Raw genomic sequence first — 144,179 nt, 5'->3', positions numbered from 1 at the left:
TAGACTCCATTGGGGACTAGCTCTGATGATGAGCTGACTATAGAGTAAGCTTAGCTGGGGAATATGGAGGTTTGACTCGAGATGTGCTCGAGCTTCTCTCATCTCCACTTGCTGGAGACATTGGTTTATTCTGATTGTCCTTGTGGATTTGACAGCTTTTATGACTTGGCGTGATTTGCCAAGTCATAAAAGATGCACCTAGTTATTTCATACTTCCATGACTAGAGTCTTAATAAAGCAAATACAAATGCAGGGAAACAAATATTTCATTTCATGAATATTTGATTTACAAAGCTCTCTGTGTAGAGGAAACATGAGAACCATAAGATCAATTCTGCCTGAAAGGTCTCTTTCGAATCTGCCAGCTGACAAATTTTCAATAGGCCCGATAGCTTGCTATTCTTCTGAACCTTGCTCTGATTTAATCTGCCTTCCGGAGAAGGGACTTCTTGCTTTGGTGCCTGTCACCCACCTCTGGGAAAGGTACAGACCATACAAGACCTTGGAGATTTTGACTTGACACGCGACAGACTTAGACAAGTGACAAGTAAAAGACATTGACAAGCACAGGACTTGGATTTCAAGAAAGACTCAACTTGCTTCTTGACCTGACAAATATTTTAAATTGGTGAAGGTTAACCACTCTTAGAGTGACTCGAATACCATGCTTAAAAGTGATTCATTCCCTGTTCGGTATTACCGTCATGGTCATTAAACCCTTTTGATTGCTTAGTCTTAAATGACCCTAATTTAGAGGAATATCAAAGTAAGTCATGCTGGCACTATTCAGACTTTGATGATGCCATTATTGGGTTACAAGTCTTGTCTGCCTCCAGTTGTTCAGCTTCTTTAGAAGTCACTGCCACTGACCAGATTGCCATTTTCAAGTTTTCAATCTGGCGGATCGCTTGCCTAAATTGCTCTTGCGAGTTTTCAATCCAGCAGGCTCACACCTTGATTTTTGCCTAAGTCGCCCTTTCGGGTTTTCAACTTAGCAGGTGAATGACCCTAAATTTTGCTTAGATCGCCCTTGCGGGTTTTCAATCTAACGGGCCTTCAGACTCCATTTTTTTTTTTTTTACTTTTTTTTCTTAGCCACAGACCTTTGCTTATTGCACCAAAAGGACTTTTTAGGTAGGTTAGGGTTTGAAGGGACGAAATTTTGATAAGTTTTCCAAGGTTTCGACCGAATCCGGACTAGCCAGACTGCCTACGTACCCCCAAAGGATGAGGATCAGGTCGCGCGTAGTTCAAGGCATAAATGCCCCTAGTTTATAGGTTATGAAAATAGAATGGTTTTGACTTTGTGTAAGCTCAAAAGGGTTTTGCAAAGGATTCTTTTGATATGTTAAGTAAGGATTTTTAGTTTGAAGCTCTGATCGGCCAAGGAAGGCCTTCTGGTGCCTTAAGCATAGTATTTCTTGAGTTGGTCAAGGTTTATTGGCTCTGTTAGTTTTTCTCCATTTTCATCGAGGAGTCTGACGACTTTTCCAGGCAGGACTTCGTCAACAATGTATGGACCTGACCATTTCGGCTTGAATTTACCCTGGGATCATATACCGGTGCCCGGAAGGATTTCAGAACAAGATCTCCCTTCTTGAGGTCTCGAACACAAACTTTCTTGTTGAAGGCTCTCTCGACACGGCGTTGATACCCCTGAACATGGTACAATGCTTTCAGCCTCTTTTCGTCAATCATTTGTAACTCTTGATATCTGGCTTGAGCCCAAACAGATTCTGGCAACCCAGCTTCCATCATCACTCTCAGGGAGGGAATTCGCAGTTCAACAGGCAAGACAACTTCCATTCCGTACACCAGAGAATACGGAGTTGCGCCTGTAGAGGATCTGAACGACGTCCTATAGGCCCACAAAGCGTACAGGAGCTTGTTCGACCAATCTTTGTAAGTCTCAGTCATCTTGCTGATGATCACTTTGATGTTTTTATTAGCAGCTTCAACAGCCCTATTTGTTTGAGGTCTATAAGGCGACGACTTATGATGCTTGATCTTAAACTCCTCACACAGGCGCGCCACCTCCTTCTTGAAATGGGACCCATTGTCTGAAATTAGTTCATGTGGTACTCCATATCTGCAAATAATATTCGCTTTGATGAACCTTGCAACAGAAGCCGAGGTCAATGACGCATACGAAGCAGCTTCTATCCACTTTGTGAAGTAATCAATGGCGACCAAGATATACTCATGCCCACTAGAAGACTTCGGACTTATCTTCCCGATGATATCTATTCCCCATACTGAGAACGGCCACGGTGAAGTAAGAGAATGCAACTGAGAAGGCGGCACATGGATGAGATTGGCGTAGACCTGACATTTGTGACATTTCTTCACATAGGCGTAGCAATCTGCTTCCATTGTCGGCTAGTAATAACCAAGTCTGAGAATCTTCCTTGATAGCATCTTTCCGTTCATATGCGGTCCACATACTCCTTCATGTGTCTGCTCTATGAGTTCAGCTGCTTGATCCTCATCTATACACAAAAGTTGGATTCCATCGAACGACCTTCTGTACAACTCCTCACCACAGATGATAAAGTTAGAGGCCAATTTCTGAAGAGACCTTCGCTCTTTTCCTGAAGCTTCCGACGGATGCCCCTTGCCTAAGATGAGGTTTTTGATATCTGTGTACCAAGGCTTGCCATCTGAACATCTCGCTGCTATTTCAATAGCGTTAACATGTGACGGGGCCCATTGAAGCCGTACTTCTAATGGTTGAACCTCCATTGCCGCAGAAATATCGAGCATTGAAGCCAGAGTAGCTAATGCGTCCGCAAAATGATTCTTTGTTCGAGATAGGTGAGTGAATGTGATATTTCTGAATTTTCTGACCAGAGACTCTAGGTACGTATTATACGGGATCAACTTATCGTCTCTTGTTTTCCAGTTTCCGTTGGTTTGACAGATAATCAGAATTGAGTCCCCGAATACATCTAGGTCCTGAATGTGCAAGGCCATGGCTGCTTCCAAACCTGCAATACATGCCTCGTATTCTGCCATATTGTTTGTTCACTTGAACTGAAGCTTGATGGATATAGGGATATACTCCTTTATTGGTAACACCAACACCGCCCCTACACCTTGGCCTTGATTGTTGACTACTCCATCGAAGTACATCAACCACTTTGTGTCTGGAACTTCATCTTCCACAATCATTATCTCCTCATCTGGAAACTCTGCTTTCAAAAAATCATTATTTTCTGCTTGTGAATCGGCTAACTGTTCAGCTATCACGCGCCCCTTAATTGACTTCTGAGTGACATAAGTGATATCGAACTCAGACAATAACAACAACCACCTGGCGGTTCTTCCGGTGAGAGCTGGCTTCTCGAACAAATATTTCAATGGGTCCATCCATCAGAGTAGAAGAATCCTATTCGATAACAAATAATGCCTCAGCTTCTGAGTAGCCTAAACCAGTGCTAGACAAGTCTTCTCAAGAATGGTGTACTTCTGCTTGTACTCCAACATTTTCTTGCTGACATAGTAAATGGCTCTTTCTCGCTTTGACTCCGGGTCTTGCTGCGCTAACATACACCCCATCGCTGTGTCAGTAACAGACAAGTACAGCAACATCGGTTGTCCTGGTATGATTGGTGACAAAACTGGTGGTAAAACCAAACACTGCTTGATTTTCTCGAAAGCTTCTTGACACTCTTCGTTCCATTTCTTTGAAGCATTCTTCTTTAAGAGCTTGAAAATCGGTTCACAAGTCGTTGTCAACTGTGCAATGAACATTCTCAAGTACTGGACCTTGCCTAAGAACCCACGGATCTGTTTCTCGGTCTTTGGAGGCGCCATTTCTTGGATAGCTTTGATTTTCTGCGGATCTACTTCAATCCCTCTCTGGCTGACCAAGAATCCCAGTAGTTTTCCTGACGTAACCCCAAATACACACTTATTCGGGTTGAGACGGAGCTTGAACTTTTGGATTCGCTGGAAGAACTTTCTCAATGCCCCTGCATGCTCTTCCCTGGCCTTCGCTTTAACGATCATGTCATCAACATATACTTCGACCTCTTTGTGTATCATGTCATGCAGTAAAGTGGTAGCAGCTCTCTGATATGTTGCTCCAGCATTTTTGAGTCCAAATGGCATAACTCTGTAACAATATGTCCCCCATTGAGTGATGAAGGCCGTCTTGATCATGTCTTCAGGAGCCATCTTGATCTGGTTGTATCCTGAGAATCCATCCATAAATGAAAGGAGAGCATGGCCCGCTGTGTTGTCCACCAAGATGTCAATATGTGGCAAAGGAAAATCATCTTTCGGACTTGCTTTGTTCAGATCTCTGAAATCCACACACATTCTGACTTTTCCGTCCTTCTTGGGCACCGGTACTATGTTGGCTAGCCATTCAGGGTATTCAACAACTTGTATGAAGCCAACATCCAATTGTTTCTGAACTTCATCTCTGACTAGCAAGTCCCACTCTGGTTTCATTTTTCGGAGTTTCTGCTTTTTCGGCCTGGCACCCGGGATTAGGGGAAGTCTATGTTGAACAATGTCTTCACTTAATCCCGGCATGTCATCATAGGACCAAGCAAAAACTTCTTTGAATTCCTTTAACAGGGCAATTAATTCCGCACGCTCTTCGGGAGTTAATGTTTTGCCAATTCGAATTTTTCGAATTAGGGTTTCATCACCAATATTGATGGTCTCGATTTTCTCTTCGAATGGTTTTGCTCGACGCTGCTCCTCCTGCCTAATCATGTGTTTGATTTCAGGGGGAGTTTCGTCGGCATCCTCATTAGAGGGGGAGTCTTGATTATTATTATTATCAATTTGATCAGATAAAGAAGCAGAAATTGAAGTAGAGACAGGCAAATAAAAAGAAGAGTCTTTTATTTCATTCAAAGAAATTGAAGTTACATCTATTGACGCGCCTTCAATGGGCTCAGTATTGAAATCTTTAGAAATCTTTACAGACTCATCATCAGACTGGACTATCGTATGAACAGAATTGACAGACTCGATAGACTCAACGGAAGATGCAATGGACTCTGCATCAGACTGAACAACGGCATTAGAAGACTCCTCATCAATGGGCTCGATCACAACTGTATCTGCATCAAAAGAAACATCAGATATAGCAAACTCTATTTTTGACTCGGAAATGGACATATAGCTAGAGACAACAGACTCTTTGATAGAAACAGGACTGTACTGGATGACGACTTGGGGTATGACCTGGGAACTCCAGTTCGTGAGAGGTCCCTCGGCTGGGGTGATAAGGCTTTCAGGATCAAGGATCAACGCATCTCCTCCGATCATGGCTACAATCGGTAACTCAACCTGAAACAGGGAATTTAGAAGACACGGCTCAAGAATATCAGCCCAATCAACCTCTGGTTCGATCTCATGAATCTGCAAACTCGGGTACTCATCTGGCAGCTCCATATCGAAAAATATCTCAAACCCCGGCAGCTCTTGCCCTGTTAACTCATCAACCCACGGCTCTGCGAACCCACAGAATGCAAAGTCATCTCCCTCTCTGCGGTACTTACCATTTCTGATAAGACTAAACGGTTTCATCGGCAGCTCTAGACCTTGGCGACCGAGCTCGGACCATTTCCGCATGTAATTTCTCATTTCTCTAATCTCATCACGAGAAGGTTCATATCCGAGTCCGAACAACCCTTCATTCTTTCTCATTACAGGCCATTCGACTATCCCCTGATGATTGCGACCCAAACCTGCACCGGGAAGGTACCCCTGTTTACGCATCATCTTTACAACCTGGGGATTAGTGCTGGTGAGGAACAAAATCTCTTCATTCTTTACTTTCTCAAATGATATGGCTGTGACTTCTACAGAGAACCCGGTCAGACTAACATCACCCTTCTTTTCTGAGGTACCCTCTTGCGAAATTTGGCCTACCTCTAAATCAGGATCACCCTTGACTGTTATCACCCTGTTGTTTCTGATGAACTTCAGTTTCTGGTGCAGTGAAGAAGGGATAACTCCAACCTTATGGAGCCAAGGTCGGCCAAGCAAGAGAAGGAAAGACGCTTTGATATCGAGCACGTGGAACTCTACTTCAAAGATTTCTCCTCCTATTAGAATTTCGGTTGCTAGCGTTCCAATAACATCGCGTCTGGTACCGTCATAAGCCAAAATTCCTTGTTCAGAAGGGATGAAGTCATTCGGCCCAAATCCCAGGACAGTAGCGGTGGCTAACAGACATACGTTCAGTGCGGACCCGTTGTCAACTAATACATCTGGGACCTTCTTCCCGTTACAGATAACTGTGATCTTCAGTGGACGCGTATGATTGTGACCCTCAGATGTCAAATCTTCATCAGTGAAAGAAAGAGTCTTGGACACCCTAGCCATTGCTACCGAACCAACCAGCTCATCAGATGTAATATCTACAGATACCTGTGCAACATTCAACTCTCTTAGTACAACTTGACGGTGCTTTGAGGAAGCCATAAGCAAACCCCAAATTGAAATATTAGCCTGGGTCTTTTTAAGTTGGCGTAAGAGATTCTCATCCTCTTCTTCGCAACTAGGCTTGTTCTGCTTCTGTGCTTCTGCGGCCCTTACGACTTCAGCTGGGTTCTCAGCTCTTAACTCAGCGGGTTTGAAAATTCGCCCACCTCGAGTAACATGGCGAACTTCGTCACATTGATCGTTCAAAAAATTGAAGTCATCATCATCAAAGCTAAGAACATATGGAGCAACATCTTGGACTTCCTCTTCATCGCATTGAAGGATGTAGGGACCACCAGAAGACTCAGCATAATCATCTTCATCTCCTCCAAGCACATAAGGCTTCTCTTCCTCTACTTGTTCAATTTCCTCACCAAATGCCAAGACAGTCGGTGAATCGGAAGCGATGGCACAAATCAAGGAAGCAGGGTCAAGATTAGGCTCTTCAGTAAAAACCGCCCCAACTGTAGGTGGAGGCCGCGCAGCATGAGCTGGTAATGGATTCTGGGTAGTGTTTGGCATAAATACAGCAACTTTCTTCGCTTCTATCATATCCTGAATTTTATGCCTCAAGGCCATACAGTTATCTGTTAGGTACCCTGTTCCTTGATGATATGCACAATGCTGATCTTCACGCCAATATCTGGGGAGAATAGGTGGTGGAAGTCTCGGTTCTAAGAGAGTGATCTTTTTGTCTCTTAGTAACTTATTGAGAGCGACAGATAAAGGATAAGGTAGCGGATCAAAATGCCTTGGCGCTTTCCTCGCTTGCTGCTCTGTTTCTGCTACAACTCTTCTCATAGGGCGCGCAACAACCACATTGTTAACTTCAGGCTTTGAAACTACCATCGGTTTCTTTCCATTCCTCGGATCAAAAGATGACTTCGCCAGAGAACCCTTCAACAATGCATCTTCAGTTATGGTTCCTGTCTTGATCAAGTGATTGAAGTCAGAATAATACTGCGTCGCCATGAAGTGGTAATACTGCGGAGACAGGTTCTTGACCACAATTTTGATCTGATCTTCTTCAGAAGGGCGGTTAGTCATCTGGGTCGCTTTTCTCCTCCATCTTCTTACAAAAGACGTAAATGTTTCCTAGGGTCCTTGCTTGACCGCTTTCAGATCCCTCTTTGTAACCTCTATCCCTTCTTCCATCGAAAATTGCTCAACGAACTTGCTAGCAATTTCGTCTAAAGTTCCGAGTTCTTCGGGTTTCAGATGAAAGAACCACTTCTTAGCTACTCCTGTTAGAGACATCGGAAACACTTTAGCGATCTGCTCTGGAGACAGCCCATACCCTTCTAAATTTGAAATGAACGACCTCAGATGACTCCACGGGCACCCCGTCCCATCATATTTATCAAAGTCTGGCATTCTGAATTTTGGAGGAAGGGTGACACCAGGGAAGAGGGAAAAATCAGACATATTGACCTTCTTTGGGCCCTTAACTTGCATGCTTTTAACTTGTTGGGTCAACTTTTCAACTCTATCAACCAATTCCTTCTCTTTGCCTGGCTTAGCTGATTGCGGAAGACAATTCTCCTCTACATATTGCTCGTCATAGAAATCATCTTCAGGGGAAATGACATACCGATTAAAGCCTGGAATCATATTAGTAGGATTTTGGACGACAGGTGCTTTCGAGGTAGCGGCTTTCTCGTTCTTCAACTGAGTAACCTCTTCCTTTAGGGAAGATACCTCTCTTGTAAGGTTCCTCATCATGTCTCTCATTTCAGCCAGCATCTCATTTGACTCGGCCATTTGGTTAAGACTAGGGGAGATAAGTGGAAATAAAGCTGGTGGGAGAGGTGAAGAAGATCTACGACTTAGCCTCGACGTAGAAGATTGGCGGGACCAAGTAGGCTGTGAAATGGTAACTTTTTTCGAAGCAATGGCTATTGCTTAACTCAGACTCCTGAAATGGAAGTAAGAACACTAATTTAAATTAAGATAATAAAAAAGAATGTTATGCACAAATTGAAACAAGAGATAATACAAACACATCTCTCATCTGGGTAAGAATAGCAGTACAACAATTGTAAGAAGGTCATGACGGCCCATCAAACCTAAACGGATAACCATCACACTTAGAGTGTTTCAGATAAGAATCCGACAGCATAATGGCCTTACAAAAGGATCATGGCATGGTAAACTCATGGTTTATCACTAACCCTAAAGAATAGCGATCACACTCAATATATTCTGGGTAAAATCCGGCAGCATAACGACTGTACAAAGAGATGTGGTAGGGTAAGTACATGGTTTAGCAACAAGCCTAAAAAGATGATGACCACACTCAGGACATTTAAAGAAAATCCGGCAGCATGACAGCTGTACTAGGAGATATGGTACGGTAAGCACATGGTTTATCAATAACCCTAAAGGATAATAGTTACGCTTAAGGTTTTGGAGAAAATCCGGCAGCATAACGACAGTACAAGGAGGGTCTCGACAACCAAGCATAAAGAATATGCCGATAAGGTCAAGATGAAACAGGGCTCTCAGCAAAAACACACTCTGGTAGTGATAATGGCAAAGTAGACTCATAATTGGTATGCGGAGCGATCTGATCAAGATCGATCAAAGGATCAAGCTCAGGGAAGATAGATCATGGCTATAAAGATAATGATGTGAAACCAATGAACTGATCATAATCCAAAAGATGGATAGATAGGGAGAATGGATTAGATTATGAAAGAAAATCTAACTAAGCAGACCCTAATCTAGTAAATAAATATATATACATATATACACCCTAACCAGGGGCACCAATCCTAGTCTAATCTTGCGGAGTCAAGGAAGTCTCGACTCATGACAGACATGTGAGTGTACTAGGACCGCGTTGTAGCCACTTAAAGTGAACTACAATAATCTATAGACGGGACAAGGCTCCTAAATCGAGGCTCCACATGTGTAAGTAACACATGTTCGACCATAAATGCAAACAAAAGACCATGCAATATATAGAAAGGGTACTGTTGGGAGGTCCACCTGGCCGAGTGCATAGTTACTTGTACACTGTGACATAGAGTCCAGTGTACGAACTATGTCCGTTTTACACACGAAGTGTCCAGGTGCTGAGTATACTACTGGGGCGGTGGCACTAGAAGGCGGGTATAGCCCTCACGGCTCCTACTCATAGTATCTCTCCTAGGTAAGCAGTCTGATAGCACATCCATAGCAGAAAATAACCACAAAACAGATAATATATGCAAATGATGGAAGTGAGTGTGTGAGCCCTTGTTTTATTTACGCACCTATCTGGTGCCCCTGGCATTCTAACGGAAAAAGTTCCCATTTAAAATGATTTTAGTCCAAATTTCTTCCAAAATTAGTAAAAATTGCATTTTTACAGAGTTAGGCAATGTTCCAAGAAATCCCCAGCGGAGTCGCCAGCCTGTGGACCCCGATCCAAAGGACTGTTGGGCGAGGGACACGAGATCCCACACCAGTCCTCTAAGATCTCCACAATGTGAAGGAGAGCTCTACCAAGGAACTCTCGAAATGGTGCCACTCTCGAAATGGTGCCACTCAAAGCATTGGTGGCGATATAAATGAGATACCTCTCGATTCAAGGCCTAGCCCGGAACCAAGATGTACCTATAACAAAGAAGAGTCGTTATCCAAGGAAGCAGGTCCTGGATCCCATGAAATACTCTATTGCAATGGATAACCAGAGATACAAAAGTCCGTGCCTAATGACGAATGGGGAAGGTGTTAAGCGCCCCCAATTCGCCCAAGTGCAAGCACATGGTCTCTTATGCCATTTTTAATTAATTTTGAAGAGTTTTGGGCTAAAATCATGTGAAATGGGAACGAGTATCCCCGAGAAAATGTCTATCTAAGCATGCATGACCCGGGGATGGGCAAAAGAAATAAACATCCAAATCCTAACTCACCGCATCTAATCCTAACCCATCACATCTAGGAAAGCAGTAACATCCACACGCATAGCTACAGCTAAGCAGATAATCAAGATAAGATGAATAAATGTTACAACTAAGCAGGTGAGAGGACAGATAAGCACAGTAGTAAACTACCAAAGCAATAGAATAAACACACTAGCATGCGAGCCTATGTAAGAGATAATGCTAAGAAAATAATAATCAATCTCATGCTAAGAAAGTAAGCAAGCTAACAGTAGCAAGTAAGAAGTCAAAGATAAACACACAATGAGCTAAAAGATGCAGGGAAATAAATGAATCGGAAAAAAACAACGGTACATGAGGACCGAAAATGTCAGGGAAAAGAAAAGGGAGCGTACAATAGGCTCAGGGAGCGATTCCAATTAATCAAGCTCAGCGATCCTGATCCGCTAAAGATCAGATAAGTCTCACGATCGTCATAGACTATCGTTGGGCTCAGCGAGGACAATCCCTGTGAAGGGGCCACGCTACGTCGTCGCCCGTCCCGAAACCCGATAAAACGTCGGAAAACCGATAACACCGGCAAACCACGATCAAAATCGGAAATGAAATGAAAAGAAGGCTCCGAGTGACCTGGCAATCACCATCCTTGCCCATTTTGGTTTTTGTATTTTTGAGAAAAGCTTGAAAGATATTTTTGGATGCTGAAATGATTTTTTCTGAAGGGTTTGAATGATTTTATTGAAAAGTTTGACTGAACTTAGGATGACGGTCCCAAGCTGCCTACGTACCCTGTGGAAAGGGATCAAGCCAACGTAGTTCGAAACAGCATTTCGAAATACGTTTTGAGTGTTTTTTGATGTTTTTTGAATTTTTGTTATTTGATTTTTATGTATTTTTATCCCTTTTGATCGAAAGGGGGTTTTGGCTCAAGAGGTTGCTGTCCTTCATCGCCTAAACCCGAACAAGTGCTCCTAAAATCGATGGGATCCCGAAATGCAAAGAGTATCCCAAAGAATATGCAAAGGATGTACCCGAAGAGAGAAGAAATCCCGAATCCTGAATGATGTAATAAACCTAACGAGATGGAAACCCATAAGCTCCACAGGAAATAAAGAAATAGAAGGAAAAGAAAAACCCCTCAAGCCCCATAAGAAGTGCTAGTTTCGAAAGAGAAGGGACCCCTAAGTCTCGTAAGAGGTCCTAGATAAGGGGACGAGACATAAAGGGCAAGGCGTGGGTAAAGAAATATTCCGTCATCGCCTACCCATTCACACAACAATCACTCAAACAAATCAAGTTTTCCCGCTACCCAAAGAGTACTTATGGCAGTTTAACTCTACTTGAGATAATTCTCACAAAATGGACTAAGAATGAGAAACAAGAAAACATAGCTAGCTAAGCTTGCACAGGTAATAAAACATGGTGGACTAGATGTCTGACCTCCAAAGCAATTCATACCAAGAAAATATTGACATCCTTCTCCGTCTCCATATTTGCACAAACCCAATTTGTTTGTTCTTCCTTGATAGACTGAAGGATTGTGAGGGCTCACTTGGAATTGTGACAGTCATTGACATCTAATAAATCGAAGGGCACGAGTAGATTTATCCCATTACTAAACATGGTGGCAGAATATCACTACCCTAAGAAGGAGCTGTGTAAGTTTAAAATTGACAAAATGACCCATAGGAGACCCTAATTGGTATACGGATTTAATGGGTCACGAGACATGGAAATAATTCCTCTTTCAATGGGGTCTAGATTTACCAAGGTCCAAGCCAAGTCAAAACTCCATTATCCCTGTTCCCTTTGCCCTTGCTGCTACTGTTCTTAATTAGAGGAACAGATAACTCAAACGGACTACAGACACAACATAAACCAAAACTAAAAATGCAGAACTTAAATCGTGGAAATTAATATGCCAAGTACCAAACCCACATGCACTTGTATATCCTACAGATATGAAAATGAGCCAGCAGGGAATTAGAGAGGAAGAAAATGATCGGTTTACCTCTTTGCTAGAGCTCTAGTCTCCTCTAATCCTTGCTTTTCAATGGCCGTGAGAGCGATGATCGGCATGGATGATGGTGGCAAGGTTGGATCTGGCGAGAAAATGGTAGAATCCCCTTTCTCGATCTCTCTGTGTATTTTTCCCAAACAACAATGGAAAAGATGGTGATGGAGGGTTGCTGAAATGAAAAATGAAAAGAAATTTATGGTGTTGATGGTGTTCAGCTATGGTGGAAATGGGTTTGGGTAATCTCTGGTTAGGTAGAGAAGGGTTATTGCTACAGATTTGGGTTTGAAAACAAAGGAGCTGGTGGGGGAGGTTGCAAAAGGAGGTGGTGGTGTTCGAAGGTTGAAGATGGTGGTGGGGGGTCAGATTCCAGAGGGAACGGTCGGAGAAAACCAAGTGGCCGGACTTAATGGTGTCTTGACATGGGTTTTGATGAAACAGATGGGCTTTAGGTTGGGCAGAACTGGGGTTTAGATCTAGGTGAGTTTGAAGTGGGTTTTGAATTGGATTCATATGGCTGATATGGGGGGATGATAGAGATGGTGTTGACGAGCTCCCCTCCTCTCTTGCTTTTTTTTCTCGTTCTCTCTCTCTCTGTTTTTTTATTTTTTATTTTTAATGGTGGTGTCGGATTCCGGTGGCCGAAGTTGGAAGAGGGATTGGACGGAGATGGTTTCAAGGGAGGTGGCTGTGATGTAGATGGTGGCTGATAGGCTAGGGTAGAGCGGTAATGGAGGAGAGAAAGACGGTCGGAGGTAGCTTGGTGGCAGGTCACCGGATTCCGGTGAGATTGTCGGAATCCATGGAGGCTGAGGAAGGTGGTCGGATTGGAGATTAAAATAGGGTTTGAAGAGATAATTGATGGTGGCCGCGAGGGGAGGTAGGAGGTGATGGTGCCGGATTCCGGTAAGGCCACCGGTAAGGCCACCGGAATAAATGGGTTTAGATGTTGAAAATTGAGGAAGTAGGGGGTGGCTGTGGTAAGAGGGTTTGGTGGTGGAAAGGTTGGGTGGTGGTGGATGGTGGTGGCCGGTCTCCTCCTTTTCTGCTACTCTCTTTTTTTTTCCTCCCCTCCTCTGTGTATCCTCCTCTCTCTCTGCTATTCTCCGTTTTTCCTTTAGAAAAATCTCTGCCTCTCCTGGTTACCCACGACATTTTCTATTTTTATAGCTAGGGTTAAAACCCTCCTCCTAATCTCAGCCATCTATTTCATTCCCTTCTCATCTCAGTCATCCATCTCTCTCTTTTAGCCTTAATGCCCTCCTAGAAACCCTAAAACCTAGAACATTCTAGATGATCTGAGCCCTACACTTCACCTCTTTGATCTAATGGCCTATGCTTGTGGCTTGCAAAGAAAGCAATGGAAATTTCCAATAATGCCCTCTTGCAAATGGGAAATGATATATTATGCCCCCTTCTCTCTCATGGGCAGCCCCCCATCTAGTGTATTTTATTTCTTCCTTTTGCACTTGAGTGGGCTGCCCCAAGTAATAAAAAAAAACAAATATATCTTTCTCCTTTTAATACAAGGATTTGGTATTGTCACATCTTCCTTGTTTAAATCAACCCCCTTCCATTTGCAAATGAAACAACCTCACCCTCGCTTTGATAATCACACAAACTCAGCTTGTCCTTTGACAGATTTTAATTCCAAAATGTACCCATTTAATCACGGTCTAAACCCTAAGAGACAAGGTAAGCTAGTAAAATATCAAGGAGAGGTCGAGTTAGCATCATCCACACTTGAGAAATTTGTATAGAGAGGTGCCAATACCAAAACTCAGGGGTATTTTGTAACTCTTTCAAATTTTTGCGAAAATGAGATAGAGGATCAGGGCAATTGAACGAAGGATGCCAATGGGGTTCAGAGATCACCCAGGCTTTCAAACAATTTCCAAAATATATGGAAATGGGCATTTTTAGGGTTTTCGGGTTTGATTTTTTGAAAATTTTGAGATTCGGTTCCGGGATCTCGACTCAACTTCGGGATTAGGATTTTATTCGATTTCGAGAATTTATTCGATTTTGGGGAAAATGGTCCGGTCAAAATGGGGTGTCTACAAAGTCCAATAGAACCCAAGTATTGTTAGACAATATTGAGTCCATTTCATCATTTACAGCTTCTTTCCCAAAAGCTGCATCTCTAGATAACATTGCTTCTTCGAATGTTTTTGGATCATCCTCCACATTTAGTAAAATAAGTATTTTATGAAGTACATTATTTCTATCTCCATCAACTAGGAAATAAAATCAGTATCTAAGGATTTTTCTTTCCTTGCTCTTTGACTCCTTGGTTCAATGGAACCATCATTCTCTTTTATTTTCTCTCTTTTTGATATATTTGCATCATATTTTTCTTTATCAGATTCATACAAAATAGAATCAGCAATGAACTTATTTTCAATAAATTCAACATATATAGATTCAACTATTACATTTGATTCTAAATCCAAAAGCCTATATGCTTTAGAATTTTGTGCATAACCTACAAATACACTTTTTATTCCTCTTGTTCCCAATTTTATTTTGTGTGGATTAAGAACTTTATAAATGCAATACACCCCCACACTTTGAAATAGTTCAGATTAGGTTTCCTACCGTTCCATAGTTCATATGGAGCGATATGTGTTTTCTTAGGAGGAATTATGTTATGAATGTGACATGCTGTTAATAAAGCCTCACCCCAAAAGTTAAAAGGTAATTTAGCATTTAAAATCATAGCATTCACCATATCAACTAAAGTCCTATTTTTCCTTTCAGCTAAACCATTCTGTTGTGGAGTATATGGGGCAGATTTCTGATGTATTATTCCATGTTCTTCACAAAATTGTGAGAACTCATCTGGAAAGTACTCTCCTCCCCTATCACTTCGAAGTATTTTAACTTTTCTTTCCTTTTGATTTTCCACAACAGATTTGTATTCTTTAAATTTATCAAACACTTCATTTTTTGTTCTTATCAAGTATACATATGTATAACGTGAATAATCATCAATGAAGGTTATGAAATATCTTTTTCCTTCCCTGGTCAGAATACCATTTAATTCACATATATCAGAATGTACAAGTTCTAATAATAGTGAATTTTGTTCAGCTTTATGAAAAGGCTTTTTTGTCATTTTTGCTTGAATGCATATTTCACATTTATTATTGTTAACTTGCTGACATGAAATATAACCATGCTTTGACATATATTTTACTGACTTAAAATTTAAATGTCCTAATCTTGCATGCCATAAATTAGAAGAACACTCAGCAACATAAGTCAATAGATAATTTATTTCATTAATACTGAGTTTAAACATGCCATCACAAGAGTATCCCTTTCCCACAAATACCCCATTCTTAGAGACAATAATTTTATTTGCCTCTAACACAATCTTAAAGCCCTTCTTACATAACAAACCAGCAGATACAAGAATTTTTCTCATCTCTGGAACATGAAATACATTGATCAAAGTCAATTTATGCCCAGAAGTGAAATTGAGTTCAATTGAACCCTTTCCTAGAACCTTGGCAGAATTGTGGTTTCCAATAAGAACTTCTTCATTTTCTATCAATTCTTCATAGGTATTGAATTGTGCCTTATTGTTGCACACATGTATAGTTGCATCAGAGTCAATCCACCATTCTGTTGACTTTGTGACAGCAGCCATGTGCAATTCAATAACCATGCCAATGTGCATCTCTGATACCATGGCAATAAGTTCCTTAACTTCACTTTCAACCATGTTCGCTTCGTTTGCATTATCACCAGAAGCAAAACCTTCCTTCTTTGTAGCATTTCTGAATCTGCATTCTTTAATATAATGCCCTTTCTTTCCACAGTGAAAGCAAGGCCTATTATTTTTCATATTATTCTGAGACTTCTTAAAGATTTTCCTTTTTAGTTGACTTTCAGATTGCTATTATTCTTGCTAGAATTACTACCAGTACCATTCTCACTCACATAGTTCACATTCACTTTAGGATTCATTAACAATGCATCACGAGCATGAGAATCAGCCTCTATTTGCATATGCGTCAGAAACTGTTCTATTGTGAAACTATTAGGAGAATGTAAAATTTTCTTCCTATAATCACTATAAGATGAAGGAAGCTTTGACAGAATCGCTCCTATTTGAAGAGCATCAGGAATCTTAATTTCAAGTTCATTCAGTTTTGTAACTAGAATTTGCAACTCTTGAACTTGATCAAGTACTGGCAGATTATCGGACATTTTAAACTCAAAATATTTCAACGCAAAAATTTGTCCGTACCTTTTTTCCCATTTCTGTATTTTGTCTCCAAAGCAGTCTAGACTTCTCTTGGCGATTGCATAGGTGAGAGGAGATCATACAACCGATCAGTGACAGCATTTAGGATATGTCCTCGACATACTAGTTCGTCCTGAACACGTTTCTTCCTTTTTTCCTTAACTATTTCAGAGTCATCTGTATTTGGGGTTGGTATTGGTGGCAGATCAGGATCAAGTACATAGTATATGTTCAGCGCAGAAAGCAGGAAAACCATCTTGTCCTTCCATCTTGAATAATTGGTTCCATCAAAACGATCAAGTTTGATGAAGTCCTGGTTCATCACCTTCAAAGCCGAATTTGTTTATGTTTCCATGGCAATATCTTCTTTAAATTGTAGGAATAAAATTAAATAGAAACAAAATAAAGGCTTTGAGGCGTGATTGATCACTATCTTAAAGAAGATATTGCTTCGGCAATTCTCCTCCAGGATCCAACAAAGCACTCTCAACTCTCTGTATGAAACTACAAGAATAGGGAGAAGGAAGGAAAAGATATTTCTTACTCAACAATTTCCTTTTTATAATAAACCAATGGTCATAATCCAAGAGACATGACTCTTCTAACCGGTTTCTAATTTCAAGAGTCATGTCTCTAGAAGCAGATATGACTCTTCTAACAGGTTTATAATTTGAAGAGTCGTGTCTCTACGAGAAGATATGACTCTTCTCACTGGTTTCTAATTTGAAGAGTTATGTCTCTACAATAAGATATGACTCTTCTAACAAGTTCTAATTTGAAGAGTCATGTCTATACAATAAAAGAAATCGTAAATGCCTAAAATCTTTTCCTTTTCGATGTGAGATTAAATTCCCACATTATAGTTTACACTATGTTACAAACTACACCATGTTACAAACTACACCAACAATATGTATTAGCATTCATGGCCATATGCCAATGCTATGCATGAGTGTAAAATAATGGGACCTGTTAGGCCTAAAATTGGCAACAGATACGGCAGTGACGTGTGAGCTGAGCTGGAGGACCCGAGGAGCTGGAGAACCCGAGGAGCTGAAGTGAAGGACACGTGGCGCTATCTGATTCATGAATGCGAACCGCCTCAAGCCTAGAGGCTATAAGAAGAGGTTTTCACCCTTAATTTTTACTTTTTACTTTCGCCTCTTTGCTTTTTTTCTCTTTTTGCTCTGCCTGTTCAGCTCAGGTAGCTTGTGGTTGTGGTCGTCTGCGAATTAGGAGCATTTCTCTTCAGACCGGTAATCTTCTCTCAGCGCGTCTTTATTTGATTCTTTCCCTGTGTCCCTTATGTCTGGTAGTACCTCTAGCTCTGAGTCTGGTTCTGGGTCGTCTTCAGGGGAGTCCGCGTCCTCGGGCAGTTCGGGGTCTAGTTCGTCGGAGAGGACCTAAACGAATCCGCCCAGGGTTCCCGGCCCGTATATGGAGAGTCCTAGTGTTAGTGTAGAGGTCGTAGATAGTGGGAACGAGGTGATTTTGGATTTAAATACCACCCGCCCCCAACGGATAGCTACTTCTGAGCAGAGGCGAGTAAAGATAGTGATTCTGCCGAGGCGTCCACCACATTCCTTCCGGGCCGGGCAGTTGAGGTCACTGCTAGGGCTCGGATGGACGCCGATCCCAAATATAATATTCCGGCTCTTTACGAGGAGAATATCCTTGATGAGTCCAGACTAGGGGACATTAGAGATAGGTATTGTATTCCCCAAACATTCAGGCTGAGGGCTGCGATAGAGGGAGATAGGGCCTGCAATGACAGTACCAACGTCTGTATATATGATGAGTCGTTAAGAGCTGGGCTCAGGTTCCCTTTGCATCCATTCTTCATCACAGTCCTTCGATATTACGGCCTAGCTCCGGCTCAGGTCGTGCCGAACTCATGGAGGACGCTGGTCGGTTCATATACCTCGTCCAGGGCCGGCTGCAAAGGAGCTTGTCCATACCGCTGTTTCGGATGTGTGCGCACCTGAAGAGGCATAAGGATGGAGGTTGGATTTACATCAGCCAACGCCCTGAGGTGAAAATGATTACTGGCATTCCATCCTCCCTACACCTATGGAAGAACAAGTTCTTCTATGTCGAGGACGGCGATCCCACTGAGCCCTGACCGGTTCCATTGAAGTGGGACACCCCAAATACACTCGCACTGAGCCGCAAGCCGCTCTTGGAGGGTGAGGATATGAGAACATTTGCTCTAGTCTGTGAGGAGTTGCATCGAGAGGGCCTGATTCACTGTGCGGACTTTTCTAGGGAAGAGGGCCTGGTCGGGCTCGGCATTAGTACTGCGACCCCGGCACGTATGTTGCTACTCTTCATTTTGAGCTCCTCTTTTCTTTCTTTGTCTCTGACCGGTTTTTGTTTGTTCCTGTTGAGTTTAGAAATGCAGACGCAGTCCCAGCTGGAGAAGGTGAGGCAAGGAGCCTTCGGCAGGGGCCAGGGGTAGCAGGGCCAGAAGAGGAAAGCTCCCGAGACCTCAAGTCCTACCCCGACTCAGGACGCACCGCCCCCAAAGGGCAAGCCCATAGTGAAACTGGTCGACACATTCGGCGGGGAGCGGGATCCTCCAAGCCAGGGGAGCATCTACTGAAGTCCGCCCCACACAGGCGATGCCTAGGGACAATGTTTTCCGGCTCAACTGGGCTGTTCAGAAGAGCGACACCGGCTTGGGTGAGAGCCGGGTGGCCACAGAGATCATCACCAAAGGCCTACTGAACCGAGACAAGCTCCAGGTTCTAAATGAGCCTCCAGTCGCGGCCGACGAGGCCATCTTTTCTTCACTTTACCAGGTACCGTTTTTTTTTTACCCGTTGCTCATTCATTTTCGCTGACCCGCAGATTGGACTGTATTATCATGACTTCCGCGAGAAGAGCAGGAAGTTTTCTGAAGCAATCACCAAGTCTGAGGAGGAGAACGACAAGCTGATGCAGGAGGCTGTCGAGCTCCATAGGTCCATCAAGGAGAGGGACGAGGAGATAAAGAGGCTCAAGTCTGATAATGCCGCCCAGAAGCAGAAGGCCTCCGACGCCCTCAATGCGCAGAGGGAGAGAGCCCGGGAGAGGCAGATAGCGGCCGTCGAAGAGGCCGTGCAGAAGAAGGATGACGAACTCGTTAGTTTGTCCACTAAATCCTACAAGCTGGGATTCATGGATTGCCTTGAGCAGGTCAAGGATCCAACCCGAATGTCGTTCTGGCGGGCCTCGTCCTACCTGATCTGCCGGTGGCCGGGAACGACGACGAGCAGGACACCACCACGACAGCTGAGGCCTTGGTGGCGGATTCCCCGCGGAACTGTGGTCATGGGGTGTCTTGAGCCCCTTGTTTCGCCCTTTTTGGAACCGTTCCTTGATTCTCTTTGTAATGGCCCTTGGAGGCCCCACCTTTTGTAATGGCCCTTGGAGGCCCAACTTTCCATGAATAGAAATTACATTTTGTTATCTACTGTCTCCGCTTGTGTGCCTCTGACTAGTATTGATCAACTCAACACTGTGGGCCGGTAACACTTGTACAACAGTTTGTTTCTGAACGGAATGGCGCCCTTGGCAGGTATTCAAGTTTTTATTGACCCGGATCTCGCAAAGGTTTATTTTTCTGCCCGGGCCCGTTTCTGACCAGAAGTGTGCTTCCAGTCTTTGGGGAGACAAATCGGGGTGAACCAAGCAGTGAGTACCCGAGTTTTGGTGAATTGAGATTCTGAGCGGGTTTGGTTTTCTGCCCGAGCTCGTTCCAGATCAAAAGTGCGCTTCTGGTCTTTGTGGAGACAAGCCGGGGTGAACCAAGCAGCAAGTACCCGAGTTTTGGTGAACTGGGTTTCTAAGCGGGTTTGGTTTTTTGCCCGGGCCCGTTCCTGACCAGAAGTGCGCTTTTGGTCTTTGTGGAGACGAGCCGGGGTGAACCAAGCAGCAAGTACCCAAGTTTTGGTGAACTGGGTTTCTGAGCGGGTTTGGTTTTTTGCCCGGGCCCGTTCCTAACCAGAAGTGCGCTTCCGATCTTTGTGGAGAAGGGCCGGGGTGAACCAAGCAGCGAGTACCCAAGTTTTGGTGAACTGGGTTTCTGAGACGCCATGCTCGGAGATTTGCAAAGAAACGGTATCCTTTTTTTATCATTCACATTCAAGCGTGCTTACAACGGCATTCGCCTTTGCGCCAAGTGGCTAGCTATTGATAATATTTTCGGAGGCTCTTCGAATTCCAGGCGTGGGGTAGTAGGTGCTCCCCAAGTGTTTCCAGCTTGTAGCTCCCTGGGCGAATTACCTCTTTCACTCGGTACGGTTGTGGACCCTGATCCGAGAAAGACGTGGGGGACGAACCCCCAGCAGCCTCTGGATCACCCACGTGTGAAGGAGAGCTCTGCCAAGGAACTCTCGAAACGGTGCCACCCTCATAGCATAGTACGAGTGACGATACAAACTAGATACCTCTTGATCCAAGGATAAATCCCCAAACCATGACGTACCTAAAATAACTCAGAGTCGCCATCCATGGATAGGCCATGGAACCCCAAAATCAAATCCTCTGTGCAATGGATAACCAGAAATACATATGGGCTCTTGCCTGGTTACGAATGGAGAAGGTCCGAAGAGCACCCCCAATTCGTCCGAGTGCAAGCACTTGGTCTCTTATGCCATTTTCATTAACTCCAAAGAATTTTGAGCAAGATCATGTGAAATGGGAACAAGTATCCCCGAGTGAACGTCTACCTAATCATGCATGATTCGGGAATGAAATAATAAGCACATACAAAACAAGATAAAAGATGTGTCACCTAAGCACAACTAGATTATGAGTGACATGCCTAATGGGTGTCTAAGTTCTGATGTGCAAACACATCCATGCTACAGCTAAAGGTATAAGGTCTGCGCATGAAAGTAAGAGAAAACAACAAAATACACAACATAACAAATCCTAAGACTCTAATGATTGAGCCCGAGTCCTTGAATGGTCTGATGTTCATCCAAAGAAGCCTACATATCCCCGCCTCCGCAAGAATCAGAGCAACGTAGTTCTTCGCGCCTATTCTAAGCTATGATGCTTAAGACACCTAGACATCTATCCTATACTCGACCTAAAAGACCGGACTAGTTCTTAAAGCTTCTTGAGCGATCATTTAGATTCCAGTGAATTGTGGATTTTAGACACCCTATATGCCCTAACTAAATACAAGATAATCCTAAGCTAATGCAGGTGGTTCTTACAACCTATGTGTAACTAGGCTGTGTTTCCTAAGAAAAACAAAAGGGCGGACTAACGCATCCTATTCCTAGTCATCAGTCGGCGATGTGAATCGCCAACTGACCGAACGGAGGCGCTCCTATAACTCTAGGACAAACCCCTAACTCTAAAACAAACACACACAAGCACACAACAAATCAAAGACAAACCCCCTAACTCTAAAAGAAAGTCTCTATCTAAGAGAAACTCCTGACTCTAGAGGAAGAGCTTTTTGAAAATACGGTTTTAAAGAAAAAAGGGTTAAAGTATATATTTACAAAGTTTGGCTGGACTTGGGACATGGATCCCAAGCTGCGCTACGTACCTCGTGGAAGAGGATCAAGCCAACGTAGTTCGAAAATCGAACTCTCTTAACTAAAACCTAACACTCCAAATGATTTAAGAGTTTTAATGCTTTTTTTTCAAATGTTTTTGATATTTTTAAAGTTTTCAAATATTTTTGAATTTCAAATTTCTAATATTTTTGGATTTTAAAATATTTCAATGCTTTTGGATCTTTAGATGTTTTCACCTTTCAAGGGAACACGCAAGCATAACCACAAACTAGGACAAAGCCCTAAATCTAAAGGGGAAATCCCGAACAAACAACAAGTGTCTCAAAGAGACGAACCACAAACGAGCAAAGCTCTAATAAGACTGAGTTAGTCTCTAATCAAAGTGAAGTAACGACAACTCTAAAAGAGAAACTCCCGACTAAAAACACTAAAGAGGGGTACAAATGAGTCAATGACTCTCTAATAACGCTACCAAGAATGGGGTAAAAAAAATAGTCAAAAACTCACTAGAAGAAAGGGTTATTCTAACATGGGGCTGGGTAAGCCTCCTAAAAGGAAGACTCCCTATATGAGAAAAGGCCTGCCTCTAAATAGGGGCTCCATAAACGAGGCAATGCATGCCTCCTATGAATAAACTCCCTACCAAACTAAAGCAACTCCCTAAGGGATAGGCCATAAACGATAAGGCTTGTCTCTAAGGGAGGATCGCCTGGATGAGACAAAACATGTCTCCTAAAGTTGGGAACTACCACTATGAGAGCACGATGGTCTCCTAAAAATGAGGGCTCTAGATAACTAAAGCAAGGCATGCCTCCAATGGATATCTCTTTAATGCGGCTGAGGTAAACTCCCTAAGGGGTAGGCTGCAAATCCCTCAACCTACGAAAGCTCTAATACAGGGAGGGAAGGGGCTGGCTCAAGAAACATTCCGTCATAGCCTGAGCCCATCGAAACAATGCTGAAATCGATGGGATACTCAGAGTTGGAGGACCCCAAGACGTGCGAAGCGTGCAATCACGAACACCAAGATGGATCCCGACAGACAAAGATCTCGAAAATCCTAATGGGACCGCGAATGAAGATGAAGGTCGCATATACCCTACAAGGACCCTGGAGGGGACATTCCAGTATTGGAATTACGAGAGTTGGATTCCTACACCAGAGGCCATATACCAAAGGTAAAAAATGAAATATAAAAGGAAAAGGGATCAAATAAGAAAACCCCTAAGCCTCTAATCAAGAAACAATGGCGAATATGGAACGGAATTTGATGATCCAGACCTTTCTCTTTAGCCTCCTATGGTAAACACATTATTTACATTCACAACATTGAAGTCCAACATAAGAATAATTAGGACAAAGGTTAAGATCGGGATGAGACATTGTTCTCATCTTTCCAAAGTTGTAGGATATCTACGTCAAATGTTCCTCAAGTGTGGAGTGCTTTGGTTGACAATAAGTTGCCATCAATCTGGGCTTGGGTCGAGAGAATTCAAGCAACAATTGGGAGATTCACGAACCCGCTTAATTCACGAAGCAAATGCAAAGCTTGGGTAAATGGCAACTCAGACCAGCCACTTGTAATCTTAGGGGTACTCAAAAAATTAATCAGAAGTGGTCTGTTCAAAGAAAGAAAGAAAAAATTATGGACAATATACCATTCCTGAAAGGGTACATAGCAAGAGCGATTCTCCAACCTGTTATGGTTTATACAACCAAAATTATCTTGACTAAGAATTAACACAAACTGAGCATTCTACATGTCATAGCATTAGAAGGAAAAGCAAGGGAACCATACCCCAACGCAACACCACAAGGATTCCTATATTAAAAATATTGCCTGGACTTGCTCCTGGACAACCTGAGCTGAAATTTCGCCTTGGCCTAGGGTGATTTGGGATTAATTCTCATCCATTTTAATAAACCCAACATGGATTAATCCAAACAGCAACCCTTCCATAGAAATACATTTTTATTGATTGGTTTTAAAGCAAGCAAGAAAATCATGAAAATCACTGTTACCTAACCCCAATCAAAATCCAACTTCTTTGTTTATCAAAATCAATAGAAAATGCACAATCAATCACATAAGTCATTAAGAGCAAACCATTATACCAAATCACTCTTTAGAGATAAAATGAATCATGGATCGATAGATTAGCAAAGGAATTCACAAGTAAGCTCAATGTTACCTGCATCTGTCGACGAGGATGGATGGCTTTTGCAGTGGTGATTGGAAATGGTGGTCTGTGGAAAGGATGATGGACGGTGGGAAGATGGGGATTTTAAATAAAAAAATAGGGGAATAGGTCAGATGAGTAATGGTTAATGGTGATGAGGAATTGAGATGGTGGAGGTGAGAAATGAGAAGGGAAATGAGGTTGTTGATGGGTTTGAGATGGTTGAGAAGAGGATGGGTTTGGGCAAAGAAATGAAATGGGTTTAGGGTAGGAAATGGAGGAGGGTTTGGATAGGATTTGATGAAGACGATGGTTGTGGAGGTAAGGTGGTACTGGAGAAGGTGGTGGTGCTGGTGGAACTGGATCCTCCTTCTCTCTGCTTTCTTCGTTCGAAATGGAAAACCTCTCTGCTGCTATGCTTGCTTTTCTTTTCTTTTTTTTACAAAAATGGGGAAAATCCGAGTGGGTTTGATTGAAGTGGGTTAGGAATGAGGTGGCCGGATTTAATGGTGGTGGGTGGTGGTGGTTGTAGGGGAAACAAGGAGAAAATAATGGTGAAATGGGTTTGGGGTAATGGGGTTTTGCAGAGAAATGGGGATGGGGTGTTGGCCGGAGATGGTAGAGATGGGGGTAGGAATGAAATGGGTTTGAGTGTTAGAAATGAAGGTGGACGAAGGTAGTGGTGCTAAAGGAGGGGATAGAGATGGGGGTTTTTAATGGAGGTGAAAATGAGGATGATAGAGAATGAAGATGGTGGTTAGATTTAAAGAAAAGGGAGCAAATCTAGGGTTTGTATAAAAGGGGAATTTGATGGTAGAGGTAGTGGGTGGGAAAAAGATGAATATGATGAAGATGGGTTTATGGTAATGGTGGTGATCGGAAAAATGGTGGGAGAGATGGTGGGTTGGGGGTGGAAATTAGTAGAAATGGATGGAGATTGACGTGGCTGTGATGGTGGGTTGTCGGATTTGATGGAGATGATGGCCGGATTCCATGGAGGTTGTGGCTGGAATGGGGTGGAGATGGGTTTAAGAGATAGAAATGGGTTTTTATGGGGGTTTTAAAGTGGGTTTCAATGGAGGTGGAAGATGGTGGTGGTGATTGAGGTGGAGAAAGGAAGGGAAGAAGATGGTGATGGTGTAGACACCCCATTTTGACCGTGCCCTAAATCCCTCCATGATTGTTCAAAACCCTATCAAATCAGCGAGGTAGGACCCCAAACTTCACCCTGAGCTAGGTTAGGGTCCCATCTAGCTCCCCGTAAAATTGTGTTGAAATCCGAGTGCGTTTGCCTAGCAAATGAACCCACGCGAAGTCGTAGTGCAAGTTCAGAAAAGGAGGTTGAATTATCCTGGAGGAGGGCGACCAAGGTCCGAATAGGACGCACTGTTAAAAAAAAAAAAAACAGAGAAAAATTCGCAGAGAGAGAGAGAGGGAGAACATATCTCATTTTTATTTTTCCCCAAATTCCATTACTCTTCTCCTCCGATCGCCTCTTCGGCGGAATTTTCTGGAATCCGGTCTTCACTTCACCACCGGCCAGCCGCACAGGCTCTCTCTTCTCCCAGCATAATTTCTGATCAAACTCCCTCTTCTCCGGCAAGCTACGGTGAGCTCCGGCCAAATCTGCTTCTTCTGCTTCATTTTCTTCTTCTTCTTCTTTAGCTATATCTTTGGAAATCCTAAGAAATTCTTCTTAGGATGTTAAAACCCTAAGCTCATACCTTTAAACCCTCAGATCTACTCTCCTCCGTTGCTTGATCTCTCAGATCTGTTTTAGAAGTCCTAAATTTTTCGATTTTCTGGGCTTGAAATCCTAACCGTACCTTTTCTCCTCCGGCCGATCCCCTTTTCTAGATCCTAAAATCAAAACCGTAGATCTGCTTATCCAAAGTATCAGATCTGTAAAAAAAAGAAACGAAAATTAGAGCATCAAAGAGAGAGAGAGAGAGAGAGAGAATAGATCTGAGCATTAAAACCCCTAACCTTCGTGATTTTCTTTTCCCTATCCTCTTCTCCGGTGGATCCGGCAAGGTTCTGCCAAAAGTCTTCTTCTCCGGTGGATCCGGCAAGGCTTTGCCAAAAGTCTTCTTCTCCGAGCAGATCTACTAGCAGTGTGAGATTCCAAAGAGTTTTTAATCTTTGTTAACAGGTATTTTATGAATTTCCTTTTATTTTTTGTTTTATTTTTAATTTTATTTTATTTTTTGGTATGTATTTGTCTTTATGATTATTTGATGAGATCCGTATATAATTTCTGCTGAATTATTTCGATATTTTTTTTATTTTTTATAAGGAGATAATTTTTTTCAATTTCTTCTGATCAATTGAAGTTGGATGTTCTATGGAAAGTCTATTGATTTTGATAGAATAGTAATTGTTCGATTTTGTCCATTGAATTTCATAGTATCTATGTGAATATATATTATCTTTGATTTGTTTTGATAAAAGAAGAAGTGACTTTTTATTTTATCCTAAATTCCATATTTGGTGTTTAATTAATATTTTGTTAGTGTACATGTCCTCTAATTCATATTTTATTAGTGTGCGAATCGTGCTAAATAAGGTAATGTAAGGTCTGTGAATTATTTTTTTATTGTCGGTCATATTGTGATGATTTTCTATTGCTTATTGTTCTGTGATCATATTTTTTTTGTTTTCATTATTTTCTTTCCATTGCTAGTGTAGATTCTATGATCTTTGTCCGATAGAAAAGCTAAAACCTACTCTTGTTCACTGATGTAGGTGTTATCATGTTTTGCTAATTTCACTAGTTCAATCTGTTTTTACCTTTTAATTAATTTCCTTTAATTCTTGGGAATTCTAGCAATTCTTTGCTAAAGATAGATAATTATTAATTGCACAAGATACTATTTTTTTATATTTTTCTCTTTTGATTGAGTTTTTGTTTTGTTATCATGAATTCTTGGAAGTAATGATTTGAATAGTGTGTATATTTTTTTTGTCTTCTACAATTTGCACTGTTTGGGATCACCAAATAAGTTAGGTAAGCCATGTAATGATACTCAGGGTTATATATTTGCTTCATAATATGTTCAAGATTTTAAACGTAATGGAGAAAAGAGAGATTCAATTCAGTGGGTGTGATTTATTAAACTGATGTCCTGTTTTGTTTTTACTCAGTTATGGATCCAGCTATTTTGATTTTCATGTCAATCATTCAATTAAACTTAGGAATCAGAATTATGTATGAGCCTTTTTGTTCTTTTATAATTATATTAATCTCAAGGTAACATAAGAGACAGGCCAAGTTAAATGTAACTATAAAAGGCTTAAATCCCTATCTGGCTTTACACGTTCAGACTCCATTTTTTTTATATAGTTTAGTTCCCTGTGTGTTTGAACTATTATAAATCATATGCATTTTGACTCCTGAACATATGTACTGATTTGTTTTGAAGAAGTCTACTTCAAACATATGGTAGCAGAAGTCTAATCTTTGACATCAACAGAACTTTGAGTTAAAAGTACTTGTATGATTACTTGGTTGCTTTGTATACTATTACGAACATTATACTCATTTATGGTAAGGATAAGGAATGCTATTAGATAGATATTTCTACTGGTCATTTGACTAAGTTGCCTACTGACATTAATTTAGACAGTTTTCCTGAGTTTTGTCTTTTGGTTTGCTAGTATTAGTCATTTTAGTAGCATCATATGACTGTGAATATTTTAATTATTCTCTTGGTAAATGTATAAAATAAGTTAGTTGTTTTTAAATAATTGGTATATCTATGCCAAGATACTCCGTACGTTCATTTGTTTGGAAAATTGGTTGAGCTAAAATCATTTTATCAAATTTGACCTTTTATTAGGATGTCTTGCCTCATCATATAGCCAATGTAATAGAAGTATAAAGTCTAGAAAATCCCAGTTGTTTGAATTGTAGAATCGTGATTTATAAAAGGGTGATTTACATTAGTCGTTAAGTATTCAAGCATAAGAATGTCAAATGGAACAGTTGGCTTTCATTATAATCGAGGCAGAAATAATTTCTCTTGTTTAGCTTTGCATATGATGTGATAACAATTTTTTTGTTAAGCCTGTTAGGTCCTTAGAATTGGGTCATGATATCCCTTAAAGTTTTGTTGTAAAAATCCTTCCTACACCTTTCTTCCTTGGAAACTGGCTAAGTCTTTAGATTTTTCTCTCCATTATTGCACATAACTGCTGTCCATTATTGCACATAACTGATGTCCACTATTGCCCACTGTTTGCTGTCCACTGCTTGTTGTCCATTATTGCACATAACTGCTACCCGCTATTGTCTACTTCTTCCTGTCCATTATTTCATACAACTGCTGCCCATTGGTTTTGTTCGCAAACACATAACTGCTACCCGCTGTTGTTTACTTCTTGATGTCCATTATTTCATACAACTGCTGCCCATTGGTTTTGTTCGCAAACACATAACTGCTACCCGCTGTTGTCTACTTCTTGTTGTTCATTATTTCATATAATTGCTGCCCATGGGTACATTTCAAAAGCACATAACTGTTGTCTACAGTTACACATGATTGTTGTTCATTATCGCATATGCTTTCTCAGATTTTCTAAGTGCTTTGCCACATATGATAAGTCTTTGTTAGTTGCAAGTGTGATAATACAAGAATGAAATTCCACATTTGAGATGCCTTATCATTATCATATGTTTTGCTTGCCTTATCATAAGTTTTGAAGAGTCTGTACTTTAATCAAACTTGGGGAAACAAAGTGAACTTCAAATAATACTCTTTTGTATGGTTGCTACGATGATTTTGTAAATGCATAAATTTGTCTTGTTTGCTCAGTACCCCCTTCTTTCTTCTTCTTTCTCTATAGACTTGTCTAGTCTTTAGAAACCCTTAAAGCTTGCCCTTTCTCATTATGAAAGGGCGATGAAGGCGCTAGCCCAAGCCCATCCATAGGGGACTCGCTTAGTCCAAGTAGCACTCCCCTCATTTATTTTAAGACTTGCCCAGTCTTTTGTATCCCTTAAAACATAAGGTCCTTCTCATTGTCAGGGCGATGAAAGAGTCATCTAGAGCCCCTGTTTAGGGAGACAAGCTATGTCTCGTGCAGAGAAAATCATACCTTTTGAAGACAAGCTTTGTCTCATTAGCGAGTCATACATAGGAGACTACCCAAGTCTCAAATAGAACATCTCCTTTAGGTTAAAGACCGACTTGGTCTGTTAAAAACCGTACCCATCTTGTCTTTGCAAGGGCAATGGAGCCCATCTCTATGTTTAGGAGACTAGCCTAGTCTCATTGGCACTTCCTTCTTAGGGTTGTGCACTAGGAGTTAGTCCTTTCATATAGGAATCAGTACTTTAGCTAGAGAGTCTGTCTTTAGTTAGAGAGTCAATCTTTCAGGAGTCTATCCTATCATCATAGGGGTTAGGATTCTTTCTAACCTCTCATCAAATCATATGTTTTTTATCCACTCTCGCAAGGCATATGATGCTGTCCAACCCTTGCAGAGTCGTGTTTCTGTCCTTTTTCCCCCGCAAAGCATAGGATGTTGTCCAACCTTTGCGGGATATCAGGAGTCTGTCCTACCCTTATGATGATAGGATTCTGTCATCTTGTGTCAAAAATTCAAAAAACATCTAAAAACCAAAAATCTCAAAAATCTTGATTCACTAAGAGTAGTTAGGAAAATCATTTTCGAACTACGTTGGCTTGATCCCTTTCAACAGGGTACGTAGTGCAGCTTGGGATCCGCATCCCAAGTCCAGCCAAACCTTAAAAATAAAAATTTCAAATCTTTCAAAAATACAAAAATTCTTCAAAACCCTTTTAAAAAGATCTTCCCCTAGAGTTAGGAGTCTGTCCTAGATATTTGAGGTGTTTTATGAGTTAGGAGTCTGTCCTGATTTGTATTGATATGGTGTGTCCTGTCGTGTGAGTGTCCCTAGAATTAGGAGGCCTCGAGTCGATTGGTTAGACATTTAGTCGAACCGATGGCTAGACTAGGAAGCATATAGTCAGCCCATGGTTTTCCTTAGAATGCACAACCTAGTTACACATAGGATGTAGGGCCCACCTACATTAGCTTAAGGCTAATCAACTTGCATTAGTTAGGGCATATAGAGAGTCCTAAAAATTACAATTCACTTGAATTTAAGTAATCGTACAAAAAGCTTTAAAAATCAGTCGAGTCTAGTGGATCGAGTCTAGGATATCGGTTCTAGATGGTTAGGCATTGTAGTTTAGAATAGGTCATCGAACTACGTTGACTCCGATTCTTCCCGAGGCCGGGATACGTAGAGCAGCTGGGATTGACGACCATCTTGGTCCGAGTCAAGTCACATTAGAGTTTTAGGATTCATCTTGTCCAGTCATATATAGAGTCGATTTGTGTTGTATGTTTTGCTGTATTTTCTTACTTTCATGTACAGATCCTATACCTTTAGCTATAGCATGCATGTGTTTGCACACCAAAACTCAGACACCAATTAGGTATGACACTCATAACCTAGTTATTCTCAGGTGACACTTCTTTCATTTTCTTTTATGTGTGCTTATTATTAATCATCTCCGAGACATGCATGATTAGATAGACGTCTTCTCGGAGATATTCGTTCCCATTTCAGATGACTTTCGCCCAAAACTCTTCAAAATCAATAAGTAAATGGCATAAAAGACCAGGTGCTTGCAGGGCGGACGAGGTGCTCTTCGGACCTTCCAAATTCGTAACCAGGCACGAACCTTCTTTTATATCTCTGGTTATCCGTTGCAACAGAGCATAGTATGGGATCCTTGGCCCACTTCCTTGGATGGCGACTCTTCTTTGTTTAAGGTACGCCTCGAATCTGGGCTAGTCCCCGAATCGAGAGGTATCTCACCTTTGTATCGCCACTCATGCTGTGAGGGGCACTTCTTTCGAGAATTCCTTGGTAGAGCTCTCCATTCACGTGGATGATTCATAGAGACTAGCGTGTGGGGCTCGTCCCCCCCTCTCTCGGATCGGGGTCCACAGATGGTCAGGGTTGGTTGCAATGGAAGCAAGGGCGGAGGCGCGGCCGGATTCCGGTTGGAGGCATGGCAGGAGAAGATGCGAAGAAGAAAAATGGCCGGTGCCTCTTTCTCTTTCTCTCTGTGATTTTCCAGAAAATGGGTTTTTGCTAAAAAATGGTGGTGGAAGGAGAAGAAGAAGATTAAGAAGAAGAAGAAGGATGGTGGCGATGGCTCTTCCCCTCTCTGTTCGATTTCTCCCCTTTTTCTCTTTACTTCTCGCCCAAAATGAGGAGCCCCCCTTTCAACCCTAATTCGTTGGTCTTTTATAAGACTAAAAAATATATGCCCCCTCCCTCCTATGGACAGCCACCTATAGTATATGTTATGCATTTCCTAACCTACAGGGGGGGCCTCAGGTAAGACAAGCCTAAGCAAAAAATGATATAATTGCCCCCTCCCTCTCTTAGAACAGCCCCCTTCATAGTGTATTTATGGCTGCTCTTTTACTCTTCAAAGAGGTGTCTTGGGTAGGAATCGAGGGTGATGAAAATCATATATTTGAGCAATTTTCTTCTCTTTTCTGAATTGATATGGGCACCTCCCTGAATGGACAATTCACTCATCTTTTGCCTTGACTAAGGAAATGACCCCTCACACCATGCTTTAATGGTTGCACTAACTTGGCTTGTCTTTCCTGCCATTTTTAACTCCTCCTGTGCACAAATTGGGTTGGTATTGACACTCATGTGCTTGATATTTCATCCCCCTTCCGCATTTGCGCTACGCACTCTCCCGGCTCGTTTGCTAGGCAAAACTACTCAGATTTCAACGAAATTTCAGAGGGACCTACTTAGGATCCTAACTTACCTTAGAAGGAAAATTGGGACCCTAGATCACTAGTATGGATGGGTTTCTAATCAAAATGAGGTGTTAGGGTTCGGTCAAAATGGGGTGTCTACAACGGCCCCTCCCAGGTCGGGGAGAGTTTGTCTACCTTCTTCGGTTGGGAGATAGCTGCCTTCCTCAGGACTAGGTCCCTTGTTCGGAATTCTCTCGGACGTATCCTCAGGTCGTGATAGTTGGACACTTTCCGTTTGTAGGCCGCGACCCTGATTCGGGATTCTTCCTGGGCTTCTTCCAGCAGGTCAAGGTTTGCGCGGAGCCCATCTCCATTGAGTTGCTCATCAAGGCTGGTGACTCTGGGAGACGGGACACCAACATCGACGGGTATTACGGCCTCCGTTCCAAGGAACAAGTTGAATGGCATTCCCCCGTCACGGTGTGCGGGGTGGTACGATACGCCCATAGGACGTGGTAAAGCTCGTTTGCCCATCGGCCTGCCTTTGCGTCCAGCCTCTTTTTGATCCCGTGTGGTAGGATTCTGTTCATTACTTCAGTCTACCCATTCGTCTGAGGGTGCACCATAGAAGTGAATCTTTGTTCGATCTTCAAGTCAGAGCAGAATTTTCGAAAGTTCCAACAGTCGAACTGTCTGCCATTGTCGGTTATCAAGACGCGGGTATCCCGAATCTGCAAATGACTGACTTCCAGAAGAAGCTTTGCACGTTTTGCTCCGTGATCTGGGCCAGAGGTTCAGCCTCCACCTACTTGGTAAAATAGTCAATGGCCACCACGACAAACTCACGTCTTCCAGAGGCTAGTAGAAAGGGGCCCAAGATGTCCATCCCCCATACTACGAAAGGGAGTGGGCTGATGATCGGGGCTATGGATACAGTAGGTTGGTGGATGGTGGGAGAGAACTTTTGGCATCTCTCGCACCTTTTGACCAGGTCCAGAGCGTCTTGCCTCAAGGTCGGCCAGTACAGGCCTCTCAGCAGCACTTTGATGGCCAAGGCCTTCCCCCCAGGTGTTCTCCGCAAATTCCTTCGTATGTCTCTTGCAGAGTGTATGCGGCGTTGCTTGGCCGGAGGCATTTTAGGTACGGAAGGGTGTACGACCTTTTGTACAGACTCTCACCATCTAGGGAAAACGGGGCTGCTCTCTGTATCACTTTGCGGGCTTCCTTCTTTGCTTCAGGAAGCTTCCCACTACGCAGGTACTCAATGATCTCATCTATCCACCGCGGTTCGTGCTCGACCTGCATTACTTCGACGGCCTCCTTTTCAATACTGGATCTCTTCAGAAATTCCATACATATACTCTCAAGAGTGGTGTACTCGGATGCTGCCAACTTAAACAGCACATCCGCTTTTGTATTTTCCGTTCTAGGGATTCTGATGACCTCGAAGTTTTTGAACTTGTCGGCCAACTGGCGGACCTTGGAGAGGTACTTGATCATGCGCTCATCACGGGCCTCATAGACTCCTTGGATCTGGTTTGCAACCAGCTGGGAGTCGCAGTACACCTTCAGCCTTTGGGCGCTGGTCTGGACTGCCAGGTTCATTTCGGCGATGAGAGCCTCGTATTCTGCCTCATTGTTGGACGCACGAAATTCGAACCTTAGCGCGTAATCCAGAACAAAGTTATATGGCACGATGAGAATCAAACTGGCTCCGCAACCAACCTTATTTGAAGATTCGTCCACATATACTTCCCATATCGGTTCGTCAGACGGTGGATTCGGTTCGTCAAACTGGCTCAGCTTCCGTCCGCTCCCCAGTTGTAGTTGCATTCTCTGCAACCGGGGTATGGGCGACTTCGGATTCGATGCTTTGCTGCTGGATGGTGCACTCTACCACGAAGTCTGCCAGCACTTTGGCTTTTGTCGCCGGCCTAGGCAGGTACTGGATATCAAATTCGCTCAGCTCGACGGCCCATTTCACAAGTTGCCCTGAGGTGTCTGGTCTGTGGAGAACCTGTCTGAGCGGCTGATCAGTCACGACCTTTATTGTGTGGGCTTGAAAATGCCTCAGTTTTCTGGCCGCCATGATCAGGGCGTATGCCAATTTCTCAACCTACCGGTACCTGATTTCAGCGTTGTGTAGGGCCTTGCTGATATAATAGATCGATTTCTGCTGGTTGTGCTCTTCTCGGATTAGCACGGCTGCCAGTGCCATGGGGCTTACGGATAGGTATAAAAGCAGCTCCTCCCCCGGCTCTGGCTTGGTCAACAGCGGTGGAGAGGACAAATACTGTTTTAACTCTTCGAATACTACTTGGCACTCTTGTGTCCAGGGTGCTGTTTTAATTCCTTTGACAGTGTTGAAGAAAGGCAGGCATCTCTCTGCGGATTTTGAGATGAAGCGCCCCAGTGCGGCTACCATCTCGGTTAGCCGCTGTACTTCTCTAATGGTCTTTGGTGGAGTGAGCTCCACTACGGCTTTAATCTTTTCCGGATTGGCCTCTATCCCCCTTTGGCTGACCATGAACCCTAAGAATTTTCCCGAACTGACACTGAAGGTGCACTTGGTGGGGTTGTGCTACATGTTATGCTCCCTTAGGACTTGGAATGTCTCTTTCAGGTCGGAGACATGATCTTGTGCACTTTGGCTTTTGACCAACATGTCATCCACATAGACTTCCATGTTACGGCCGATCTGTTTCTCGAAGAGCTTGTTTACGAGCCTCTGATATGTGGCCTCGGCATTTTTTAGGCCGAAAGGCATGACACGGTAACAATACGTCCCCTGATCTGTTATGAAGGAAGTTTTTGGTATATCTGATTCATACATTTTGATTTGGTTGTACCCGGAGAAGGCGTCCATGAAGCTCAACAGTTCGTGACCTGCGGTGACATCAATGAGCTGGTCAATTTTGGGAGCGGGTAGCTGTCCTTGGGACAAGCTTTGTTCAGAATGGTGAAATCAACGTAGGTCCTCCACTTCCCAATGGCTTTCTTTACCAGGACCACATTTGCCAGCCAGTCCGAATATTGGATTTCTCGAATGAAGTCAGCCCCTAAGAGCCTCTCTACTTCCTCCTTGATCGCCTGCCGCCTTTCCAGGGCAAAATGTCTCCTTTTTTGTTTCACCGGCCTGTAGGTGGGATCGACACCGAGTCTGTGCGTGCTGACCGCCGGATCTATGACGGGCATGTCTGCGGGAGCCCATGCGAAGACGTCTACATTGCCTTGAAGAAACTGGGTGAGGTTATGCCGGGTACTACTGTCCAGAGAGGAGTCGATTTGGATGATCTTCACATCGTCGCCTTCGAACAGAGGAATGGGGATGAGGTCTTCAGCGGATTCATTCACTTGGGCTTCATCTCTTAGATCGAGTAGCTCAATCGGCAGCGATTCTGATGCATTTTTCCCTTGAGCGTCATGGCGTAGCATTCCCTGGATTGAGGCTGATTTCCTCTAACTTCTCCCACATCATTTGGATTTATGAACTTCATTTTCTGATGATAAGCGGAGGGAACAGCGCGGATGATATTCTGGCCGGGTCGTCCTAAGAGAGCGTTGTAGACCGATGTGGCCCTCACCACCAGGAAGTTGACCATTGCGAAAGCTTGGCAGGGCGGTCCTCCGACGAGGACTGGGAGTTCAATCTGTCCTTCCACTTTAACAATTTCTCCCGAGAAACCGAACAAATCAGAGTTCGCCGGCTTTAAGCGGTCGTCTCCTATCATCATCTGTTTGAATGCGTGATAGTAGAGGATGTCGGCCGAACTCCCGTTGTCAACGAGGATTTTCTTCAACTCCCAGTTTCCGACTAGCATGATTATGACCAGGGCGTCGTCATGGGGGAGTATCAAGTTGTCGAGGTCCGCATCTGAGAAGGAAATCTCGTTCTCTGTCTTCATCCTTTTACTACAAGTGTGCACGGCATTGACCCGACGAGCGTAGGCTTTTCGAGCAATGGATGATGTACCCCCGGTGGCCGGTCCGCCCATAATTGTGTTGATGACCCCCTTGGGCTGGAATCGGCGCATCTCTGGCTGTGGACTCGATGGTGGGGGAGATTGATTCCGCGCAGGGGGCGGCTATGACCGTCGAGGGCTCTGGCCCTGAAGACTCTTCTCCATGCGCTCTCTTCTGTGGCCGTCATCTTTGACATATTTTTTCAAGTATCCCTAACCAATCAGCAGCTCGATTTCTTCCTTGAGCTGCCAGCACTCGTTTGTGTCATGCCCGTGGTCCCTGTGGAACCAACAATACTTCGACTTGTCTCTCTTGTTTCCCTTGGAGATAATCCTGGTCGGCCACCTTACGAATTCTTCTCGTCTGATCGCGGCCAGTATGTGTCTCCGGGAGGTATTGAGAGGGGTAAAGTTTTCTTCCCTCCTCTGGGGGGGACCTCTCTCTTCTGGGGGCCTTATCATCCCTACGCTGCTTGGTAGGGTTCTTTTTCTCGGAGGTTCTCCTCCGGTTTGAGTCTAAGGCTGCCAGAGTCTCCTCCACGGCTATGTATTTCTCGGCTCCGGCCATCAGATCCGCCAATGAGTGCGGGTTCTGGTGAGCCACTGATCGGCGAAAATCGATGGATTTAGCGCCTGCGAGGAGTGCGTTCATGGCGGCTGAAGGATCCAAATTTGACACTTGGAGAGCCTCCCTGTTGAAACGGCTGACGAATATTTTCAGAGGTTCATTATCCTCCTGCCGCAAGGCCATTAGGGATGCTATTGTTTTCCTCGACCTCCGGGTGCTCATGAAATGGTGAACCAGATCATCCCCAAAGTCTTTAAAGTTTCTGGTGGAGTTCGGCTTGATCCTCGAGTACCAGTCCCGGGCTGCACCGGTTTGTGTGGTCGAGAATGCTCTGCAGAGGAACCTGTCAGAGGCGATGTGGAGGAGCATCATAGTCTTGAACATCTCCATGTGGTCTACAGGGTCGGTGGTTCCGTCATATTGCGGAACTGTCGGCATTTTGAACCCTCTGGGTGCTGGCGTGTTCATAACATTGTCGGTGAACGGCGTTCTGCTTGAGAACGTCTTTGCAGCGGACATGCCTTGATCCTTTGCTAGCTCTTCTATACGGTGGTCTATCTCGTCTATCCTCCGTAGCATTGGATCATCCCTCTGGTCTGCTCAGCCCACTGATCTATCTTTCTCTACTGAGGGGCTCGGAGCAGAGCCGGAATGGCTTCCGGACTCCTTCGACGATGCCAGGATCTTTTCCGCGGTGCACAGTCTTCCTTGGCTTGGTGCTTTTGCGCGAAGCGAGATCGTGACCTCCGGCGGTGGTGAGGCTCTGTATGGGCATGTCTGGTTCTGGAATGATGGACTCGCCTTGTGGAGTGGTGGGTCCGGTCTCCACTAGGGCGCACTGGCTCTCCCCTGTGGGCACTCGACCTTTCCTGTACAGGTCGTGGGGCCTCTGGGGGATGCTGGGGAGGTGCTTGGATCAGATGTTGGTATTGACCGACAAGTGTAGTCATCTGTTGAAAGAGAGCTTGAACTTGATCCGGAGTGGGAGTGGGATTGAGGTGTTCCAAATGAGCCGGGCTCTGCTCTGCTGTTGCAGAGGGAGCCACTACCTGCTAGGTGATTCGGTCACTTCGAACCCCGCGAGGTACTACAGCTCAGGTAGCTCAGGCAGTTGGCACCCGAGCACTCTTCCGCCCTGCCATTTTGTAGAGGGGATTTGAACAGCTTTAGTTCAGGGTCCCACGGATGGCGCCAATCTGTTAGGCCTAAAATTGGCAACAGATACGGCAGTGACGTGTGAACTGAGCTGGAGGACTTGAGGAGCTAAAGTGAAGGAACTGAGTCCTGCACAAGAGCATACGAGGTCAGAAGACCAACCCGAAGTTGTTGCTCCGGACGGGCCCTTCGACACTCAAGTCAGTATGAGCAGGAGTGCAGAGCCAAAACTTTAAGAGTGGTGGTTCAGAAGTTATTACCTCTGCTTTGAGCCTTGAGAGGTCTTTTATAGAGGGAGGCCTGGGGTGGTTGAATTACCTACCCCAGGACAGGTGTTGGCCCTTTTGAGGGTTTAGGTTTACCTACTCTCAGGTAATTACCGGATTACCCCTGGACAGGTGCCGAATTCGTGGTGGGCCCTTTAAGGGCCACGTGTCGACAGTCGATTGGTCGTTGCTTTTCATACCCTATCAGGACCCACAATACCAAAACATTTGGAGTAAAATGGTGGCCTACCCTAGGCATGGGCTTGGGTGGAGATTGTGGGCCCTATCCAATCCAACCATGAGCTGTAAAGGTGGGCTCCACATCAAAGATGATGTATATAATGGTGGGGTGACGGTATTGGTATAAAATGGTGGGCCCTACCACATCAAAACATGTGTAAACGGTGTGCCTCACGTGGGATCTGCATGACTTGTAAATTGTATTGAACCGGGTAAAGAGAAATTAGGGTGTTTATGTTTGATTTTCTCTCCACAAAGGGAGAGAGAGAGAGAGAGAGAGAGAGAGAGACTTTATGTTATGTGCATATAATTAAGGTGTATATGGGTAGTTATAATCTAATTATTATCTAGTTGTGGGAATGTGTTTTTAGAGTTATGGGTGTTAGTTATGGTGTATGTGTTTAGGGTAGTGGGTGTTAGTTGTTAATGGTGTGTTGTAAGTGGGGAAGTGGATGGGTGATGTGTAACTACTTTGTGTTAGTATGTAGTTGTAATATAATGAAATGGGAAGAAGATGAATTTTAAAACAGCAAAGGTAACTTTGTTTTGGAGGGTCATGGTTCCTCTCGAATCAAGCCATTAGGAGGTCCGGTTGCCTCGAATCAACCATTGCCCCCTTTATTTCTCTTTATTTTGTTTCTTTCCGTTACGGCCGATTAGGCACGTAACAAATAATGATATAAACATGTTAATGGTGTGTGTGTGTTGTAGTTGCAAAGTAGTTATCAGGTAGTTAATTATGTAGGATTATGGGTGTTAGCTCTATTGTGTGTCATGTTAGTGGGTAAGTGGGTTGTTGATGTGGCACTCTCTATGTTCATGTATTTAAGTTATTGTATTTGAATGAAATGAAAGAAGAGAATTTTAAAGCAAAGGTGACTTTGTTTAGGAGAGTCATGGCTCCTCTCGAATCGAGCCTTTAGGAGGTCCGGTTGCCTCGAATCAACCTCTTTCTCCCTCATTTCTATTTTATTTTCGTTTATTTCCGTTACGGCCAATTAGGCACCTAACACTTTACCCCATAGTTCATCTCCATATGATGATCCTAACACTCACCAAAAAACAAATATGATGATCCTAACCCTCCGATCTATAGAGGTTTCTAATATGTGTCGTCCCTCTACAGATTGGAGGGGTTAGGATCATCGTACGGAGATGATCAATGGTCATTAGAAAGAGAGGGGAGAGCAAGTGAAACATTTTTGTCCATTTCTCTGTATTGGAAGAGGAGACATGATTCCATGAGAAATGAGTGCCACGATGGTTATTGACTTGCTGATAATGTAAATAATCCAGAAATGATTCATGTGTATATTTCACGGAAGCTGGAAGACATGAGAATAAAGGTATCATTTCGACAAGATATGCCTTATATGCAAGATGGAACACCGGTTGATATGGTCTTCAACCCATTAGGAGTAGCTTCGCGAATGAATGTGGGACAGATATTTGAATGTATTGGTCTATTTCGAGTTTTGGTTCTCCCTTTCTCATGTAGTCCGAGTTAGAAATTGTATCTTGTTCCTAATATATCATCTTTATTTTTATCTCATAAACCAGTAGGTGTCCCCACCAAACCCAGCGTACCTACCAAAAAAAAAAGACAAAGGACAAACAAGAAAACCATGCTAGTCGTGGAAATCTTGGAAATCTAGGCTAGCCATGGAAATTCATACCACTTTCCCTTTATTCCAAGAGCCATGGTGCAACCAAACAGAGCCTTAGGATTATCTTTGGTTAAATGCTCCCCTTAATTGATAAGGTCACTCTTCCCAACACTTATTCTCCTGGACCAAATTACCTTTCTAGAGGGATCTTAAGCATGGAACAAACTATTGTAGACACCCCATTTTGACCGTACCCTAAACCTCCCATGTTTGAGCAAAACCTAACCAAACCAATGCTTTAGGACCCCAAATTTCGCCCCAAAGTAGGTTAGGGTCCCACCAAGGTCCCTGTAAAATTTTGTTGGAATTCGAGCACGTTTGCCTAGCGAACGAGCCGAGATAGGACCGTAGTGTAAACCGGAAAAGGGGGTGGATTATCCTGGATGGAGCCGAACCCGGGCCCAATAGGACAAAAGTTGCGGGCGCGCCATATCAATTTTTCGCGCGCGTTATCAACTTGAGGTGCGATTATCAATTCTGAGTTTACCTATAAATGTCGCGTATTCTCTCAAAAAACAGAAGAAAACAAAGAAAAGAAAAATCGCTAAGATCAGAGAGTGAGATCCCCAAAAATCCCTAGCCTTCTTTCCTTTTCTTCTCCGATCATCCCTCCGACAAGATCGTCGGAGCTCCGGTTGGATTCTCATCTTGATCATCTCATTTTCTTCCTTAGCTAGGGTTAGTTGCTGTTATTTTTATTGTCAAGACCTCTTTCAAACCCTAGATCTTGCCATTTTTCATCCTCTCTGGTTAAGATCCGTCTCTAGCAGATCTAATCTCTAACTAACTTTGGCAAAGCTCCGGTTAGCAAGCTCTTCTTTGTTTCTCATTTTAACCTCCTCTAATCCTCACCATAGCTATTTTCTCCTTCATTTAGTCATCAAAACCTGTTTGTTTTTCGCATCCTCTGCAAAGTCTGGTTACATTCATTAGTTCCGGTAGCTTTACAAACACATAAGATCTGTTTGTCTCTATCTTCATCTTTGTTATTCCATTGATTTTACAAACCCTAACCTTTGTAGCTTCATCAAAATTTCAGATTTGACATGTTTCTTAGGATCTGATTAGGTCTTATCCTTTTGTGACTCAAATGATCCATAACATCGAACCTGAAAATCAGCTGATTCTCTCGAGGAAACCTCGGATTAGAGCAAATTACAGTTTCAATTAGTTCGTTTGTGGATAGGACAAGTCGATTAGAGCTAAAAGTTTTAAAGAAAGAGGCGAATTGTTCTGGTAAGCTTAATTTTGTAAATTTCCTTGATGATTTTGTCCGAAACATTTAACGCATGATGAATGACTAGGTTTTGAAGTTGATCTAAGTTAAATTGTTTTAGAATTTGAAAGATCTGTGATTCTGTGGTTTTATCATTGTTTTATCTGTTGATTCAATAGTTTTTGTTTCAATCAGTCAAATTCTCATATTATTCATTCATTTTGCTTTAGATGAATTTGTATGCAAGAGAAAGTGTGCGCAAAATGCTTGAGAAGTTTATAGCTATATGAGTATAGAATCATAAGGTGCTTATTTCATTTTATTTCTTTTGTGTGATTCTATCACCTGAATTTATGAGATGTCTAGATTACTTCTTTAGTTAAGATGATTGATTAGATTTCTATATTATTTTCATTTCTTGGATAGTGTTTGCACATTGATTGATTATAAAGATGCGATTTATGTCTTGCCTGTGGTTAAGAAATCATGTGTAGAATATATTGTAGTCCTATTCTTCTCACCTGATGATTGCTGATCCCTGATTCTCTGGAGGAACATTTATAAAATCAGTAAATGTTCATGGGACAAAATATTACAACGATGGAGTTTGTTGTCCTGGTTAGATATGTCTTGTTTGTAAAAACCTATTCATTGTTTGAGTGGTTCAATTATTTAAAATGCTTTAATAAGCTTATTGTATTGTTGACTCATAAGGTAGAATGCTCGAGCTTACAAGAAACATGCAGTTGTGCTAAATGAGATTGTCAGCTATGCTATGGAATATTCTTGTTGACAGTTTAAGGAATGTTCTGGTTTCATTCCAAGTTGCTTGATGATGCCTATATGTTTGTTAAGAATTAGAATAGATATATTTGTTTATAATTATGCAAGGTAGGAAAATATAGTTTAAGCCTAGATATCTTATCACCCGGGGTTTGCTGGTTATGTAGAGTTTCAATGTTATTACTGTTTATTATTGTAAAGTGTAAAATAGTGGTAATAGGAGAAATATTCCTTTTCCTTAATTTTCTTAGGCTAATGGTCCTTTTATATTTCCTTTTGATGGGAGTCATTTTTGCTGAGAGACAAAAAGACACATGGTTGTTACTTATTGTTTCAGAACCTGGGTAATTGGGAGCTTAAACCTTTATCAACTAAGGGAGGGTTTTTGATAAAAGTTGTATCGATATGTCATGCTAATAAAGATACTAGAGCATCACCATACTTTGCCATCTATTCTATGTCAGTTGATCTTTGTAAAGTGATAGGAAAATACATCCTTTGTAAGTTAAGAGTTCATAATTTTTATATGCTATACATGTTGTGTAAGGATAGTGTTAACTGAATCAATTGTTCTCTCAATCAAATAACATTTTCATGTCTCAACAATTATGTAACCGACCTGATTCCATCTAATATGTAAGCGTCTCATATTGGATCATTTTTTTTTTTTTGCAATGGTTGTCATTAACAGGGTTGTATATATGTGTTTGGTTTTCTGCACTATCTTTGTTGGACTACTTCTCAACCTTATTTTTGATCAAGATAGGACCTGAAAATGATTTCTGATTCTTCAATGACTGTTTGGGATCTTGGAAATAATCTGAAATTAAGGTTAATGAATAGGAATTGACTATAGAGAATTTTCTACTACACCTATCTATCGGATTCTTGAGGATTGAAATGAGTGTCATATGTAGTATTGATAGTAGTGATCTGTGGCCTACATTACAAGAAATGAAGATTTCAATGAGTATTCTATGGTCATTAGTTCAAAATTATGATTCATAGATTCACAGGATAAAAAAAAATGACCTTCATTTAGTTTGGAAAGGAATTCACAAAATTTAGTTTAAAAATGTTCATTCTGTTATAATTGTTCCTTATCCTATGATAAATAATGTGTTCCTTAAAAGGCTATTTAATCTGTCAATCAAATGGTCTTCAAGAGATGCTTATTTGCAGATAGAAGAATAAAATGGTAGTGAGCTAGTACATTTAGAGACTTTTTCATTGTGATGCCAAGTGGTTTTGAACCCACCAAATGATTTTAGGATTATCTATTTAAAAGTTTTTTACTATGTCTACTTATTAAGGGTTTTATGTTATGATTTTCATTGAGTTATCAAAGGGATTGTGAGCTTGCTAAATCATTCTCATTGAGTACTTTGAGTTCAGATACCAAGTGATCTTTCTCAAATTGTCACTTTAAATGTTAGGGACATTCACAATATTTTTTGACTTATGACGTTTCATTTTGGAACTTCATTGTATTTCATGGCTAAAATTTAGTCCAATCAGTACTGTTATGTGATGAGTAATGTCATATAAAAAAATTTCTCAGATGTTAATGATAGTAATGTCCTACATTAATGAGTAGGTTAAAATCCTTTTGGTTATAACATTTGTAGTTAGCTAGCATAATCTTAATGACAGGTTTCTCTATCATAGTCATATTTTAAATTTTGTCCCTAATTGTTAAGTGGAAGTATTCTTTAATCTTCATTTGTAAATTTAAGAATTCTATGCTCATGCGTCTGAACTTGGAAGGTTTAATTACCTGGTGTTCGTATTACCTCATCATGTGCATATTTTTATTTTATTTTTAATTTTATTCCTCCATGCAATTTTCATTTAGCTTGCAATGATAATTTGTATGTTTATCTTTATGTGAGTTATAATATTCTTTCTTCCATCACTCAAAGCCTGCAATTTTCTTTCTTGAGTTGACTGGCATTTCTCATCAGGAGCTTTTGAAAGATCACTTTATATTAGAGAATGGCAGAATGATTTCTGTCATGGCTAGGTAATACTTAAGGTCATTGAATGGCTTTTACAATGAGTCTTAGACTTAAAATATCTAGTAATGTTACTATGTAAATCATCCAATTTGATTACTTCAGTTTTGGTCTAATGCTTACTGTTTATTTGCAAAGTCCATGTCACTTTAATCATTTGTAGAATAGTTTTTCTTACTTTGATGTCTTAACTCTAGTAAGGTTAAATTCTTATATAGCTTAAAAGTGTGTGTCCACCATGATACAATTTCTTTATGTATTTGTTAATTGATTTCCCCAAAGTCCTGTTAACTACTTTCTTTGATTTAGTATGTGTCTTTGAGAGGGAATTAATAAAATATTGGCATTTGTTTATTAAACTTTGGTCTGTGTAAGGAGTAATTAGTTCTTTATGGTTAGTTTTGGGCGGTGTGATCTGAAAATACTTCTGGACAGTAACATTGATGGGAATCCTCGTAGGAAGATTAATTGTCATAACCAAGTAAAGAACACACTTTGTTTCCAAAGACAATGAGTTGCCTTTATTCACTTTATCCAAACTGATTTAACAGTCTTAATTTTTGAGAATATATGTGCATATATATTAATTATTAGTATATATTTTTGTAAAGTATCTGTATATATTATTTCTTTTCATGGGACAGGAGCTCAATTATATGAATATTTTGATTTCCTTATCTCATATGAGTATGTTCAGGTGTATTCCATCTTTAGTCCAATTGGGTCTCTTGGTGCAAATATTCAAATATTAATTAGATTGTGAGTAAGAGTTTTATTGAAACTGAAATTAGTGACAGGGCTTTCTGTCAAAGCATTCAAGGTTTAGACTCAATCCCTTATCTAGATTCTATAGTAAATTCTTCATTATGCTAATCAATCATTTCAGGGCAATGAAGGCGCTAGCCCAAGCCCATCTTTAGAGGGACATACCTCGTCATGGTAGTACCCCCTGTTTTCTTTTTCATTCTTTAGATAGAAGTTTCTTAGACTTTTTAGAGACCCCTAGATATTCATTGGCTTACTTCATTGCGAGGGCGATGAAGGCGCTAGCCCAAGCCTATCCATAGGAGACTCGCTTAGTCCAATTAGCACTTCCCTCATTTATTTTTAAGACTGTCCCAGTCTTTTAGATACTCTTAAACCTTAGGAGCCTTGTCATTGCAAGGGCAATGAAAGAGTCATCTAGAGCCCACCATCTAGAAAGACAAGCTATGTCTCAACAGAAAGATCAAACCCTTTTAGGAGACAAGCTATGTCTCGTATAGAAATGCCACACCCTTTAGAGAGACATGCTTTGTCTCATAGAAAGCTTACCTTTTAGGAAGACAAGCTATGTCTCAGCGGAAAAGTCGAACATTTTAGAGACAGGCTTTGTCTCATTGGTCATAATTGTCCTCCCTCGGTGTTTGGGAGACTTGTCCAGTCTCACTAGCACCATTCTTTATCTCATCTTCTTTTAGGAGACTAGCCTAGTCTCATTAGCACTCCCCTCTTAGGGTTGTACACTAGTTTCGGAGCCAGTCTTTTAGCATAGGAGTCTATCCTTAGTCAGAGAGTCATTCTTTCAAGAGTCAGTTCTATCATCATAGGGGTTAGGATTCTTTCCAACCTCTCGTCAAGTCATATAATTTTATCCAGTTCCTTACAAGGTATAGGATGCTGTCCAACCCTTGCAGAGCTGTGATTCTGTTCGTTTCCCCCGCAAAGTATAGGATGTTGTCCAACCTTTGCGGGATATTCAGGAGTTAGTCCTGCCCTTATGATGACAGGAATTTGTCCTCTTGTGTCAAAAACTCAAAAACATTCAGAAATTTCAAAAGTATCAAAAAATATGAAAAACCAAAAATCTCAAAAATCTTAAGTCCCTAGAAGTAGTTAGGAAATCTTTTTTCGAACTACGTTGGCTTGATCCCTTTCAACAGGGTACGTAGTGCAGCTTGGGATCCACATCCCAAGTCCAGCCAAACCTTTAAAAATAAAACATTTCAAATCTTTCCAAAAATACAAAAATCTTCAAAACCTTTTCAAAAAGATCTTTCCCTAGAGTTAGGAGTTTGTCCTAGCTATTTTGGGTGTTTTAGATTTAGGAGGCTGTCCTGATTTGTATTGATATGGTGTGTCTTGTCGTGTGAGTGTCCTTAGAGTTAGGAGGCCTCGAGTCGATCGGTCAGACATTTAGTCGAACTGATGGCTAGACTAGGAAGCATATAGTCAGCCCATGGTTTTCCTTAGGATGCACAGCTTAGTTACACATAGGATGTAGGGCCCACCTGCATTAGCTTAAGGCTAATCAACTTGCATTAGTTAGAGCATATAGAGAGTCCTGAAAATTACAATCCACCTGAACTTAAGCAATCGTGTAAAAAGCTTTAAAAATCAGTCGAGTCTAGTGGATCGAGTCTAGGATAGCGGTTCTAGATGGTTATGCATCGTAGTTTAGAATAGTCATCGAACTACGTTGACTCCGATTCTTCCCGAGGCCGGGATACGCAGAGCAGCTGGGATAGACGACCATCTTGGTCTGAGTCAAGTCCTGCATTAGAGTTTTAGGATTCATCTTGTCCAGTCATATATAGAGTTGATTTGTGTTGTATGTTTTGCTGTGTTTTCTTATTTTCATGTACAGATCATATACCTTTAGCTGTAGCATGCATGTGTTTACACACCAGAACTTAGACACCAATTAGGTATGACACTCATAACCTAGCAATTCTTAAGCGACACTACTTTCATTTATTTTGTGTGTGCTTATTAATCATCTCCGAGACATGCATGATTAGATAGACGTCTTCTCGGAGATATTCGTTCCCATTTCACATGACTTTCGCCCAAAATTCTTCAAAATCAATAATAAATGGCATAAGAAACCAGGTGCTTGCACTTGGGCAGACGAGGTGCTCTTCGGACCTTCCAAATTCGTAACCAGGCATGAACCTTATTTTATATCTCTGGTTATCCGTTGCAACAGAGCATAGTATGGGACCCTTGGCCCACTTCCTTGGATGGCGACTCTTCTTTGTTTAAGGTACGCCTCGAATCTGGGCTAGTCCCCGAATCGAGAGGTATCTCACCTTTTATCGCCACTCATGCTGTGAGGGGTACTTCTTTCAAGAGTTCCTTGGTAGAGCTCTCCATTCACGTGGATGATCCTGAGACTCGTGTGGGGCCCGTCCCCCGCCTCTCTCGGACCGGGGTCCACAACTATCCTATAGGGTAAATAAAGGTAAACATTCATTTATCCCCTATGAAAAAATGGTGGCAAGTGGCTTACGCCCTCGCCCATCATTTACCACCAAAGTTGGGTAAGCCACATGTTAGGATTTGATCCTAACCATAGATGGACCTATAGAAATCAATGGCTAGGATCAATCCTTAAAGGTGAAGAGTTTGTTTTATAACAAACTACTTAATGCTTATCATGATAAAGAAACTTTTGAGAAATTATAGGGATAGATTGGGATGGAGAGAGACGTGATTGAAAGTCTCTCATTCCTCTCCCAACTCTATAAATATGGTACTCCCTGGTCCCTGCTCATGCGCATGAAAAACGTCTCTAGTTCTTGTTTCTTTTGCAATACACGCCAAAGAGAAACTTCGGTTCCCATCGCCATATATGTTTGTAAAGTAAGGAGAACCAAAGGGAGTCGATTCTGACATCTTATGTGATCTCCAGTAATTATCCGATCGGATTCATTGGCAATTTCTTCAAAGTTGGATCGCCATAATCCGAACCAATGCTCTAAAGTGGTTAAGCATTAACACCGCATACCCCCTTGGAGATAGTAACTGAAAATAGGATCGGTGGAGTCTCTCTCTCTCTCTCTCTCTCTCTCTCTCTCTCCTCACCCCACCCCACCCCACCACCACCCCCCCGCCCTTTATTTACCCCAAAGTGGGGTAAGTCGCATACCCCCTTGCAGATGGTAATCAGAAATAGGATCAATCACATAAACTAGGGTGCGTTTGGCAACAATATGATTCTGTTTCTTGATTTTGATACTATTTCTTGATTCTGTGTTTTATTCTGGATTTGATTAAAAAAACAGATTCGTGTTTGGTAAGTGAGATAAAAAAAAATTCATTCTTTCTATTTTTAAAACAGAATCACGTTTGGCTGATAAAATTGATTATTTCCTACAAATAATAGAAAATCAATAGTAATACATGCATTATAAGAGCTATGTAAGAAAAGTAGTAAGACTAACGAAGTATTAATAAGAATCAAGATTTTTAAAACAGAATCACGTTTGGTCCAATGCATGTACTTCATTGTTGTCAACCTCAGTCTCCACTATAAAGTCTTCATTCCTTGTGTACCACATTCTTACAGTTAGCCATATTGAGCCACCATGCAAAATATTCCATGGAATATTTGTGAGGCCAGTTGTGAGAGATGGGTTAGGGATCGATAAAGTTGAGAGGGTGGGAGTGAGGGGAGCATGCTAAGATCCTAAAAGAAAAGGGAAAACAATAAAACCAATTCTAAATATGTATTTTCTTTTCTCTATATTTTAGGGATTTTTCATTTCATCTCTACTCCCATCACTCAATCCTCTCTCCCTCCTTCCTTCTCTGCCCCTCTCATTTGTATTTTCTAAATATGTAAGTACTCAATTTCAGCCCCAAAATGCTTCTGACTTCTATTTTTCTGTTACTACTTTGATTATACTGATGAAATTGTTATATACTACTGACAAAAGAGAAAAAAGTTAGGTAATAATCATAGTTAGGTCGCCAGTACATCATTTTATAGGCTTATTTATTCGAGAAGGTAACAAATTTTATTAATGTCTGTAACCAAATTAGAAGCAAAAGTGATATTTGTTTTAGCTGATACTGATTTTAAATATTTAAATATAGGTTGGCATTCCATATTTTACTTTTGTGTTTTGAGAAGGCTACATATTAAGAAAAAAAATGTAGGGAATTTATGAGCAACACCTTATATTGCTGTAAAATGGTTTATTTGGTATATATCGTTAATTTAGGGAGTTGATTTTTTTGCCCCCTAAGGATAATGCACCCCCTTGTTAACATGATTTGACATAAAAAAGCGTTAAGGTCTGTTCACAATTCATGTAAAAAGTGGGGCGCATTATCCTTTGGGGGGGGGGGGGGGGCACGCAAAAAAATCATCTCCCTTAATTTTTAGGTTTTGTATGGATAGTTTGTACTAAAAACAAATATTATATTCTTATATCGATAAAAAAAAATGATTTATTTGCTATATATCAGTAATTTATAGGTTTTAGGTCGTAGTTTGTACTTAAAATATATGGTAGATGATATTTTCACTCCCCTGCATTACATGCACGTCCCTTCTAACCTGATTTGACGTGAAAAGTGGGCAACGGTAGCAGGGAGCGTGCAACTAATGGCAAAGGGGTGAAAATATCATCACCCAAAACATAAATTATATTAGTAAAATAAATGGGAAATGATATCACCTCTACCGTATTTTGATGGTCACATTCCTCACATTATTAAAAAGTACGATCCACCATAGGATGATCCAAACCGTCCATTAGATGGGCCACAGCCTAAATAGGTTGTGCCCCAAAAATCAGTTCCATAGATTGATCCTAACCCTCTGATCTATGGAGGGACTGAATATTAAGGGGTTGATCCTAACCCTCTTAGATCGGAGGGTTAGGATCAACCTACGAAAATGATTTTTTATGTTTTGGGGGGGGGGGGGGGGGGGCACACGAAAAAATCATCTCCCTTAATTTTTAGGTTTTGTATGGACAGTTTGTACTAAAAAAAAATATTATAGTCTTATATCGATAAAAAAAAATGATTTATTTGCTATATATCAGTAATTTATAGGTCTTAGGTCGTAGTTTGTACTAAAAATAGGAAAATGATATTTACGCCCCTTTCATCACCAGGGACACCCATTTGCCAGTGTACTTTGCAATCAAAGCCACTGGATTTTTCTAACCTAAAGTACATCAGCTCCCTTTTTGCCATTGATACACTGACGTTGGGTGTCCCTGGTGATCAAAAGGGGTGTAAATATCACTTCCCTAAAAATATAAGGTAGATGATATTTTCACTCCCCTGCATTACATGCACGCCTCTTCTAACTTGATTTGACGTGAAAAGTGGGCAACTTTATGTTAAATCACGTTAGCAGGGGAGCGTGCAAGTAATGGCAAAGGGGTGAAAATATCATCACCCAAAACATAAATTATATTAGTAAAATAAATGGGAAATGATATCACCTTTACCGTATTTTAATGATCACACTCCTCACATTATTAAAAAGTACGGTCCACCATCAGATGATCCACACCGTCCATTAGATGGGCCACCACAACCTAAATAAGTTGTGTCCCAAAAATCATTTTCGTAGGCACACGAAAAAATCATCTCCCTTAATTTTTAGGTTTTGTATGGATAGTTTGTACTAAAATCAAATATTATATTCTTATATCAATAAAAAAATGATTTATTTGCTATATATCAGTAATTTATAGGTCTTAGGTCGTAGTTTGTACTAAAAATAGGAAAATGATATTTACGCCCCTTTCATCACCAGGGACACCCATTTGCCAGTGTACTTTGCAATCAAAGCCACTGGATTTTTCTAACATAAAGTACATCAGCTCCCTTTTTGCCATTGATACACTGACGTTGGGTGTCCCTGGTGATCAAAAGGGGTGTAAATATCACTTCCCTAAAAATATAAGGTAGATGATATTTTCACTCCCCTGCATTACATGCACGCCCCTTCTAATCTGATTTGACGTGAAAAGTGGGCAACTTTATGTCAAATCACGTTAGCAAGGGAGCGTGCAAGTAATGGCAAAGGGGTGAGAATATCATCACCCAAAACATAAATTATATTAGTAAAATAAATGGGAAATGATATCACCTTTACCGTATTTTGATGATCACACTCCTCACATTATTAAAAAGTACGGTCCACCATAGGATGATCCACACCGTCCATTAGATGGGCCACCACAACCTAAATAGGTTGTGTCCCAAAAATCATTTTCGTAGGCACACGAAAAAATCATCTCCCTTAATTTTTAGGTTTTGTATGGATAGTTTGTACCAAAAACAAATATTATATTCTTATATCGATAAAACAAAATGATTTATTTGCTATATATCAGTAATTTATAGGTCTTAGGTCGTAGTTTGTACTAAAAATAGGAAAATGATATTTACGCCCCTTTCATCACCAGGGACACTCATTTGCCAGTGTACTTTGCAATCAAAGCCACTGGATTTTTCTAATATAAAGTACATCAGCTCCCTTTTTGCCATTGATACACTGACGTTGGGTGTCCTTGGTGATCAAAAGGGGTGTAAATATCACTTCCCTAAAAATATAAGGGAGATGATATTTTCACTCCCCTGCATTACATGCACGCCCCTTCTAACCTGATTTGACGTGAAAAGTGGGCAACTTTATGTCAAATTACGTTAGCAGGAGAGCGTGCAAGTAATGGCAAAGGGGTGAAAATATCATCACCCAAAACATAAATTATATTAGTAAAATAAATGGGAAATGATATCACCCTTACCGTATTTTGATGATCACACTCCTCACATTATTAAAAAGTACGGTCCACCATAGGATGATCCACACCGTCCATTAGATGGGCCACCACAACCTAAATAGGTTGTGTACCAAAAATCATTTTCGTAGGTACCCTCCGATCTAAGAGGGTTAGGATCAACCTATGGAACTGATTTTTGGGGCACAACCTATTTAGGCTGTGGCCCATCTAATGGACGGTTTGGATCATCCTATGGTGGACCGTACGTTTTAATAATGTGAGGAGTGTGATCATCAAAATACGGTAGAGGTGATATCATTTCCCATTTATTTTACTAATACAATTTATGTTTTGGGTGATGATATTTTCACCCCCTTGCATTACTTGCACGCTCCCCTGCTAACGTGATTTGACATAAAGTTGCCCACTTTTCACGTCAAATTAGGCTGTGGCCCATCTAATGGACGGTTTGGATCATCCTATGTTGTAGGCCATACCATACTTTTTTATAAAGTGAGAAGTGTTTTTGTAAAGTGAGAAGTGCCATCATCAAAATACGGAAGTGGTGATATAATTTCCCAAATAAATATCAATAATATTTTGAGGGAAATGATATCAGCACAACCATGTTTTGATAATTGCACAAACCCATCTTGTCTTTTCTTTTTAATTGGTTTGTGAGAGTTTTTTTGGGAACTGTAAAAACCTTTGTCAGCTCTTTAAATAATAAAAGATGAGATGTGTTAGTGCAATTATCAAAACATGGTTGTGCTGATATCATTTGCCAATTTTGACAAAATGATACCAAAAAGAAAGTTGTCTATGCAAGTATAAACTTAGATTAGATGACATAGTTTTCATATTTGATTAAGGATTTTGACAGAAACTAAATATCTTGTTGAGTCAGCACATAATTCACCTCAAAAGAAATTTATCTGATCTCCATGGACTACTGCAGGTGACCTTAAGTAACTACATGAATAGGCCATCTAAGGGCCTCTTTGGATGACATATGGGGCATTAATGCCTCTTTGGAATCCATTAAATATATCTCATTTCTAAAAATATTATAACCAATTTTAGCATTCCATCATATTTAACTTTTAAAACCAAATTGTATATAAGATGCTTATGCAAACAAGTTTTAGAGGTATGCAAGGAGGTCATAAGCCTTTCTCTCCCCACCAAAGCATGCAAACCCTGCCTCTGAATTTTATTTTTTTTATGGGTAAGCTGGGGTTAGGCAAGACCCCGACCAGAATATATTAAGAAGCATAAGAAATACAAAGGGCCAAAAGGCACCACCCAACCAAAAGGAAGGGGAAACAACAAGAGAAACAAAAGAGAAAAAAAGTCGAAAGCACTGAGCTACAAAGAGCTACAACAAGCAGTAACTAGCAAAACAAAGGAGAAAACAACAAGAACAAAAAACTCCAACGAGGAACCAGAGTAAGCCAGAGACTGAATCCAAGAGCCCCGAATTACCCAATCTTAGGAGGCGGCTTAGAAAGGGAAGGCAGCACACAGGAGGAGGATGGGCGCAGGAGCAAAGCTGGGGATTTTCCTTTCTTTTTCCTTTGAACCTTTTGCCAATTATTTTCCACATCTTCTATGGTGGGAGAATTGCAATCTAAGTGATCTAGGGCTGTAAACCCGTTCCTGTGGATATCAATTTGGGGAGAAGGCACATTTGAGGCCATGGGACTATCTCTTGTGGGACTTTTTACGCTAGAGGTGGAAGCTCGAATGTGATCAGCTTTGATTTGATTCAAATTAGCTTTGTATGTAACAGCCTTCTCGCTTCTAATTACAGGTCTCCATACTTGCTTGGGGAGAGAAGTATGTTTGTCTTTGGCATAGCAGCAATCACTCGTTTTATGGCTGAAATCCACACAATTACTGCATGCTTCTGGTTTCCATTCATAGACAATATTTAGAGTGCTCACACCCGAAGATGTAAGGTTGATAGACTCAGGAAAGTTTTGGCCAGCTTTAACTTGAATACACAGCCTAGCATAGTTGAGTCTTGAAGATTCGACTGTATGAAGACTCTGCCTCTGAAATTTGATTATAGGAGAGAGAGAGAGAGAGAGAGAGAAAGAGAGAGAGAGAGAGAGAGATTGGGGGTCGATTTATCACTGCCCTATTTGTATTGCCAAACCTGTATCTCTCCTTTGTCAATATATAAAATGACCGCCCATTTATCTTGCCAAATAAAATGACTGATATTGATTATGGGAATTCCTAGCGACCATCGCAAAAGGCATTTCGCGGCTGGTCTGTCACATGTTAGACCAGCCACCTCGTGAATGGAAACATAAGCTGTTGTCTTCATTCACAAGCTGGCTGGTATGACATGCCACAGACCAGCTGCAAAATTTTGCGATGTTAGCAAATCCCATTGATTATAAATGACATACAAATACCATCTCAGACCAATTAACAGGTCATTTTAAAAAAATAAGAGAGATGAATAAATACTGAAAGATATGTCAAGCCACAACTAATATAACTAATATGCAGTCCATACAAACATACTCAGGCAAGAGAGACAGCTTAGCACAATATCCTTTTATTGTGACTGCAGAAACAAAATGGACCTCAAAATACTAGGGCAATACAGACTACAAAGGGAGTAAAAAGCATCCCTTCCAGATATTTAAAATAATTAGAGAGACCCATCTACTAGCTTGCAATCTAAACTACATGTCATATCAAAAACATTAGTCTCCCCACAGTAGTGTTTAGAGCTATCAACCACTCGGCATTTGATTGATCTCAAGTCCCAACATTCACTCTTTTCCATCAGCTGCACGAAGTGAACCTAGTTGAACAGGTGCTTGGGTCCCAACCACTTTGGATGACCCATAAACTGACAAGTCTACACCCTGAGATACCTCTTTCTCAATCTGTTCCTTTATCCAAAAGTATGTGATCCTAAGCCCATCCTATACAAATGCCAAAACCAGTTAGACATACATTGCAAATGTTATGGATAAAGAGTCTTGAGAAACAAGGGTGACAATGGTGAAAACAAGTAGAAATGAGTCACTAGGTACCTTCAATCTCATCATTGGAGCCCAGCCCAGCTTCTCTTTTATCAGAGTGTTGTCTGAGTTGCGGCCACGGACACCTTCTGGGCCAGGAATGTGGTGAATTGGGAGCTTTTTGTTGCCAAAGCTGAGAACTATTTCGGCCATCTCATTCATGCTCACCATTTCATCACTTCCAATGTTCACGGGCTCGCGAAAGTCTGACTTTGTCAATCTAAACACAAGAACAATTGATTTGCATAACGAAAGTCAGCAAGTACAGATAGCAGGTATTCAAAAATCGGTTCCAGCATCTTTTGGCCCAGGCGGAATATATAGGTCAAGTGTCAAAGTGCCCAAAGTGACTGGCACAGCTAACTTAAAAATTTGAACAAATGGACAATTCCATACTAAAAGGTAAGTTGATGAGTAATATAAACTCTAGAAGGAAATAATAAAGAAAAATAAAATTTTGAAAATATAAATTCAATTCCAATCATTATCAAATATGAAGAATCTAAACTATGAAATACTCATTTCATTTTACTGTGCCAACTGCTGACCCATAATACATTTTTAGTATGTCACCAAGACGCTTCACACATACATGGTCTATGAGTAGTGTCATGTTGAGGAGTGAGAGTCCCAAAGTGTCGGTACGGTGGAAAAAACAAAAAGTATTAGTGTCTAGGTAACACATGATGTCCCCCACTTAAGACAAACATGTAGCTAACTTTTGGAAATTCAATGATTCATTTTTCTCAAATTCTTTATGCTGATTTGAAAACAATCTAGAGTAGACCAGAGGTAACTGAAGAAAGGATGAGAACTTCCAGGATTGACTAGATTTGCTCTCGTTTTGAAATAACATTAAATAGAAACTCATGAAGGTCCTCATCCAACATCAGTGTCAATATAAAAGTATAAGAAATATGATATATATCACACCCAAAAATTCAATTTGAATCATACCACGCCATCAAATACAGACATTGTATCAGAGCTTGCAATCTCTCCTTGGATGATGCTAAAGTTGCCCTGAATTTTTGCAACTGGAGGAAGTGACGTAAGGTGTTTTAACACTTCGTGAATTCACAACCCTCAGGACTCTTGTTTAGAGTCGGCATCTAATGGGTTTTGTAAAAACCGAATAACTACTTACATTGGTAACTTTGGGAAAACCAATTTGGAGAATGATTGAGACATATCCTTCAACACAAAAGCCTTTGGCTTGGCTTGCGCAGGGCTTTAGCAAGTGAGAAAATAAAAATGAGGCTTGGGTTGGGTTGGGTTGGGTTGGGTTGGGTTTTACAACTTGGTGGAAAATAAGAAAATAGGCTGTTGTGTACAGCTTGGATAAAAAGAGAAAGAAGAACGTCTTCAAGGGATTGAAGGGTTTTCAGATCTTTCTTGAGTGAGGAAGGAAAAGAAGAAGCAAGGCCGCTAGGGAGCGAAGGCATCCTAGACGGCATTGAGTTTGTGTCTCGTGTAATCCGGAGAAAGCATTGGGCTTTTGTAATCCGATGAGTGCTTCTTGTAATCTTTCCTATTTTCACATAGTGAAATCTTTTGAATTCTTCTCCACACTGCGCGTGGTGAACCACATAAGTCTTGTGCGCTCCCCTGTGGATGTAGCCACACTGCACATGGTGAACCACATAAGTCTTGTGCGCTTTATTTGTGGTTTGGCTTGCACTTTATTTTATCTGTTCTTTCGAATCTACTTCGGAAACGTTGTGTATTGTTAACACATAAAACAGGAAAAACACTTTTGGGTGGGTCACCGCAGAGGCCTATTTGGCACCCTAATTTCGCGACAGATGAAGGGTTTAAGCTTTTTTGCACAATACAGCCATAAAACACGAAAGGTCCGGCAATGTGCATTGGTATCAAACGATATTTAATATGGTCAAAATAAATAAACCTTCATGGTAAAAATATTTTGAAGAATAAGTTTTTCTTTCACTAGGGATTACCTCAGGACACCTTCTACGCATTCATCAATGAAGGTGAAGGATCGAGTTTGCAGTCCATCCCCCCACATCTCAAACTTATCAGTCGAAGTAATGGCCTTTCTACAGAAAGCAGCAGGGGCCTTCTCCCTCCCACCTATGGCATATCAAGGCAAGCTGCATGTATTGATACACGATAGAAGAGACAATTTTTCAGATATAGAAATGAGATAACAGCTCAAATCTTACCTTTCCAAGTTCCAAAGGGACCATAGATGTTATGGAACCGCCCAATCCTGCACTCAATTCCGAAGTCTTTGGTGTAATGCTTGCAAAGCTCCTCTGTTGCAAGCTTTTCCAAGCCATAAGCATCTTGAGGCTAAAATATTAACAAATAAACCCAGAAAATCAAATCTCATTATGCTGCCTCTTTCAAAAAAAAGAGTGGAGGTGATTAAAAGCAATCTACAGACAATGGAGGTGATAGATTTTGCAATCCTTTATAAGGTGGCCCTTCTAATAATCACAAATTTCATTGGTTCCTTAAGGGCACATACCTCTGCAGGCCAAGCATCAGACTCCTTCAAGCTCACATTAGTTTCCAACTGCTTGAATTCAGGGTAGATGCAAGCACTGGAGGCATAAAAGAACCTGCACACAATCATTTCAATCAACCTTAGATTCATATCACATAAGCATTCATACAACACTATCAAAAAACATCTATCTAACAAGAGCAATGGCTCTAGGTGATGAAATAGGGGACCAAATTCAGGACAATTCTTCTGAACAAGCCAGATCCAATAAGATCAAGGGTACAAGAAACGCAACTTCGAAAATATTAGCTCCACTGGTAAGTATGCCAAAACTAGTTTTTTTAATGGCATTAGCAACAAAAAGGAGGGTGAACCCCACAACCGAGGTGGTCAGTACAATGACAAAAAAGGAAAAATATATACGAGATTAAAAAAATGATCCTCAAGGAGGGCGAAAGTCGAAAATCTCCCAAGAAGCCCTATCAACACCATCTCTGGCAAGCCTATTAGCCTCACTATTGGCCCATCTTCTAACATGGTGAAATGTAATCAATAATCCAGCCATACGGTCTGTGATATCGTCCATCCAATGCGCAAACCGCCAAGGTGGTGATGTAGAAACCTTAAGTTATATACTTAAGGATAAGATATGAACCAAGCATTTTCAATTGGAACTAAAGCCTAATTTCCAGATGGCAACAGCTATCATGGAATTGGCAGAGAAGAAAATTTCCACAGTACATCCAAAAGAAACCCACAAAATTCGCAAAATTATATCAAAACAATTTGAGCAGATCTTCATTTTTTTTTCCTTTTTTACTAAAACAGCAGAAATAATATGTATAAATAATACAAAAAAAAAAATACCAACATACTTATCCAAGAGGATGTACCTTTTGACACCATTAATCCTCGCAGCTTCAAGCATGTTAAAACTGATCATTGTGTTATTGTACATAATAACCGAATGATTTGACTGAATGAACCCCATCCCACCCATATCAGCAGCAAGATTGAACACATGATCAACGCCTTTTGTAACCTTCAAGCAATTATCCATGACCCTCAGATCGACCAGATGAAACTCATTACAGAACATGTCCTCGGTCATGTGTTCATTCTTCTTCCAGTCAGAGGCGATAATGTAGTGTCCTTCGTTCTTCAAACGCCTGGCAATGTGCGAAGCGATGAAACCACCAGCACCTGTGATAGAAATTCGGAGCTTCTCGGAAGGCCAATAGGGCTCCCTCTCCAAATTCTCGTAAGTGTACTCCCCGTAAGTAGTTCCATCATTAACAGAACTTACCATTCTGCAACATTTGATATCAAACCAAATCAATGCAAAAGATGAAGAAACTTTACAATATCTACTAGACTAGAAACATGTGGGCATTAGTTTGGATTGCAAGAATTTTGTGGGAAAGTTTGGATAGGAAAAAAAGTCTAAAATTGTCTCCTTTTTTAACACAACAAAAAAGATAATTGGAACCAACAGTATTCAATTTTTATTTAGAGACCTTCAACTTATGATTATATCCCTCTAAATTAACCAAATTATATCATTTCCCTCTAAATTGTGGGAAGAAAAAAAAACATTGGAAATTTTTTTCCTCAGAAAGGTTTTTCTTGTAATCCAAACCAGAACTTACCATTCTGCAACATTTGGTCAGAATCCAAATCAATACAAAAGATGAAGAAACTTTACAACATCTACCAGACTAGAAACATGTGTGCATTAGAGCATCCAAATCAGACCCATTTAAGCCATGTTAGGATTGCAAGAATTTTGTGGAAAAGTTTGGAAAAGAAAAATATTTCTAAAATTGTCTCTTTTTTTACACAAGAAAAAGGATAATTGGAACCAACACCATTCAATTTTTATTTAGAGGGACCTTCAACTTATCATGAAATCCTTCTAAATTAATCAAATTATATCATTTCCCTCTAAAATGTGGAAAGAATTAAAATTCCAAGAAAAAATTTTCCATCAAAATGTTTTTCTTGCAATCCAAATCAGACCCACTTAATTCAAGTTAGTGGGGCAAAAAATCTAAGGCTGAAACAATACAAAACCCTAATCAGAATTTTTTTTTTTTTTGTGAAATAAAAAAAACCCTAATCAGGAATTTCAGACTGGAAAGCAATAAAAAAACCCATACCACAACATATAACTCCAACAAAATTGAAAACAGTAGCAGCCTCTCACATGGCCAGCAAAAAATTAATAATAAAAAAAATTAAATATATAAAATGACAATGCAAATCATATGTGATCAATTCAACCAAAAAACATGAAAATAAAGGCCCAAATCAAACAAAAAAGCTAAAGAAAGTTACAGTCCAAACAAAATTATGAAGCCCATAAAAATTAAATTAAAAAATAATATGGGGGAAAGGAAAATTCAGACTCATATTTGCAATCCCAGAAACAAAATCAAACGTCCAAATCAGGGAAACAAAAACAAAGAACAGAAAATAAATTAATCCAGAAAATGAGCTATTTTATTTGTAATGCCTTGAAACCAGAACTAGCCCAAAAACCAACAATTTTTTTTTTAAAGTAACATCTTACAAGTCAAAAAAAAAAAACACCCAGTAATTAACCTAACCACATTTTCACTTAAAAGAGAAAAATAATCAAAGAAAAACATATACTAAAAAAATAAAAAATGTGAGATCCACCATTGGATTAGGTGTATATCTCACCGTTGGATCTTCTTGTGGGAGAATAGGCAAGTTGGTTAATGAGGCAACCCACTATAATAGGCAGCTAGATTTAATTAGTAAGTAGATTAGATTAGATTAATCCATCATTATCTCTTTCCATAGTTAGCTTGATCTCTTTCTATGTTTATCATGTATGTGGTCAATATAAATATAAGCACACCTTGAGCTCTATTGTAAATCATCCAAATTTAGTGAAATCTTCTCTAAATTTTATTAAAAAAAACCCCAATAACCAGACACAAACCTTGGATAAAAGAAAAACCCAGAAAGTTCAAAATTATCCATTCATCTTTCAAGTATCCAAACTAAAAACAAAAATAGAACAATAAAATGGCAAAAGAAGAACAAAAAAAGCTATCAATTTTACCTTAACACCTCGAAATGAACACTCCAAAAGAGCGAGAGCAAGATCAAAGCAAAAGGAAGAAAATAATTTGGGCAACTGAAGATAGACCCTTCTCTTGTTATATAGAGAAAGAAACAGAAAAAAGGGAAACGTATCCTGAAGAAAAAAAGGTCACCTGAAGGATAATTCGCACCCTTGAAAGGAGGGTATGTGGCAGACTTTAACGCTTTTCAACGTCAATTGATGTTAAGGGGTGCGAATTATCCTATAGGGGGTGCGAATTTATCACTGCCCATGAAATATTGTCTTGTTCTCATTAGAACCCTCCGATTTGAGTGTCTTTTGGAAAGCCGCGACTTAATGGGGCCCACAGGCACAATTCCCAGTCCGGCAGTCCCGTTGTTGGATTTTGTCCATCCACTTGTTAGATTCGCGTCTAGTGAATTTACTAATATACCCTTAATTTTGGCCCAATATATCTTGAGAAATGTTATCAGCACTACTGTATTTTGATTATAGCACTCCTCACTTTATTAAAAGTATGGCCCGCACCATAGGATGATCCAAACCCCATTAAATGGGCCACAGCCTAAATAGATTTTGCCACAAAAAATCATTTCCATAGGTTGATCCTAACCCTCGGATCTGGAATGTTAGAGGGTGGATCAACACTCTAACATTCAGATCTGAGGGTTAGGATCAACTCTAACATTCAGATTGGAGAGTTAGGATCAACTCATGGAAATGATTTTTGGGGCACGACCTATTTAGGCTGTGGCACATCTAATGGACGATTTGGATCATGCTATGGTGCGGGCCGTACCATACTTTTAATAAAGTGAGGAGTGAAACCATCAAAATACAGTAGTGCTGATAACATTTCCTTATATCTTTCCTCCAATATTCCTCCCCTGTGCTAATAAGAATTTATTATCTTGATGTTAGAACGAAAAAAGAAAAAAAAAACAATTTTATAATCCTAATCTTACAACAATTTGTAAGAGAATTTATATGGTACTGTACAGCCGGCACCATAGGATTATCCATACCGTCCATTTGATGGGCCATAATGTAAATAAGAAGATCCCCAAAAATCATTTCAATAGGATGATCCTAACCCTCCGATTTATAGAGGTTTCCATAATATGTGGGTCCTTATAGATCGGAGGGCTAGAATCTTCCAATGGAAATGAAATTTTGTGCATACACTATTTACGTTGTGACCCATCAAATGGACGGTATGGATCATCCTATGGGGTCAGCCGTACAGTAATTTTTGAAAAATACTAGATTATACAGGCTTACACCATATAAAACCTCCCTTTTGTAATCAGAGGCAATCCGCAGAAGCCCTTCCATGAATTGTTGTCTAACACAACCATGATTGATGGTGCTTAATCTCGATCTAGTTTTTATAATCTCTACCAAATGTGAATTTTTTTTTGGCCATGTTCATTTCTGATTGTGACAACCAATTGGTGAGGGCCCCAACATATTATTGGCCAGAAATGAAGCAAACATGGCCTTAGAGAGAAGTAATGTACTTTATCTTTTTTCGATTAATTTCCTTTTCTAGATGTTTTTCTAATTTCATGTAAGAGAAAACGGTTCTTACACACATGTGTAGATAAGTTATCTACACACTAGCTTAAAATACAGTGTGGGCCACATTATTTGGGTGATCCAAACCATTTATTTTTAAGGCCCTCTCATAGATAGGGTGTCCACAAAAAATCAGATACATAGGATCATCCTAACCATTCGAACTTTGGAGGCAAAAAATTAATCTGTGAAGGTTTAAAGACATCCATTTTACCTCCACAAATCGTAGGGTTGGGATGATCCTATGGATCTGATTTTTTGTAGACACCCTATCTATGTGAGGGCCTTTAAAATGGATGGCTTGGATCACCCAAACAATGTGGGCCTCCACTGTATTTTAAGCTAGTGTGTAGAGAACTCTCTACACATATGTGTAGGAACCGTTTTCTCGTAATGTAATTAAGCAATCTAGATACTCTTAAGCCAAGTTTGGCCACATGAAAGAATATTCCATAGAATATTCTTTCATGGACAAGTTGTGAGAGATGACCGGGAGATAGAGAGACTTGAGAGGGTGGAAGTGAGGGGAGAATGAAAAGTTCCTAAATAAAAAATCAACTCTAAATAGATATTTTTTCACCAATTTTTACTGATTTTTTTTTTTTTTTATGTTATCTCCACTCTTGCCCATTCAATTCTCTTCCTATGCCTCCTTCTCCGCCACACTCACACAATTGGGTCTATGAATATTCCATGGAATAAATTTTCATGGTTCCCAAAACATAGCCTTAGTACATTGATTTATGTTATTGACCATGTTTATGTTTTGCTATGCTAGCAGCTCTCTTTAACGCTTAATCTTCTTCTCTTGTATTTCAACAAGATATTTGAAGACTTTTTGAGGCATAAGTTTTTCAGGTTTAATAATCTCTTCGTTGCCCTGCTTGGATTGCAAGAAAAACATTTCGAATGGAAATTTTTCTTGAGGAATGTTTTTTACATGAATTTGAGGGAAATAATATCATTACGGTTAATTTAGAGGGATACTATATAAATTGAAGGTCTATCCATGTAAAATTTGAAGAAGTTTGATTATCTTTTTTCGTGTGTAAAGTAACTAAAGAAAATTAGAAATGTTTTTCATTTCCAAACTTTTCCAAAATATCTGAAAAATTGTTATCACTTGTGGAAGTATTTTTGTAAATCATTGCGTTAAAGAGGGCAAAATTAATCATTTTGTAAATGTCTCGGTTGAGACAAAAAAGTGGCCCCCAGAGGGGGATTCAGAGATTATTCGATTTCCATATAAAAAACATGTTCCAAGGGACAGTTCAATAGCAAATTATTAAGTGGGCCAACGCTGTGAATTATTTAGTAAAAAGGGAAATGACATATTAACCCCCTTTACTTCCCCAGGCCACCTCCTTGTAGTGTAAAAGAGTAGTCATAAATAGACTAGATGGGGCACGCCCGGGGAAGATAAGGGGGCGAATATATCACTTCCCTATATCAAAATGCTTTGCACATGTGATAAAGTGAAACTAAATTTAATTGTCTGCTTATCACCAAGGTTTACAATTTCGGTTTCGGAGTACGTTTCGGTCCTCACCAAAACCGAAATGTCGAAATTTCGGATGAAATCCTACGAAATCAAATCTTCTATTATTTTATTCCGTAAAAATTTCAACCAAAATTACCGAAATTTCCGTAATTTTGGCTGAAATTTCGGAAAGATATTAGATAACGATTAAATTCCTGTTTTTTGGCTAAATCCCTGAAATTTTGGTCCGAAATTTCAGGAAAACGAAATTTCGATCGAAATTTCGAACGAAATAATGCACCATTTCGGGTATCATCAATTTCGATTTCGGTATTGACCAAAATCCGAAATTTTGGATTTCGGTCGAAATTTAAAACCTTGCTTATCACTTCATCATGAAGGATTGATGCATTGGTGGGAACTCAATGGTGAGATTTGTTGGCGGGAAGCAACAAAACACTATGTGCTGACTTGTGCATGAGTTGGCAAAGGAATACACATGGCTGGGCACACATGCAAGACATTCAAATTCGAAGTTGGGCATAGGTGTGGCATGACTGGGCGGTTACGACAGTTACACACGTTAAAAAATGAGTGCACATGGCTGGGTGCACATGCAAGAGATTCAAATTCAAATTTGGGCAACAGATGTGCAGCAGTTAGGCGTTTTGGGCGTTTCTGCCCATGCCAGCATATGATTGGCCAAGCAAGTGTTGGTTTCACCACATGGGAGTTTGTGGGCTGTAACTACCTGATGTGCATATGTAATTGGCCCAAAGGGCATTTGAATTCATACCCTTTGCATAGGCAAAACGCCCAAGAGGGTGGTGCTGTGGTTTTTGTGTGAGAACCTTTGTATTCTTGGATGCCTTGGCTTGGGGGAGAGATATCCCAAGTACAGCAGCAATATAGTGCCATTGTTGGGTCCGTGGAGTAGGCAAGTGTCGGCAAACCACGTTAAATTGTTGTGCCTTTGTATGTTTGTGTGTGTGCTGTTTTCCCTTCATTATGCAAGCCTCGTTTGTGCATTGTGTCATTGTGTGTGAGAATTGGCTGGCTAAATCTTGGCAGATTTAGTTCCATCATTGGGTATTTAAAAAGTGAAAATTTTACCCCGTGACAATAGGTCTTTTTGTCTATGAAAGTTGTGAAACATGTGTTTTTGTGAGCATCAAGAATGCTGAAAAATAATTCTCTCTCTCTCTCTCTCAACCCTTGGTGGGGCCAACAGCTGTATAATTTAGGCGATATATTCAGCCCCTTTTCTTCATTTGGCCACCCATCTATCGTATTTTTTACTACCTTTTTTTACACTAAAAGGGGGTAGCCTAGCTAAAAAAGAGAGGGAATATTTCATTCCCTAGTTTAAATTTTGAACAACGTAGGCCCACCATATTATAAAAAAGGGAAGTGATATATCCGCCCCTTTTGATTACTAGGGACACCCAGCGTCAGTGAATCAATGACTAAAGAGGTGCTGATGTACTTGACCTGAGAAGAATTCAGTGGGTGTGAGTTTGATTGCCACGTACACTGGCATTGGGTGTCCCTAGTAAACAAAAGGGGCGGATATATCACTTCCCTTTAACAAAAAGAGATTTTTGCAAACGAAGTCATCTAGTTTGCTTTATTTGCAAAAAGGGTCTTCCACAATTTGCAAATGGAGTCGTCACATTCCAATCAAATTTGCAAATCAAGTCTCCCCATCAATTTGTGACTAAAATGCCCAGGATGGATTGTGTTTTACTCCCAACAAGACTAGATTACCCTTATATGTGAAAAGACAATAGTTACCTTGTAAAAAGACCAAGATACCCATGACGGCCAATGACATCTGTTTAATCAAGGGTGTGCGAATATCATCTCCATATACACTAGCATTCTTAGCCAAAGTTATGTATGGCTGTAAAACAAATGGGCCCACCCCATCAAAACATGTGGTGTAACTTTTCGTGGGCCCTACCTTATACATGGGTGTGGGTGCCTACACATAAAAGCATGAGGCAAAATGGTAGGCCCCACCCAATGCACGAGTTTGACTTGAGTTGGTGGGGCTCACCCTGTCAAAAAATATTATTCAGCATCACAGGTATTTTGGTCTTTTTCTTAGGTAATTTTCATATTTTTACAAATAAGGATGTTCTGGTTTTTTTATGGGTCCAAAAACAATTCAGCGTGGGTATTTTGGTCACAAATAAATGGCATGTCCTGATTTGCAAAATTCACTCAAATATAATGACGATTTGCAAATTGTCAAAGTAGAAGACCTTTTTGCAAATAAAGCCAAGTAGGAGACTTCTTTTGCAAAAACCCCTAAAAAAAAATTGTAGACAGCGTATAATGTGTATTTTGCTCTCACTTTGTTCAAAGATCCAAACCGTTCATTTGTTAGGGCCCCAATGTAAATAGGCCTTCCCCTCTTTGGATTCGTAGAGAATTGGCATCATTCGCCTAGTGGAGAAATTATATGACGACTGGGCCGGCAAACTCGTATGCATCATCCCACTCTTGATATTTGATCCAATAGCAGCACACTTTGATATGCTGTTGTTGGATCAAATATCAAGGGCGGTACTTATGTTGTCCGCAAAAACAAGTTTGAACACCCTAAAACCCTTTCATCATATAATTTCTCCTTCTACAAATAGGTGGGTTAGGATCATCCTATGGAAATGATTTTTGGGTCACAACCGATTTACGTTGAGGCCAAACAAGTGAATGGTCATAATTAGGTAGCCCCCACTGTACATAGTGTCTGCATGTATGTCCAGTACATTTTTGTTGTTGTTGTTGTGGAAAGACCTTCGAACAAGGTGAGGCCCTACTGTACATGGCGTCTTCGCACAGGTGCGCATATTTTTGTTGTTGATAGAGGGCCTTCGAACAAGGTACGGCCCAACTATGATGCCCCATAAAATAAGATATTTATATGGCATCTATGGTACCTTGTTTGTTCGGAGATCTAAACCGTACATTTGTTGAATGTAAATAGGCTATGTCTCAAAAATCATCTCTACGCATGATTCTAACCCTCCAATCTGTTGGCGGACAACACCATATATGTTTCTCTACATATCGAAAGGGTTCGGATCACCCTATGAAGATTCTTTTGGGGCAATGCCTATTTACATTTGGGCCGACAAATGAATGGTTTGGATCTTCAAACAAAGTGGGTCCAAGTGATTTTTTCTTGAAATATACATTATATGATGTCGTACATATTTTTTTTATTAGAATAGGTATGCCTTGTTGAAATATCTAAACAAGGAAAATGATATATTCACCCCCTTTTCTTCCATGGACTACCCTCTTTTAGTGTAAAAAGAATAGTCATAAATACAATAGAGGGGGTGGCCCGAGGAAGAAAAGGGGTCAAATATATCACTTCACCTAAAACAATGGCCCCACCAATGGATTCACATTAAAAGAGTGGAATGTGTTGGTCGTGTGTGAGAGAGAGAAGGATGTGGGTAAATTTGTCATTTTAAAAATTTTAATGGAAGAAGGTAAGGGCAGTTTTTTTGGATGGAATGACAATTACTTTCTAAAAGCAGGGACTAATTGATTTATATGAAAGAAAATGATCAATGTAGACGAACCCAACTAGAGCTAGGATTAGAGTCGGGTAGATTCCTTTCACCTTCTTCATGAAATTTTTCTAAAGGATTCATTTAGCCGACCCCAACTAGTTTGGAAAAAAGGCTTTGTTGAGTTGAGTTGAATATTTAGCAATAATTAATTTTGCAAAGTAGGGATTACCCTGGCATATTTTTCCCATAATTTTTTCCCTAGATCCAAATAGTGCAACAACTACAATTATCACTCCTTTGAGAAGTTTCCCCTAGTTTCATCAATTTTCATAGTTCTTTAGTGTTGGAGATTTTGTCAAAACCTATTTAGGAACTTTCTGTTAGTATTTTAATTATGGATCTAATTAAAATCTATCAAAATAATAAAATATATAAATCGAGAAAAAGATTAGAAATAACTTGTTTAAAGGATCGAGGCACCCAAAAAAACGCATTCTTCTTAGAGACAATACGCCCCCTTGTACATTGGGTTGTCCGGTGTTCATCTCCATGATAAAACGATCTATTGGGTCTCCTCCATGCAAGGAATCGATCCCTCAAACTCTCAACCACCCGTACCACAAACATAATAAGATATAATAGATTTAAAAATCCAAAGGAAAAATCCATGCAAGGGTTTTTACACAGAAAAGATTATGTATCTTCTAGTAGAAATCGTAGAGATGGGGACGAAGAAAATGTTGAAGAGTCGAGAGAAAAAATATAGGGAAATGAATCCTTAAAATCTCTCTAACTCCCTTTACATTTTACACCCCTCTTTTTAATGTTTTTAATATTTATAATAAAACTATTGGGGTTCAACGTAAAAGCAATAGTCCCACATTGGAATGTGAAATGGATGTGGATGGGTTATAAGGGAATGGGCACCCTCCCTATAACGGCTAGCTTTAAAGGGTGAGTTCTACCCAGTTAAATTCCCTAACAAGTGGTATCAGAGCTCAGGCGGAGCGATTGTCAAGGCCGGGTGGAGTGATCGTGGGTGTTGTGGTTTGATCGCAGTTAGAGCAGTCTTTGGGAGTAGAAAGATTGTCAAGAAAAGATTCTTGTTCGAGGTGGAGCGCTACGCCGAGAAGTGCGAAGTAATCTGAGATGGCGGTAAAATCAAGTTCTACTCAGTTCAATATTGACAGATTTGATGGAAATGGCAGTTTCACCCTATGGCAGATGAGAGTGAAGGACATCCTAGTTCAACAGGGCTTGGCTAAAGCGTTGAAGGGAAAGGATAGGAAGCCCGAGAAGATGACAGGTGCCGAGTGGGAAGACATTGAGTCGAAGGCGGTCAGCACGATTCGACTATGTCTGCCAAATAGCGTTATGTTTAACGTTATAGAAGAGGAAGATGCGCCTAAATTATGGGAGAAGTTGGAAAAGCTTTATATGTCAAAAAGCTTGGCCAACCGGTTGTATCTGAAGCGGCAATTGTACGGGCTGAAAATACAGGAAGGCGAAGATCTTCTAGAACATATTACGGTGTTCAACGGGCCTGTGGATCAACTCCACATGGTTGATGAAAAGTTGGAGGAAGAAGACAAGGCCCTTTTGCTTCTTACTTTGCTTCCTGATTCGTTTGACAACCTATTGATGACTTTATTGTATGGAAAGGATACGATAAAGATAGAGGAAGTCACGACGTCGCTCTTATCGAATGAGATGATGAAGAAACCTATTTTTGGTGGAACTGACGAGCATGGATTGGTTGTTCATGGTGGGAATCAAAGAGGAAAGTCGTCTGACAAGGGATCTGGAAAAGGCAGGTCAGGATCCAGAGTCGGCAGAAAGGGCGTGCAATGTTACTGTCAAGGAATACGACCACATCAAGTGAGATTGTCCGAAGCGAGCTGACTGGGCGGACAATGGTGCTATGAATGCTGTGATGACGGTAAAGAATGAACAGAGCGAAGAGTTTGGGGATGTTTTCACAGTCTCCACGGGTAATCACACTTATCATGATGAGTATATTTTAGATTCAGGGTGCTCTGTTTATGTATGCTCCAGGAGGAAATATTTTGATACGTTCCAGGAGACAAGGGCGGGTATAGTGTCCTTAGGTGACGGGTCTTGGGACAGTGAAGATCAAGATGTTTGATGATTGGTTCGTACTTTACGAGGTGTGGTGTATGCCCCAAAGATACAGAAGAATCTAGTATCTCTTGGCTGGTTGGACTCCAGAGGTTGCAGGATTTCAATTACAGGTGGAGCCATGAAAATCACACGAGTCTGTATGGTTTTGATAAAAGGAGAGGAGTGTGGCGGATTATATCGTCTGGTTGGGACGCGGTGACTAGTGTTCCTAAGATCTCAATTGTTAGTTGGAAACGGAGTGGTAGCGCGTGCACGCGTAGGGTCTCTTTCGCAATTGGTGCAAAGATGGGTTTCCAGGTTGCAGACGATAGTGAGAGGATGACAGTACCTGTGTTCGGGAGGATGGATTGAGATCCTTCTCCAAGGTTTGGCAGCTACACATGTGTGTTGGCCGTGTTAATCGAATCGGAAGGAGTCAAAGCTAAGGTGATTCGAGTGTGTGTAGCTGGTACTTCAGAAGGCTGTGGACCCCGATCCGAGAGAGGCGGGGGACGAGCCCCCACGAACAGTCTCTCTTGAATCATCCACGCGAATGGAGAGCTCTACCAAGGAACTCTCGAAATAAGTGTGCCTCTCACAGCATGAGTGGCGATAAAAGGTGAGATACCTCTTGATTCGAGGACTAGCCCGGATTCGAGACATACCTTAAACAAAGAAGAGTCGTCATCCAAGGAAGTGGGCCCTGGATCCCATACTATGCTCTGTTGCAACGGATAACCAGAGATATTAAAGAAGGTTCGTGCCTGGTTACGAATTTGAAAGGTCCGAAGAGCACCTCATCCGCCCAAGTGTAAACACCTGGTCTCTAATGCCATTTATTTATTGATTTTGAAGAATTTTGAGCGAAAGTCATGTGAATGGGAACATATATCTCCGAGAAGACGTCTATCTAATCATGCATGTCTCAGAGATGAATAATAAGCACACACGAAAGAAATAAAATAAGTGTCACCTAAGAATAGCTAGGTTATGAATGTCATACCTAATTGGTGTCTAAGTTCTGGTGTGCAAACACATGCATGCTACAGCTAAAGGTATAGGGTCTGTACATGAAAGTAAGAAAACACGACAAAACACACAATACATTTCAATTCTATTCACGACTTGACAAGACGAATCCTAAAACTCTAATGTAATACTTGACTCGGACCAGAATGGCCATCCACCCTGGCTGCTCTACGTATCCCAGCCTCGGAAAGAATAAGAATCAACGTAGTTCGATGACCTATTCTAAACTACGATGCCTAACCATCTAGAACTACTATCCTAGACTCGATCGACTACACTCGACTAGTTTTTAACGCTTTTTTGTACGATTGCTTAAGTTTAAGTGAATTGTAATTTTTAGGACTCTCTATATGCCCTAACTAATGCAAGTTGGTTAACCTTAGGCTAATGCAGGTGTGCCTTACATCTTATGTGTAACTAGGCTGTGCATCCTAAGGAAAACTATGGGTTAATTAAATGGATCCTGGTCTAGCCATCGGCTCGACTAAATGTCTAACCGACCATGACTCGAGGCCTCCTAACTCTAAGGACACTCACACGACAAGACACAGCATATCAACACAAACAGGACAGCCTCCTAACTCTAAAACACCCCAAACATCTAAGACAGACTCCTAACTCTAAGGGAATATCTTTTTGAAAAGGTTTTGAAGAATTTTTGTATTTTTGGAAAGTTTGAAATGTTTATTTTTGAAAGTTTGGCTGGACTTGGGATGTGTATCCCAAGCAGCACTACGTACCCCGTGGAAAGGGATCAAGCTAACGTAGTTCGAAACAGACTTTCCGAACTACTCCTAATGACTCATGATTTTGAGAATTTTGGAATTTGCAGATGCTTTTTGATGTTTTCAAATATTTTTGGATTTTGAAATGTTTTCAATTGTTTTTGTTGTTTTTGAAATCTCAAGTTTATGATGTTTTGGATTTTCAAGAAGTTTAACCCTTTTAGCCAAAGAGAAATAAGGAGACAACCAGAACGAAAAGAACACTCATATGATCCATAGCCTGGAGAAGTGTCGGATGAAAAGACGAAACCCTTTTAGCCTAACGGTTGTCCTAAACAAGCAAATCGATGTCTCAAATAGATGATAAAATAGATGAAAGCCCGAGAAGGTGTGAAAACCTAAGAAAACTGAGTTAAACCTTAAGAGAAAGGAGAAGAACTAAATCAGAAATGAAGTCTTGCACTACTCTTCTCTGAAAGAGTGTGTAGATGAGACAAAGCCTATCTCCCAAATGAAAATGGTCATTATGATCAATGAGACATAGCTTGTCTCCTAAAAGAGAAGAAACGACTAGAGAATGAGACTGGGCAAGTCTCCTGAAAGAAAAAGGATGAGACTGGGAGAGTTTCTCTAAATGAGAATGATTATCTAATGAGACAAAGTATGTCTCCCTAAAAGATGCGACGAGTAAACAAAAGAGACAAAGTATGTCTCCACAAAATGATGATAACTACTAGGATAAATGAGACATGGCCTGTCTCCTAAGAAGGGCTCTAGATAGCTCTTTCATTGCCCTTGCAATGATAGAAGACCAATGTCTAAGGGTGTCTAAAAGACTAAGAAAGTCTACCTAATAAATATGGGACTGCTACAAGGACTGTGCAAGTCCTCTAAAAGATGGGTTTGGGCTGGGCTTTGCAATGAAGGAAAAGCCTAATATCTATGATATATGTCTAAAAGACTAAAGAAGTCTTCTAAGAAGAGAGCAAGAGGGGCCTATTACTAGGACTGGGCTAGTCCCCCTAAAAGATTAATATTATCATGATTCCTACAATTGGACCTTTCTAAATCCCAAAACTACACAACTAACCTAACTAATTTCAGCTGCTATATACAATTAAGCAGGCAAAATCACTCATTCTTCTTTTAACTATTCGAACAAGATATATACACCAATGAAGTCATAAGCAATTGAAAAAATGAATTTCTAGGTTATATCCGAACACAAAGATAAACCCACTTTGGTGACTACACATAACACATTTACTCCTAATCACTAAGATGTTACTAAAGTTATTACAAATCCTAATGATAAATCCCAACACAAATAATCTGCTATGATAAAGAATAAATGTCAATAATAGAGAGAAAAAAAACAGATTTTAATGTTTGAAATGAATGGTTGTAAAAAATATTTTATATGCTACAGATAATCTGAACCATTTCACATCATAAAAGAAACATTTTTCAATTCTATAAGCATCCTAAAATAAGTCATCAGAACCTATAGCTGCCATGCAATTAGAAATCTGAGAACAGTTCATTCTCAGACCACACTAGTTCTTAAAACACACTACTCGGTTTTGAATTTATTTGGACAGTTCAACCATAATCATTACAAGTAAGTTGGAAGTGAACATCTTATAATGACATAAGTGACAAAAAAAATGAATATGTGATAACAAGTGTCAAGGAATCATCCTCTAAGGAATCAACTGCTGTCCAAGACTAAATACAAGACAAAAAGTTTTTTTCATTTCAACACCCAAGACAATTTTTAGATCATGACCAAATGGGGAAGACTTTGTCACACATCAATTCCATCAAAACTGACTATGCCCCTAGCATTCTATTTACAAAAGGTCACTGTCATATGAGGGGAATGAGAGCAACAGTAGTGTCACTACTAGGAATGACAAAACAAGCATCAGTTACCTAAAGATAATACTACCATGACCTCAGTTGAAATCCAACATACGCTAACCCTGTCTATTATTTTTGACGGCTGTTTGGAGGTTAAAAGTGATGATTTTTACCACTATCAAGCTCAAAACACAAAACTAATGACCTTTGACCAGACCTTTTGTTTAAGAATGGAGAATTAGATTGGTTGGCATATGATGGACTCATTTTGTTCAATGATAAGAACACAGTGGACACACATTTTCCAATAGTACAAACCCCCATAACCTTACATAAAACTGTTACCAAATAGATGCATGAAAGACAAATTGGATTGGTGAACCCCAATCAATTAATAGACTACTGAACAGTGTGAATTGAGAAAATTTGGAATGAGACACTAGCTAAATGCATACATTCATTACATTATACAAGGAATAGAAATTGAAAAAAATTATCCAACCAAACGAATATCAATGGTAAGATCAACTCTCAGAAACGTCAAATAATCTACTCCTTCGGTATATTACTATACAACTAGAATTTGGAAATTCCAAATAGTTAAAAAAAATCAAACATGAGCCAAATTCTGAACTCTCCTGTCATTAAAGCATATATTATAAATGTATAGAGGGAAGGACCTGAGTAAAACAAAAATGAAGGATCGAATTTCATACCCACTATTACCATGACATAATAGTAAAGTTGCATATAAAATGGGCAAAGTCCATGAATAGAGAATTCCAAAATTGATACATCACTTCCTGTCTCTTCTTATTCATTTAAATGCTCAACCTAAATAAATGTTATCAAGCATCTTCCAATCAACCACTTCTATTAAATCATTTCTATTTCTTGAGATTCTAAGATAAAATGAGCCAAAACTTCTACATTTTCGCTAAAACTTACACAAAACTGCCAAGAACTTATAGTATCATTTTCCTTAAAAAAAATCAACGACCTTAAATCACTTCATTCACAAACCCTTGGATAAGCAACTTTTTTTTTTTTTTTGAATTTTTTTATTTATTAAGACAAATCAAATTAACTATTCAAAACTGGATTAACTCATAAGATAAACACATCTTGTACCTTGAAGATAACTTGGAAATACCTAAGCAAATCAGCTAAATCAACCAAAATCTCTGTCTTAGATCACTTTACATGATAAATGCCTAAACGAATTCTAAAAAATTTACTAAAATCTTTCAGTGTAAAGTCTATTTCTTTCATGGCAAACTTATATGTTAAACATACTAATTAGACATGAAATCAGACAAATCATCACAACATAAATCTGATTTTCACTTTGGAAATGATATATATATATATATATATATATATATATATATATATATATCTTTCTGAGATTAAATCTCAAAATATGATTTTATATTCAAGCGCATAATCATGTCAAAGAAGTTCATACAAATAGGTTAATAAAAATCAGAACATAAGAAAATACCTTTATTCTGCTATAAAAAAAAAAAACTCTCTGTCTTGAAATAAAAGCAATAGAGTTACCTGATGAATCACGTATCCAACAAATCTCAATTTTTAATGCTAAACATATCATCATTATTCTATTCTTTTTATCCTAACACAACACTAACAGAAACAAATTCAATTTATAAGATAGATCACAACACAAACAGAATTAAGTTTACACAAATAGTAATACAATTTGAGTACAAAAATATGAAATGATAGAAAAATAAGAACAGATTAAGGTTTACTTCATTTGCTAATTTTTCATTGTACATTTATCAAATCAAAATTAAATTTATAACCTAAATTCATCATACAAATCATCATTGGATCAGTGTAAGACAGCACTGCTAAACAGAGCAAATCAATTACCACATCTACACTATTCTAGCTAATCATTTCACAGCATAAACAAAATTTGAGAGGATGTACATACCTGTTAGAAGAGACTAAAGCCTGAAGAAACTCTCTTTTTTTTTTAGAAAATTGTGAACACCTTTAGGTCCACGAGCTCCTCTCTCTATCACTTGAGAATAATTATGATCCAAGCCTTTTATGTTGAAAGGAATTTCTGAGCTTGCTTTCCACAGATCTGAACTTGTATCATATAGATCTTAGCATTTTTATGATGAAAATACTTAGAATTTTAGGTCTGAGGATAAAATCGAGGATCAGATCTTGGACTTTTCACAAAAAAGGAAAGGTTTTTTTAAAAAAGGAAAATGGGAGAAATATCTCAGATCTAGGGCTTCTTCATTTTTGCTAGGGTTTGATGAAGAATGAAAATAAGGAATATGAAAATCTAATGAGAAATCAAGAGAATACAGTAGTTAGAGAAGAATAGTGACTGGATTTTGGCCAGAATCCGGCAAATAACGATCGGAGTAGAAGAAAATCTAGCCGGAGAAGATCGGAAATGGAATAAGGAATTTTAGAAAAATCTCTCTTATCTCTCTAGAAATTAGACTAAGAAAATCCTAATTTTTTTTTAATGAGGTGTTAACATGCTATTTATAGGTAAATGGGATGCTGATAATGACACTCCAAGTTGATTGGGCGGCGAAAAATTGATGAGGCGTGCCCGCAATTCTTGTTTTATTCGGCCATGCACGTCCTTTCCAGGATAAATTCGCCCCCCTCTCAGGATAAATTCAACCCCGTTCTGAACTTGTACCATGACACTGTCTTAGCTCGTTCGTTAGGCAAACGTGCTCGGATCTCGACGAAATTTTGCGGGGACCTCGGTGGGACCCTAACCTAGCTTAGGGTGAAATTTGGGGTTCCAATTCAATGATTTGATATGGTTTTGCACAAACATAAAGGGTTTAGAGCACGGTCAAAATGGGGTATCTACAAAGGCCAATGGCAGTTTGCGGCAAAAGTGGACCGGTGGCGACATCAACGGAAAATCTTCAGGTGGCTGGGAAATAAGTCAAGGTGGAGATTGTTAGAAAGTTGCCTTATTTCCCACTCGGATGGATTGCTTGGGTGAGAAGGCAAAGCTAAATAGGCAAGTAGCTTTGTATAGGTTTTCTTTTTTTGGAAAACCTAAAAAGACAAGTCTCTTTACACGGCAAGGTTGTGAAAAGAGTTGCTTGTGGCGAGAGAGAGAAAAGAGAGAGAAGAAAAAGAGAGAGAAGGGAAGAGAGAGAGAGAGAGAGAGAGAGAGAGAGAGAGGGGGGAAGAAGAAAGTGTTTTCTTTGGGTTTTCTCTTGGGTACTTTCTCTGGGGGTTTTTCTCGGGTTATCTCTTGGGTACGATCTTGGGTTTGAGAAGTGAGGAAAGGGTTTTGGGTTTTGGGCTGCGGGTTAAATCCATTGTAATTCTTGTATATTGTTTTCTCATAGTGGAAGATCGTGTTTCTCGCCCGTGGAGTAGGCTTTGCCGAACCACGTAAAATCTTGGTGTTCATCTTGTGGCTTGATTTGTTTATTTTACTTTTCCGTTTAATTTGTGCACAATCGGATTGTCTTGCTCGACGGATTTTCTCAACAAATGGTATCAGAACTAGGGCATGGTAACTCCCGAGAAGATCTCGGTAATCCCGGTGTGCCTCCGAGGACGGTGGAATTCCCTCGAAGAAGATCTCGTGGTTCCCACGTTGCCGACGCATGGAGGGGTGAGATGGTCCACGTTGCTTCCGCGTGGAGGGGGAGATTGTTGGGGTTCAACGTAAAAGCAATAATCCCACATCAGACATGTGGAATGGATGTGGATGGGTTATAAGGGAATGGGCATCCTCTCTCTAGCGGCTAGCTTTTAGGGGTGAGTTCTACCCGGTTAAATTCCCTAACAAAAACATTTTCAGTTTCTATAATTAAATAAAAAATGCTTTAAAATTATAAATCAGTCACAACATTTAGTTCATTAATGTGTAAGTTTGGTTTTGAAAGGTCTCAATTTTTCATATTTTTAGAAGATATCTCTAATAAATTTGACTTTATTACTTGTGCCATTGTTTGAAATAAGTGCTATCACATGCATCTTCACACCATAAGGCGACGAGAGACCATAACATTGATTTTGAAATAATTTATATCAAATGTATAATTTTTCTTATAATAAAATTTTTTTGCTAACTAATGAGTAAAATCGTGTTTGCTCACACGGTAAATCATATTTACTAACTATACGGGTTAATCACATATTTACTAACTATACGGTAAATCACATCTGCTCACATGGTAAATTATGTTTGGTAATAAGGTAAATCAAGATTTCTAAAGAGATAAATAACATTTCTTCGCAGGGAGTGTTTGCTTATGAGGTGTAATGTTTGCTCATGAGATAAGTGTTGTTTTGCTCATGAGATTAGTGTTCTTTGCCCACAAGGTCTATCATGTTTGCTCACATGGTAAATCATACATGGTAACAAGATAAATGATGTTTACTAACAGGATAAATCATGTTTTCTCACACATAAATCGTGTTTGCTCATGGGTGAAATTGTGTTTAGTAACAACATAAATTGTGGTTCCTAATTAGAGGAATGCTAGCATCAAGCGGCTAAATAGCCGCTTGAACGTAGTCGGGTCCCAATTGGCTATAAATCTGTCATGCTGGCACTCTTTCAAATGTAAAATCTTTCTGTTGCAATACAGTCAAAAGAGTCCTTAAATAGTCTAGTTAGCATTAAAGGTCAGTTTCCTATTGGGAGCATATAAATTTCTTTCACAACGATCCCCACTCTTCTGATTCCTCTTTTTCTCCCAGAATCTCCTCTTCCAATCCTCGGACTCCCCTTCTCCAGACGATGATTCACCACCGGAAAACGACAATAGATTTGTTGGCCGGAAAGCAACAAAAAGACCCATCTATACTAGAGAACATGAAAATAGACCCATATACTAATGCCCAATAGCTAGTTTCATATACATTTGGCTTCCTCACCATCTCAAATTAGGAGAAGAAGGCAAACACTGAAATCCGCTTTCTCTTCTTCTTCTGGGATTAGAGAGCTGTTGACAGAACAAAATGAAGGGACTTTGAACTGAAATTTCTTTAATTTTGGGTGGCAGGGGTTCTGAGTGTGTGCGTGTGTGTGAGCGAGAGAGATGTCTAAGTAGCAGCAGACATGACCAACACCAACATTTTTTTCTTCTATACTTGTTGGGTTTTCCCACTTTTTCTAGGACTAATGACACTTTCTTACTTCTATCTAAGTTGAGCATTTTGCATGGTACCCACACCTGTTGCCCCGACTACTAAAAATTTGGTGGGGAGATGCGGGGTGGTCTCATCAATCCCAACAAAGATGAATAGTCTAGATCAACAGAGGGACTAAGAGAAGAAAAACAAAAAGGATACTTCTAGACTGAACTCTTGATCAAACCATTTTAGCCATCCAACTAGCTAAGTTTTTCTTCTGAAACCACTGTTATTCGTGGCGAACTTTGTCTGCAGACTAAGGGAGTATTTGGATTTAGGGAAAAAATCTACGAAATATAATATTTCATGGGAAAAAAAAACCAAGGTTTAGTAGGTGATGACGCCAAAATTCGTACATGAGAATCGGATGAGCGTTGTAGACGGATTCGGCTGTTCGGGTTGGTAGAGCTCCGATCAGTGTGTGTCTGCGCTCACAGAAAACAACATTAGAAGGGCTCCCGAAGGGGGACTCCAGGGGCACCCTCAGACGCTCAAGTCAGAAATCAGCACTAACAGACATTTAAACAAAATACCAATTCATAGAGAAAGAGAGCGTTTTGGGGGTAGAGGAAGATGCCTACCTTTGAGCGTGGTGGTCCCTTTTTATAGATTTAGAGTCCTTGGTAGCTTAGGAAGCTTACCTTTCTTGGAGTCTTTCCTTATTGGAAGACTTTCCTATGGAATGGGTTTCCATCCTTATCTTGGAGATCTTTGTGGTCTCCTTATAGAACGTGATTTCCAAGTTTAGCCGTGCTTTTAGGAAGGTTGTCGTATATGACTCTTTCTTATTTGGAGACGTTACTATGTTGGAGGCTTAATTTTAGGGTTGACCGAGCGGGAATGGAGGAATGACAAGAACTTTTGAATTTGAATAAGGCGCCTTATGTGTAACGGTTGCCCGGATTGATCACTTAATGGCAAGATTCCCGCGATTGTGCCTGGCTCCTTTTGAGGATCAGTTCCGGTCTAGGGGAAATGTTGTAGGCGCCTTGTCGTGAGTCAGCGCCGATAGTTCCTTATGTGAGTTTATGTTGAGCCATTTGTGTGCCATGGTTTGGTCTAAGGGTCAGTACTGGACATACCGATTTTACCCCCAATAGTAGGTTTGCAATTTTCCTTGATAAAATTCTCCATTGATGTTGGGTTAGTTAAGGGTCACTTTAAATACTCCATTATGTTTGAGGACGATGGTAGGTGGTGTCTTTCTTGTTTGAAGTTGAAACTTCTACTAACTTATTGCCTGTACAAATTTTCCATAGTTCTCCATTGATGTTTCAGAATTTGAAGCTTTGGGGGTCGGCTGTTAAAGAAACTCACTATTAATCTTAACTCATTAATAAGAGACTATTTAGGGATTCTTTTGACCGTGTTTCAGCAGAAACATTTTACGTTTTAAAGCGTGACGGCATGGCGGTTTTATAGCCAATGGGGACCTGACTATGTTCGACGGCTATTTAGCCGCTTGATGTTAGCATTCCTCTCCTAAATAATATGGTAAATCGGGTTTGCTCATAAGGTAAATCATGTTTGCTCACGGGGTAAAGTTGTGTTTGCACACCCACTTATCATATAAAAATCTCCTCGTTTTCAGATGTGGGCTCCAATAAAAGCCACCAAGTAGTGTTTAATTTGTGAGATTTTATACAATGTGTGTGTGAGACTAAGGGTATAGCTCGGGTTGGGTTGGATCTGGTTTAGGCACATAGCATTCCCTCAGCCCACCTTGGGTTGAGAATTGTCAACCCTAACCGAAATCGCCACTAAATCTCTTAACCCTGACCCAGCCCATCAACCTGTTTTTCCAAGTCGGGTTGGGTTTGGGTTCACCTAGGGCGAAACCAAAAAAAACAAAAATAAAAAAATAAAAAATGAAAAATAAAAATACAATCCTAAGAATTCAAATTAAAAATTAAAGGGCAGAGTTCGGGTTCAGGTCGGTTCGGGTTGCCAAGGTCTCAACCCCAACCCAACCCGAAATTAAATCAGGTTGGCTTTTCCCAACCCCAACCCAGCCCAACCCCAAGAAATGCCAAATCAAGCCGAGCCCAAAATCGGGTTAAGCCCGTTGGTTCGGGTTGAGCACGACCCAAGCTGCGCCCCAGTGTGTAAAGTCCACTATTGTTTGAAAAGTACCATGGGGGCCACTTCATAGGATGATCCAAATCATAGACTTCACCCGAACATGAAGGGTGTCCAGTGGACCCAAACAGACCAACCGCATATTAATGAATATGGATTGGACAAACAACTGACTGGATCCAACTTCGTCTATTTGGGTCACAAAACCCATATTCTGACCCGAAACTATTTCGGATTGTGACCCAGATGGTGCATCCTGGATCCGAATCGAGGGTATGAATGTACGAAAATACCGTTGACATTTTCCCTATTCATTAGAGTATTTTCATAACATTCAAAAACCCTATTCATGGATCCAACTCCAGCACCCACACTCTTATAAGTCTGTAAGTAAGATCCCAAATGAATTTTTCTAGTGGATCAATTGACATCCATACCGAAAATCATTTTACATAGGATGATCCTAACCCTCTATAGAGTGAGAAGTCTTGAGTATTTTTCCAAAAGAACTGTGGGGTCCACTTCATAGGGTGATCCACATCATATAAGGAGATTTTTACAGGGGAGTAGTAATAAATCGACCCCCAGATATCTTAAATCGAACCCGACACTCAAATGGACGGTTTGGATCAGCCTATGGGTAGGCCGTACGGTATTTTTTGGAAAATATCAGAGGCCTTATAAAATTTTAAGGGAAATGTTATCAGGTATTTGGATGACGGCACTCCTCACTTTATTGAAAGTACGGTATGGCCCACACCATAGGATGATGCAAACTGTACATTAGATGGGCCATAGCCTAAATAGGTTGTGGCCCAAAAATTATTTCCATAGTTTGATTCTAACCCTCCGATCTACAGAGGGTTAGGATCAACCCTCTAACATTCAGATCGGAGGGGTTAGGATCAGCCTATGAAAATGATTTTTGGGGCACAACCTATTTAGGCTGTGGTCCATTTAATGGACGGTTTGGATCATCCTATGGTACGAACCATACCATACTTTTAATAAAGTGAGGAATGCCCTCATCAAAATACAGTAGTGCTGATAACATTTCCCAATATTAAAATCTACACCGTATGAAATCTCTTACATATGAAAGTGTGGGGTTTGAGCGAGAGGGAGATTTTGGTCTTAAGAATGCAAAAGAGAGAACATAGCAGGGTGGCCGGAGTGACGGGCGGCGGCGCCACTCCGGCGGCGAAGCGTGGCCGTCCTTTTGGAAGCACCGCCGGTGCAGCTGCTGCCGCGGCACTAGCAGCCGCAGCCGGCGATTCCGCCGCGCCTTCGACCCTCCTCGGCCCTTCTCTTCAAGTTCATACCTCCTTCGCCGGTCAGATTCTCCAACCCTAACCTTAACCCTAACACTCTTTCCTTTTTTGTTTTTTTTACTCTGTGTTTCTTTAATCTATAGCTTCTTAACTCATTTTTTCTACGTATCATTTTCCTCATCTTCTTCATCTGCCCTGTTAATGGAAATTGGGGCGAATTAATAAGAGTACTAAAAAATTGGGTCTTTTATTATACTTGCTTAGTTTTTCTTCTAGGGTTTTGCTATTTTATGTATTGTTTCATCATTTTACTTAGTTTCTTGTATTTTATTTCTATCGCACTTGCATTATCCTTGCCAGTTTGGTGGTGATTAGGATTGGGCTGAATTTTTTTTTTTTTAATGGTAGGATTGGGCTGCAATTAAAATTAAAATTAGGATATGATGAAATTTTGAGTTGAAGGACTAGCCCAACAGTTAACCAGAGAACAAGGGCTGGTTGGTTGAAGTGGAAGCATGCATGCATTCAGAGTTCTGTGCGACCGTAAAATACCTACCAAGTTGCAAGGAAAGTTTTATAAGACAGCTGTGAGGCCAACCATGCTCTACGACTCAGAATGTTGGGCCGTCAAGAAGTAGCATGCTCATAAAATGAGTGTAGTGGAGATGCGAATGCTTAGATGGATGTGCGGGCACACAAGGTTAGATCGAATTAAACATGAAGACATCTGTAAAAGTGGGGGTGGCACCAATTGAGGAGAAGATGATAGAGCACCGGTTAAGATGGTTTGGGCATATCCAACGTAGGCCTTTGGATGCTCCAGTGAGAAGAAGTGACTCGTGCCTAGTTGATGGAGTAAAAAGAGGTAGGGGCAGACTGAGAACAACTTGGGTAGAAACAGTGAGGAAAGACTTGAGGGCTAGGAACATAACATAGAACATGATCTTGAATAGGAGAGAATGGAAGAAAATGATCCATGTAGAAGAACCCAACTACTGTCAGGACTCAGGATTAGACTTAGTCAATTTGAGCCGGGTAGATCCTTTCACCTTCTTCATGAAAATTTTCTAAAAAATTCATTAGCCGACCCCAACTAGTCTGGGACAAAGGCTTAGTTGAGTTGAGTTGAGTTGAAGACTAGCCTAACAGTCTTGGTGGACAGTGTTACACTTACAATAGTGGGATTAGGTTGATGGCATGCATTGTCTAGAAACTATCTTCAATAGAAGTACTTATGTAGCATCTGGACAAAGTAACATAAGAGTTAGAGGGTCACATATTTAATGGCCATGTTTGTAGAAATTTAGAGAAGTGCTATATTACTAAATGACGATGGCTACAAATGGTAGAGCACTGGTTGGTTTAAAAGGTTGTCTTGATGAATGGAAGCAGTGATTGTGGTAAGAGTTGGAGGAGGATTAGAAGCAAGTCCAACATCCAACATCTAGGGAGGAAGTCAGTTCTGTTTTGTTCAGGCTGGAGTGGACAAAACATTTTCTATTGATATTGAAGCCCAGATAGAATCTTGAACCAAACTGTTTTGGCTCAACCCCATTTATTGTCACCTTTTTTTTCATTGTCATCTTTTTCCTTTTTTGAATGATAAGATGAAGAATATTATTAATGAAAAGAAGGGGAAAGACCTCGATGACCGAGATGGTCTATACAAGTGAAAAAATTGAACAAAGAAGGGATAGATTAGATGACTACTAAAGAACACTATCCCTTGAGATGGGAGGAAGTCAAACATATCCAAGCTATCCCTGATGGCACCAGCCCTAGCCACCCTATCTACATCGCCATTTTCCAATCTTCTTACATTTCTACAGGTGTTAGATGCCCCTGCCACACAGTCTCTAATCTCATCTCTATGGATGGGGGTAACTTCCCTTCAACCATTTGATAACGTTGACGGAGTCTCCCTCCACAATCTAGCTATCCTAGATATTACTCTCAACGATCCTCATGCCCTTCAGGGCTGCTCTCATCTCTGCCTCATTAGCATTCGTGATCCCAATAGGTCCTGAGAATGCCCATCACATTCCTCCTGGCTCATCTCTCAACACCCCTTCTATTCCCGCTAGCCCAGGATTATCTAGGCTCGATCAATCGAAGTTAAATTTCAGCTTTCTCTGTTTTGGCAGTTACCACTCAGGGTATGGACAAGCCACATGCTCGCTGTTAAAGTAAATATCTCTCCATCCATGCCACATGTCAAAGGTTGATACGAATCTGAAACTTTGAAGGGTCTTTACCTAGGCTACTGTTAGGGCAATCACGTTGGTGTAGATAAATTATGGAGATTTAACAAAGCCCCCAAATACCCTGGCACATTCCTCTCTTTCCAGAGAACCCATATTGTCTCGACCAAGACCACACTCCAGAGTCTTTCCTTTTGCTCTCCAAGGAACATAGAACCAGCAGTCCAAGAGGTCGATCAATCTATGTAGTGAAACCGACACTAGGCCAAATGGGCCTGGTATCCTACTCCATACGTCTCTAGCCAGCCTGTAGTAAAGAAACATGTGGTCTACTGATTCACTTGACTCCACTCAGAGAGCACAATGGTCCACTATCAACATGAGGGCGCAGGTAGTCTATTGTTAGAATCTTGTCTCGGAAAGCTGACCACCCAAACACACAGACCCTGGAGGCACATGAATGCCCCACACTGTAGCAAGAGGCGAAGGTCCAAGGCTAGAAGTCAATTGAAGGTAGAATGACTTGACTTTGAATATCACCGAGGAGCTCCAGGTCCAAACCCTTTTATCCTTATCGGTCCTCTTTATATAACAAGCCTCCAGTATCTCTAGTGGTCATGCTGCCTGATCCAACTCCCTATCAAAAAAATTCCTTCTGAAATTTAATTTCTACACTATTCTTCCTTCCTCCCATTCAAAAACTTTCCTTCACAAACACCTCCTTATCCACTACTACTTAGAGCACAGCTGGAAACATGGTCTTAAAAGGAACTTCTTGGCACCAATTTTCACGCCAAAATTTGTTCTGGTCACTAGAATAGGCATTGTATCTAATCCCTTCACTGAACTTGTGCTTTTGCTTCAAAATCTCTCTCCAAACCGTCACACCACTATCCTTATCTCATCCCAGTACTCTCCCATACTCACTTTCTATCACCCTGTTCCATAGATGGTTCCTTTCCTCCCAAAATCTCCATAACCATTTCCCACTCAAGGTTTTATTTACCTGTCTTAACCCCTGCTAGTACTCAGATTGCCCTCCTTAATACGTTTGCAAACCTCTTCCCAACTTACCAGGTGCAATTTCCGCTTATCATCCGAGCCCCACATAGAAATCTTCTATGTATTTGCTATATTCTTTTAATGCCACTCATTGGGCACTGCAAGACTAACAACTGATAGATGAGAATGCTGGCCAAAACTGCCTTTTAAAATGTGATTCTCCCCCCAAAGGAGACCGGGTTCCTCTTCCACGTATTCACCATTTTTTCCACCCTTTCCACTATCGGGTCCCATTCCTTTTTTTCAGGTCTTCCCACCCACAATGGGAGGCCAAGGTATGTTGACGGGAATCTATCCAACTCGCAACCTAGTAGCCCTGTCATTTCTTCAATTTTGCCATCAGAAATTATGAGGAGTCTAGATTTGTGAAAATTAGACCCCTGCCCCGTCATCATCTCATAGTATCTTAATATTGCCTTTAGATTAAGGACTTTATCAACTCGAGCAACACTGAGAATTAGGATATCAATTGCAAACTGCAGATGCCTAACTGATTATTCCTCACTCTAAGGCGCCCTCTATTAGTTCAAACTCGTTTCCTTTTTGGTCAGTCTACTTTAGGTTTACGCTACTATCTCAAAAAGGAGTGGAGATAGTGGGTCACCCTTCCTTAAGCCTCTAGAAGACTTGAAAAAGCCCCCAAATCCCATCCGTCTTAAGAGGTTATCGAGGGATTTCCATTCCGCTCGCCCGTAGGCCTTTTCCATATCCAATTTACATAAGATTCCTTGCTCACCATTTTTAGAGTGATAGTCTAGTACCTCGTTTGCAATCTGTGCACTGTCCAGAATCTGCCTCTCCAGAACAAAAGCTGACCAATTACTAGAGATGATCCCTGGCATCACCTTTCTTAGCCTGTCTGCCTAGACTTTAGCCAACACTCTGTAAGCATCCTATCAAGCTAATTGCTCTAAAGTCTGCTGCTTTTACTGCTCCCTTTACCTTTGGATTAAGCGCAATGAAGGTGGTCCTAGTTTCCTTGTCCAATTCCAAGCCTTCATAAAATTCCTTGAAAAGTTGAGGTAGTAGCCTGTCTGTCACTCCACTATCTTGCTCAGAATGACCTGCTATCTCCTCTGTCAACATCTGTCCATGTGGCTCTGCCAAAGTTTCTACCTCGGTTGTGGGAATATCTGACTCTATCTCTGTATACTCTACCTGAGCTATAAAATCTGCCTCAACATGCTCTGAGATGGGCTCGGCTAAAGGCTCGAGCTCATAGTCAATAGTAGCTGATCTACCACTGGCATCATCTGTGTCTACCGGCCCCATATAAACAACCTGCTCTCCACTACCAATGGTGATGTTTGGCTCACCAGATGACTCCTCAAGAGCGGTCACAACTTCCTCCTCCCCTTCATGAGAACTATCCACAATGTCAGGTGGTAGAGGAGAAGTGGATTAGTGGTTCCTCTGGGCAGCTAGCTAACTCATAAGCTCTAGCATGTGTATTATGGCTCTAAAGTCGGAAACAAACTCACGACGAGCTGCCTCCTGTCGCATCAACCGCCGTTGGTACCGATAATACGCCTCCGGAGCATCAGCTCTTATGAACTCACCTCCTATATCCTCCCAACGACTAAAAGAAGCCTCGCCTGCGGCACGTCGCTCACCAACAATCCCAACATATATAACCACATGGATCTGGCGTCTCGTACCACGGCCTCTCTGAATCGGTGAATGGTAGCCCTAGGATCATAACCATATTACTGTATGCGTGGTATGCATCTACTGCATCAATCCACTCTATACACGTCGTCTCGCAGTCGTCGTAGTGGTCATGTCCCTCAAAGTTTGGCACAAATGGTGTTCGTCATAAGTTTCAATTTTGATGTTTTGTTGACTGGGAGTATTTATTGTTGGAAGAAAAAAGTAAAAATTATTTAAACAACAACTGGATAAGCGAGTGACTCCGATTATGTGGACTCTAGATGGATGATAACCTATTGTTCTTGGAAGATAGGTCTATTGAAATTTGTATTTATATGTTACACTAGACTTTTCCTATGTTTCCCAATTTTTTTAACTTCTTAAAAATTCTTGTGTTTTTTTATAGACATATTATTGGAATGGGGAAATGCCAAATGCTACATTCTAGAAGCAAAACAAATGCTCATTGGAAAGAAATTGACAACAATTGATGGAGAAGTATGGTAACAAGGGCCTAAATTTAGAAGATTGGTCATGTTAAAAATCTTCAAATCTAATATGAGAAGAGGAGAGAAGAAGAGAGAGGCAAGAGAAAGAAATCCAATTTTCTTTGTCTCTCTGATGTGTATTACAATGACTTTTTTATCGAGAAACAAAAGACCTAAGTATCCTTAATAAAGGCTAAATGTATATTTCTAAATCTACCCCTTAGGGTGCTGTGTTCCTTGGAACATGATCAACTAGCTCATGAAATGTATGTAATGATTCGCAGTAAGGCCCTTTGTCAAAATGTCTGTACTCAAAACAAAGGAAAGATCTCACAATTCTTCTCCTTTTAAATAATAAAGTGAGTGTCATCTCTATATATTTCGTACAGGAACTTTGTTAATCATCATCAACTCGCCCAAGTTGACTCCCTTTTTACCTTGGGCAAGTTCTCGTTCGAGTCTAAGTTTTTCCCTACCAAATCAATCAAAACTCCTTTTAATCGTCCAAATTAATGAAAAATTGACCACATCAATCTTGGAGTTGTCTGGGTAGTCGTCTCTTTTGTAGCCATGTTCTCGTCCAAGTCCAAGTTCTGAAACGCAGAAAAACCATTATGCCTCTGCACTAGATCTGACGACTGTGTGTTGCTCCTTGCTATTCCATGGGACTAAGTAATTGCCCACTAATATACATAAGCCTGTAATTGTCCTCCTGGCATAGGACCCTATCTGCACTGAGAATTAACTTCTAGTCCACTTTGTCCCTACTCCCATTCCTTCTATTGCCTTTGCTCCCCGGATTTTATGCTTCACCAACTTGTTATCAAAGTAAAACCTAGTTTCGACATGTTGCAGTTGGATTTCTATGGAGAGGATGACATCTGTTCAAAAGAATGAAACTCTGTTTATGTTTTAGCGACAACTCTGAGGTTTCCTTTCTAGAGGAGTGCTACTCTTTTATAGCTTAGTGGTGTGACTCCATAGAGAACCTATTTAGATTGGTGAGCTGTTCTTCTAGTTGGGATTTAAATTGAGATATGTTTGGATGATGTTGCAAGATGAAAGATTCTCTGAGGAATAGATAAATCGTTGCTCCAGGATACATGGAAGATCAGCAAATGGGATTCTTTGCTAGCTAGGGAAGGGACAAATAGACAGGATTTACATATGTTTGATTTTTCGCCGCATAGGAGGGTTGTTTGGTTGTATTTTCGATTTTTATCTCTGTTATTTGTCATCGTTATTTATTTCTATATTTGGGTGGACTTTCTTAATCTCCCATTTATTATTAATGAAAGCTACTACCATTCAAAAAAGGATACATGGAAGATGAATCAAATTTCTCCGCTCAAAGGAGTTGAGTTTTTGTATTTTATTTTGGGAGCATGATGGCCGACCATCCATGACGCCTGACAAGGATATCCAGCCTGGGTTTAGAGTATATCAACGTATGCAGAGGTGGGATCCTTCATGTCTCACTTCCATATGGGTTTATGATGGCATCAACAACTGTTCAAGGGATCGAAACTAGCAAAAACCCTGGGGAAAAGGATGGCAACTCCATGCTCTCTTTGACGGCAGACTCTCTCGAAAGAGACCTTCAAGAAAATATAAATGCTTGTATGGCAAGAGGTGAGACATGCTCTGAAGATCATCTGTCAATGACGGATGAAAACATTGGTGAAACAAACAGGGAAGAGGAAGTAATCATTGTGGAGAAAATGGGAAAGGATTTAGGGGTAGATCTTGAGGAAGATGCACCTAGAACCAGGAAATTGGTGGAGGAGATTGTTGATAGGGGAACTAACAACTCCACCTCTCGAAAAGGGGCGGGCAAAGGGTGGCGGGAGTTGTTGCGGCTGCGGTGAGCAGAGCAATTAAGGGGGTAAACAATCCAAATGTCTCCAATGAAGATAATTTTCTGGAACATCAGGGGGTTGGGGTCTGAACGGAAACATTTGGCGGTGGAGGATCTGGGTAGGACTAGACGTCCGGACGTAATGGCGGTAGTGGAATCCAAGATAATGGGGGTGTCTGAGGCACTTATCAATGGGGTGTGGGGCAGATCCAATAGGCGATGGGTTGCCAAAGCTGCACGGGGTACGGCCGGAGGTATTATTATTATCTGGCGAGAAAGTTCATTTGAATTGATGGAATCTATCGTGGGGGAGCATACGGTCTTTGCTTGCTTAATACATAGAGCGATGAATTCTGAAGGGATGTTGATGGGTTGTGCACGGCCCGGCTGGAGCAAGAGAAAGAAGATCATTATGGCCGGAACTCCAGGGGATACGTGATCGCTGGAACGGACCTTGGATTGTTGGCGGTGACTTCAATACTATTCGATTCGCCGAGAAGAAGAACCCACCGGGGAGAATTACGATGCGTATGCGTAATCTCTCAGACTTCATTTTGGAGAATGAATTGATAGATCTTCCTCTCGAAGGTGCGAAATTTACCTGGACTAACAATCAAGACCGGCTGATAATGAGTAAGCTGGATCGGGTCCTAATCTCAAGGGAATGGGATGAAATATTTCCTCTGATCTCACAGCGGGCCTTGCCGAGACCAATATCGGATCATAATCTGATTATGTTATTGCTGTCGGATTTCTCGGGGGAACCAATACCTTTCAAGTTCGAAATGGCATGTTGTGAAGACCCCACTTTCAACTCAAAGATTGCGATATGGTGGAATGAGAATCATATTACTGGCTGGAAGGGATTTATTCTAAGCAGAAAATTAAAATTTCTGAAAGAAAGAATTCGAGAATGAGGTAGAGTGGACAGAGAAAACAAGGACTGTATAATGGTGGAGGTGTTGTCCAAACTGGGCGAATTGGAAAGGAGGGAAGAAGAGCATGTGTTGAGCGAGGACGAACATCAGGAAAGGGTTGAGTTGAAAACTGACTATGAGGAAATAATTCGAAGAGAGGAGATTAGCTGGAGGCAGTGGTCTCGGGCGGTGTGGTTGAAAGAGGGGGACAATAACACTAGGTTCTTCGACAGGATGGCATGTGCAAGGAGGAGAAGTGGAGAACTAATCAGATAAATTGCCTTCAAGTGGAGGGTGAACTGGTGGAGGATCCGAACTGTATCAAGGCGATTATAGGAGAATACTATCAGAAACTCTACACGAAATCGCGGTACTGGATGCCTAAAATCAGCGGCTTACAGTTCAAATTGCTCTCTACAGATCGAAGGGACTGGTTGGAGCGCGATATCTCAATCGAAGAAATTGAAGAGGCCCTCAAGTCTCTAAAAAAGGAGAAAGCACCGGGGCCGGATGGATTTCCAATTGCTTTCTACAATCAACACTGGGAAACAATTAAACCCGAGGTAGTGGCCTTCATCAAAGAATTCCATGCAAGAGGGATCATCAACAAGAATGCAAATACCACTTTCATCACCTTAATTCCGAAATCCGAAGGGGCGGTAGAAATAAAAGACTTTAGACCATTTAGCCTGATCCATGGTATGTACAAGCTACTGGCAAAGGTGTTGGCTAGGAGATTATCCATTGTCATGGGGGAGATTGTATCGAAGTTCCAGGGGGCTTTAGTCAATAACTGACAAATCTTTGATGGGGTACTTATTGCGAACGAGGTATTGGACTCTATTAAAAGGGCCGGAAAAGGTGGTGTAGTTGTCCGGGTGGATTTGGAGAAGGCCTATGATCATGTTGACTGGGACTTTCTCGATTATATTCTTTTCAGAATGGGTTTCGGGGATCGTTGGCGCATATGGATGAGAGGGTGTGTGTCCTCAACATCTTTCTCTATCCTGATTAACAGATCCCCGGCGTGTTTTTTCTAGAGTTCCCGTGGATTGAGGCAGGAGGGCCCTCTATCCCCATATCTATTCATCTTGGTTGTTAGGCTCTAAGCCTAAGGGTGTGCACTATTTGGTTTTAACCGACCGAACCGAATTATATTTCGGTTTCGGTTTCAGTTATTTTTTATTTCGGTTCGGTTTCGGTTAAGAAATCTTGTTTTTTTCGGTTATAGGTTTCAGTTTCGGTCTCAAACAACATATTATTCGGTTAGACCCAATAACCGAATTGTATTAGTCCATGACCCACCTAGCGAGTCTATTTTGTATTTGCAGTCCATTAATGCTCTGACATAAAATAATGCTCTTACACCATCTTTATATTATAACACCCCTTTTTTAATCTTACGTACTGTTTTGTATATATAATATATTTTTCTGTCTTCTTTGTTTACTGTAGACCTGACAAGAGAGGATAGAGATGTCTACTATAGACCTGACAAGAGAGAATAGAGACAAAAGAAAGTGGCCAAGTGGGCCCAACCGGAAGACCAAAGCAATCGATTGAGAATTTGAGATTCAAGTTATTCAACATTTCAACTCGTTTTCTCATTCTCAGCAAAGACTAGACCTAGGGTTTCTTCACTTTCTTGACCTTCTTCTCTCTCGAGTCTCGATGGCCGCCACTTCCAATTCCACTTCCACCGTTCCCCGAGTCATCGACGACGAACCTTCTTCTCTCTTGAGTCTCGACAGTCCCACTCTCTCTCTGTCTCACTCTCACTCTCACTCTCTCTCTCTCTCTCTCTCTCTCTCACACACACACACACACACACACACACACACGGGCCGACGGGTTTTTTCTACTTTTCTCTCTCGACTGAAACCCATCTCCTTTTAGGGGTTTTTGCTCCAACTCTCTCTCTCTCTCCAACTCCGGCTTCAACTCCGCGATCAGAAGACTCAGAACTCAGAGGTGATTTATCATTTTTGTTTTCTGATTTTAGACATTTAGGGTTTGTGTGCCTTTATATAAACAAATTCGGTTTTAACCGAACTACCCGATTAACCGAATTACAAATTCGGTTTCGATTAGGTTCGGTTAAATATAATTTCGGTTACGGTTTCGGTTATCGAATTAAGCTAACCGAATTTATTTCGGTTATTAATTTTGGGGTAATTCGGTTCGGTTTTAACCGAATGAACACCCATATCTAAGCCTTCTCATATATAGAGCAGAGCAAAGAGGTTACATTAGGGGTTTGAAACCGTGCCATAATGCCGATTCAATATCTCATCTCCAATTTGCGGACGACACCATTTTGTTATTGGATGATAGTCTGGATCAGATCTATAATTGCAGGCGTATATTCTGGTGGTTTGAACTTATATCCGGTTTGAAGATTAATTTTTCCAAACGTGTGGTGGCCGGCATAAATTGTGAAAATTGTCGTATATCAGAGTACGCAAGGGTCATGGGATGCATGAGTGTACAATTACCAATCGAATATTTGGGCTTACCACTGGGGTTTAGTGTACCAAAGGCATTGTTGTGGGACTCGGTTGTCGAATGGATTGAGCGGAAATTGGGTTCATGGAAAAAACAAAACCTATCGCTTGGCGGCAGAATTATGCTCATAAAGGCATCCCTTAGCTATATGCCGGTATATTTCATGTCCCTTTTCAAAATCCTGGTGAAAGTCGCAAAGAGATTTGAAAAAATCCAGCGGGACTTTTTGTGGGAGGGTAGGAATCAAGGTAAGGGATTGAGTCACCTATTGAAGTGGGACACGATATACAAAGCTCGCAGGATGGACGGCCTGGGTATCAGCAAAATCCGGTTGAGAAATAGAGCATTGTTGGGCAAATGGTTATGGAGGTTTGGTGTGGAAAAGCAGGCCTTATGGAAACAGCTAATAAAGGCTAAATATGGTTGTAACTAGGGGGAGTGTAATTGCAATGGGTCGCCGGCGGGGAAGGGGTCTGGAGTTTGGAGATCGGTTTGGTCTTCAAGGGATATCTTTTAGGAGTGCATCAGATTTAAAGTGGGTGTTGGCAATAAGGTAAGATTTTGGAATGATCTATGGTGCAGTGATCGCACGCTAGTGGAAGAGTTCCCCGATTTAGTAAGGGTCGTGATGAATCCCGAGGCATCGATTGCAGAGTATACCTTCCGTGGGAATGGTTTCGCTGATTTAATTTGAGACATCCGAATGCAAAGTGTTCTAAAGGACGAGGAAATTACTTCATTAGGGAGGTTGATGGCCATGCTATCATATATATCTTATCTCCTAATCATAAGGATGAATGGATCTGGACTCCTGATGCGGAAGGAGGTTTCTCTGTCCGATCTTTTTTCAAAAAGATAAATGATGAAAACCGTCCTCCATATCGTAGCGCGCGGGTATGGAAATCCGTGGCCCCGCCCAGAGTTGCGACTTTCATTTTGATTGTCTCTTCGAACGGCATTAATACTTGCGATAAGCTAAAGCAGAGAAGTTTGCAATTTGCAAGTTGGTGCTTCTTATGCCACTTTGCGGAGGAAACCATCGACCATCTGTTTATCCAGTGCCCTTACGCCTATAATATCTGGATGTCAACAATTAGTGCTTTTGGGATGTCGTGGGTATTCCAGAGATGTATATCTAATATCATTTTGGATTGGAGTGGGGCGTACTCGGGGTATCTTGGACAAACCCTGTGGTCGGCAATTCCATTTGCCGTGGCTTGGAAGATCTGGAATGAGCGCAACAATCGAATTTTCGAAAACCATTCGAGGACGTGGCGCCACATCGCTCTTGAGGTAAAAATTCTATTAATTCAATGGTCCCAGTCAAAAAAGGGATTACCGTATTCCATGGGAACCATTTTGCGTAACTGGAATACTTTCATGTCGGAGCGATTTGCGAAAGAGATCATCATTCCTGGTTGGAACCCCCCTCCGCCTGGGTGGTTAAAGTTGAACTTCGACGGTTGTTCCTTGGGTAATCATAGTACCGCAGGCTTTGGAGGGGTTATCCGTGACTCTGAGGGACGCATTATTATGTCTTATGCGGGCCCCGCTGGCATTTGCGACGCGAACGAGGCCAAAGCTAAGGGTTTGCTCTTCGGGTTACGTTGATTTGTGTTGAACAATTTGGGTCCACTGATGATCGAGGGTGACTCGACCAATGTGATTGCGTGGGCGACTAGCCGTTGTGGTGGTCCTTGGCGCCTTTACTAGACGATTGATGCTATTAGGGATTTTATTCGGATGTTGCAAACCCAGATTGCTCATAGGTGCCGTTCAGCCAACTCTTCCATGGATGCATTGGCAAAGGAAGGAGCTTGGCTTGCCGAATCCCGGATTATTTATCCCTATCCTGTTGTATTGCCCCCTTGATTATTTATCCCTGATTATTTTTTTGTTACCTTTCAAAAAAATGATGCCATCAACAACTTTCTTTCATATAGATTCAACACCTATCCAGCTTAGGCCATTGTATCCGGTGTTTATCTAGTTCTGTCCCCTTCACACCGTAGATCCAAGCAGGATCCCCTTTTGCTCACGTGACCCGATGTCTCAGCCATGCCATTGACGGAGTTCATGTTCTAGCCATTCCTCTAGCACGCTGTTTGGAGCTCTAGGCATGACCGGATCCCCTCTTAGAAGAGAGTTCTTTGTACACTTTTTTCAATGAAGGATGGAATGGATGGGAATTAAAACATTGACACATTGTGAGGCTAGTGGGTGAAAAAAAGGAATTAGAACATTGTGGGTGAGAAGCTTACCCTTGCTTCCTTGTATGATACTTGGAACCCTTAAAAGTTGTGATGACTTGTAGATTTATGATGTGATGCCATCGAAGATCTGAAGAGTAATTCTTTGTACAGTTTTTTACTTGTTGTTTTTGTTTACATTGAGGGCCTTTTTTATTTTGGCATTTTATGAGCCTAGATGTGGGGATGTCCATCTCATTTAGGGCTTTTTTCCTATGAGTTGGACGACACTTTAAATTTATTGTTGACACGTGTCGTGTTGTGTCCGACGCGACACCCGTGTCCACACTCCTTTAGACACTAAAATGTATGTACGGCTAGAAGTGTTAGTAACTTCATATGTATGTACGTGTATGAGTGTGCCACTATTTCAAGATTATTAGGGGTTGCCATGTCAGATACCTCGTATCCGTTCAGAAACTTGGCACACGAATCTGTGTCCACAAATCAAGATTATATGTACTTTCTATTTTAGCCGTGTCTCCAATTCTAAGGTTTGGGAGTTTGCCGTGTCCGTGTCAACATGCGACACTCGTGTATGTGTCCATAAATCATAGGCTTTTTCCCTTAGTTGGCCTATTTTACCCTTCACGTTACTTGTTGTTCTTTATTGCCAATTTGGGTTTGGGGTGGGGGTGGGTGGGGGGAGGGGGGGGGGGGGGGGTTGTTGTGTGTTGTCTCCATTTACTACAATTTAAGTCACTTAAGTTGAGAAAGAAGCTCATTGGATGAAAGCATGGCCCACCACTAGCCTCACTTAAGTGAGTCTTATAAAAGAGAGTTTGGGGGGAAGAAACCCTAACTTTTGGAGAAAACCATGCAACCCTAAGCAGCCATCCACCTTGGGCGTTCTCCCTTGACGTCAAGGGCGCCTCCTCCTTGGCTGACCAAGGTACTCCCTCTCCTTGTCTCTTTCTTCTCCCTTCTCTCTTCTCCTTATCCTCTTGTCGTCTTCTTCCTCATCTATCATCTTCTTCTCTCTTTTTTCCTTCTGCCATTTCACAAATCTGTCCCCTCTCCTCTACGTTTTCTTTACTCGACATCCTCACTATCCACGATATCCTTCTTCTTCTAATTCTTCCCCTCCTCTCTCTTTCTCCTTTTTTCTATCTCTAGTCTCCCTACGCCTCTCGGTTCCACCATATACCCGTCCGCTCTTTCCCTCATCTTCTCCCTCTCCCCCCTTCCCTTATTGCATCCACACTCACCTCCGTTTCTCGTTCCATCTCATCTACACTACTTCCCTAATTTCCCCATATCATATATTGTTTCAAATGCCGCAACAGTTCCTTGGACGGATCGTGTTCATGTGTTTCTCCCCCACACTCTTGTGCCGTCTTATGCATGAATTTGAGGTTGATGGGCTGCTCCTTTCGGGTGAGACATTTCCTTTATTGTATTGGTCCTATTTTATGTTCTTTGTCATCCCTCTTACTGACGCCAGACGGACCCGCGATCGACGACGGTGATAACGATCAAATAAAAAAAATAACAAAAGATAATTGTGGTGCTCAAAAGCTAACCCACGTTGGAGGCAAACTCCAATAAAGAAGTGTAAAAAACACCTTTTCTCCACAAGAAAAGAACACTTCTCATTCAATACTTTAATTGTCCAAAATCAAGCTACTCATTACATTCTCATCCTTACATATATAATGGACTGATTTCCAATTACATCAATAGGAAACAAAAACAATAACTTATTGATAAACGTGGCAGCTAGTTGGCTTCTTTAGCAACTTCTAAAATCCCATTAGGCATATTCCTTAAGGTGCTTGGAACCCAAAAGGAAGTTGTTGCTGTCCATAATATTTAATTGGAATCATCCGGTTCACATGATGGATAGTTGCTATTTCAGCAACATAAAAAAAGAAAAGAAAAAAAGATGTCCTCTTTAAAATAAACCCAAGTAGAATTAGCAATACATGCTATTTTCCATGGTTCCATGTCTAAATTAAGGACAACAAAATTCCGGTAAGAATAATAGAGGTGACTGAATTCAAAGAGGAGTATGACGATTTGAGAATGGAAAGAAGAAGGTCACGATATTGGATTTGAGTGCCAATTTGAGATGACTGTAGATGGAGTAAAAGGAAACTGACCAAATACAAAGATCCTAAATTAATCTATTAGGAGAGTGGAAATTACCAAACTAGAGACTACTAATCTAAGACAAAGTAAAATTTAGGAACTTACCAATAAAACCCACATTCTCGGAAAGTTGTCAAATTCAATCAATTTAGACTAAAGAGATGCTTCTGCATCACTTACCCTTAGGGCTGCTACCCTTATACCACCCCCGACCCTTTGACATCCATTACCCGACATTGGTGGTGATTTGAACCCTAGATCTATTTTCTTTGGTATGATCAGTTAGCATTCAGATTTTATTTGTTACATCCATTTATTTTAGATATCATGTTTTCTTTAATGTGAGTTGTTGTAAACAATAAATGCTTAATGTGGAATCTTTTGCTCATTGGGGATTATTTTAAAGGCTAATCTGAAGAAGTTTTTCCATTGTTGTTGTTAGAGATCTACATGATGATGGTTGAGAGATAGAAGGAAGGGAGAAGAAGTATGAGAGAGAGAGAGTGTAAGAGACAGAGAAGGAGAAACTATTGGGGGAGGAAAAAGAGGCGTCCGAGAGAGAGAGAGAGAGAGAGAGAGAGAGAGAGAGAGAGAGAGAGAGAGAGAGAGAGAGAGAGAGAGAGAATGTGTTAAACATTCTCTCCCCTTACTCCATATATATATATATATATATATTTTGTGGACAAGGATGCCCTTCACTTGACGTTAGTACATTTAACACTCGCCCTCAAGCTGGAATGTATATATCATACATTCTAAGCTTGTTATAAAAATCTTTCAATTTTGCACATCCCAATGGTTTGGTAAACATATCCGCAGGTTGATCTGCAGATCGGGTAAACACTGTGCAAATCTCATCACTCTGAATTCGATGACGAATGAAGTGACAATAAACTTCAATATGCTTGGTTCGTTCATGGAACACTGGATTCGTTGCAATATGAATTGCCGCTCTATTGTCACAATACAACTGTGCTGGAGATGTCGATGTGAACCCAATCTCTGATAAGAATGAGTGAAGCCATATTAGCTCCCCACTCGCATATGACATAGCTCTATACTCGGCTTCTGCACTTAACTTGGACACAACATCTTGCTTTTTACTTCTCCACGACACCAAATTACATCCAACAAACATGCAATATCCTGTCGTTGATCTCTTGTCAGCAGGAGATCCTGCCCAATCTCCGTCACTGAATCCTTCTACTTTTCATGTCCATATTTTTTGAAGCACGATCCTTTACCTGGCGTACCCTTTAAATATTTGATGATCTGGATGACAACGGCCCAGTGGGAAGTACGTGGAGCACTCATAAAGTGACTAACCATACCAACTGAAAATGATATGTCTGGACGGGTGAGCCAAATATATTAGTTTCCCAACCAGTCTTCTATATCTACCAGAATCATTCAGCAACTCTCCTTGATCAGGAAGAAGTTTAACATTTGGATCCATAGGGATAGCTGCAGGTTTCACCCCCATTGAGCCTGTCTCCTTTAAAATGTCCAATACATATTTCCTTTGTGATAAGGAGAGACCTTGACAAGAGCGAGCAACCTTAATACCAAGGAAGTATCTGAGCTGACCCAGATCTTTAGTAGAAAATTCACCTTGGAGAAATAACTTCAGATTGTGTATGCCAGACTTGTTATCTCCCGTAATTACAATGTCATCAACATACACTATGAGGAGAATATAGCCAGAACTAGATTCGTGACTGAACACATAATGGTCAACAGCACACTGCTTCAGCCCAAAACGCAATGCCACAGTAGTACTAACAACAGACACAACGAGGCAACAACACCTTAGCCAACAAACACAAGGAGACGATCACCAACAATAACCACTACAGCACCGCACGACGAAACAACAAAAAGAGGCTATAACACGCGTGGCCAACCATCCACAAGTAATTCACCACAACTGCGCCAACACAACCACCGACAATACAAGCAACATATGAACCATCCAACCTCATCAAACCACCACCACCAACAACAACTAAGGTGCTGATTGAAATCATGGATAACAGAACGAACCATGAATACCGCGAACCACAAGTTTCGTAATAAAGATATAAGATATGATTTAGATCATGGGTAAAAGGGAATAAAGGATCGGAATCACAAACGAGGAAGAAAGACGAGAAAATGGGTTTAGGATTTGGGGAAAAGGGACCGAAGGTGCTGATTTTTGAATAGGACAAAAACTAGGGTTTTGTGAATAAGACAAATTTTTTTTTTTTGGGGAAAATGGTTGGGCGAAAATGAAGAGGATGAGGTATGGGATTTTTGATTAAAGTTTGGGTTGGAAACCCCAAACGGTTAGGGCTGAAATAAAAAATCCAATGAAAAATTGAAAAAAAGAGGCACGAAGAAGAATAAAGAATCTTTATTGTTGATGTGGATCTCTCACACCATCAACTCTGATACCATGTTAGAGATCTACATTATGATGGTTGTGAGCATGGTTTAAAATTTTGGTTTCGGTACCGGTTTCGGACCCCTGAAATTTGGTAATAATTAAAAAAGCTTATTTAATTCATTTCGAAATTCAGAAAATTTCGGACCCAAATTTTGAAATTTCGGCCGAAATTTTGTAACATTTATTTTTATTTTTTTTAAAAAAAATTGCATTTTCTCGAAATTTCGGACCGAAATTCTCGAAATTCTGAAATTTCGGACTAAAATTCCAAAATTTCTGCCGAAATTTGGTAAAGGCCGAAATTCGAAATTTCGTCAAATTTCGGTTTCGGTCCCCACCGAAATCTTCGGATTTCGGTCATAATTTAAAACCATGGTTGTGAGTTAGGAGGGGAGAAGAAGTATGAGAGAGAGAGTAAGAGACAGAGAGAGAGAAACTATGGAGGGAGGAAAAAGAGGCGTCCGTGAGAGAGAGAGAATGCGTTAAAAAACATTCTCCCCCTTTACGCCATATATATATATATATACATATATATATATATACATATATATATATATATATATATATATATATTTTGTGGACAAGAATGCCCTTCACTTGACGTCAGTACATTTAACAATTGTTTATTAAATCTGATTGCTTATCTGATTTTGGTATGGTTTGGCTACTTTTAAGTGTGAAATTTCACCCATCAAGCTCCTAAGTTCTCCATAGTTACTCGCGAACCTCCGGGTTTGCACCATCCATGCTCTAGTGTCTTCTTCCCTTGCTATGGGGGTGTGGAAGATCCATGCTTCCCCTTACTTGTGCCTTCTGGGACAACATGCTTGGATAAATTTTTATGATCGATCATCTGCGTAATAAGAATTGTGTGATCATCTGTGTTGCATGGAATTGGATTTGCGTGTCGGGATCCGACACGGATTCGAGGTGTTGGATTCGACAAACACCAAAAAGTACGATTTATGGATTTGGTAATTTTATTAAATATAATAAAAAATTGAAATTGAAATTAAAATATTAAAAATTTAAACATATTCATGTAAAATTTGAGCGTGGGTAGTCGAGATGTTAGAGTTTTTATTACGAGGCAAAAAAGAAGGGGGAAGTGGGTCTCGATGTTTGAGGTAGGAAGGTCGTGGCGTTTCATTAAGAGGGGGTTGTGCTTTTATAAAAAAAAGTTCTGAAGAAAACGCGTTTAAAGGAAAACTATACATGATTCACATTTTAAAAGAGATAATGTGTCGGATTCATCTAAAAATATAGGATTCGTGCGGGACATGACTACGACAATAATCTAGATGTGTCCCACGTGAATCCAACACAGAGCCGCATGTCGAAACGTGTCGACACGGATTTGGGATAGGGTGGCGAAGAATCCATGTAACACTGGTGATCATTATCATATGTTGCTTGTGTATATTACCGAGGAGACGGTTGATCATCTATTTTTGCATTGCTCCTTTGTTAGAGAGGTTTGGTCCATCATTTTTGCCATCTTTGAAGTGAGTTAGGTTATACTGCGTCATTTCTACAATCTCGCCGTGTCTTGGGATTTTGCTCTCTGATTCTGGAGAGGAAAGATCCTTTTGCTTCTCTCTTTCAATAGCTCTGAGGTTGGTCTGGGAGGAGTAATTGTAAGATTTTAAGGGTCCTAAGAGGTGTTTCATGCTATTCAGGGTCAGATCCTCTCTTCTATTATCACATTGGGGTTTTTGTAGAGTTTAGTGGTTTATCAAAGTCAGATCCTTTAAATTTGTGGGACATCATCCGAATGAGCTCTTCTCTTAGGGATGTATTGTCGCCTAAATGGTCTATCCTGGTCCCTGGCTTCATAAGTTGAACTTCGACGGTTCAAGCTAAGGAAGTTCAGCCTGGCTCGTATTGATGGAGTTCTTAGAAGTGGTATTTCTTGGGCTTTATGTAGGCATATTGGGGCCATGGTTCAAGGTTTTGGTTTCGGTATGTGTTTCGCTCGTGACGGAAATGGAAATATGTCAGTTTCGATTGAAATTTTGGTAGAGATTCTATAAAACTACGGAAATGCATGGAGACCTGCTAATGATAGACATTTAAGATGAAACTTCAAGAAGTACTAAAATAAGCACAAATATACACTAAAAAACCATCACATAAGCAAAAAAAGCCATCTATGATGGTTTAAAAACATTGAACATCTAGTGACATGGGTTGTCGTGCAAGTCCGGTAATTCAGTACATAGTACATACTATATTTCACTACATGTAATTCATATAAATATTTATATGTAATACGTACGTCACATTTAGCATGTAATTCATATAAATATAATTGTATAACAGATACTGTTGTAGTATACAGTTACTGTTTTGGTTTCACTATTCGTTTTGGTTTTGATACGTGTTTTAATGGGTATGGAAACAGAAACAGTTTTGTCTTTTTGTGTTGGTTTCAGTGGAAATTTTAAACTTTGATTGGGGTTACCGACTCTAATGGTGCGGAGTTCCTCTCCATCAAGAACGAGATTCGTCTGGTTGACTTGCTCCTTGACTCCCTTGTGGTACAAGGGTATTCACTCAATGCCATTCATTGGGTTAGAGATGACACCGATTACCGTTGGAGGTTTATGGATTCTCTTGATGAGATTCTGAACGTTGTGGAGGGGCATTCACTTTCATTTCAGCACGTTGTCTGGTAAGTTAATGAAGAGGCTGACACACTGGCTTTTAGTGGGGCGGATAGAGATTTGGTTGCTGTTTTTTATAATCTTCCCCATGAGGGTCTCTTGTCTTATTTTCTTTTAATTTTTTTTTTAATTTTATTTTCTGGTTTGTTGCATTTGACCATCTCGTGACGCAGATTGTAGGCCCAATAAGAGGCATATTTGCCTATTAGGACTTTTAGGGATTTGTTTCCACGTTATTTAGTTTATAGGATTCTTATTTCCATGTTATTTAGTTTCTTGGATTTTATTTCCATGTTTTTAGCTTTAGGGTGTTTATTTTCCATGGAATTTTATTTCCATTGCCTATATATAAGCCTTATGTATGGAACTTTAATTAGTTTTTGGATGATTAAACGAATCAAGAACTTCTCCTCCAGATTTCTTTCTTCCTCTATTCTTCTCCTTCTATTCTTCTATTCTTTCCCTCTTCTTCTACTACTATTCTTCTATTTCTCCTCTTCTTTTTTCTCTTCCAGTTCTTCTATTTCTTTTCCCGGTCCTACATCAATTTGGTATCAGAGCGAAAGATCCAAGCCTTCGTTTGCTTGGAAAAGATAACATCCCGACCAATCCCCTCGTTTGCTTTCCCATAAACACCACCCAACCAATCTGCTCTTTTGCTTTCCATCTCCATCTTTGTCCTCATCTCCGCTACGATTCCTCTTCCACACCCATCCCTAAAACTCTTAACACCTAGCCCTAGTCGAGCCACCCCTTTTCATAACCTCTTGAAACCTTAAATCAGAACCCCACGCCCCTCCTACCGTGTAATCCACCACCGACATCCGTCGCCCCACGTCTTCTTTCCCGCACGATCCCCATGTTCTGCCAGTGCCGTGCGCACCATAGCCGCCCGGCCGCACCCCACTCTGAGGTGTCGTGAAGAAGGTAACTCACAGAGATTATTTTTTTGTATCTAAGAAGCTTGCTTGGAGGAGAAGAAATAAGACTCTTTCCAATAATAAAGGCAGTCAAAAAGGTCAGGTACTGTGAGACTTTTACAAAAATAAAAGAAAGGTTACTTTTAGTGAAATAAAAGTTAAAGTGGTGGCTAAGATTGATATTGGGGTAGGAGACTTGTCCAACACTCTCACCATGGACTGTTACCATAGTTACACGTGACTTGTTTTTGTTAAAGTTGCTTTGGTAACTTTTAGGAAAAAAACATCAAAGTAATCTCTTTTTTTTTGAAATGGCACAATATATTAGATTAGAACGGAACCGAGATGGTCCAATTACAAAGAAGCAAATAAAAATAGAGGAAACAAATAGAAAAACAATGTATCTCAAGGCGGAAGATCGTCAAACCACTCCAAGTACTGCCTATTCACACTAGACTTTGCCAAAGCATCTGCTTCTTCATTAGCTGTTCTTCGGATATGGAGAAAGGAGATCGATGAATTAGCCACCCAGTCAGTAATTTCATCAAAAAAACTAAGAAATCTCCAAGGAGGAGGAGCTAGACCCGCAAGCCATCTAACAACATTTGAGGAGTCCCCTTCCATTATCACCTTATCAAGCAAAGTTCTTTCCACATGAAGAATACCGTAGTAAGCTGCTTTCACTTCAGCCTCCGAAGAATCAGATATTCCATTTGGACCAGAAAAGGCCCATTTCACAGCACCATCATGATCTCTCAACAGCCCTCCAAAACCTGAGGCACCAGGGTTCCCAAAGGATGCCCCATCCACATTTAACTTACAGAATCCCTCAGGAGGCTGAGCCCATTTTTGAACAACCTTGGACCTACACACCCCTTCCTTACAGATTGTTTCCCACCTCTCCCATAAATCATAGGCTAACACGAATCTAAACAATGAGGTACTCTTAGCCCATTGAATAGAAAGAGCAATGATTTTCTGGAAAATGGAGAAAGCAGAACTGGCTTTTCCTTCAAATACTCTTCCATTTCTTTCCTTCCAAACTGACCACCAAAGAGCTAGAAGGCAAATTTTCCATAATGCTTTCCTTTCTTCTTCCAAGGAACAAAGTCCCAGCTTTCCAATTGAAGGGGAATCGACTGAGGAAAGACCCAATTAATGCCAAAACCTTGCCAAAATTAAACCCCATATTTGCCTTACTATTTTACAATGGAGGAACAAATGGTCTATAGATTCACCGTCCTCTAAGCAGAGAGGGCAATGATCAATAAGGAAGAGACCTCTTTTCCTCAAGAACTCGATAGTTTGAATTCGCCCACTGCAAACAGACCAGCCAAAGAAGGTCACTCTGGGGGGGCACTGAAAGGACCATACCTTAGCCACCCAAGAATCTTCCCCCTCCGGAGCCAGCTTAGAGTAAGCCGATTTGACAGAGAAAAAACCGGAAGAGTTCCACATCCAAATCCTTTTGTCCTCACTTGACTTCTTTATATAGCACTTCTCAATGATCTCAAACAATGCAGAGAGAGCCTCTAATTCTCTGTCAAAAAAGTTTCTTCTGAATTTCGGGCACCAAACCACTTTGTTATCCACACCCTTTCAAAGCACTCACCCACCATAGCATCCTTATCCGCAGCAACCCTCATTAACTCCGGGAAAAGGATCTCCAAAGCTTCATTTGCACACCAGACATCTCTCCAAAATTTGATACGATTACCAGAATATACTTTAAATCAGCAACCCTTTCTAAACTCGGATCTTAGTTTCAAAATATCCCTCCAAATAGTCAGGCCTTTTCTTTCATAGATATCATCCGATTCCCAAGAGCCACTAAGAACCCCGTACTTACTTCCTATAACTCTAGCCCACAAAGCCGAGCGCACCTCCCCAAAGCGCCAAAGCCATTTGCTCAACAAAGCTGCATTGAAGCCTTTAATTCTCCTAATGCCCAGACCACCCTTCCTGATTGGTACACAAACCTTCTCCCACTTAGTCAAAGGAATGCCCCTCTTCTCACTCGAACCCCCCTACAGGAATCTTCTTTGAATCTTTTCAATCCTCAATTCAACACTAACTGGACATTTAAAGAGAGATAGAAAATATACAGGGAGATTTGCCAGAACCGCCTTTATTAGAGTCATTCTGCCTCCTTTGGACACTAGTCTTCTCTTCCAGGAATCCAATCTTTTTTCAAGCCTTGCTACAATAGGTTCCCACAAAATCTTACTTGGTCTTCCTACTCCTATAGGCAAACCCAGGTAAGAAGAAGGAAGAGATTCTACTTTGCAACCCAAGGATGCAGCGCACTCTCCTGCATCAGCTGAAGACATGTTGAGAGCGAATAAACTTGATTTTGAAAAGTTAGACCTCTGACCTGTAATCAGCTCATAGCATCTGAGGGTTGCTTTAAGATTCTTAACTTGAGCAAAGTCCGGCTCACAAAAAATCAACGTATCATCAGCGAATTGAAGGATCGACACCTCTACCTTATTTCTTCCAATTCTGAAACCTTCAATCAAACCCTTTTCACAGCTTTTCTGAACTAACTTGCTAAGAGTTTCTGCCATGATCACAAAAAGAAAGGGAGACAAAGGATCACCTTGTCTCAATCCTCTAGACGATTGAAAAAAACCTTTAGACGTACCGTTGATCAATATAGAAAACCTGGCAGAAGAAACACAGCGTCGAATCCAACCTCTCCAAACATTCCCAAAACCCATTCTGCCAAGAAGATAGTCCAAACAATTCCACTCAACCTTGTCAAAGGCCTTCTCCATATCTAATTTACAGACCACCCCTTTTTCTCCATTTCTGCGATAGTAGTCAATGGCTTCATTGGCAACGAGGGAACAATCCAAGATCTGCCTCTTGTCCACAAAAGCATTTTGACTATTAGAAATTAGCAAAGGGAGCACCAATTTGATTCTATCTGCCAATACCTTCGCCAGAACCTTGAAAAGACAACCTATAAGGCTGATTGGTCGAAAGTCTGTAATTTTCGAAGCTCCTTCCTTCTTGGGAATTAGGGTTATAAAGGTAGCTCCTGTTCCTTTATCCAGATGCAACCCCTCGTGAAACTCTTTGAAGAATTTAAGAATATCACTCTTTACTGCCGACCAACAGGCTTGGAAAAAAGCCAAACAAAAACCATCAGGCCCAGGGGCCTAATCTCTTGGCAGAGAGAAAAGAGCCTTTTCAATCTCCTCTTCCCCAAAAGGAACTTCCAATTTAGAGCTATCTTCTAGGGATAAGCTGCTAAAGGCTACATCCTCTGGAATAGGGCGGGATAAATCCTTTGAAGAATAAAGATTTGAATAAAATTCAATAATAGCAGAGGAAATACCCTCCTTTGAGGACACCATTTGGCCTCCTTCGTTAATCACCACAATTTTATTCCTCCTCCTCCTGGCACTAGCTATAGCATGAAAATACGCCGTGTTCTTGTCCCCTTCAGCCAACCATCTTACTCTGGACTTTTGTTTCCAGGAGATTTCCTCATGCAACAAAATGGTCTGATATTCTTGCTTGATTTTGCCCAACTCTTCACGCTCCTCAATCCCCCCCCAGACCGCTATCTTCTAACGCAACTAGCTCAGATAATCTAGACTCCAACCCTTTTTTCTTAGCAAGCACCTGTTCTTTCTGAACTTTAGCCCACTCCCTCACCTTATTCTTCACAAACCTTAATTTCTTTCCAATAACTACATCAGCTGGCCCTTCAAAGGAACGCAATCCCCATCATTCACCCAGAGATTCCTCCATTTTTTGGAATTTCTAACCATGCTATGTCAAATCTGAAAGGGCTGGGGCCCCAAGACTCCCAACTAGGGTCAAGTAAAATGGGGCAATGGTCCGAAACTGAATGGAGTAGAGCCTTTTGAAAAACGTCCGGGACCATCTCCATCCACTCCGAAGAAATAAAAAATCTATCAATCCGACATCAAAGTAATCTCTAACCCCCACTTTCCTCCCTTGGCACCCTTTCTTTTTGAGCTATTCACATGACAGATATGTATCTGATAAAAGAACAAAAGGAAGAACAACAGCCCCCTTTTCTCCCCTTGGACACCCTCCTTTATGTAAATAATCAATTAACTTATAATATAAGGTCATTTTCATGCTCCTTTTTTCCGCGTGAACCACCCCCTCATACTTAAGTGGTCACATGACCACTTAAGAGAAAAAAAGAAAAAGAAAATTTAATAGAGAAGAAAAGAAAAAAAATCAGAATTTTCCCTTTTCTTTTTTCTCTTACACGCTCTCTCGTCTCTCCATCTCGTTTTATCTCTCCACTCGAGCAATTTTTGCTCGAAATTTGGCTTCGCCATCAACACAAAAGTTGTTTGGGATAACTTGAGGAGTATATTGAGCCCACTCTCAGCCCCCGCCAGTGAGCGCAGGCACTACTACTTCTAGCAATTTTGGCCGTCCGTCCGTTTTGGTTCGATCGTTGAGATCCGCGATAGGTATTGCATTCCTTTCGACATGACAGACAGATCAGACGGTTGATTTTATTTTTCGATACCGATCCCAATGGCTCCACCATTTATTCCATATTTTAATGGGTACGATCATCGATATTTTCATGTTTATATTTCCTATCACTATTATGAGGATGCATGTTTACAGTGGATTGATGTTCTGGACGCATATCATGAGTACTATGCCTATGATCGCCGAATGACCATCTGTCGAGCCAGAGAAACTGTAAGACGACAAGCCCAGTCGTTCTGGATACGCACGGTGCATGAGCATCCTGTGGAAGGAGAGCCTCCATTTTATCGATGGGAAGAGGTTCGTTATGAGTTTATGAGTACTTATGCAATATTGGCACATCAGCACGCAATCAGATTGATGTGTGAAGAAGCCCCTGAACGAAAAAAAGCCGCTCAACGTGAAGAAGCCACTTGATGTGCACAAAAGACCAAAATTGAAGCAGCAAACATATATCTTGAGCGTCACATGCATGAGTGGGATTTGCAGAGCCACTTAGCTACTTCTTCTCCCCTACCACCTGTTGATGATGTTAGTTCTTAAAAAGGGGAGAAGGAGTTTGCTAACACTACTGAAGAACCGCATGTTGATCCAATTGACATTGTGGATGAGACCATTATAGTTGTTGAGCCCGAGATTATGTCAGATATAGAGTCCATGATGATAGATACAAAATCAGAGATGGAAGCTATAGGGCCAGAGAGTTCAGTGACTGATGAGGCATTGCCAGAGCATGCAGAGCATGAGCAGTTCATTGAAGATGCCAATTCCATATCAGTACATGAGCACAATGACATGATTGATTCTACGGTAAATGTTCCGATTGAGATGATTGTGGAGGTTGAGACAGATGATTTCAACCTGACATCCTGACATGATCGAACTAGATATGGTTCTAGCGGATGACTTTATTATTGATTTCATTGAGCCTAATCAGAAACCAACGGATGTTGACCTTGTAGAGGATGGTCATGGATTAGTACTGCCCATAGCTATCATGCCGATCCAGGAGGAGTACATTGCTATATTCCCAGCCAGTTTACTTCTTCAGAGTGATTTGTGTTCTTATGATTCTACATGGGTGATTTCTTCTCCATCGCTTCACCGACAAATTCTCACGGTTGTCATGAGTATCAGACATCAGGTGTGCCTCTCCGACGGATTACGACTCATACTGCTTCAGTGGATCGTCTACGTATTTGATCTAGACGGACTTGAACTCGAGGGCGAGTTCTTTTCAAGAAGGGGAGAATAATGCAGATAGTAGGCCCAATAAGAGGCATATTTTGCCCATTAGTATTTATTTCTATGTTTTACATTTTAGAACTTATTTTCCATGTTATTTAGATTTAGGGCAATTATTTATTTTCCATGGAATTTTATTCCATTGCCTATATATAAGCTTTATGTAGTAAAGATTTTCAGTTTTTGGATGATTAAATGAATTGAGAACTTCTCCCCCAGATTTCTTTCTTCCTCTATTCTTCTCCTATTTTTCTGTTCTTTCCCTCTTCTTCTACTTCTTCCATTCTTCTCTTTCTCTTCTCTTCTTATTTTCTCTTCCCTTTCTTCTATTTCTCTTTCCGGTCCTATATCATCTCGGTTAGGGTCCTGCTTTGGCTTTCTCAATAAAATTCTTCATTATTTGAGAAATAAGTTTCCAAAATAATTTATCACTCACTATAAGTTCACTATTGTATGAGTGGTTTAAACTTTGTGACAATCTTTGTTGTGATCTCCAAGCTAAATACCTGCTCATTTGTATCATTGACATTGCGAAATTATTTCTGCACTCTGTATATTTTTGTTAAGAATGCAAATAATCTGTGGGTGTTTATCTCACTTAGATGGATCATTTTCTTTCAGATCAAAACAACAAAAGGATAGTCCTGGCCCTTCAAAGTGGGCTTAAGAGTGAATTGACGTGGGCATTAAACACCCTCACTTTGCTCTCCTTCAAAGAGAAGGACGAAATGCGGAGAGAGACAATGCCACTCACTAAAATACCTGGGTTGCTTGATGCTCTTCTTCAAGTTGTAGGTGTTATTATTTGATTTTAGTCACATTTTTCTTCTACTAAAGAACTTCGCAGATGAAAGCAATATGTGGGCATTCACTTAAATTCAGATATATGTACTGTTAGGTTCTTCTAACATTATTGGAGCAACAATAGTAATGCTTGCTGGATTACTTATTCCTTTTTGAACAAAGATTTTTTTGTCATAACACAGATTGATGACTGGCGTGACATAGCTCTTCCTAAAGACTACACAAAGCCATCTAGGCTCAGATTGTTGGGTGTAAATTCTTTAGTTACGGGTTTTGGTAATGCGTACGAGCAAATGGGCCCAAATGATACTCTCTCCCATCTTGGGTAACCCTATCTGCTTTCTTCTATTCTTTTATGTTTATTACCGAGCTTGTAAATCCAATCATTTTTATTCCAAGCATGTATCAATGGGCCTTGGGTTGTCCCATCATTGGCACTTATCGACTCTAAGCTAACCTTTTTGGCAGCCCTGGAACTGGTTTATCCAATACAGATGTCTCTGCTCGTAAAGGCTCAAAGAATCGTTCCTCGGAGTGGTGGTTTGAAGAAGATGGGCTGTTTAATCTGGATGAAGAAGGACGAGCAGAAAAACAGCAGTGTGCTGTTGTGGCTTCAAATATTATCCGCAACTTCTCTTTCATGCCAGACAATGAGGTTATTATGGCCCAGCATAGGCACTGTTTAGAAACAGTCTTCCAATGTGTAGAAGATCAAAATACTGGTGAGAAAAAAAATCTCTGCCTCACACTAGATTTGTTTTATTATCTGTACCCTCTGGTTTTATTACTGTCAAGATCTAGTTTTCCCACTTACATGCATTGTTTTGAAAATCTTACAATTTACGATTCAAATCAAATCTTAGGCATAACAATTTGAATCCCATGATTGAATCTTAATTTGTATGAATCTTACGATTTTCGATTGAATCTTATGATTCGATCGTAAATCGTACGATTCATGCAATTCATGCGATTTATTCAAATTATGTTTATATAAAAGAAAATAGGACTTTATTTCGAAAGACCTCATTTCTTTTCTACATTACAAGAAGAAAGACCTCATTTCTTTTCTACATTACAAGAAGCCTCCCCTCATTAGAAGGAAGAAGACAAAGAAGTAGTAAGAGTTAGAACGAATCAAACCAGTGAAGCACAATGCATGTGATTGAGGGCATTACTTACATCAGGTGGGAGACGACTATAATGAGGACAACACCGACGACTCTATTCTTTTATGATTGATATTTGTCAAATTTGAGACTTTGAGAATTGATATGATCTTGTGTGTTTTTTTATTTTTAAGATTATTATCCAATATGCATGGGTTTGGATGAGAAATAGATGATTTGTATGTGTTAAGTTTGTTAGCAAACAATTCATATTACGACATTGAATGGCTAATCATGGTAGTTTCTATTTGAAATAAAGAATTTGGATGAAAAATGAATAATTAGCTTTTTTTTTTGTTTGATTTGTTTATAATTTTTTTTTTATCCTAACATCATAGGTAAGAGTAACTATGAAAATGATGAAATTGGGTAGGGCTATGGGGCCTGAAGGTATTCCTATTGGGACTTGGAGATGCTTGGGTGATGTTGGTTTGGTTTGGTTAACTAGATTATTTAATAATATTTTGAAGACTAAGAAGATGCCTGATGAGTGGAGGAAGAGTACATTAGTACCTATTTATAAGAAGGGAAATGTTATCAGCACTACTGTATTTTGATGAGGGCACTCCTCACTTTATTAAAAGTACGGTATGGCGCGCACCATAGGATGATCCAAACTGTCCATTAGATGGGCCACAGCCTAAATAGGTTGTGCCTCAAAAATCATTTCCATAGGTTGATCTTAAACCTCCGATCCGAATATTAGAGGGTTGATCCTAACCCTATATAGATCGGAGGGTTAGGATCAACCAATGGAAATAATTTTTAGGGCACAACCTATTTAGGTTGTGGCCCATCTAATGGATGGTTTGGATCATCCTATGGTGCGGGCCATAGAAGCAGGAAACGCCTAGGGTAGGTGGGAAACGCGTTTCCGAAACGGGTACGAAACGTTTTTTGGAAAATGGTGAAACGCCTGTGAAACGCGTTTCCCATTTCTTGGAATTGTTCACTTCCATGGAAACGTGTTTCTTGGATTTTAATACTTTTAAAGGGTATATTTAAACCCCCTTTAGTTTTCTGTGAACAACCCTATCTAGTTTAAAGATAAATACACTAAAGAGGGCTGTCCTTATCAATAAATGTGTTACCATCACATTTATGTGTTTCACTAGCGTTTCCTTTAGGTTTCACGTACGTTTCACTAGCATTTCCTTTAGGTTTTCCAAACGTTTCCATTGCGTTTCCCAAGATGTTTCCTAATACGTTTCACATGCGTTTCTCTATCGTTTCCCGTTTCTCGTTTCCCCTTTGATTTTTTCACGCGTTTCACGTTTCCGTTTCACGTTCCGTTTCCCGTTTCCGTTTCCCGAACTGGCAACTATGGTGCGGGCCATACCGTACTTTTAATAAAGTGAGGAGTGCCCTCATCAAAATACAGCAGTGCTGATAACATTTCCTTATTAGAATAAAGGGGATATTCAGAGTTTGCATCAATCACCGAGGAATTAAGCTAATGAGTCACACCATGAAGCTTTGTGAGAGGGTAATTGACTATGTTGCATGGATTCAGATTCGCGTGTCGGGATCTGACACAGATTCGAGGTCTTGGATTCGACAAGCCCCCAAAAGTAGGATTCAGATTCGGTAATTTTTAAATAAAATAAAATTTTCAAAATTAAAAATTTAAATGTGGCTATATATGTGTGTGCATGTATATGCATATGTATATATATTAAAAATTGAGGAAGGGGTTGTGCACTGGGGTTTTTATTAAAGAGTACGAGCTGTGCTTTCGTATAAATTTTTTTAAAAGAGACAACAATGAATCAGATTCGCCCGAAAATAACAGGGTCCGTGTAGAAAAGAGACAACGATGAATTTGATTCGCCCGAAAAAAAAACAGTATTCGTGCGGGACACGGCTACGACAAGAATCCGGGTTTGTCCTGCATGAATCCATGTCCGATTCGCATGAGGAGACGTGTCGACACAGATTCGGCATAGGGGGGCAAAGAATCCATGCAACATAGGTAATTGAGCATAGACTAAGAAAAGAGATTAAGGTGTTAGAGAATCATTTTGGCTTCATGCCCGGACGATCGACTATAGAAGATATCTTCTTGAATAGGCGGTTAATGGATAGATTTAGAGAAAATAAAAAGGAGCTTCATATGGTTTTCATTGATTTGGAGAAAGCATATGATAGGGTTCCCAGGAGTGTTATGTAGTGGGTCATTGAAAGGAAAAAAATGCCTACTAAATATGTTGTTATGATTAAGGATATGTACGATGGAGCAGTAACTAGTGTCAGAACTACGGATGGCAATGTCTAGTGAGTTTCCAATTACAATAGGACTGCACCAAGGATCAGCTCTAAGCCCTTATCTTTTAACTCTAGTTATGGATGAACTTATGGAGGGTATCCGGGACGAGATGCCGTGGTGTATGTTATTTGCAGATGACATAGTATTAATTGACGAAACCAAAGCAGGAGTTAATGCTAAGTTAGAGTTATGAAGAACTACTTTGGAATCCAAAGGTTTTAGATTGAGCAGGACTAAGACAGAGTATATGGAGTGCAACTTTAGTAATGTAAAGAGGCGGGGCGGGGATGTAGTAAATATGACTGGATAGGAGGTACCTAAGAGGGATATCTTTCTCTATCTTGGTTCAATCCTACATAAGGAAGGAGGGATTGAAGAGGATGTTAACCACATAATAAGAGTAGGTTGTTTGAAGTGGAAGCATGCTTCAGGAGTTCTGTGCTACTGTAAAATACCTACCAAGTTGAAGGGAAAGTTTTATAAGACAACTGTGACGCCAGCCATGCTGTACGGCTCAGAATGTTGGGCCACCAAGAAGCAGTATGTGCATAAGATGAGTGTAGCAGAGATGCGAATGCTTAGATGGATGTGCAGCCACACAAGGTTAGATCGAATTAAAAATGAAGACATCCGTAAAAAGGTGGGGGTAGCACCAATTGAGGAGAAGATGAGAGAGCACCGCTTAAGATGGTTTGGGCATATCCAACGTAGGCCTTTGGATGCTCAAGTGATAAGAAGTGACTCATGCCAAGTTGATGGAGTAACAAGAGGTAGGGGCAGACCGAAAACGACTTGGGTAGAAGCATTGAGGAAAGACTTGGGGGCTAGGAACATAATAGAGAACATGACCTTAGATAGCATAGAATGGAAGAAAATGATCCATGTAGATGAACCTAACTAGTGTCAAGATTAGACTTAGTCAATTTGAGCCGGGTAGATCCTTTCACCTTCTTCATGAAAATTTTCTAAAGGATTCATTTGCCGACCCCAACTAGTTTGGGAGAAAGCCTTAGTTGAGTTGAGTATATATATATATATATATATATATATATAGGCATTATGTATGTGTATGTTGCCTAAGGGCATAATGGTCATTGTATATTCTCTCTCTTTATAATTTATATATAAATACATTAGTGAGGGGGAGAAGACCTAACTCACCTTCTTCATCTTCATTATCTTCTCCCCTTTCTTCTCTCTAACATGGTATTAGAGTCAAAGGTCTCGAGTTCAAACCTCTGTGATGTAAAAAAAAATCCACATGCAATGGTCGGCCCAAGGTGGGACCACATGTGCCACATGTTTGCCAAGTGGGCCACACGTGAGGGGGAGTGCTAAAGTATAAAAGATTAAATATCCTGGAGAAGCAAGAAGCAAAATGTGGTACCCAAGTCCAATGTCGAAGCAGAGTATCGAGCCATGTCACATACTGGCAGTGAGCTTATCTGTCTTTGATCACTCCTGTTTGAGATTGGCCTTTCCTCATCATCCCTAGCTCAGCTATACTGTGACAACAAGACAACTATTCATATTGTGACCAATCAGGTCTTCTATGAGCGTACGAAGCACATATAGGTGGATTGTCACTTCATACGTCACAGGATATGCACTACTTTCCCTCGGTCGGTAGACCAACTTGCTGATGTTTTAACCAGGGCCTTAAGCAAGGCTAGACTTAGTGATATTTGGACCAAGCTTGGAATGCTCAATATTTACATTCCAGCTTGAGGGGGAGTGTTAGATAGGCTTTATATATGTGTATGTTGCCTAAGGGCATAGTGGTCATTGTATATTCTCTCTTTATATATAAATACATTAGTGAGGGGTAGAAGACCTAACTCACTTTCTTCATCTTCATTCTCTTCTTCCCTTTCTTCTCGCTATATATATATATATATATATATATATATATATATATATATAGAGAGAGAGAGAGAGAGAGAGAGAGAGAGAGAGAGAATAGAGTTCCTAAGGTGTCACCTCATATAGCTTATATGAGGTGGCGCTCACAAAACATAAGGGGCCCACATTTTTGGGGTGATCCAAACCACTCATTTGAAAGGCCCTTAGATGGATATGGTGCCTACAAAAAATCAGGTCCATAGGATCATCCTAACCCTTCCATTTATGGAGGTTAAAAATAGGCAAATTTATGGAGGTTTATACCCATCCATTTCAACCTCCACAAATGGAAGGGTTGATGGGTTAGGATGATCCTATGAAGTTCATTTTTTGGGCACACCCTATCTATGTGAGGGCCTATCAAATGAATGCTTTGGATCATCCAAACAAAGTAGGCCCCTTATGTTTTTAAGCGCCACCTCATATAAGCTAAATGAGGTGACACCTTAGGAACCCTATTCTCACACACACACACACACACACACACACACACATATATATATATATATATATATACACACACACACACACACACACACACACACACACACACATATATATATATATATATATATATATATATATATATATATATATATATATATATGGGGAAAGTGATTGTGAGCGGCCCCTCATATAAGCTTATATGAGGTGACTGCTAAAAACATGGTGGGCCCACATTTTTGGGGTGATCCGAGCCGGTCATTTGATAGGCCCTGACGTAGATAGGGGGTGCCCAAAAAATCAGCTCCATAGGATCATCCCAACCCTACTAATTGTGGAGGTGAAAGAGGGGGAAATGGGTGGGTATAAATTTGCCCACTTACCCGTCCATTTTCCCCTCTTTCACCTTCACAGTACGAAGGGTTGTGATGATCCTATGGAGCTGATTTTTTGGGCACCCCTTGTCTACGTCAGGGCCTATCAAATGACCGGTTCGGATCACCCCAAAAATGTGTGCCCACCATGTTTTTAGCAGTCACCCTCATATAAGCTTATATGAGGGGCCGCTCACAATCACTTTCCCCTATATATATATATATATATATATATATATATGAGGAAAGGGTTCCTACTAACGTTAGCATAAAACAAGTGTGGGGCCACATTGTTGGGGTGATCCTAAGCATTCATTTGAAAGGCCTCATCATGGATGGGATGTGTACCAAAAATCAGCTTCATTGGATCATCATAGGATGTCCATTTGTGGGGGTCAAAATAGACAGATTCTGTTTGTCCACTAATCTGCCCATTTTTTCACCCCACAAATGGACACCCTCAGATGATCCAATGGAGCTGATTTTTGGTGGACACCCTATCCATGAAAGGACCTTCCAAATGAATGCTTTGGATCCCCCCAACAATGTTGGCCTGACCTTGTTTAAGCTAACGTTAGCAGCTAAGCTTATATATATATATATATATATATATATATATATATATATATATATATATATATATATATATGAGGAAAGTGTTGGTGAGCTTAAGCTCACCAAACTTATGGTGAGCTTAAGCGCCCAATCACATGGGGGCCTACTTTGTTAGGATGATCCAAAGCATTCATTTGAAAGGCCCTTGCATAGATGGGGTGTGTACCAAAAATCAGCTCCATAGGATCATCCTAACCCATCCATTTGTGGAGGTCAAAATGGACAGACATTATTTGTCCACAAATCTGCCCATTTTTGTCCTCCACAAATGGAGGGGTTAGGATGATCCTATGGAGCTGATTTTTGGTACACACCCTATCTATGATAAGGCCTTGCAAATGAATGGTTTGGATCACCACAGAAAATGTGGGACCCATGTGATTGGGGAGCTTAAGCGCACCATAAGTTTGGTGAGCTTAAGCTCACCAACACTTTCCTCTATATATATATATATATATATATATATATGAGTATTGATATGATACCCGACCGTGAGATTCACAAACCACCTAGCCCTAGCCCTTGTTACTTTGATGGTCGGCCACCATATAATTTCTCGTATATATATATATATATATAGAGAGAGAGAGAGAGAGAGAGAGAGAGAGAGAGAGAGAGAGAGAGAGGGCTGATAACGTTAGCTTAAACAAGGTCGGGCCAACATTGTTGGGGGGATCCAAAGCATTCATTTGGAAGGCCCTTTCATGGATATAGGGTGTCCACAAAAAATCAGCTCCATTGGATCATCTTAGGGTGTCCATTTGTGGGGTGAAAAAATGGGCAGATTAGTGGACAAACAGTATCTGTCCATTTTCACCCTCACAAATGGACATCCTATGATGATCCAACGAAGCTGATTTTTGGTACACACCCCATCCATGATGGGGCCTTTCAAATGAATTCTTAGGATCACCCCAACAATGTGGCCCCACCCTTGTTTTATGCTAACGCTTAGCTGCTAACGTTAGCAGGAACCCTTTCCTCTCTCTCTCTCTCTCTATATATATATATATTCTCTCTCTCTCTATATATATATATATATATATATATATATATATATATATATATAGAGAGAGAGAGAGAGAGAGAGAGAGAGAGAGAAAACGGTTCCTACACACATGTGTAGATAAGTTATCTACACACTAGCTTAAAATACAGTGGGGGCCACATTATTTGGGTGATCCAAACCATTCATTTTTAAGGCCCTCTCATAGATAGGGTGTCCACAAAAAATCAGATCCATAGGATCATCCTAACCATTCGAACTTTGGAGGCAAAAAATGAACTAATTTGTGAAGGTTTAAAGACATCCATTTTACCTCCACAAATCGTAGGGTTGGGATGATCCTATGGATCTGATTTTTTGTAGACACCCCATCTATGTGAGGGCCTTTAAAATGAATGGCTTGGATCACCCAAACAATGTGGGCCCCAACTGTATTTTAAGCTAGTGTGTAGAGAACTCTCTACACATGTGTAGGAACCGTTTTCTCATATATATATATATATATATATATATATATATATATATATATATATATAGAGAGAGAGAGAGAGAGAGAGAGAGAGAGGAAAGTGAAGCTACACCGCCGGCTTAAAATACAATGGGCCCACATTGTTTTGGTGATCCAAAGAATTCATTTGATTGGCCCTCACATAGATAGGGTGTCCACCAAAAATCAGCTCCATAGGATCATCCCAACCCTTCAAACTGTGGAGGCAAAAATGGACAAATTTGTGAAGGTTTTTACACGTTCATTTTTGCCTCCACAAATCGTAGGGTTGGGATGATCCTATGGAGCTGATTTTTGGTGGACACCCTATCTATGTGAGGGCCAATCAAATGAATTCTTTGGATCACCAAAACAATGTGGGCCCATTGTATTTTAAGCCGGCGGTGTAGCTTCACTTTCCTCATATATATATATATATATATATATATATATATATATATATATATATATATATATATAGGGAAAAGTGTTTGTGAGCTAGAGCTCATATATGCTTATATGAGCTAGAGCTCACAAACATAGGAGTGCCCACATTGTTTGTATGATCCAAAGCATTCATTTGATAGGTCCTCATTCAGATAGGGTGTGCCCAAAAAACCAGCTTCAGAGGATCATCCTAAGCCTTCCATTTGTGGAGGTTAAAAATGGCCAGATTTATGGAGGTTTATACCCGTCCATTTTAGCCTCCACAAATGGAAGGCTTAGGATGATCCTATGAAACTGGTTTTTTGGACACACCCTATCTGTATGAGGGCCTATCAAATGAATGCTTGGATCATACAAACAATGTGGGCCCTCGTATGTTTTTGAGCTCTAGCTCATCTAAGCTTATATGAGCACTAGCTCACAAACACTTTTCTGTGTGTGTGTGGGAAAATGATTGTGCGCTTGAGCTCATATTATGCGCTCGAAGGGACAAAACTCATGTCGGCCCACATTGTTAGGATGATCCATAGCATTCATTTGAAAGGCCCTTACATAGATAGGGTGTGTACAAAAAATCAGCTCCATAGGATCATCCTATTGGACAAAGACTATCCAGAAATCTGCCCATTTTGCGCTCCACTTTTGGATGGGTTAGGATGATCTTATGGAGCTGATTCTTTGTACACACCCTATCTATGAAAGGGCCTTGCAAATGAATGGTTTGGATCAGCACAAAAAAATGTGGGACCCATATGTTTGGGCCCTCGAGTGCATATAAGCTTATATGCGCTCGAGCGCACAATCATTTTCCTCTCACACACGCGCACACACACACGCACGCACACACACATACACACACATATATATGGGAAAAGTGTTTGTGAGCTAGAGCTCATATAAGCTTTATATGAGCTAGAGCTCACAAACATAGGCGGGCCCACATTGTTTGGATGATCCAAAGCATTCATTTGAGAGGCCCTCATATAGATAGGGTGTGCCCAAAAAATCAGCTTCATAGGATCATCCTTACCCTTTCATTTGTGGAGGTTAAAAATGGGCAGATTTATGGAGATTTATCCCCGTTCGTTTTAACCTCCACAAATGGAAGGGTTAGGATGATCCTATGAAGCTGATTTTTTGGGCACACCCTATCTATATGTGGGCCTATCAAATGAATGCTTTGGATCATCCAAACAATGTGGCCCTCCTATGTTTGTGAGCTCTAGCTCCAACCCTACCCATATCACAAACACTTTCCCATATATATCTGAATGAATCTTATGATTTACGTTCTGATACGATTCGACCCCTATTACGATTTACGATTCGATTTAGATTTTCAAACATTGCTTACATGTATTAAACTTGTTTCCTTTCCAAGTGTGGAGCTGCATCGGAAAGAAAATAACCACAGCATCCTGTACTTAGGTCCAATCTGTTGTCTAAGTGACATTTATAGATTTCATATCCTCTCCTCTAAGACCTGCCCGTTGATGGAATTCTCTATTTGAAACCCTGCTGCTCAACTAGATCACGTCACACTGGAGAAAAGTTAGCTTCCTTCAAGGTCATGGGCATGAGACCTTTACCCTTATGGGTCAAAACATTTGATTAGCTGCTCATTTCCTTGTGGCATCTCTCACGGTAACCAATTTCCTGCCCGTAACTTTCTGTTGAAGTGTTCTGAGCTTCATGTGATTTCGGTTTCCATTACCATTTGTAAAGTTTTTCTAGTGAAAATGCCTTTAATAATGCAGATGAGAACAATTCTTATGCAAGAATTTATACAAGTTTCAAATTAAAATCTTTTTGCAAATTCTACAAATAAATTTACCATTAAAAAAAATTATTCTTTTTGCAATTCCTTCATTGCTTCGCTGTAATTCATCTGCTGCGGCCCACAGAAAGAATTTTCAGAAATTTCAACAAAATCAGCAGGAAAATTGAGAAGATTTAGAAGACAATGGGATCTAGACCTGTTTGTATGGCAACTCGAAGAAGAGAACTCTTAGGATAAAACCCAAACCCATGAACAATAATGTTAAGAGTAATTTCTCCTTGCATGAAACAGCATATAAATTGTATAACCTAATCTATGACTCCACGTATAGCTTCCTGCTAACTATAAATCAAAATCCTTGCCCAATACAAATTTCTAAAACGTATAGTAGTTTCTATTAATAAACAAACGAGACCACCTTCTGAAAAGATGAACTAATTGTCCTCAACATGGATGTATCAAGTAAGTTTACCCATTTATAAATATCTAAAAATTTCAGGAAAAACTGGTAATTTGTAATAATTAAAAGCAACCAGCTCTGTAAAAGTTCAAACTAAATGGACCATGGTGGGCTCCTTTGTATCCATTATAATTTCTCCAAATTTATTAGTCTTATCATTGAACTTCAAGCCATATTTGGAGACACAAAATGGTCAAAATCTTGCAAAATCCCTAGAAATAGGCATTATAAGTAGGGCTGCAACAGGGTCGGGTTGGGTTGGGTTTTTCAAAACCCTAACCCAACCCTAGATCCCATTATCTCGGCCCTGACCCGCCCTGACCCTGAGTCAGGGCCGGAAAACCTCAACCTATTACCTGCCCTACAGGGTATTGTGCTGGCCCTGGCCCGCCCTAATTGGCCCTGATTGGGCCGGGCCGGCCCTAATTGACCCTAGTGCAAATACCTGTTAAGAGTGCCAAAAATAAAGCAACCACTTATCATATGGAACAAAATGATCAATAAACAGAGAAAGGGAACAAAATAAGACAATATGAATTCAACAACATGACGGGCAACAGAGACAATTAATAATAATAATCTAAAGAAACATCAATCCAAGATAATAGAAAACATTAGCAAAAGAAACATGCACAGATGGTTCAATTCTATAATAGAAAACTCAGGGTCGGGCTAGGTCAGGGTACCCGAGGCATTAACCCAAAACCCGCCTGACCTGAGTCAGGGTCTAAAAATATGAACCCTGACCCGCCCTCAGGGTTAGAAAATCCAGCCCTGACCCTGTTCGGGCTCAGGGCGGGTCAGGGCTGACAGGGCCAAACTTGCACCCGTAATTATAAGTCTTGAAAATATTTTTGAAACAAGATATATATTGCATAGAACAGATATCTGGGCACGAAGTTATGCTGTCCTGAAAGTCATGATGTGTGGGCTTGGCTCAACCTGAAATATTGCTATGATCTGTCCGATACTTCGAATTTATTGCCAACACACGTGTCGTGTCGTGTCCACCACAACACCCATGTCCACACGTGTTGACACTCCTGTAGACACTTTTAAATGTACTGCTAGAAGTGTCAATAACTTTACATGTATGTATGTGTATGAGTTTGTACTATGTCTATATTTGTAGGGTTACCTTGTCAGATACCCCGTATCCGTGTCAAAACTGGGCACACGATATGTGCTTTTTATTTTAACCGTGTTCCCGTTTCTAAAGTTTGGGAGCTTGCTGTGTCAGTCAACATGCGACACTCGTGTCCTTGTCCACAAATCATAGAAATATTGTCTTTCACTTCTTCATTGCCGAAAGGGCCTCTTTATTATATTCTTTAATGCTTTCATTAAATTCAACATTAAATCTTTCTTTCCATATATGTGCGGCTAAAATCTTCTCTACCTAGAGCTGGAGTTCAGTGTTATGTAAAAATATCTTCTTTCAAAAGCCATTCGCATAGAGCACACACCTTGGAACTGGTTTTTCTGGTTCAATTTATCTTTTGAAAATCACATATTGCGAAAAAACCAAGAGCTCAGTGTTATGTAAATATATCTTCTCTCAAAAGCCATTCACATAGAGCACACAACTTGGAACTGGTTTTTCTAGTTCATTTTTGCTTTTGAAAATCGTATATTGCAAAAAGCTCCTATAATTCTTCATTTTGCTTGCAAATTTTCCCCAATGTTATTTTTCCAACTCACGATATATTGGAGACTACGATTAATGTCTTTAAAGTTTAAACTTATGCTGGGGTTCATAGTGAAGTTGGAGGAACTCCTTCCTTTCCTGTTGATTCGCTCCTTATGAAGATCCCAACATATCACCTCTAGCTGTCTTCTCTTAGATCAAAATCCCGGGCTAGCACATGTTTTTAAAACCACAACTTGTTGCTATCCTGTTCAAACATTGCAACCTACTGACGAGAGAAACTAACTGCCTCAAATTTAGACCTATCAATAAGCCCATGTCAAAATGTCTAAAAATTTGAGATCATACTGATACTTATTAATAATTTAAAATGACCAGCTGTAAAATTACGAACTTTGAGCCAAGTTTTGAGACCTGACCCGCTGAAATGGAGAAATCTTGCAAGGTCCATATAAAATAACTATCAAAGGCAAGTAATATTGGACACAAGCTGATACGGGCATAAAGTTATGCCCTCTAGAAGGTCAAGATGTCCAAGTTTTGGAAATATCTGAAATTTGTGCTGAATCATCATTTTTATGTTGTTAACATAAAATGTTGACACAGCTAACATTTGCCAAGGGTAGAGAGTTGGTGCAGTTTCTACCATTAGTGGGACTGGGTCTGTTGAGCCCCTGGAAATTTCTGGAAATTTCTGCCCAGATTTATTGATAATGGATTGCTAATTTCCATACCCTAAAATAATGCCAACATTGATAATGTATTGCCTTTTTTTTTTTTTTTTGAAAATGATTGATAATGTATTACCAATATCCATTTCCTCAAAAACGCCAAAATTTTCCGTCAATGTCAACACTGCTTGATTTCCTAGGACTGTTCGTTTGTCTTTGAAACATGTGTTAAAAGTATAAAAGATAAATAATGCCTTTCTCCAATAGCTTAAGCTTTTGGAGAAGTTGGTAAGTCAACATGGTATCAGAGCCAAAGGCTCGAGTTCAAACCTCCCGGATAGCAAAAATCCACATGCGATAGTCGGCCCAAAGTGGGACCACATGTGCCATGTGTTTGCCTAGTGGGCCACACGTGCAGGGGAGTGTTAAAGTATAAAAGATAAATAATGCCTTTCTCCAATAGCTTAAGCTTTTGGAGAAGTTGGTAAGTCAACAACATGGATACTCTTGCTAAATCAAACAAAGGGAAGTTATAGAAGGCATTTACTTTCATTTTTCTCTATGCTTCGCATTTCTGACATGCCTCTGATTTGCTCATGTGGTAGAGGATGAGGAGCTCATAACAAACACACTCGAGACAATTGTCAACTTAGGGCCATTATTGGACTTGCGAATATTCAGCTCATCCAGGCCATCTTACATTAAAATAACGTAAGATAATTTGGTGTTAAACTTTTGCGTTATTTAATGATTATCCGACTTTGAGTTGTAAACATTTCTTTATTGTTTTACAAAACCAGTGAGAAACGTGCAGTTCAAGCCATCATGGGAATGCTGGGATCCTCAATCAAGGCTTGGCATTGTGCAGCTACGGAATTACTTGGCCGCTTAATTATAAACCCTGATAATGAACCATTCCTTCTTCCTTCTGTTCCACAGGTTGGTGGCCTTTCCTAAGTCATGCATTTCTTGTAAAATAGGCATGAGACATTTTGGCCATGTTTTGGAATCCATGAAATCTTTCTCCATGGAATATTAGTTTATCAAGTGGTGGGAGAGGGGCAATGAGAGTGGGAGATAGAGAGAATTGAGAGGGCATGAGCATGAGTGGGGAGAGGGTGAGAAGTGGGTAAAAACAGGGAAAAGAAAAACTCTATTGAGAAAAGAGTTTTTGTTTTGAGTGCTGTTATTGAGACCGAGAGTGGAACCGAGAGTATAACCTAACAATTCCCCACATGCCACATGGCATGGGAGGGGTAGTTTTGCCATTTTCATGGAAAAAAGCCAAAAAACCAAGGGAAAGATCTCTAATGTAGCTATTTGTTCGGTTCCACACTTGGTCCCCAAATCGGTTACCATATCATTATTCTTTTGTTTTCCTTATTTTCAGCCACTTTGGGTGCACCATCTCCTCATTCATTTCCTCTTTATTCTCTCCCTCACCATCTCTCAACACTTGGTAAGCTAATATTCAATGAAAAATACTGTAAGTTTGCCAAACATGGCCTTAGAAAAAGCATGAAGCAGAAGTCCACATTCTTATCATTTTCCAGACCAAATAAAATTGTCTCATGAGTAATGTTGGCAAATTGCATCTTTTAGAAGCACTGATTGAGTTAAATGTCTGATTGGTACACTGCAGATCTATACGCGTTTAGTTGATCTTCTGAGCTTACCAGCAGTAGATGCACAGGCAGCAGCTGTTGGGGCACTTTATAACCTTGTAGAAGTTAATATGGACTGCAGGCTTAAGCTTGCCACCGAACGATGGTAATATTTTCTTCCTAATCTTTAAAACCCTGAAGAAGCAATGACATTTAGGGCACGTTTGGCAACCATGGATTTTTTTTTCATGATAAATTGGTGTCTCCAAGTGGAGATGAGGGTAAAGTGGCTAAAAATCAGGAAACCAAGAAACAGGAAACTATTGTCTTCAAGTGATGCAAAGTGGCTAAAAATCAGGAAACAAAAAACTCTACTCAGAATAGGAGCAACTTTTTCCTGATTTTTAGCCACTTCTCAGGCCCATCTCGATATTTCCTTCTCAAATCTCTCTCCCACTACCCTACCCCTCTCTCGCCACTTGGAGACACAGTTATATCATGAAAAAAAAATTCCTGGTTGCTAGACATGGCCTTACAGTACAGGTTCAACTTCGGTCCGGTTGGATTGAGCTTTTGCTAAAAAATGCATTGGAATCAATCCAAACTGGACCCGATTTTATTGTAAAAGCTCAACCCGAATTCCCTAAAATCAACCCAAGTTGCTACCCTAACTTGCAGGAAAGCAGCAATGATATTTTGGAAGGATAGATTTCTTGGTCGAATTATCCATTACGTATTTTATTTGGTTCAGGGCAATTGATAGACTTCTAAAGGTGATTAGGACTCCACACCCTGTGCCCGAAGTTTGCAGGAAAACAGCGATGATATTAGAGAGCCTTGTGTCCGAGCCACAGAACAAGGCTCTGCTTCTAGCTTACGAGAACACATTTGCAGAGATCGTCTTTTCTGATGGAAGATATTCAGACACCTTTGCCAGGATTTTGTATGAGCTAACTTCAAGACCAAACAACAAAGTGACAACAGCCCGTGGTGTTTGGGGTATGTGAAAAAACCATGTATTTCCATACACAGAAGATCCTCGAGTAAAGGATTCGACTTAGCAATGTGAGTTCTTGCCTTTGGGCAGTAGTATGAAGTTCAAATTATATGTGTTTTTACATCAAAGAAAGGTGTTCTTTAGGTTCTTAAACTACATTTTAGCTTCTTTTGTAGGTAAAATGTCCAGTATCTGTTAACATATGATCTGTCATCTTTACCCATTGTATTTAACATAATTTACAGGATTCCTCTTAGTGCCCCTATTGAGTATCTCTAAAATTGGTCCCTGTTTTCAAATTTGCAAATAAAGTTATTTGAATTAATCTTATTTGCAAATGAGAATATTAAAGACACTTTGGAAGCCACTAATTAAGATAGATATTGTTAAGATTGAACATTAAGAAGTGTCTGATTTCGATACTTAATGAGTTTGGGTGCGACGTTTTTAGATCTGATGTCTTCTTCTTTTTTCTGATTTTTATTAGTGCAAATTTACATTGTTTTGAGTTTTATACATCCTAACAGTAAGTTTTTTATACAAAAACTGAGCACTACATTTACTCAAGCCGATTAAAATTCCCAAGATTCAACCCGTTCAACCCAAAAAGTAGTGTAAAAGTCTTGTATTTTTAAAATTAATTATAATGTATCGTAGAAAGTCTCAAATTGAGGATCTTCAGCTGCATAGATTTCTAGGAAGGCACATAGATTTAGAGCGAGACTCCTCCATTAGCAGTCAACCATGAACCAGTTACTAGTACAAATAACATAAAGAAATGTAACCAGCTATAAAATTTAGCTCAACTAAAATAGACTGTAAGCCATGGTTTTGCCTTGGCCAAAAAAAAAATTACCAGCCAACTATAAAACCCCCTTACATTTTAGGGGTTTTTGCAAAAGAAGTCTTGCACTTTGCTTTATTTGCAAAAAGAGTCTTCTACTCTGAGATTTTGCAAATAGAGTCATCATGTTTGAGCAAATTTTGCAAATAAGGTCATGCCATCAATTTTTGACCAAAATACCCATGTTAGATTTTTGTTGACTCGTTGAAAAGACCAAAATCTCCTTATATGTTAAATGACTAAGAATAAAAAGACCAAAATATATCTGACAGTCAAAGATCAATTTTGAATCAAGGTGTGGGAATATCATTTTTACACATACTAGCAGCCTTATGCATGGGTGTCAAAAAGTGGGCCCACCCCATCAAAACAAAACATGACGTGTAAAGTTGTGGGGTCCACACTATAAATGGCTCTACCGTGGAACCCTACCACATCAAAGCATAAGGCAGAACGGTGGGCCGCACTTGATGCATGGATTTGAATCGGGTTAGTGGGACCCACCAATCAAATCATCAAAGCATAAGGCAGAATGGTGGGCCTCACTTGATGCATGGATTTGAATTGGGTTAGTGGGACTCACCTATCAAATCATATCACTAACCTTCATGGGTATTTTGGTCCTTTTGCTAGGTAATTTTCGTCTTTTTATATAAAAGGAAATTTTGGTCTTTTAACTTTTAAAAAAATCATGGGCATTTTGGTTACAAATTGATGGCATGACCTGATTTGCAAAATTCACTCAAAGGTGGTGAGGTGGTGACTCTATTTGCAAATTGTGAAACTACAAGACTGTTTCTGAAAAAAAACTCCGTTTGGATGCCGGAATTTTTTTGGTTCTTGGGACTTTTGTGGAATTTCCGCAGGAAACCCACATTTGGTTGCTGGTTATATAATGGGCTCAAAAGAATCCCACGAACCAAAATAACCCTACACGAAACCCAAAGCTGGAAAAAAAATCCAAGGAACCAAAATAATCCCACAGGAAATCCGAGGAACCAAAATAACCAAAAGATCTTTTTTCTTTCCAACAGTTCAAGCAACCAAACATGGGATTTTTTTCCCCCACCACAGTCCGGTCACCAAACATGGGATTTTTATTTTACCGGGATACTTCTAGCAAGTTTTTTTTCCACCTTCCCAGGAAGGTTTTTGTTCCACAAAAGTCCAAAGAAACAAAAAAATACCGGCAACCAAACGGTAAAGCAAAATCTTACAGAAATTGCAAAATTTACAACAGTTAAAAAAGAAAAGAAAAGAAGGGAAGTGATATTTACGCTCCTTTTGATCACCAGGGACACTCAGCGCCAGTGTATCAATGACTAAAGGGGGGCTAATGTACTTGATAGTCAAAAAATCAAGTGGGTTTGATCGCAACGAACACTGGCTCTGGTTGTCTCTTGTGATCAAAAGGGGCGTAAATATCACTTCCCTTAGAGAGGAAAAAAAAACATAACAAAACTCATAACAAAAAGGAGCTTAAAGTCTAGAAGAGAATTCTTGCTCTTCATGCCTAGAATTCGATTGCCTTGTAATGGAGCTTTGCAACTTGGAATTGTTCTCATGCTCTTCTTAAGCCTTGTTTGGATTCCAAGAAAAACATTTCTGATGGAAAAAAAATTTTATCAAGAAAAATTTTCTTTCCACGATTTAGAAGTAAATGATATGATTATGGTTAATGTGGAGGGATATTATAATAAACTGAAGGTCATATTATTAAAAGTTGCATAGGGTTGGTTCAGTTTGTCACTTTTAGTTTGTCAAACAAATAGGAATTTTTAGAAATATATTTCTTTTCCTAACTTTTTCAAAAAATTCCTGCAATCCAAACAGGGACTTAGGGCTAATTTTCATAGATGAAGATGCATGGAAGAGTGCCATTATCACTTTCATGGGGCGATAAGGAAAAGACTGGCTTATTGATATACAATGCCAAATCTCTGCTAAATTATGTACAAATATTCGAGGATTCTCTTAATGCTAGAATCAAAGGCTGGATTTTCTAAGATTTTTCTACCAAGGGTACAAGGATCGTCACAAAGGGTTTCCCCTTTTAGATCCATTTTTTTGTTACAAGATCTCACTATGAGAGGGAGTATTAGGAGATGTAAATTGCATGTATATACATACATACTTTGTCAATACATGAAAGCCATGTTTGGCAACCATGAAATGTTTTTCCATGGAATATTAGTTCATAATGTGGTGAAAGGTGGGTATGGAGGGTGAGAAAGGGAAAGACTTAAAGAGGGTGTGAGTGAGGAGATGCTGAGAAAAGGCTAACAAATAGAGAAAAAATAATTCTTATTTTGAGTAGAGTTTTTTTACTTGTTTTTCAGCCTTTCCTCACCCTCCATCACCATTGAGTAAACTAATATTACATTGAAAAAAAATTCATTTTGCCAAACATGGGCTAACACACAGTAAATGGAAACGATGTGTTTGGTGACCAGTACATTTGATTTGGTCTGCATAATATAGAAATAAAGAAAAATGGCAATGATATTTCCACCCCTTGTTTTGGTATCTGCAGTCGCCATCATCTCACCCACTTACATTTCATCATAGTGCCAATAATGAAAACTTCTAAACTTAAACCAAGTGGTGGATAATACTGAAACAAGAGGGTGGAACATTAGCACACAAAGAAAAAGTATTTGGTTTGACTAAGACGACTGATGAAAGGAAAGGAATGAATACTATGTATGTGGGGAAGTCTCCTAGGTATATTATACAGCTCTATCTCTTTCTGGGATTGCTATATTGAGAAAGATTAATGTTGCTTCTTTGTGCCGGTTATCTAATGTTGCATATACAGAAGCTCGGTGTATATGCATCTCTATTGCCTACCATGATGGCTTCACCTCCTCCTAGCAGTATGATAGTGGGTGAAGGCACACAACCATGTGGGGATCATAAATGTTAAAAATAATGTAATGCATGGGAATATAATGCATGGATTTATACTAGAAGGAACAAAACATAGGCAAAACTTTTTGCAAAATATCATTAAGTATAGGAAGACGAGAAAGAAAAACAATAGGGAAAAACTTACAAAATGATGCGAATGAAGATGAAGAAGAACAGAAACAAAGAAGAGCAAGAAGAAAAGAAGATAAAAAATTATTCTGAAAAGAAGTTTACCTAACTTTTACTGCTCTTAAAAATTTTGAATAAATTTTGCCACCAATGAATACATTTATCCCTCTTAATTTTTTACCACCCTTATTTTATTTTTGCCTCTTAAAATCCATGAATTAGTTTGGCCTCTAAAACACAAATTTGCCACTGTTAAAAACTCTGAAAAAGTTTTGCTGCTAAAATACAAAATTTATAACAATGGTCAAAATAAAATTTTACTTTTTTTCATTTTCCTTTCCTTTTTTATTATTAAAAAAATGTAATCTAATTATATATATTTTATTGTTTTTCTCTAGTTTTAGGGTTGTTGCTTGAAAACCAAAAAATAAGATAAAAAATACTGAAATGACAAGTGCATATCAAATTCAAAATCTTGTTGCCCTTCTCCAATTTGAGAATAAACATTGACTCTTACAAGAGTTCGAAAGAGATTACACACATAGGTAGGTACAATTTATGATAATATAAGCAATACATATGTGTGTGCCGTGGGTCCACCCTTACATACTACACACGCACAAGCGGAGCTCCGTTTGTACGTCTCCTACCATAATTGGATTAACTACTAAGGAGACTTGCACTCAATTCTCATCCATATTTGACAAAGCTAGCTGGGGTTGTCAACTTCCTTCACCCACATGAGGTAGACCACCACATGCATTACATCCACTTTTTACATTTATCATCCCCACATGGTCATGTACCTAGGGGTGGCAAAATTGGCCGAACCGAACCCGAACCGAGCCGAAACCGAACCGAAATTTCGGTTTCGGTTTGGTTAAACCAAACCGATTCAAATTTCGGTTTGGTTCGGTTTGGGGATCAAACCAAACCGAAACCGAATATTTTCAATTATTATGAGTAAGGGGTGGCAAAATTGGCGGAACCGAACGGAAACCGAACCGAAAATTCAGTTTTGGTTCGGTTTTGGTTTGGTAAAACCAAACCGATTCAAATTTCGGTTCGGTTCGGTTTGGGGGTCAAACCGAACCATTGCCACCCCTACATGTACCTCTCTTTCTCGGCAATTTTGCGGATGACTTTTGCATGAGATGAGAGAACAGCCACAGATACACTTTTTAGCAGATTTTAGTCTTTTTCTCATTCATTTAATTCATCCGAGATGGCTGTGCAAAAGTCAGCCGTATATATATATATATATATATATATATATATATATATATATATATATATATATATATATATATATATATATATATATATATACACACTAGTGGAGCAGGGACGGATCCAGGAAATTGCATCGGGGGGCGAACAAAGATTGTTATATAATAATTAATAAATCTTTATAAAGTATTAAAAAGTAAAAGATAACACAAACAATAAATTTAACTGATTTCAATTAAAAAAATCAATTACAACTATTTTTTCAAGCCTAAGGAAAGTTTGCTCAACTCTCCTTAGCGAGTTTTCATGTTTTGAGAACTTTAAATCCAATAAACCAATTCATTACTCAAAAATCAGAGAGAGAGAGAGAGAGAGAGAGAGAGAGAGAGAGAGAGAGAGAGAGAGAGAGAGAGAGAGAGAGAGAGAGAGAGAGAGAGAGAGAGAGAATTTTAAAGTTATTCACACTCTGATGGTTAAAAAAATTTTGAAATGAGGGATGGAATGGTTGAGAGATAAAGAGAGAAAGATTGAGAAAGAGAAGGATATAAACATACCTCCGCAGTTGAATGAAATCTCCTACTCAATCCGAACATGGAAGAAACAATAACCCCAAAAATCGTCTCGAGATTGAAGAAGATGGGAGAATGAAACCCTAATCGAAGTTCTTTCTCGAAATTAAGGGTTTTGCGCAAATAAAAAGGGGAGAAGTCGTTTCTAAGCAAAACACATTTTCAATTTTGCAAAAAAAAAAGGCAAGTGATAAATTAGAATTCGTTTTTAAGTAAAACAAGTTTTCAGTTTTGCACAAAAAAAAAAGGCAAGTGATAAATTAGCCCCCTGTTTTTACTTAGAACAGCCCTCTCTAGTGAATTTATCACTACTCTTTTACACTGCATGGGGCTGTCCCGTGTAAAAAGGAGTGGATGTATCACACACCAACAAAAAAGGCATGAATCGGTTTTTGTAAACAGCAAAGATACGATTTAGCAAAAAAGTTGAAAGGGGCAACTTCCCCATTCATTGCAAAATCAAGAAATAAAAGGGTTCAATAGGGTATTTTCATATATATATATATATATATATATATATATATATATATATATATATATCGAGAGGAAAAAGAAATTTCTGTTCTTTTTATCTGGGATTTAGACGTCAGCGTTACTCTTTTACCATTAACCCCTTTGCTGATATCTAACATCTATCTCTATGAGAAATTATTTGCGGGTAAAATCGTAATCTACATACGAAAAGTACCGACACGGGTTCCTGTCTATGACGATTACGGAAAAAACTACCAAGAAGAGGTAAAGACATATGACAATGAAGAAGGAACTTCTTTATATTACTCATGCAGGACACTTGCAAAATATTGACAAATTCCGGGCACCTGAAGAGGAACAACAATTATGGAAACCTCTATCGATTGGAGGGCTAGGATCAACCTATAGAAATGATTTTACGAGCACAACCGATTGATGTTGTGTTCCATCACATGGACGGTTTGGATCAACCTATAACCCTCTATAGATCGGAGGGTTCAGATCAACCTATGAAAATTATTTTTGGCTCGCAACCTACGCAGGTAGTGGCCCATCTAATGGACGGTTTGGATCATCCTATGGTACGGGCCATACCGTACATTTTAATAAAGTGAGGAGTACGATCATCAAAATATGGTGAGTAGTGCCATTATAAAATATGGTAGTGAGGACATTAGCACTATATATAATTTGAAACCATCGCTCTTAATTGGATGTTCCCTAGCGGGTCGGGTTCAACCCGACTGGTTCGACCCGAATTTGGGTTGGGTCGGGTTAAGCTTTTTCGCAAATCCGGTTGGGTTGGTTTGGAAAAAATCAACCCGAATTGGAAATCGGGTCGGGTCGGGTTGGGCTCTCGGGCAACCCGACCAGACCGGACCCGAAACCCGAATTTAGATTCCATCTGAAGAAGTTCTGTATATGTGTTTTTTTCTTTTTCAACATTGAAATAGTCTCCACAGTCCACAATGGACGGTTTGGATAATCCTATGGTACGGGCCATACGGTACTTTAATAAAGTGAAGAGTGTGATCATCAAAATATAGTAGTGCGGATAACATTTCCCTTTGTTAATTGTTAGTCCCTGTTTGGTTTGGATTTTGAGAACCGATTGTGAGTTAAAAACTGATTATTGGTGACTCACTACTGGTTCTCAAAATCCAAAACAACCCCGCTTCAGTTGAGGTAGTCAACAATTGGTACCATATCAAATCGGGTCAACCCGACCCAACTTGACCCGAATTGGAAATCAGGTTGGGTTGGAAAATATGGGGTCCTCGGGTTGGGTCCGGTTGAGACCCAAGTTGCGCCCCTAACGATGATGAAAAATCTACTTTTCCTTATTCACTATGTGCGGGTCAAATTACGGAAAGTTTGATATTACGAATGCAGGACACCAGTAAAAATATTGACGACTCTGGGCAACTTAAGAGGAACAACAATTATGGAAACCTCTATAGATTGGAGGGCAAGGATCAGCCTATGGAAATTATTTTACGGGCACGACCTATTTATGTTGTGTTCCATCACATGGATGGTTTAGATCAACTTATGATGTGGTCTTTATATTTCTTTACCGGCCCGTGCATCGCACGGGGTTTTTTGCTAGTATACTATATAGCAGAAGAGAAAATGAGAGAATTATTTGAATTTCTCCCAAAATTCTAATAGAATTACACATCACTTTTTTTGACTTTTTTTTAACAAAGGCACCCATTCAACCCACATATTTTCAATCCTACCCTCTCCTTTATGCTTTTTAACAAAGGCACCTATTAAAGCCACTTAATTTCAATCCTACTCGCCTCCTTTATGCATTTTTAACTATGGAAACCCCTATAGATTGGAGGGCTAGGATTAGCCTATGGAAATGATTTTACCTATTGATGTTGTGTTCCATCACATGGACGGTTTGGATCAACCTATGATGGTCCGTACAGTTCTATGTCGGCCCGTGCATCGCACGGGGTTTTTTACTAGTGTGTGTGTATATATATATAGTTAAGTGAAGCTACACATACGTGTAGCTAACTTAGCTACACCAACGGCTTAAAATACAGTGGGCCCACATTGTTTGGGTGATCCAAACCATTCATTTGATAGACCCTCACATTGATAGGGTGTGCCCAAAAAATCAGCTCCATAGGATCATCCCCACCCTTCAAATTGTGGAGGCAAAAATGGACAGATTTGTGAAGGTTTTTACGCGTCCATTTTTGCCTCCACAAATCGTAAGGTTGGGATGATCTATAGAGCTGATTTTTTGGGCACCCCCTATCTATATGAGGGCCCATCAAATGAATGGTTTGCATCACCCAAACAATGTGGGGCCCACTGTATTTTAAGCCGTTGGTGTAGCTAAGTTAGCTACACGTATGTGTAGCTACACTTTTCTCATATATATGAGGAAAGTGAAGCTACACCACCGGCTTAAAATACAATGGGCCCACATTGTTTTGGTGATCCAAAGAATTCATTTGATTGCCCCTCACATAGATAGGGTGTCCACCAAAAATCAGCTCCATAGGATCATCTCAACCCTACGATTTGTGGAGGCAAAAATGAACGTGTAAAAACCTTTACAAATTTGTCCATTTTTGCCTCCACAGTTTGAAGGGTTGGGATGATCCTATGGAGCTGATTTTTGGTGGACACCCTATCTATGTGAGGGCCAATCAAATGAATGGTTTGGATCACCAAAACAATGTGGGCCCATTGTATTTTAAGCCGGCGGTGTAGCTAAGTTAGCTACACCGGCGGTGTAGCTTCACTTTCCTCTATATATATATATATATATATATATATATATATATATCATCTGGGAAAATAAAGATGAAACCCTTTGTTGACACAAGACATGAAAGGAAGCTCCACCATAGAGAGAGAGAGAGAATCTAAACCTACGCTCATTCTTCCTTGCTCTATCATGCACATGAGACCAACTTAATTAGCATAAACAAGGTATTCTCTCCCATGGACTTCCCATGGCCATAAGTCCAACCACTTCAACCATATATTCAATTGCTCTTTTGTGCATTAAATTTTAAAAAACATGTATATTGTCGTATGATTAAAACTTTCCCGAGTCTCTATTTCTAGAATAAATACACAGAAGAGAAAGAGGGAACCACAAAAATTTATAAAAATAGAAATAGACTTCTCAACTACCTAGTCTATGAGAGCTCTTTAGGAACCCTTAAGTAAAAGGTTGAGTGAGACAAATTTTTGGAGTTCTATAAACATTATCAGATCGATGGTGAGAGAGAATTCCACCCCTACAGTCTCCTACTCTCTAATGTCTCCATACCCTCTTCTCTCCCTCTCTCTAAAATTTAACTCCCAGCCCACTCCTCTTTCTCTCTCTAATGGAAAAATCATTCTTGGCTAGAGAAAGGGCTTCACGCAACATATGGGAGCAATTGCTAAGATAGAGATGATCCTCCTTATCTTTTTTTTTTGTTTTTTTGGGTATACATAGGTTGTTTGAGTTGGAGAGTCCAACTCCAACTCAAACTCTTACACAGCCATTCTTTGTTGCGCCCTTCCCTTTGTTCACACCCTTATGTGGTGTAAACAAAGTGCTTACTCTCTGTCCAATCACGTGGGCCCAAGTGGCCATCACCCCTAACATCTCTCACTTGGTCACATTTGCTTAGTGTTTCTTTTGTATGCCTTAAAGTTCCTTGCAGTATAATTTAATGGCCACATAAAAATTTTATTTAAGGTTTTTGCTGTAAATAATTATATTTCTTGACTTAGGTATTTCAACGTCTTATCTGGGTTACTTACATTGCATATTTTTTCAGTATATATCTGATATAGTATTCAACACATATTGCGTTTCTTCAAAGCAATTTGCTCGACTTATTGAAGCCTGATTGTCACAATACATTTTTATTGGTCCATCAATCAGAACAAGATTCAAGACAATTAAAACTAGCTTGTTTAAGTTAGACAGCGTTCGTTATCATTATACCATAGGTTATATGCCCAGTTTCTTGTATGTTTCTTGTTAAACAACCCTATTTGTTGCTAGACTAAGAAATATTCGTACCTCCAAAAATAAAGACATGTCTTGGAGTAGACTTACCATCATCTCTATCAGTTGCAGAATTCATACTAAAGTAAGTAAGTAACCATGGATTTCAAGATTTTTCACTTAAAAATTAAAATATAACAGTAGTTACTTTTCTTCTTCACTGTACTTTATTATTCTTTCACTGTTTACCAATGTGCAGGACCTTGATTGCTTTGATATCTACGAACTAAGCTCACTAGATATGAAAAATCATGCCTCGTACATAGCATCATATTAGCCGGCCAGCAGGGGGCAAGGGAGGGCAATTGGCCCCTCAAAAATCTGAAAAAAAATCAATTCAACCTTTTGACATTGACAAAAGTACCCTTCATCCCAGTTAAATTTCCTACTTTTTGTGAGGGAGGGGGCAAATGGAATTATTTCAGATTTTTACCCTTTTCACGCCAAATATGAAGTCATGCTTTTCTAAAATCGCAAAAAAACTGATTTTTAGGGATATTTTTCTAGACATTCTTTACGGTTAGATGGAGAGAAGGAGAATTCGATCTTTTTCAAGCCCAAAGAAATTCCTTTCATATGTTCATTTTGTAACTAAAAAATATGTAAACTACTTGAAAAGTTGAAAAACCATAGTAGATTAGCACCAGCTAGCAAGTCTAGACCTTAATAATGACAGATTGTTTGGCATGAGAAAGAGTAAGATACATAAAGAGAGTAATTAGGCCTATATGTAACCACAAACAAGTAATTTTTAATAATACAAAGATGAACCTACAAGGTAACATGAAAATCTTTTTTTTTATTTCCTTGTCGACTATGAACTTTAAAGTAACAGAAAAAATTGCTATGTCACAATGAATGAGAAATAGCAAATTTAGAGGTATACAAAATTATAATTATGGAATGTAGAGTAGAGTTGGTTCCACAGTTCTTAATGCACAATTAACTCAGATCTGTGTTTGAGCACAATTTAATCTTGATGTAGGTTAAAATATGGGTTGCTAGATAATTTTAGGGAAATTATTTGTTTAAAATTTTTTTTTGCCCCCTTGAAGTGAATTCCTGGCTCCGCCCATGATCATATACATCAAGCTACAACCTTCTTAAGCATACCAAATATTATCTTTTCTCTCATTCAGTTAGACATTAAACCATAGACAATTTCCTGTCTATCATTAGAGGTGTTGGTACACAATAATAATTCTGCATTGTAAAATATTTCACTACTGATCGAATTCAAATTTGTTTCTTAGCTTAAACACAGCATATTTCTCTTCTTATCTCTAGTGATCTTAATCTTGAGAATATGGTGCTTCTCTTCTTGATTTCATACCAAACCTTGATCTAAGTCCCGACTTAGTTCTATTATTTCTAACTTATTTATTGGATAAGATTACAAACTTTCTCTCGCTTTTCAAGGTATATACACAATAGTCAGCTTATTATCTAGATATCTTAGTTTGACAACTAATTGATGACACGTTAAATACTATTGTTGTGGAGATTGTTTACAACCGGATAGAGATTTCTTCAATTTGTATAGCAATTTCTCCTATTCATTCACATGAAGATCCTCTGTTTGGTTCATATTGATAGTTTCACTCAACTCCTTGTAATAGAAGGCAGTCTCTACAACCATCTGAAAGAGTTAAAAGTCTAGATGGTGATACTAATGGCAAATGATCCTTATTGAGGCAAAAACGAAAAAATAGGTTCCCTAGTAATCTTTGTTATTTCTTTATGTAAACCGTTTGGAAACTAATTGGTCCTTGAGCTTGTTAATGGACTCGTCTGAGTTGATCTACTTCATTATCACTCATTTACAACTTATGGCTTTTCTACATTCATTTAAGTCACATAGCTCCCATACTTGATTCCTTTCAATTGAACTAATTTCTTCCTTCGTGGTCTTGATTGTTTGCTTTTGATTGAATACATTCTCTCCATTGAAAAAAAAAACAAATAGTTTTCACTATTAATTGTTTACTTTAAAGTAGCCCAAGAGTTTTCCTCTTCTCCCACAGGTATGCTCTACAACATTTTCAAGAGGCAATGACCCTCTTTGTTTTAATTGGTGAGCCCTAAGGCATCTTACAGTCCTAGGGTTTTCTAATGGCAATAGGGTGCAGGATCTGTAAAGTTCTTAGGACTCTAGTTGTAGGTTCCCTAATTATATGTTCTTCTAAATAGATTAATGGGAGACTCTCCTCAGTGTGCTCATAAAAATTATCTTTTATAATATTTATTTATGAACTTCTACATATGGATATTAATGTCACAAACTCCAAGAGTTTAGAAAATTTGAGTAGATCTTTCCTTACTGAATTACTAGTTTATTTCTTCACTCACTAGATAATAGTTTCATATGGGCCCACTAGCTGGAATACACTATCTTATCACTTGGCCAATGAATTCCTTTTATGGTCCAATTAATGATTGGACTCTCAAAAGTCAAATCATCATTCTCAAATGTGAATAATTTTAGATTTACGAGCAACAGAAACTGCATATCTCATCATGGATTTTGTAATCCTAGCCTCCTAGGCATAGTGTTCCTACAATGTTTCCTAAAGAATAAGGGTGTCAATTTTGGCTCGGGCTCGGAAGCTTGCTCGAGCTCGGCTCGAATCCTTAACGAGCCGAGCCTGAGTTAGGCCAGGCTCGGCTCGGCTCGTTAAGGCTCTTTAAGAATTTAATATATTTAAATATATATATATATATATATATATATATATATATTTATATATTAATATATACACTAAAAGGGTTGTCCAGGGAGTGAAAGGGGGAGGCAAAATATGCCACTTCTTTTTTGGAACCCCATTTGTTACTTGGACCACCTCCCGTAGTGTAAAAAGAGTAGTAAAAAAACACTAGATAGGGCTGTCCAGGGAAGATGAGGGGTGTGAAATTAATATAATCCAAGCCCGATAAGCCTCGCGAGCCTGACCAAGCTGAGCCGAGCCCGAGCCAAGCTTTTGAGCTTAACGAGCCGAGCCTGGCCAAGCTCGGCTTGGCTCGGCTTGTTTACACCCCTACTAAAGAACCATATGTCAACATCTAATGTGACATTAAATTCAACATGCCCATAATTTTCATAAGGCTCAGTTTCTTTCAACGTACAATGGGCATAAACAGATGAATGGTTTGGATCATTAGAAAAAAGTGGGCCGTACCTATTTTTTTAGATTTCACGTGTTTTCACGGCCACCCATCATATAAATTCTCTATGTGATATATGACATTGATTTTTAACTGCTTTTTGATGTAAAATGGGCGTAAAACAAATTTTATGCCCATTTTAAGTGGAATTTTGGGTGTAAAATTTGTTTTACGCCCATTTTACGTCGAAAGAAACTGAGCCTTAAAAATTATGGGTATGTTGAATTTAATGTCACATTAGATGTTGACAGAGAATTTATATGATAGGTGGCTGTGAAAACACGTGAAGTCTAAAAAAATAGGTACGGCCCACTTTTTTTTATGATCCAAACCGTTCATCTGGTTGGGCACAACGTAAATAGGTTGTGCCCCAAAAATTATTTCCATAGGATGATCCTAACCCTCCGATCTGAACTGATCTGAATATGGAGATTTCCAAAATTCATTTATGGAATCTTCTACAGATTGGAGGGTTAGGATCATCCTATGGAAATGATTTTTGGGGCACAACTTATTTACGTTGTGCCCAAACAAATGAACGGTTTGGATCATCAAAAAAAGTGGGTCGTACCTACTTTTTTAGACTCCACGTGTTTTCACGACCACCCATCACATAAATTCTCATTTCACATATACATACAAAATGAACATAGAGTTAATACTAAAATTGGCTGCCGAGGGCATAGCATACTAAAAATGGCTCCCTCATATGATGGGCTCCTCCTTGGATTGCCCATGGCCAAAAATCAACTATTTGAATCATGTTTCATTGCTGTTTTGGCTATAAAATTTGAATCATTGAATCAAACCAAGTATTTCCTCCTTCTCTTATTTTGTTGGAAACATATTCATTTCAAGCAACTTAAGAAGTAAATAAACAAACTATCACCTTTGTACTCAATAAGAAGATTATTTAAATGAGTTGTTCATGACACAATTGATGCCACTTTAGGTACGTGAACAGGGAGCTCATCAATCTCATCCATCCATGGGTTCTTCTCCTTCGCAGGATCGACAGTCCTCAGGGCCCGCCACACCGCACTATTGCACTTGAACCCCGACCCAAACGCAATTTGCCACAAGCGATCCCCTCTCCGAATCCTCCCCTTACCTTCGGTGTATGCGAGCTCGTACCACAACGAACTACTAGAAGTGTTACCAAACCTATAAAGAGTCATCCTAGAAGGCTCCATATGCCAATCACTTAGCTCCAAGTTCTTCTCCAACTCGTCTAGGACGGCCCTCCCCCCAGCATGGATGCAAAAATGCTCGAAGGAAAGCTTAAAATCCGGAATATATGGCTTGATTTTCATCTTGAACACTCTCCTTGCGACTAATGTGGTGAAGAAGAGGAGTTGCTCGGACATCGGGAGCACTAGAGGTCCGAGTGTGGTGATGTTGGTCTTTAGGGCATCCCCAGCAACCGCCATGAGGTCTTTCGAGAGAGATACACCAATGCTCCCAGTATCATCTTCTTCTTGGTAGACACACCTGAATGATCTGTCATCCGAGCCCTTGTGGGTACGTACGGTGTGGAAGAGTTGGTACTTGGATCGGTGGCGGTCCGTTGAGCGGTTCGAGAGGAGGATGGCGGCGCTGCCCATGCGGAAGAGACAGTTGGAGACCAGCATCGAGCGGTTGTTCCCAAAGTACCAGTTTTGGGTGATGTTCTCCATGCTCATTACCAAGGCATAGGAGTTAGGGTGCACCTGTGGGTTGCAAAAGAACCAAACCAGGGGAGAAAAAAATCAGTCTCTTGCCTACAAGTGACAAAAGCAAAATTGTAATTTATTCAGTTTTTCATGACTAATGTGGAAGGCAAAAGTGTAAAGTAATCAATAGCATCACAACAACCTGTGACAAAATATCCAACATTGAATTTTATCTGGACAAAAATACCCTCAACTCTCTCAAAAACAAATGATTGGGTGTCTGAATATACACCATCAGTCTATGTATATTCGATAATGTAATATTTCATTTTCCAATAATCTCAAGTTACGATTAATGTTGCAACTTGGGTCGGTTTAGGTCCGGTTGAGGCCAACCCTAGCCCAACTCGAGGAAGCTTTCCCTCAACTCTAACCCCACCCATTATGAGCCTCGCCTAGAGAAGGGTCAACCCTAATCCATCCTGCCTCTAAATCTCTCAACCCTAATCCATCCCATCTAACCCTAGTTTCCAAATGGGAATAGGTTGGGTTCGGATGGCTCGGTGCAAAAACAGGAAAAAATGCAACACAAAAACATAACCTTAGATTTTAAAAATAGTATAGAATCACGATAAAATTGGGGGACGGGTCAGACTCAGGTCGGGTCCGGTGGCCAAAGCCTCAACCTTAACAAAATCTGAAATTATGTCGGGTTATATTTTCCCAACCGTAATCCAGCCCAACACGAGGAAATGCCAACCCAACCTGGGTTGAAATCGGGTTGAACCCAGTTGGGGTTCGGGTGGAACCCAGTTGGGGTTCGGGTGGAGCCCAGCCCAAGTTGCACCCTAATTAGTATTCTATGACCTGTACATCCACTTCTTGAACAAGTATGCACTCTGGCTAGAGAGAAGAGGGTGGATGATCAGACTATACACCGAATCCTCGTATATAAACTACACACCCAAAAAGGAGAACAACCAATCAACAAGGAGACAAACCTGGAGGAGCTGTTTGGCAAGGTCAATGGATACAAGGCCAGCACTGCAACCCATTCCACCAAGATTGTAGCTTAGAATGTTTCCTCTCATTTTATAGTGATTCACAATCATGGCTGAAAGAGAAGGTGTAGGATTAAAAAGGCTACAATTCACAATCAAAATCCCTATATCTTTAGCCTTCACACCAGTCTTTTCTAACAGCTGATCCACAGCCCCAAACATCACCATCTCCGCCTCCTTCCTCGCCTCCACTATGCACGGATTTGGTGGCAAAGACAACACAGCCTCAGGCAAATACGTCGATTGACCCAATCCAGATCTCTCCAAAATTCTCCTTTGAAACCCTAAATTTTCTTCAGTGAACGTCCCGAGTTGCACTGATCGATCCATGAAGAGCTCCCGGCTGCAAATTCGATCATCTTCGGGCTTATAACATGCGAAATTTACAAGGTAAACGGGCCGAGGACGGGTCATGAAGTAAAGGGTGGCGAGAAAAACGAGAAGGATTGAGCAAATGATGAATGTTACTAGATTGTATTGGAGGTGGGTCCAGAACTCCTCAAGGTCGTTAAGGGTGAACGTGGAGAGATGGGTGGAGAATAAGACGAGGAGAGGAGGGAGGAGGAGATACATGGCGTTGGAGATTAGGTAGTGGTATCCAAGTTTCACGTATTTCAGCCTAACAGATTGGTGGAAATCGGGGAGTTTTGTTTTCTTCTTTTCCTTGACTTCCACAGAAATTGGCTCACTTCCCGAGTTTGAGTTTCTAGCCATCATGATTGGACCAGTGTTTCAAAATGCAGATGCGGGCCAAAGCAAATCCTAGTGGCTAAAGTACTCAGTTGATGTGGTCGAGTAATTGGTTAACACACAGCCGAGTACTTGGTTAACAGGGTTGAGAATCTGGAATAGTCACAGAAGTTTTAATTGACTCTAAAGGGAAAAATGCAGAATTGGACTAGAACACGACCAAAGTAGCTAGATTCGAATTGGGGGAGTTTTGAAACTATGGATTGGACAAGAGCAAAAGAGCCGATGTAGGCTAAATTTTTGGAAGAGTGAAGATTTTTAGAAGAGGGGGGATTAAATTGAAGTTTGGTTATGGGTAAGAGTTGTTAGAATTGGTAGAGAAACCCACTAGGCAAATGAAGGGGAAAGGAAATGTAGATAGAGAAGAGCTTTAATGGAGATCTAGTATTGTATTTTTGGGGAGTTGGGAGAAGATAAAGGAGGACCCAAATGAAGGGAAAATGGAAAGAGTGCAGTTAGAGAATAGAGGAGAGAGGGAGATTGAGAGCGCCTAAAAAGTGGGGGGAGGTGGCATGGATTTAAAGGGCGTGGAGAGAAAAAGAGAAGATGCAACCACCCCAACGAACTTTATTGAAAGCCCGCCAAGCATTGAATTCGCGGCACTAGGATACATAGCCAGGTAAAGGCTGTACACACCTTAGTATTTTGTATGTTTAAATTTTAAACATCACTAAGGCGAAATTTACAAAATTACCACTATGGGAAAGGACACTCTTGTTCGAGATTTCGACCAGTGTTTGGATTAAAATGACGAAAATACCCTTTGCCTCTTGAACATCAAATGATTATCTCAGGGGGTCGCATGGTTGGGTGATCTGGACAGCTCATTGTAGTGGGACCTCCCATGGTGGCTATAGTTAGGGTTCAAAGAATGAATGGTCTGGATCAATCAGGGCCCGTGAAATAAATGCATCAGACCGTTCGAGATTTTGACTAGTGTTTGGATTAAAATGACGAAAATACCCTTTGCCTCTTGAACATCAAATGATTATCTCAGGGGGGGCGCATGTTTGGGTGATCTGGACAGCTCATTGTAGTGGGACCTTCCATGGTGGCTATAGTTAGGGTTCAAAGAATGAATGGTCTGGATCAATCAGGGCCCGTGAAATAAATGCATCAGACCGTCTATGGATTGATAATTAATTTATATAACTAATACTCCATAGCTAGGATTGTGGATCAATCAGGACCGGTTAAATAAATGCTAGCTAAGATTGCAAATCCTTGTCAATCTTGGCCATTAAATAAATGCATCATCTCTGAGGGTTCAAACTTAGCGAGTTAGCGATATGAACTCTTCTCTATTTTCTTTTGATATGACCACCTCGGTCCTCTTGTATTCTTTTTTCTTCTTAATGGAATATCTTGATTCTTCCAAAAAAAAAAATGGATATGGAAAAGCCACCACATTTTATGAGATAATTTTTTAATTAGAAGTTAGTGACCACGAACGGTTATTTTATGAGTTAATTTTTGAATTAAAACTTAGTTACTTCCTACGGCGACACTCTGAGTACGGGTAAGATGATGCACCATTATGATTCAATAATAGTAATATATATATATATATATATATATATATATATATAGAGGAAAGTGTTGGTGAGCTTAAGCTCACCAAACTTATGGTGAGCTAGCTTGCCCAATCACATGGGTCCCACATTTTGGGGAGTGATCCAAACCATTCATTTGCAAGGCCTTATCATAGATAGGGGGTGTACCAAAAATCAGCTCCGTAGGATCATCCTAACCCCTTCATTTGTGGAGGACAAAAATGGGGCAGATTTGTGTCTGTCCATTTTTGTCCTCCACAAATGGAGGGTTTAGGATGATCCTATGGAGCTGATTTTTGGTACACCCCCCATCTATGTAAGGGACTTTCAAATGAATGCTTTGGATCATCCTAACAAAGTGGGCCCCCATGTGATTGGGCAAGCTAGCTCACCATAAGTTTGGTGAGCTTAAGCTCACCAACAGTTTCCTCATATATATATATATATATATATATATATATATATATATATATATATATATATATGAGAAAACGGTTTCTACCCACAACTGTAGATAAGCTATCTACACACTAGCCTAAAATACAGTGGGGGCCTACATTGTTTGGGTGATCCAAAGCATTCATTTGATGGGCCCTCACATAGATAGGGTGTGCCCAAAAAATCAGCTTCATAGGATCATCCTAACCCTTGAAACCGTGGAGGCAAAAAATGGACAGATTTGTGAGGGTTTATAAACGTCCATTTTACCTCCACAAAATGTAGGGTTGGGATGATCCTATGGATCTGATTTTTTGTGGACACCCTATCTATGTGAGGGCCAATCAAATGAATGGTTTGGATCACCCAGACAATATGCCCTCCACTGTATTTCAAGCTAGTGTGTAGATAATTTATCTACACTTGTGTGTAGAAACCGTTTTCTCAATATATATATATATATATATATATAGAGAGAGAGAGAGAGAGAGAGAGAGAGAAGTGTTTCTAGTCCGGCCGACTAGAGATCATTCTCTAGTCCGCCACCCAAAAACACATGAGTCCCACATATTTGGGTGATCTAAAGCATTCATTTGATAGGCCTCATCATAGATAGGATGTCCACAAAAATTCAGCTTCATAGGATCTTCTTAACCCTTCGATTTGTGGAGTTAAAAAATGGACAGATTTGTGGCGGTTTATAGCCGTCCATTTTAAGCTCCACAAATCATAGGGTTGGGATGATCCTATGAAGCTAATTTCTTGTGGACACCGTCTCTATCTCAGGGCCCATCAAATGAATGCTTTGCATCACCCAAATATGTGGGACCCATGTGTTTTTGGGTGGCGGACTAGAGAATGATCTCTAGTCGGCCGGACTAGAAACACTTTCCTCATATGAGAGAAGTGTTTCTAGTCCGGCCGACTAGAGATCATTCTCTAGTCCGCCACCCAAAAACACATGAGTCCCACATATTTGGGTGATCTAAAGCATTCATTTGATAGGCCT

At 40.1% G+C, this 144,179-nt stretch overlaps 5 protein-coding genes across 6 annotated transcripts; 1 reads left to right on the top strand and 4 right to left on the bottom strand.

Moving 5' to 3' along the window:
* Positions 1-2,379: 2,379 nt before the first annotated feature.
* Positions 2,380-3,015, bottom strand: LOC143882890 (uncharacterized). The gene has a single exon (XM_077386277.1). It carries the CDS (start codon positions 3,013-3,015, stop codon positions 2,380-2,382), a length of 636 nt encoding a protein of 211 aa, XP_077242392.1.
* A 30,071-nt stretch (positions 3,016-33,086) lies between these two features.
* Positions 33,087-33,887, bottom strand: LOC143882889 (uncharacterized). Its single transcript, XM_077386276.1, has one exon. It carries the CDS (start codon positions 33,885-33,887, stop codon positions 33,087-33,089), a length of 801 nt encoding a protein of 266 aa, XP_077242391.1.
* A 20,112-nt stretch (positions 33,888-53,999) lies between these two features.
* On the bottom strand, positions 54,000-60,210 carry GME (GDP-D-mannose 3',5'-epimerase). The gene is made up of 7 exons (XM_077389322.1): positions 60,058-60,210; positions 57,857-58,273; positions 56,985-57,078; positions 56,677-56,806; positions 56,452-56,584; positions 54,503-54,710; positions 54,000-54,391 (listed from the first exon to the last, which is right to left on the bottom strand). The coding sequence occupies exons 2-7, from the start codon at positions 58,270-58,272 to the stop codon at positions 54,236-54,238; spliced, it is 1,137 nt and encodes a 378-aa protein (XP_077245437.1). The 5' UTR covers position 58,273; positions 60,058-60,210; the 3' UTR covers positions 54,000-54,235.
* A 20,483-nt stretch (positions 60,211-80,693) lies between these two features.
* On the top strand, positions 80,694-124,620 carry LFR (ARM repeat superfamily protein). 2 transcript variants are annotated; one of them, XM_077389321.1, is made up of 8 exons: positions 80,694-80,973; positions 108,307-108,476; positions 108,672-108,814; positions 108,958-109,211; positions 122,364-122,469; positions 122,559-122,697; positions 123,401-123,528; positions 124,041-124,257. In XM_077389321.1, exons 1-8 carry the CDS (start codon positions 80,736-80,738, stop codon positions 124,120-124,122), a joined length of 1,260 nt encoding a protein of 419 aa, XP_077245436.1. In that variant the 5' UTR covers positions 80,694-80,735; the 3' UTR covers positions 124,123-124,257. The 2 variants fall into 2 exon arrangements, with proteins under 2 accessions (XP_077245436.1, XP_077245435.1); XM_077389320.1 differs by having other exon boundaries at positions 80,695-80,973; positions 124,114-124,620.
* Positions 124,621-138,514: 13,894 nt separating this feature from the next.
* LOC143885243 (3-ketoacyl-CoA synthase 11-like) lies at positions 138,515-141,685 on the bottom strand. The gene is made up of 2 exons (XM_077389319.1): positions 140,370-141,685; positions 138,515-139,425 (listed from the first exon to the last, which is right to left on the bottom strand). Exons 1-2 carry the CDS (start codon positions 141,144-141,146, stop codon positions 138,643-138,645), a joined length of 1,560 nt encoding a protein of 519 aa, XP_077245434.1. The 5' UTR covers positions 141,147-141,685; the 3' UTR covers positions 138,515-138,642.
* Between the last annotated feature and the right edge of the window lie 2,494 nt (positions 141,686-144,179).

The sequence above is a fragment of the Tasmannia lanceolata genome, unplaced genomic scaffold (assembly GCF_043159265.1).
Source record: "Tasmannia lanceolata isolate RefF3 unplaced genomic scaffold, GAP_Taslan_0.1 ptg000008l, whole genome shotgun sequence".
Taxonomy (NCBI): domain Eukaryota; kingdom Viridiplantae; phylum Streptophyta; class Magnoliopsida; order Canellales; family Winteraceae; genus Tasmannia; species Tasmannia lanceolata.
Note: the sequence above shows the minus strand (reverse complement) of the source record. Positions and strands in the feature narration are given on the sequence as shown.

Bases quoted from the DNA above. Each gene is read 5' to 3' on its own strand.
- LOC143882890 (XM_077386277.1), bottom strand. From the start codon at position 3,015: ATGGCAGAATACGAGGCATGTATTGCAGGTTTGGAAGCAGCCATGGCC.
- LOC143882889 (XM_077386276.1), bottom strand. From the start codon at position 33,887: ATGCAACTACAACTGGGGAGCGGACGGAAGCTGAGCCAGTTTGACGAA.
- GME (XM_077389322.1), bottom strand. From the start codon at position 58,272: ATGGTAAGTTCTGTTAATGATGGAACTACTTACGGGGAGTACACTTAC. The intron at 56,807-56,984 runs GTATGTGCCCTT...TTAATATTTTAG, and splicing joins CTGATGCTTGGCCTGCAGAG to CCTCAAGATGCTTATGGCTT. The intron at 54,711-56,451 runs GTAATCCCTAGT...TCTTGTGTTTAG, and splicing joins TGCGTAGAAGGTGTCCTGAG to ATTGACAAAGTCAGACTTTC.
- LFR (XM_077389320.1), top strand. From the start codon at position 80,736: ATGAAAGTGTGGGGTTTGAGCGAGAGGGAGATTTTGGTCTTAAGAATG. The intron at 80,974-108,306 runs GTCAGATTCTCC...ATTTTCTTTCAG, and splicing joins AGTTCATACCTCCTTCGCCG to ATCAAAACAACAAAAGGATA. The intron at 123,529-124,113 runs GTAATATTTTCT...TATTTGGTTCAG, and splicing joins AAGCTTGCCACCGAACGATG to GGCAATTGATAGACTTCTAA.
- LOC143885243 (XM_077389319.1), bottom strand. From the start codon at position 141,146: ATGATGGCTAGAAACTCAAACTCGGGAAGTGAGCCAATTTCTGTGGAA. The intron at 139,426-140,369 runs GTTTGTCTCCTT...TGCAACCCACAG, and splicing joins TTGCCAAACAGCTCCTCCAG to GTGCACCCTAACTCCTATGC.